General features: G+C 42.1%; 2 protein-coding genes across 3 annotated transcripts; both read left to right on the forward strand.

Moving 5' to 3' along the window:
* Positions 1-20257: 20257 nt before the first annotated feature.
* On the forward strand, positions 20258-30568 carry LOC139553394 (protein TUNAR-like). The gene is made up of 2 exons (XM_071365673.1): positions 20258-21183; positions 28597-30568. Exons 1-2 carry the CDS (start codon positions 21148-21150, stop codon positions 28780-28782), a joined length of 222 nt encoding a protein of 73 aa, XP_071221774.1. The 5' UTR covers positions 20258-21147; the 3' UTR covers positions 28783-30568.
* Positions 30569-64432: 33864 nt separating this feature from the next.
* LOC139553393 (uncharacterized protein C14orf132-like) lies at positions 64433-121461 on the forward strand. 2 transcript variants are annotated; one of them, XM_071365672.1, is made up of 3 exons: positions 64433-64689; positions 64815-64868; positions 118951-121461. In XM_071365672.1, exons 2-3 carry the CDS (start codon positions 64842-64844, stop codon positions 119182-119184), a joined length of 261 nt encoding a protein of 86 aa, XP_071221773.1. In that variant the 5' UTR covers positions 64433-64689; positions 64815-64841; the 3' UTR covers positions 119185-121461. The 2 variants fall into 2 exon arrangements, with proteins under 2 accessions (XP_071221773.1, XP_071221772.1); XM_071365671.1 differs by having other exon boundaries at positions 64433-64868.
* The last annotated feature ends 15722 nt before the right edge of the window (positions 121462-137183 follow it).

Here is a 137183-nt window from a genome sequence, read left to right on the forward strand (position 1 = left end):
TCAAGATCACTAGCAATGCTTATCATGTTTGATAATGTTTACATTCTTATGATGCTTAATTATTTACAACCTCTTTTGAAGGCTGGCAAACATAGCATCTTAATATTCAAGAAAACACACATTTTTGAAGGTCTTTTAGTTTGTCTATCATTAAAACAATCTGGAAAGCTTAAATCTAACACACCAGTTACATTCTATTGACTGCTGCTTCCCTCTGGCTCCTAGACCTGTCTTGTCCCTACAGGTAACGTTTACTCCCAACATGATATCATAGGAAAAGTTCTCAATACATTGCAGTCAATGGGAATAGATTAGTGTCACGGGGTTGATGTTTTTCTGTCTCTCTCTCTACCTCCATACCCCTCAATCTCTTATCTCTCCCTCGACATTCTTGCACCCCTTCCACCCTCAAGTCAATAAAAAAAGACCAATATCCTCTTCAGAATTCATTCAAGAATTCATAACAAGTGTCTTAGTTTATAGAACTGCAAGACCATTATGTCAAATGGAGGTAAAAAATGCTTTTGGGTCGATTGACTTCAAATTTTATATACTGGGTTCCTCGCTAACAAATAGGTCAAATTTGGGAATATAAAATATTTTTAACCATTCGAAAAGTAATGTACGGCCTCCTGGGGTGCCCTTTAAGTTTCAAGTCTTTACCTTAAGATCTGACCATTCTACAGATGATGGAAGACAGTGTATTTGTGTTACTGCAGGGAGAGAATGAAGGACCGTGTTGAGGATTAATTAAGATGTCCTTTTGCCACAGGAAGCTGAACCTCAACACAGGGCATCCCTATAAGTTCATGATTGGTTGTGTGCAAGGAGGGTTAGCCAGATCGAACACAGTCAACGGGGGCGTCATGGTTATGTGAGGGCTGTAGGTAATGAAAGAAAGACCTTGTTCTCTGTGGGACCAAGTTTTCACTGTGAAGAGTGAATTTCACATGGTCAGATGTACAGTAGGCTTGTGTTCATCAGGAGCATCAATCCCATGCATGAATTTTGTTTCTAGCCTCAACCATCCTGTCGATGTCACTCAAAGCACATTAAAGGGATACTTCGGGATTTTGGCAAGGAGGTCCTTCATCTACTTCCGCTAACTTTAACCCCCACTTCATCTCCACCTCCTAGTTGAACCGTTCTGCCGATGTCACTCAAAAGCACATTAACTCTAGGTCAGTCTTCAAGTGAGGCCTACCTTTCTGCCATGTATTGGGGGCAGGTGCCAATTATGTAGTGGGGGTAAGAGCAGATGAATGAATTGTTAATTGTATTAAGGTTAGAGTTATGTCTAGCCAAGATGTGAGGGCTAGGGTTGAGCAGGGATGTGGACATGAAGCTAGGGTTAAGTTTAGGGGTTGAGTTTAAAGGTTGTCTGCCTGCCTGCCTGTCTGTCTCTGTCTGTGAGTGGATATGTCTGTCTGTTTGTCTGTCTGAGTCTTTCACCAATTTACCCATTGCAGCTCTATCACCAACTTCTTTGCCTTGAATGCGATGTATTGACTTGCGCCAATACCCTTAATGCATATTTATGTGTCAACATCTTATCTGTGGAGGTGGGGGAGAGAAGAGGGAGAGAAATAAGATTAGAGTGAGGGGAGGAGGGAGAGTGAGAGAGAGAAAGGGGGGAGAGAGAGAGTGAAGGAGGGAGGGTGGAAATATATAGATAGAAAGAGAGAGAGCGAGGGAGCGAGAGAGAGAGGATTGTGTCATGTTTGTGATGCATCCATACTGTGATGTTAACCTTCTTTTTGGTCATAACTTACTGTGCCCATGTTGAGTCTTTAATGTGGATGTAAAGAGAAGCAGTGGATTTTGAAGAACAAAGTACGTACATGCACCACCTGACACTTGATCTGCTTTAGTTACTCTGATAGACCTACAGGAGCACTGGTTTACAGTACGAACACTTGATCTGCTTTAGTTACTCTGATAGACCTACAGGAGCACTGGTTTACAGTACAAACACTTGATCTGCTTTAGTTACTCTGATAGACCTACAGGAGCACTGGTTTACAGTACAAACACTTGATCTGCTTTAGTTACTCTGATAGACCTACAGGAGCACTGGTTTACAGTACAAACAGTTGATCTGCTTTAGTTACTCTGATAGACCTACAGGAGCACTGGTTTACAGTACAAACACTTGATCTGCTTTAGTTACTCTGATAGACCTACAGGAGCACTGGTTTACAGTACAAACACTTGGTCTGCTTTAGTTACTCTGATAGACCTACAGGAGCACTGGTTTACAGTACAAACACTTGGTCTCCTTTAGTTACTCTGATAGACCTACAGGAGCACTGGTTTACAGTACAAACAGTTGATCTGCTTTAGTTACTCTGATAGACCTACAGGAGCACTGGTTTACAGTACAAACAGTTGATCTGCTTTAGTTACTCTGATAGACCTACAGGAGCACTGGTTTACAGTACAAACAGTTGTACCTTCATTTGGGGAAACAGTAGCCTATTGTTGGTCCACCTATGACAGCCAATGTTAAACTCATTTGACATTTTGACATACTGTACTGACATGTAACTCATGCAGGAGATATTAACATACTAGACGAGAAACTGAGTACACATGTTTGATTATTCCATTGAGAGCAGTAAGAGTCTCATTAACCAAGGAGAAAGTGGTTGAAATTAGATAAACACTCCTAATGGGATTCCATAAAATGATAAGAGCAGGATATGACAGTCAATGTGACCCAAGGACCTTAATGAATTCTTTAAATCTGCTGATGAAAACGCTTTTAGTAGATAGAGCGGTGAGCTTCAAGACTCTCAAAAGCTCTGTCTGAGAGGGAGAGAGAGAAGACGTGGAGAGAATTTAAACTCCCCCATTTCTAACGCCGTAGGAGATGTTTTAAAACTTTCAGGACATATTAGAGATTCGTTATATAATGATGGTGAATGAAAATATTTGCTCATCAATTAGCTCTGCATTGACATTGTCCTGGGGCAATACTAACTGTCCAGAAAAAAAGTTTTGAATTTTAATGCTGTGAAATTGTGCTGTCAAACTCAACACTGTTTGCGTAGGTACTGGTAAGAATTACAATGAAAAAGTAGTTAAATGCCACTATTCAACTGCTATAAGCTATCACAACTTTGACAACTTGCTAAATATAGTCAACAATGCACTTTACAATTCATCTAATATTCAGCATTTGTCATGGTTTTATAACAGTTTATTAACATGTCATTAACATGTTATTACTGTTATCATCAACACGAGCGTTGTATTATCTGTTATACCTATCAATCTACCTACCCTATATTACAAAGATAACCTATTAGGAACATATGACATTGATGGTGATATTTTATTGCTGCATTCATCCTTTTCAATTGAGGATAATAGCCTACACACTCTTACAGTGTAAGATATCTAGATATGGAAGCCATAGATGGAGACATTAGTGAGGACAGATTGTGGAAGGCAAGAACAGGAACAGTGTCACAGTAAGGAGAGAAACAGGAGCCCCGTACATTTCCAGCTATGAAATATGCAAACGCTGCACATGATTATGAAATAAGACCTGAAATGTAGCCCTTTAACTTTTGCTACACGCGCAGTCAGCACTAGGGGATGCCTGGTAGATTAACATGGAGAACCCCTCTGCTTATTGCGTTAGAGCAGCTCCAACGGGCTATTTTAATAATGCATATTCACTCATGCATATATTCTCAGCACTGTGTCAAGTACAGGGGATTAAAAAAGTTTATCATTTCAAAACTGACCTGATCAGGCTTTTTTATTGAGCATCCAATACATGTTGATTCCTTTTTTGCTTTTCATAGAGCACCTAATGACAGTGTTGAAAAAAACACATTTATCAGCCATCAGGGAGATGTTATGCTGTATTTCATACCAATACTAATATTCTCAGATCTCAAAAAATGATTCTGAAGTTAGTGTCTATTAAAATAAAAATGATAATGTATGAGTTCTCAAATGGTTTAAATCAGTGAGGTTTTAATTAACGTCCACTATTGAACTTTTTTAAAGAACTTGTTGTATTTCAGTGGCTGTGAACTGTAAAGGCAGAGTCTTTGCTCAATGGTGTCTCAATGCTTTTCTTCACCATGTTTGGAGGTCTGTTTGCCATGACTCCATCTCCCATGCAGCCCCGAACTTTCCAAATATTCCCTTGCTAAACACAGACAGCCAGTCTCTGGTGCTAGAGTCGATACAGAACCTACTGAGGTATTGATGGGATGGATATCTGGAGGATAGGCTTGAGATCTTGCCAAACCCATGGCCTCCAATCCCTGGTTGAGAAATACAAAAAAATAGAAAGAAAAGAGAAGAATAGAGAATGTGAAGTACAGTACCATTGTTATACCACCTAAATCATCTGCCATGAGTGGACCGGAGCAGTCCACTAACAGACTCTGAAATGTCTTATTTCATTTTTAATACTCCCGGATCTCCTGAACAATCTAGGATTGTGTTGCTGTAATCCCACTGCTAGATGTTTCCTATGCTCAATATGTTAATATCTTCCACCACATGGATCATTTGTCAGGGACTTGGCAGATAGGGTTTGCATCCGTTTGCATCCAAGACAGATGTACCAACATGTTTGTTCCCCATTCTCTGTGTGCGTTTCAATGGTTGATTCACCATGCTTTCCTATGGAAACAATACCTGCCTTTGTTCAATGATAAAAAGTTAGTAGGTAAATCCAATGAACATACAGGGGAAAGAGATCAACAGACCTGAGGGTTAGCAGCCTGTAACTAAGTAGAGTGTGTAGAGGCAGATGGTGAACTGTGCATTGTTATTACTCAATAGACCAAATATGGAAAAAGGCATGTGTTCCACTTCATCTCTAGCTGAATCAATTCTACAATTATCTTTCAAGCCCCCTTCAAAAAACGACTCTATAACCAGTGTCTGACCAAAATTAAATAGATACTTTTTCTGGCTTTATTAGGTTTATTTATGCACTGAGTGTTTTTCTCAATTTACCCAGTGCTTGATCTCCATATTAAGTACGAAAAGCTCTTTGATGGTATAGTTTGTATCTTAATAATCATCATAATACTGTACTGCCAATAATAATAAACTGTTTGAAGTACATCACATGAATCTGTTAAATTTAAATTTAGAGTCAAGGCAACACAAGCATCATCAACAACACAATCATGGAACAAACCTAATTTCAAGGGGAAGTTGGAGTCAAGTATTGAGGAAAATTACACAAAACAATGCCATCCGGTTATCTAGCAGCACTATTGAAAGGGGCTGCAAAAATCCACTTCATCGGATGCTGTCATGTCGACATATAACACTAAATATTTTCTAAGTTATGCAATACTGTACTACTTATACATTTGTCCTTCCTACTCTCAGGCAATACGACTCGCTGATGCTGCCATCCATGCATCCAAACAAACAAACGGACCAGAACCCTTTTCATCATGCAAGCTATGTTATTTACATCCGTTTTTTCTATTGTTGTTTATGAATGTATACTGTCCTTTTCTAGATGGTACTGACACTCATGAATGTAATGAGGCATTACTTCCCTCGCCATCCATTGAAGGTGGGGATGTTATTGTTGTTGATGTGTACAATAGGGGAACAATTTCAATTATATATGCTTGGGCTTGTAACTATACCACAGGCAATGGAGACAATTTCCTCAACACTCTTTAAAAGTTGGCTACCGCTTGAAGTGCATGACCATCAAAGTTCCGTTGCCCAATCCCTTTTATCCCAAGTCTCATCTGATTGATGATGTTGGAGATTAAGTATTGTTTACACCACAGCAGCCCGTCATTATACAGCGTATGCTGCTTACAGTAGCAACCTGCAGTGAGGGGAATACATTTGAATGCATTTCCATGAGATTAAAACGTTTTAAGTGTATGTGCTGACCCGAGGACTTTCAGATGGGCACTGCCCTATTTTTCCCTTAAATGTTTCCAGGATAAAAATGAATGCTGTTGTGAATGTTGCAGTCGGCCGGCGGGGGGGGTCTCGGCAAACACTCTTTCATGTGCTCGAGCCTGACAGGCTTTTGAAATAAGTGGTAGCCTGAGATTAGGCTGGGAGGGTATCAGGTCAGGTTTTAGAGAGACACTAGCTGATGATGATAGGCATCCTCCAACTTTAAGATATCTTCAGAGACAATATCCTGTTTTAGATCTACTGTATACCTGAGTTAACAAATAAAATGGAAAAAAGCTTCACTCCAGCATCTATTAACATGTTAGATGTTGCATAGATACAGTATATGCTGATGTAAAACACTGTTCACTCAGAGTGACTTCTGGGCATCATTAGTATCCTTAACAGATTTCCCATTTAGTGTTTTACTTTCTTTAATATGGGGGGAGTATTTCTATTTCTGCCTCGAGTTGGGTTTGATGTTTGATGTTTTGCCAAAAGGTAGGAGGAGAGCTAGAGCTTGGTCACCTCAAAAGATTCAATCCAGGGACAAGGACACTCTAGTGGGTCAAACTTGTCTCTACTTCTCTTCATGTGCATCCGGGCAAAGACCACATTAAAGTGTCACTACACATCTTCATCAGTATTTCCAGTCGAAAGATTTTCAAATTCTATAGCACCCACAAAGTGGCTAACCGTACATACCTAGAACATTCTGATAAGGATTGCAGGATTGAAGTATCATTAGTAACAGAATAAATAATTCTGACATAATTGTACAGACATAATTGTACAGACTTTAGGTATTGCCCTTAACTTTCGAACACACAGTTTACTCATAAATTACCAGTGAGCAAGTCCCACAACCACAGACAGAATATCTCTCCAGATTCATTTATATCTCAGCACTGAAGAGGTTAAATACATTGCAAGTACATTAGAAGTCATATACAGTATAGAACCCCTGACATTAGATCTGTAGAGTATTGGGCTGATTGAATCAAATAAATCAAATCAAATTTTATTAGTCACATACACATGGTTAGCAGATGTTAATGCGAGTGTAGCGAAATGCTTGTGCTTCTAGTTCCGACAATGCAGTAATAACCAACAAGTAATCTAACCTAACAATTCCACAACTACTACCTTACACACACACACAAGTGTAAAGGGATAAAGAATATGTACATAAAGATATATGAATGAGTGGTGGTACAGAACGGCATGGCAGATGCAGTAGATGGTATAGAGTACGGTATATACATATGAGATGAGTACTGTAGGGTATGTAAACATAAAGTGGCATAGTTTAAAGTGGCTAGTGGTACATGTATTACATAAAGATGGCAAGATGCAGTAGATGATATAGAGTACAGTATATACATATGAGATGGGTAATGTAGGGTATGTAAACATTATATTAAGTGGCATTGTTTAAAGTGGCTAGTGGTACATTTTTACATAATTTCCATCAATTCCCATTTTTAAAGTGGCTGGAGTTGAGTCAGTATGTTGGCAGCGGCCGCTAAATGTTAGTGGTGGCTGTTTAACAGTCTGATGGCCTTGAGATAGAAGCTGTTTTTCAGTCTCTCGGTCCCTGCTTTGATGCACCTGTACTGACCTCGCCTTCTGGATGATAGCGGGGTGAACAGTGGCTTGGGTGGTTGTTGTCCTTGATGATCTTTATGGCCTTCCTGTGACATCGGGTGGTGTAGGTGTCCTGGAGGGCAGGTAGTTTGCCCCTGGTGATGCGTTCTGCAGACCTCACTACCCTCTGGAGAGCCTTACGGTTGTGGGCGGAGCAGTTGCCGTACCAGGCGGTGATACAGCCCGACAGGATGCTCTCGATTGTGCATCTGTAGAAGTTTGTGAGTGCTTTATGTGACAAGCCGAATTTCTTCAGCCTCCTGAGGTTGAAGAGGCGCTGCTGCGCCTTCTTCACAACGCTGTCTGTGTGGGTGGACCAATTCAGTTTGTCCGTGATGTGTACACCGAGGAACTTAAAACTTTCCACCTTCTCCACTACTGACCCGTCGATGTGGATAGGGGGGTGCTCCCTCTGCTGTTTCCTGAAGTCCACAATCATCTCCTTTGTTTTGTTGACGTTGAGTGTGAGGTTATTTTCCTGACACCACACTCCGAGGGCCCTCACCTCCTCCCTGTAGTCCGTCTCGTCGTTGTTGGTAATCAAGCCTACCACTGTAGTGTCATCCGCAAACTTGATGATTGAGTTGGAGGCGTGCATGGCCACGCAGTCGTGGGTGAACAGGGAGTACAGGAGAGGGCTCAGAACGCACCCTTGTGGGGCCCCAGTGTTGAGGATCAGCGGGGTGGAGATGTTGTTACCTACCCTCACCACCTGGGGGCGGCCCGTCAGGAAGTCCAGGACCCAGTTGCACAGGGCGGGGTCGAGACCCAGGGTCTCGAGCTTGATGACGAGTTTGGAGGGTACTATGGTGTTAAATGCTGAGCTGTAATCGATGAACAGCATTCTCACATGGGTATTCCTCTTGTCCAGATGGGTTAGGGCAGTGTGCAGTGTGGTTGCGATTGCGTCGTCTGTGGACCTATTGGGTCGGTAAGCAAATTGGAGTGGGTCTAGGGTGTCCGGTAGGGTGGAGGTGATATGGTCCTTGACTAGTCTCTCAAAGCACTTCATGATGACGGAAGTGAGTGCTACGGGGCGGTAGTCGTTTAGCTCAGTTACCTTAGCTTTCTTGGGAACAGGAACAATGGTGGCCCTCTTGAAGCATGTGGGAACAGCAGACTGGGATAAGGATTGATTGAATATGTCCGTAAACACACCAGCCAGCTGGTCTGCGCATGCTCTGAGGACGCGGCTGGGAATGCCGTCTGGGCCTGCAGCCTTGCGAGGGTTAACACGTTTAAATGTTTTACTCACCTCGGCTGCAGTGAAGGAGAGCCCGCAGGTTTTGGTAGGGGGCCGTGTCAGTGGCACTGTATTGTCCTCAAAGCGGGCAAAAAAGTTGTTTAGCCTGTCTGGGAGCAAGACATCCTGGTCCGCGACGGGGCTGGTTTTCTTTTTGTAATCCGTGATTGACTGTAGACCCTGCCACATACCTCTTGTGTCTGAGCTGTTGAATTGCGACTCGATTTTGTCTCTGTACTGGGACTTAGCCTGTTTGATTGCCTTGCGGAGAGAATAGCTACACTGTTTGTATTCGGTCATGCTTCCGGTCACCTTGCCCTGGTTAAAAGCAGTGGTTCGCGCTTTCAGTTTCACGCGAATGCTGCCGTCAATCCACGGTTTCTGGTTTGGGAATGTTTTAATCGTTGCTGTGGGTACGACATCGTCAATGCACTTCCTAATGAACTCGCTCACCGAATCAGCATATTCGTCAATATTGTTGTTGGACGCGATGCGGAACATATTCCAATCCGCGTGATCGAAGCAGTCTTGAAGCGTGGATTCAGATTGGTCGGACCAGCGTTGAACAGACCTGAGCGCGGGAGCTTGTTGTTTGAGTTTCTGTTTGTAGGCTGGAATCAACAAAATGGAGTCGTGGTCAGCTTTTCCGAAAGGGGGGCGGGGGAGGGCCTTATATGCGTCGCGGAAATTAGTATAACAATGATCTAGGGTTTTCCCAGCCCTGGTAGCACAATCGATATGCTGATAGAATTTAGGGAGTTTTGTTTTTAGATTAGCCTTGTTAAAATCCCCAGCTACGATGAATGCAGCCTCAGGGTGTGTGGTTTCCAGTTTACAAAGAGTCAGATAAAGTTCGTTCAGGGCCATCGATGTGTCTGCTTGGGGGGGAATATATACGGCTGTGATTATGATTGAAGAGAATTCCCTTGGTAGATAATGCGGTCGACATTTGATTGTGAGGAGTTCTAGATCAGGTGAACAGAATGACTTGAGTTCCTGTGTGTTGTTATGATGATCACACCACTTCTCGTTAATCATAAGGCATACCCCCCCGCCCCTCTTCTTACCGGAAAGATGTTTGTTTCTGTCGGCGCGATGCATGAAGAAACCAGCTGGCTGCACCGACTCCGTTAGCGTCCCTTGAGTTAGCCATGTTTCCGTGAAGCAGAGCACGTTGCAATCCCTGATGTCTCTCTGGAATGCTACCCGTGCTCGGATTTCATCAACCTTATTGTCAAGAGACTGGACATTGGCGAGTAGTATGCTAGGGAGTGGAGCGCGATGTGCCCGTCTCCGAAGCCTGACCACGAGACCGCCTCGTTTGCCCCTTTTTCGGCGTCGCACAGGGTCGCCGGCTGGGATCAGATCCATTGTATTGGGTGGAAGGCAAAACACTGGATCCGTTTCGGGAAAGTCATATTCCTGGTAGGAACGATGATGAGTTGACGTTAATCGTATATTCAGTAGTTCCTCCCGACTGTATGTAATGAAACCTAAGATTACCTGGGGTACCGATGTAAGAAATAACACATAAAAAAACAAAATACTGCATATTTTCCAAGGAACGCGAAGCGAGGCGGCCATCTCTTTTGAGTAATTGATTGAATTAAGCCTGCACTCTGCCACAAACATATACAGTGCATTCGGAAAGTATTCAGACCCCTTGACTTTTTCCACATTTTGTTACGTTACAGCCTTATTAAAAAATATATATATGTATATTTTTTTTATGTCTTAAAACCTGTTTTCGCTTTGTCATTATGGGGTATTGTGTGTAGATTGATGAGGAAAACATTTATTTGAATCCATTTTAGAATAAGGCTGTAACCAGTGTCGACCCCTCATTCAGGGCAGGTGGGGCAGAGCTAACGATTGGGAGGAGGGGTTGCCATGGTTACTGTTAGCCGCCAGGGAGGTTTCACAGGAATGACCTAATGACAAGTTTCAGTCCAAATGACCTAGTGTTCGGACATAATGTGCGTGGGCTTCTAGCAGTGCTCCAAGATGACTGGAAGTCTCCTAAGCCACCTCAGTCCTTGTTATTTTATGTGTGTGATTTTGGGCGACGCCTGTACGCCACTGGTGGTCTTCACAGGGGAGGATGAAAGGAGGATGAAAGCCTCGTCACTTTAGTCCAGGTGACCAGGTTCTTGCTCTGCTGCCAATTGTTGGTTCTCCTTTTCAAGCCATGTTTCAAGGTCCATATATGGTTGTGCGCCAGTGCACTGAGCAAAACTATCTAGCTGCCACTTCAAGTAACAGACACATCTCAATATCAACTGTTCAGAGGAGACTGCATGAATCAGGCATTCAAGGTCGAATTGCTGCAAAGAAACCACTACTAAAGGACACAAAGAAGAAGAAGAAACTTGCTTGGGCCAAAAAACACGAGCAATGGACATTAGACCGGTGGAAATCGTGTGATGGTGTAGGAGTGCTTTGCTGGTGACACTGTTAGTGATTTATTTAGAATTCAAGGCACAGTTAACCAGCATGGCTACCACAGCATTCTGCAGCAATACGCCATCCCATCTGGTTTGCGCTTAGTAAGCCTATCATTTGTTTTTCAACAGGACAATGACCCAACACACTTCCAGGCTAGGTAAGGGCTATTTTAACAAGAAGGAGAGCGATGGAGTGCTGCATCAGATGACCTGGCCTCCACAATTACATGACCTCAACCCAACTGAGATGGTTTGGATGAGTTGGACTGCAGAGTGAAGGAAAAGCAGCCAACAAGTGCTCAGCATATGTGGGAACTCCTTCAAGACTGTTGGAAAAGCATTCCTGGTGAAGCTGGTTGAGAGAATGTCAAGAGTGTACACAGTTGTCATCAAGGCAAAGGGTGGTTACTATAGGTTATTAAACAGTGTGTTTTTATGTTTTGCTGGTCGCATTATTTTATGCTGTGTGTCGCATGTTTTGTCAATGCCTGTTCTGTCTCTGTGGTTTTCGGCAGCCCAAAGCGCAGCTAATGCCTGTTTGATTCAGTCATAATGTCATCAAAAAGCATTTTTCCTCCTTCACTAAAAGTAGAACGGTCCGACTACAGAATATATAATTTTGGGCAAATTGATGCTGTTATTTTCTTGATTTCTGAGTTTGATACAATGATTTTTGGTTTCTCTGAAGGCTTAGGTCCTATAGCCACGGTTCACCACTGCTGTGATCATAACCCATCCATCTTTCAAGGGGAAAATCCTTGGAATTTCAAATCTTCCTTTTCTTTGCCTTGGCATCTTAATTAGCGACAGGAGCATGCGACTGAGAGCAGCCGGCTGGGCTGGGTCTCTGGAAGGAAGGCTCCTCTCCAGCTTAGGGACGCACATATGGTCCTGTCATGTTCCTCCCTAATGAGGATTAATGGCAGCCATGACAGTCTCTTCTTCCAGAGCTAGAGACAACCACACTTAAAGCCCACTTAACTTTGAACTCCATCTGAACTAGATGCCAAAGTTTCTTAATCGCAATGTGAAAGTTCTGAGGGCCCCTTTTCGACCCATGCTTTTGCTGTTCACTTTCAGGTACTGTATGTCATATTCCCCTATTTTGATTTTCTTACTAAGACAACCACAAAGATGTCTTATCTCTGGTGTATTTTTCAGTTTTCATATGTGATTCCGCAGGAATTGAACAAAGAGTTTGTGTTTGACGTCAGTAAAGCAGCTGGTGTGTTGGAGTTTCTAGTGAGTAAGGTCCTGTCATTTCAATATAGATGAGTATGCGTTGCTGAGATGATCATCTACACTACGTCTATGTTCTCTGAATGATGCATCAGAAGGCCAAAGTTGTGTCTTAACACAAGTACTGAAAGAAACCAAATGAAAAGACGAATAATTAGTCCTCCTACCAATGTATTTATAAGTATTTTGCCCTTAATGAAAATGTTTTACTGTTTCTGAAAATGTCATTTGTTTTCTAGCATCTCATGGTGAACACCTAGGATATTCAATATAGCTGTCACATATCTTAACGACAAGGCCATAATGTATTACACTCAGCACAATGAAACTTGTGCAGTCATTGTAACACTGTAGCCTCTCCCCATTCAAAGCTGACTGCAATGCCCTTTTCAACTTCCGCTAAAACGCTGAATGAAGGGAGATACGTACTCACAGCTTTTCAGGCTATTGCAAGGTCCCGTTGTTCTGCAGACACATGCAACTGCTTTGTGTTCTACAGTTCACACAAGGGACAGACAGGTGAGTGAGTCTCAGTGGGAAAGCACAGTGGTGGAAAAAGCACAAAATTCTCATACTTGAGTAAAAGTAAAGATACCTTAACAGAAAACGACTCAAGTAAAAGTGAGTCACCCAGAAAACATTACTTGAGTAAAAGTTTAAAAGTATTTGGTTTTAAATATACATAAGGATCGAAAGTAAATGTAATTTCTAAAATATACATATTAAAAATACAATAATAAATAATTTCATGCTTTATCTTGGCCAGGTCGCAGTTGTAAATGAGATCTTGTTCTCAACTGGCCTACCTGGTTAAATAAAGGTGAAATAAAAATACAATTTAAATAAATGTAAAATGTCTTATCCCGTTACCGGGATCATTTATCAACAACAACCGCTAAACTGCAGAGCGCCAAATTAAAAAAAAATACTAAAAATATTTATAATCATGAAATCACAAGTGAAATATTCCAAAACACAGCTTAGCTTGTTGTTAATCCACCTATCATGTCAGATTTTGAAAATATGCTTTACAGCGAAAGCAATCCAAGCGTTTGTGAGTTTATCAATCAATAAACAAAACACTAAGAACAGCTAGCCTTAAATTAGCTTGGTCACGAAAGTCAGAAAAGCAATAAAATTAATCGCTTACCTTTAATAATCTTCGGATGTTTGTACTCACGAGACTCCCAGTTACACAATAAATGTTATTTTTGTTCGATAAAGATTACTTTTATAACCAAAAACCGAGATTTGGTTTGCGCGTTATGTTCAGAAAACCACAGGCTCGTTCCGGTCCTGAAGGGCAGACGAAAATTCCAAAAAGTATCCGTAATGTTCGTAGAAACATGTCAAAGTTTTTTTTATAATCAATCCTCAGGTTGTTTTTAACATACATAATCGATAATATTTCAACCGGACGGTAACCTATTCAATACTACAGAGAAAGAAAATGTCGAGCTACATCTGTCGCGAGCAGGAACTAATCAAAGGACACCTGCCGCGTTTTGAAAAATCTTGCTCATTTTTCAAAATAAAAGCTTGAAACTATGTCTAAAGCCTGGTCACAGCCTGAGAAAGCCATTGGTAAAGGAATCTGGTTGATACCCCTTTAAATGGAGGAGGGGCAGGCAACGGAACAGGGATTTTTCCAAATTAAAGGCACTTCCGGGTTGGATTTCCTCAGGTTTTCGCCTGCAAAATCAGTTCTGTTATATTCACAGACAATATTTTGACAGTTTTGGAAACTTTAGAGTGTTTTCTATGGTAATCTGTCAATTATATGCATATTCTAGCATCTGCACCTGAGAAATAGTCTGTTTACCTTGGGAACGTTATTTTTCCAAACATAAAAGTTCTGCCCCCTAGCTGAAAGAGGTTAAGCAAACCATATAGCACCATTTTCTTGTTTTTTAAATTTACCGATAGCCAGGGGCACACTCCAACACCCGGCCATCATTTACAAAGCATATGTGTTTAGCGAGTCCGCCAGATCAGGGGTAGTAGGGATGACCAGGGATGTTGTCTTGATAAGTGAGTGAATTGGACCATTTTCCTGTCCTGCTAAGCATTCAAAATGTAACGAGTACTTTTGGGTGTCAGGGAAAATGTATGGAGGTAAAAAGTACATTATTTCTTTAGGAATGTACAGTAGTGAAGTAAAAGTTGTCAGAAATATAAATAGTAAACTACAGATACCCCCCAAAACTACTTAAGTAGTACTTTAAAGTATTCTTACTTAAGTACTTCACACCACTGGGAAAGTATTGATTACATACTCACACTATGTGGGAAAACACTGTAAATGTAATGGTCAACATACCGTATAGTGGCTTACATTGCTGGAATAAAATGTTTCTGACCAGCATACCGCCAGAAATGGTGCCGGAAGAAATGGCAGCAGTTTTACGGGTGCCCAACCAATTGTACTATTATGTGTTTTTTTTTGCGTTATTTGCAACTTATTTTGTACATAATGTTTCTGCCACCATATCTTATGGCAAAAAAAGAGCTTCTAGAAATCAGGACAGTGATCACTCACCTCGGAGTAGACAAAGATTTTTTCTTCAACAAGCAGGACACACAGACACCCGACAAGGCCAAAATCCCCATCATTGGCAAGAGAAAGAGACGCAGGTACAGAGGACACAGAGCGGGGTGCCTCGTAAGGATCCGCCGACGGCGAGTGGGAAATCTGCCTTTACCGTCAGTCAGTATTACTTGCCAACATACAATCATTGGACATTAAATTAGATAAGGTACGATCACGAATATCCTACCAACAGGACATAAAAAACTGTAACATCTTATGTTTCACCGAATCGTGGCTGAATGACGACATGGATATTCAGCTTGAGTGATATACGCTGCATCGGCTAGATACTGTAGAACAGCACACTCCGGTAAGACGAGGGGGGGTGGTCTGTGCATATTTGTAAACAACAGCTGGTGCACTAAATCTAAGGAAATCTCTAGATTTTGCTCGCCTGAAGTAGAGTATCTCATGATAAGCTGTTGACAACACTATTTGCCAAGAGAGTTTTCATCTATATTTTTTGTGGCTGTTTGTTTACCACCACAGATGGATTCTGGCACTAAGACCACACTCAGTCAGCTGTATAAGGAAATTAGCAAACGGGAAACCGCTCACCCAGAGGCGGCTCTCCAATTGGATGAGGTCTTTAATGCAGGGAAACTTAAATCAGTTTTACCTAATTTCTATCAGCATGTTAAATGTGCAACCACAGGGAAAATAATTCTAGATCACCTGTACTCCACACACAGAGACGCATACAAAGCTCTCCCTCACCCTCCATTCGGCAAATCTGATCACAATGCTATCCTCCTGATTCCTGCTTACAAGCAAAAGTTAAAGCAGGAAGCACGAGTGACTCGGTCTATAAAAAAAGTGGTCAGATGAAGCAGATGCTAAACTACAGGACTGTTTTGCTTCATCAATAAGTGAATCGATGACATCGCCCCCACAGTGACCGTATGTACATACCCAAACTAGAAGCCATGGATTACAGGCAACATTCACACTGAGCTTGTAATGGGGTGCGTAACTGGTGGCAGTGAAGTCAGACGCAGGAGAGCAGAACTAGGTAATAGCTGGAGCAGTTTAATTTAAAAACCAACGGCATAAAGAAAATACCAACATGGGTACTTGCGCACAAGTAACCATGTGCACAAGCACTTCAACAAACAATTCCACACAAAGACATGGGGGAACAGAGGGTTAAATACACAACACTTAATGAAGGAAATGAAAACCAGGTGTGTAGGAAAACAAGACAAAACAAATGGAAAATGAAAAGTAGATCGACGATGGCTAGAAGACCGGTGACACCGACCGCCGAACGCCACCCGAACAAGGAGTGGAACCGACTTCGGTGGAAGTCGTGACAGAGCTAAAGGGTAGAGCCGCCACTTTCAAGGTGCAGTACTCTAACCCGGAAGCTTATAAGAAATCCTGCTATGCCCTCCGACAAACCATCAAACAGGCAAATAGCCAATACAGGACTAAGATTGAATCGTATTACACCGGCTCCAATGCTCGTCTTATGTGGCAGGGCCTGCAAACTATTACAGACTACAAAGGGAAACACAGCCGTGAGCTGCACAGTGACATGAGCCTACCAGATGAGCTAAATCACCTCTATGCTCGCTTTGAGGCAAGCAACACTGAGGCATGCATGAAGTAATTTGAAAGGCTGGTAATGGCTCACATTAACACCATTATCCCAAAAACCCTAGACCCACTCCAATTCGCTTCCCCCCAAACAGATCCCCAGATGATGCAATCTCTATTGCACTCCACACTGCTCTTTCCCACCTGGACAAAAGGAACACCTACATGAGAATGCTATTCATTGACTACAGCTCAGCGTTCAAAACCAGGATCCTGGGACTAAACACCTCCCTATGCATCCGGATCCTGGACTTCCTGACGGGCCGCCCATAGGTGGTGAGGGTAGGTAGCAACACTGTCACGCCCTGATCTGTTTCACCTGTCCTTGTGATTGTCTCCACCCTCTCTAGGTGTCGCTTGTTTTCCCCAGTGTATTTATTCCTGTGTTTCCTGTCTCTCTGTGCCAGTTCGTCTTGTATGTCCAAGTCAACCAGCGTGTTTTTCCCGTGCTCCTGCTTTCTCTATTCTCTTTTTGCTAGTCCTCCCTGTTTTGAACCTTGCCTGTTTCTGGATTCTGTACCCGCCTGCCTGACCATTCTGCCTGCCTTGACCTCGAGCCTGCCTGCCACTCTGTACCTCCTGGTGTTGACCTTTTGCCTGTCCACGACCATTCTCTTGCCTACCCCTTTTTGGATCAATAAACATCTAAGACTCCAACCATCTGCCTCCTGTGTCTGCATCTGGGTCTCGCCTTGTGCCCTGATAAACACATCTGCCACGCTGATCCTCAACACTGTAGCCCCTCAGGGGTGCATGCTCAGTCCCCTCCTGTACCTATGACTACGTGGCCAGGCACAACACCAACACCATCATTAAGTTTGTAGACGACACAACAGTGGTAGGCCTGATCACCAACAATGACGAGACAGCCTATAGGGAGGAGGTCAGAGACCTGGCCGGGTGGTGCCAGAATAATAACCTCCCTCAGTGTAATCAAGACAAAGGAGATGATTGTGGACTACAGGAAAAGGAGGACCGAGCATGCCTTCATTCTCATCGACGGGGCTGTAGTGGAACAGGTTGAGAGCTTCAAGTTCCTTGGTGTCCACATCACCAACAAACTAGAGGGGTCCAAACACACCAAGACAGTCGTGAAGAGGGCACAACAAAGCCTATACCCCCTCAGGAAACTAAAAGGATTTAGAATGTGTCCTTAGATCCCCAAAAGGTTCTACAGCTGCATCATCAAGAACATCCTGACTGGTTGCATCACTGCCTGGTACGGCAACTGCTCGGTCTCCGACCGCAAGGCACTAGAGGGTAGTGCGTACGGCCCAGTACATCACTTCGGCTAAGCTGCTTGCCATCCAGGACCTCTACACCAGGCGGTGTCAGAGGAAGTCCCTAAAAATCATCAAAGACCCCAGCCACCCCAGTCATAGACTGTTCTCTCTGCTACCGCATGGCAAGCGGTACCGGAGCGCCAAGTCTAGGACCAAAAGGCTTCTCAACAGCTTCTACCTGGACTATTTGCATTGTGTGTCATCGTCCCCCCCCCCAACCCTTCTTTTACGCTGCTGTTACTCTCTGTTTATCATATATGCATAGTAACTTTAACTATACCTACATGTACATATTGCCTCAATTAGTCCGACTAACTGGTGCCTGTATATAGCCTCCCTACTGTTATAGCCTCGCTACTGTATATTGCCTCCCTACTGTTATTTTCACTGTCTTTTACATATCTATTGTTCACCTAATACCTATTCTTTACTTAAAAATTGCACTGTTGGTTAGGGCCTGTAAGTAAGCATTTCACTGTAAGGTCTACACCTGTTGTATTCGGCGCACGTGACAAATACACTTTGATTTGATTTGATACCATATGTAGTATGTGTTTGATGCCATTGAGGAATGAGCAAAGAGATCTGGTATGGGGGTATGATTGTCTTATCAGGCTGTATTCTGTGATCAGATGAGAGAAATAAAGTACATGTACTGTCTGATTAATCATTATAAATGTCCCTTCCGATAGGGATACTCTAAGTAAGTTAATCGAAGACAGGAAGGGATTGAAAGTAAGCAATAAAATTATGCACACCAACGATTTCAGTCGAAGGGAATGTTTCCTTTACATTTCCATTTTTATTGCTGTCCATTCCAGGCCATTTCATGCACAAATCAACATCAAGCTTAAACCAATTTGTTTCCCTTCCAAACATTTCCATTACCACCACCCCCCACATAATGAAATATTGTCCATGTAAAAAATGTGGATGTACAGTTTGTGCAATATAAATCTAATCATGCCAGGGATCACTAAACATGGACTATGAAGTTATCTAATTTGTATCAACTTTATGGTGCAGAAAGAAGAGTTTGATCAGTGATGTAGAGACAACATTAATCAAAAATGTCAATTTACCTTGAAATACGGTGTTAGCATTTCACTACCGTAAAAAAATACCAGTCAACAGGAAAAGCTCTACCAAGGTTGGAAAAAAAGCTTGCAAGAAGTTCACCTGAGAACAGATTTATGTAGGCTATATATCCGCTTCATCCTTTTTGCGTTTTGATCTGAGCAGTTTGGGGGTTTGATCCTATTTTCTAGTGTCCAGCTGTACTGTTTGTGTGTTGAGGTGTGGGAATGTGTAGCACAGGTTTTTCACAGTATAGTGATGAATGATGGCTGGGACATTCAATTCCCTCTGGTACTCACCCTCCATACACTCCTTATTGCTCATACATGTACAATAAGAGTTGAAATAACATAAATGTTATTTATTAATACATTTTACATGTTTTACTGGTGATCAAAAACACGAGAGATTGACCTTGAATGTCCAAAACCAAAGGCTTTACTTTTCCCATAAACTGTAAACACAGATACACTGAATATTCATCACTGAAGGGACTGTAATATAAATGAGTTAACGAGCAGATACATTGACAGCGTGAATCTGCCTCTGATTTTATGGGAAAGGGGGATGCTGTCTAGCTGATTCACATTTAGTGTCACTATGTATAAGATATGGAGACAGAAGACCCCTTGGTCTTGTGCTCCCATTATGAGCTCATGTGTATCTGTCTCCAACTAGAGATTAAGTGGGACAACTGGAGCAATGGGAGTGTAGGGGAGGGGATGGTGGACTTTAGGAGGGGTTGTTGGGGTTGTCCTGGTGTTGGTTTTGGAACGTTACATCCTCATGGATTTCATGTTTAATCAGCATATCTATTACTGTCTCTGGTCTTTTACAGAGGAGCCTGTTGTGGGGAATGGACAGGAGGGCTCAGTACTCTACTGTGATGTCTCTGAGGCTGTGAGGGGACCATGCTTCTGTCTGTCCATGCAGCCGTAGTTGTGACATACACACACACGCACGCATGCACGCACACACACACTGACATGCACACGCACACACATACACACACACACACGCGCTCCTGCCTTGGTCAGACTTACAGCTGATCCCAGAGTATGTAAATTATGCACACAAACACACACATGCATGTACGTACGCACCCACTCACTCCCTCCAAACAATAGGGAAGACTGTATGGAGGAGACCCTCTCATCTCAGCCCGTCTGTCACAAACGCTTTTTGTCACCAGGCGTTCTGTGGTTCCCCTGAGCTGGTTGCCAGGCAACCCCGGCTGCATTAATACTGTATGAGCGGAAGAGCAGGGGAAGCCTCTTGCCTCTAGAGCATGGCAACCGCTCCGACCACATCGGCGTGAGTATGAGACTGAGTCCCTCGCTCACAGCGCCCGCTCTTATAGCCGTCCAGCTCAAACACACACTGTTCAGTAGACAGCAAGGGAAACACTCAGCCACTGGAGCAGAGGAACGGGAAAAGCCTGGTTAGGTTGCTAATCATTTCCAGGGTGGAATCCACTTTCTGAAATCAGAAGTTGTATCTTGATAATTTTTTTACCTTAAAATTGAAAATCCAGGATAGGACATCAGCTGAAAGTGTTTTAAATTGCTAAGTTGCATGAGCCAAAGTTTGGCAGTGTAAATTAATCTTTAAAAAGGAAAGTCAAGTTGCAGGTTGATGTGTACAGTACTCTGATGTGAGAAAGAAGACTAAAGTCTTTGGTGGGATCAACTGGGGTTTGCAAAGCAAAAAGAAGTGAGATGGAATTATATACATGAAACCGCTTCCCTCCTCACCTGCTCATCATCTGACTCCCCACTTCAACCTGACATCATCTCCCCATCAGAAAAGGAGTGGAGTGGAGAAGAGGAGAGCACAACTGCTCCAGCTCCAGCTCATCAAGGCTGAGGAGGAGAAACTGACCACAAAGCAAACTTGGTCACTACTGAGATGCAACTTGGGGAGGAAACGCTCAACTGCCGCGGGGTACGACATCCGACGAAAGAAGCCTTTGAATTGGACAATCTGGAAGACGAGACAGCCCTCTCCCTCGGATCCCGTGCCTCTCCACTGCCAAAGGATGAGAGGTGCCGACTTTTCCCTTAGTTGCCAGGGATATCTGTGCACTACGGAAAGGCAAACAACCCCTCAAGCATGTCCAATGCTATGTTCCTCCTGATGCTCTGCAAGGTAAGTTATCTGCAAAATTCTCACCCTTATTCGTATGCAGTCAACTGGGGTTACCATAGGTCCAGGTGACAGTGCGCTGTGGGGACAAGTGTATATATCTGCTTGTTGACAGCAACAGATTTTCCTATTTTATACAACAGTGTTATAGAAACTTATCAGTAGCCTAGATTTATCATCATGGGTTGTTTTGTAATTTTGCATTTTAACTAGGCAATTGATTAGTTATAATTTTTTTGACTAGAGGAAAATGTTGAAAAGTATAGTCATGGAAATAATAGGGTTTGAATCTTTTCAGGCAAGGTGTTAACTTATTCATGTCTGGAGGTAAAGAACAAAGCTGAGATTTGAGATTCATAAAAGTATGAATCCCCCATTAAATAGTGTTTTATGATAATTGCACCTCTTCTTTAGAGTATGACATTCTTAAACTTTTCCTCTTGAGGATATTGGGATATTGTTCTTTCACCATGCGGAATTTTCTAATTATTGAAATGAAGTGCTAGATGTACTGTACTGTACATGACACATTAGAAGATAATGTATCACAAACTCTTTATTTTTCTTTGTTGCTAGTTTTACATTAGCACAGATAATATATAATTTGGTCAAGATCGATATCTGTGGTGTTGCTTTGTAAAATTAAAAGGTAATAGCTGTCTTAATAACTGGGTGGTCAATCGTAAAGAGTAAAGTTTAAATCAAGAAAATCAAGAAAAAAGATTCAATGTGCTTCATATAGAGATTGTGTGTGTGCGGAGTTGTCAAATCAAATCTAATCTAATGTTATTGGTCACATACACGTGTTTAGCAGATGTTATTACGGGTGTAGCGAAATGCTTGTGCATCTAGCGCCGACAGTGCAGTAATATCTAACAAATGACACAACATATACCCCATACACATGAATCTAAGTAGGAATGAATTAAGACTATATACATATTGACGAGCGATGTCAGAGCGGAACGGACTAAGATACAGTAGAATAGTATAGAATACAGTATATACATATGAGATGAGTAATGCCAGATATGTAAACATTATTAAGTGGATGAGATACTGTAGAATAGTATAGAAAACAGGATATAAATATGAGATGAGTAATGCAAGATATGTAAACATTAAGTGACTAAGATCCCGTAGAATAGTATAGAATACAGTATTTACATATGAGATGAGTAATGCAAGATATGTAAACATTAAGTGACTAAGATCCCGTAGAATAGTATAGAATACAGTATTTACATATGAGATGAGTAATGCCAGATATGTAAACCTTATCAAAGTGACTACCTATCAAAGTGTTCCATTCCTTAAAGTGGCCAGTGATTTCTAGTCTATGTATATAGGCAGCAGCCTCTAATGTGTTAGTGAATGCTGTTTAACAGTCTGATGGCCTTGAGATAGAAGCTGTTTTTCAGTCTCTCGGTCCCAGCTTTGATGCACCTGTACTGACCTCGCCTTCTGGATTATAAAGGGGTGAACAGGCCGTGGCTCGGGTGGTTAATGTCTTTGATGATCTTTTTGGCCTTCCTTTGACATCGGGTGGTGTAGATGTCCTGGAGGGCGGGTAGTTTGCCACCGGTAATGCGTTGGGCAGACCGTGAATGCGTGTACATGTGTAGTTTTATGTACTGTATGCATGTGTGTGTATGTGTGTGTCCAAAAATTTGAGGGGGCACAAAGTACGTCAGGGTGGCTGGAGGGTGATCCGGAGGTAGGAGAATTTTGCATTTTTCAAACATCTGAAAAAACAGTTTACTGCAATCTATAGCCATAATCATTATGCTTAATAATTCTATGTAAAAAATATGTATCTTTTTCTGCATATCTAAGCATACCTCTTAGATATGCTGTATGTATCCTTCTGACTGGTGGTTCTTTTTTTAAAGAAACTAAATATGCTTCTCTGCATCTCTACTAAAATCTAGGTAAAATAACTAAAGGAATGTCAGTCTTATTCAGTACATTTTGTTATTGCTTGCTTTTCTAAAGTCTACCAACCATGCCATCAGGCATGCCAGCTAAGATAGACAAGCTAGCTACTCTAACTTGATTGATAGCGTGAAATGGCTTCTTGGTAACTACTGAACAAAAATATAAACGCAACATGCAATAATTTCAAAGATTTTACTGAGTTACAGTTCATATAAGGAAATCAGTCAATATAAATACATTCATTAGGCCCTAATCTATGGATTTCACATGACCGGGCAGAGGGCGCAGTTGTGAGGTCGGTTGGACGTACTGACAAATTCTCAAAAATTATGTTGGAGGTGGGTTATGGTAGAGAAATTAACATTAAATTATCTGGCAACAGCTCTGGGGGACATTTCTGCAGTCAGCATGCCAATTGTACACTCACTCAAAACTTGAGACATTTGTGGCATTGTGTCGTGTGAAAAAACGGCACATTTTAGAGTGTCCTTTTATTGTCCCCAGAACAAGGTATACCTGTGTAATGATCATGCTGTTTGATCAGCTTCTTGATATGCCACACCTGTCAAGTGGATGGATTATCTAGGCAAATGAGAAATGCTCACCAACAGGGATGTAAACAAATTTGTGCACAACATTTGAGAGAAATTAGTTTTTTGTGTGTATGGAACATTTTGGGATATTTTATTTCAGCTCATGAAACATGGGACCAACACTTTACATGTTGCATTTTTATTTTTGAGGTTGAGAGATTGGGAACCTACCTGGGCTAGCTAAAGCCAACGTCATAAAATTGCTAGGTGGCTAGTAGAATTAAAGAGAAATAACAACAACAAAATGTTAAGAAAAATGTCTATATTTTTTAGGACAAATCTGAGGGTGCATGTGTCCCTGTGTCCCCTATGGGCATGACGCCGCTGTGTGTGTGTGAATGAGTGTGTGTGTGTGTGTGTGTGTGTGTGTGTGTGTGTGTGTGTGTGTGTGTGTGTGTGTGTGTGTGTGTGTGTGTGTGTGTGTGTGTGTGTGAATGAGTGGGGGGTTGTTGTTTGTTTTAATTCCACATTTAAAACAATGCCAAAAGCAACTCTGCCTGTCAGACCCAGTTAGCATCTGGGAATGTTTGATATGCTCAGAATTATTCAAGAGGCAAAAGGTTTTACTCTTCACTGATCTGCAGACGCTAAACCCGATTAGGTGTAGCTGGAGAGCCTGGATGTGTTGTTCCAGGTACAGTATGAACGTTTCCTTCTTTCCATGGTGATGCTCCATTTATCTCGGCCACGCTTCTGGCTTTTGCTCTGAAATATAGGAACCAGGTGTGAATCATTACTATTTAAACAAGTATATGACCTTAGATGCAAACGCTTATTTGAACAAAAGTCTCTACTTTAGAAATCACATATTCCCTGGGAAATATCATACGGTATTTGGACTGTAACTAGATCTTTTTTTTTTGCATAATGACAATTAACTATAATGGACTGCATTTGATGATATGCACATGTTTTTTCATCCTCTAGTCACAAGTATTTTACTTTGGAAGTCTTCAGAAATGAACTATGCTTAGTGCAACCAGAAATCTGTAATTGTGTGTCGTTTTCTTACTATAAGCGTAAAAATGTGACTACTGAAGTACACAAAGTACACCACCAAAAAAAATCGAACCTTAATTGTTTGTTTGAAAATCACTTTGAGCTGGTGTCTTATCTTCCAATTCCAAACGTAACAGCCATTATGTACTTGGTACTCAAACAATCAGGATACACCCAGGACGAAGACAAAACCTAGGGAGAAGTACCGTAGTGATGAGCTCAGGTGTAAAACAAAGTAAAGATGACATACAGTACCCATGTGGCCATTGAGTAGGGTGCATTGTATAGGCCAAATGTCACAGCTTGCCACACACCTCTCCTGTTGTAAAGCGTGAGGTTTGGACCGGCCAGCTAGCACAGTGGAGGTTTGTATGGAAGGACTCTAGAGCATTTGTTTGAGAGACGAACAGCTGCTCCCTGTGGTAAAGCTGTTTCTCTGCTCCCAGGTTTGGCAGGGACTCCATATCTCTCTCTCCCAAGTGCAGTTTATATCAGCAGCGAGCAGGCGTCTTCATGCATGAGGGCCCATCCAGCAGCATACTACACAATGAGTGCCATTCAGTTTGAGGGAAACCCTGTTTATAGCACTCCCCAAGGCGAGCAATCACAGCCCATTGTTAGAGATCTCAGGTAAAGAAAGCACTCAGCCCACTAGAATGAATCGGTTGGCTTGCTCTTTCCAGGAATATGCATGAATACAAAACATTAAGATAACAAATCATGTTCATATCTGAAGACACTTTCAAGTTGGATTTCTTCTGTTGTCCATCACTTAATTGAATTTGCCTATGCTTACCCAAGTGACATTTGCTGGATAAAACATGCTTCCGAAATGAGTAATTGATGAAGTAATGATTGGTTAATAGTTCTACATTGTTTGAATCGAAAATGGTGAATCATTATAACAGTACCTCTTGCTTTTTCCAATCGATCACAGATGCCACAATATATTACCATACTTGACATACAGTATAGCTTGTTCCACTTCAAGTTGAACTGTCCATTAACCAGAGGCTCAGGAGCTCCCTTTTCCTCAGGTTGGTGCCCTTATAATACCTGGTCAAATCTCTCCCACTCACCTCTCACCCTACTCACTTCACAGACTCTCACTAGACTCTATAATAGAGTAATAAATGTCATGATTCTGACAGGACATTCTCCCTGCCAAACTGTTTGAGGAAGAACTGAAGCAAGATAACGTAAAGGGAAGAATATAGAGGGGCCTGAGAGCCGAGCGAGGACATAACAAAATCTCTCCTCATGCAGACCTGTTCCAAAGGTTACACAAATTTCAATTACACCAATGGAGGATTTGCAAATGAGCCTTAATAATCTGGATGTCGCAGATGTTAATTATAGCAAACAATCGTGTGAAATTGGATTCATCATCAGCCACAGCAGATGAACTGTTTTCTGTGTTGTAGACATTGTGATGGATGGGTTGCAGACACCAGCTGAATGTTAAACTCTTACTTACGGGGGTTTGCCCTCATATGGATTCAACTCAGACTGTGGTGCGTTTGCTCAAAGCCCCACTGGGAAATTGTCTCCCAGGGAACTGAAAGGAGAATGTGTTTGTCCTGTCAATAACCTATCCTTCAATCCATTTGATTTTGTTTTAATTATTGATGAGGTGTGCCAGAGATGCAATGATATGGCCAACAAATGGATTCCAACTGACAGTGGGTTATGCTAGCTCCTCTCCATGGGACATCCACTACATGACTAAAAGTATGTGGGCACCTGCTCGTCAAACATCTCATTCCAAAATCATGGGCATTAATATGGAGTTTGTCCCCCCCTTGCCGCTATAACAACCTCCACTCTTCTGGGAAGGCTTTCCACTAGATGTTGTAACATTGCTGTGGGGACTTGCTTCCATTCAGCCACAAGAGCATTATTGAGGTTGGTCACTGATGATGGGCAATTAGGCCTGGCTCGCAGTCGGCGTTCCAATTAATCTCAAATGTGTTCGATGGGGTTGAGGTCAGGGCTCTGCGCAAGCCAGTCAAGTTATTTTACACCGATCTCATTTTTTTTTTCCTGTATAGACTTCTTATGGGGCACAGGGGCATTGTCATGCTGAAACAGGAAAGGGCCTTCCCCAAACTGTTGCCACAAAGTTGGAAGCACAGAATAGTCTAGAATTTCATTGTATGCTGTAGCGTTAACATTTCCCTTCACTGGAACTAAGGGGCCTAGCCCAACCCATGAACAACAGCCCAAAACCTCCTTCACCAAACTTTGCAGTTGGCACTATGTATTGGGGCAGGTAGTGTTCTCCTGGCATCCGCCAAACCCAGATTCGTCCGTCGGACTGCCAAATAGTGAAGCGTGATTCATCAATACAGAGAACGCGTTTCCACTGTTTCAGAGTCCAATGGAGGCAAACTTTCCACCACTCCAGCCGACGCTTGGCATTGCGCATGGTAATCTTAGGCTTGTGTGCGGCTGCTTGTCCATGGAAACCCATTTCATGAAGCTCCCGACTAACAATTATTGTGCTGACGTTGCTTCCAGAGGAAGTTTGGAACTCGGTAGTGAGTGTTGCAACCAAAGACAGCCATTTTTTATGCCCTACACGCTTCAGCACTCGGTGGTCGCGTTCTGTGAACCACTTCACGCCTGAGCCATTGTTTCTCCTAGACGTTTTCACCTCACAATAACAGTACTTACAGTTGACCGGGGCAGCTCTACCAGGGCAGAAATTTGACGAACTGACTTGTTGGAAAGGTGGAATCCTATGACGGTGCCACGTTGAAAGTCACTGAGCTCTTCAGTAAGGCCATTCTACTGCCAATGTTTCTCTATGGAGATTGCATGGCTTTGTGCTCAATTTTATACACCCATCAGCAACAGGTGTGGCTGAAATATTAGAATCAACTAATTTGAAGGGGTGTCCACATACTTTTATATATATAGTATACCATAATACAGATCAACTGAAAACTAGGCTCAACATTTTAAGCAGGGGCATAAAGCAGGGGCATAAAGCAGGGGCATAAAGCAGGGGCATAAAGCAGAGGCATAAATGCTCCAAATATTTCATTTGAATCATACTTTTGAAGTTATCAAAAAGATAATAATAATCGCCACACCAACCACGGCTTATAGCAGGTGGTCTTTCTATTTCTACTGTGCATGAGTTTTCATGCTTTGACAGTTACAAGTGTACATATTAAAACCACGGAACCGTTAGAGGAGCAAACTTTGGTCCTCTGGGTCGTGTCCGGAAGCCAACCTGGCTGCTCCTACTGTGGGCTGACAACAGGCACCACAGACCTGGCTAATGCGGAAGACACATTTCAGTCAAATGCATTCAGTTGTACAACTAACTAGGTATCCCCCTTTCCCTTAATGTACGCTTCATAACCCATAAGCCATATAGAGACATAAATGCAAGTGTGGCGAGTAATTTCATCCCGTGAGCCATTCGCACGATGACCAGTGTGTCAATCAAGATGGTATAGGGCAGCTAGTGTGTCAGTTCAATCATCTTGTGCAATCCGCTGAGATAGGCTTCTTTTTTTGTAAAGCAATTTGTTTATTTTCAAGTCTTGCCTATTAAAGATTTCTAATAACATATTAGTTTCTCTGCTCCAAATAATTTCCAAAAGTCAGTTGATCTGTGTGTGCATGTTCCTTATAGCTTGCTACTACTATGTCTCAGCTGCCAACGTATAACAGACGAATCCCTGGCTGTGACCCCACTCTCTGAGGGTATCTCAGGGGGAGTGGGATATTCAAAAAATACATTTCCATTTCACACCACACACTTGTACAGGTTACACACTTAAACATGTTTGAAACAGGACAAATATAAGAGTCCCCTATTTGACCTTATTGTTGATGTATTTATTGATTTTGTGTTTCTATTATTTTCCAGACTGGTCTGAGAGGGAAACTGCAGACCTTTCCTGGGAAAATGGTAAACACTGCCATCTGTGATGAAGAAACTGGAATGCAAGACAAGGAAGGTACAGAGGAGTCCATTCTGGCCATGCTTGGGATCATCGGCACCATTCTCAACCTGGTAGTCATCATCTTTGTCTACATCTACACCACGTTGTGACTGTGATAAAAATACATTCCTATCGTTTGCATTGAACAGCACAGCAGACCTACCGGCCGCAGCCATGTTATTCGGCTGGGAGTTGGGTCTGTTCCGAGGCGGTGCCGTGTTGTCGATGGACATTCCCATCGTTCAAAGGCATCTAAGACTGTGTGATTACCGCGACGCATGTAACCTACGGCAGCGTCATCGAGCGGTGTTGAGACTATGTTTACGGGAGACTGGACCGTTCCTATGGGGCCTTTGTCTGGGCCGTCAGTATCATCCCGAGTCTCTGATACTACTTTGACGTTTTAACCTGTAAATATGCATGAGGCTAGCGCGAGCCACTTGGTAAGTCAGCTCTCGAGATCCAGTTTTCTTACACAGGTGCCAAGACAAGGAGAAAGTTGTAAAAAAAAAGGCCTGATAAACATTTTGATATGAAAAAGGGGAAAGCATGATAATCATACCCTCAGAATGAACAGATTACATTGAAACTGTAGACTGGAGAAGAGTCATGTACATTATGATCAAATTGATAGTTGATAGTTGAGAACTCTATTTACACGAGTACTATCATATTGTTAAAAATTATGTTTACAGAAAAATACTTTGAACTGAGTGTGTTTAGTGGGTAGGTGGTAGCAATGTGCAAGTCAACCTAAGTTTATGATGGTTCTATACTATTTATTGTTGTGTTCTGATTTCTATTTTCAGGTAAATATATTTTGGACCCTGTTACTTTACATCATTCTTTTATTGTACGTACAGTGATAGAAAAGGAGGCAACTGGGTTTTGTCTATCTGCTTTTTGGCACTAGCAAAATGGGAAATCTAAGACTTCTTGTTAGTGTTGCTGAGAGAAATATTTTCAGGAGTATCAAGAATCCAAGTGAATTAAATTATGTTTAGTTTTGTTTTCTGGAGGTGGGTATTTGGTGAACTAGGGGGTAGCATCAAATATGATCACAAATGTGTGATCTGCATGCGTCACGATATAGTATTAAAAAGCTAATTTAAAATGGTAATATGGGAGAAAATAGTATTGTTGTAAACTTTATCTAAATGTATATAGCATTTACTGAGCTTTGACTGAATAGATCCTTTTATTGTTGCCCTCTCCTTCAGGACTGTGCCAAGTAAGTCATCTAACGTAAACTTCTGCATATTAACTGCAATGCCTTGAGATGAGATGTATAGTGAATTTAAAAGCACAATTTGGATATTACTATTCACAGTAAGTACGAATGTATGGGCAAATGTGTGTAAAGTGTATACGCTGTAGCCTACAACCTCTTGTGATTTCAAAAAAAGTGCCTGAGTTCAAGTTCAGTATCTCAATCCCATTGTCCAGATCTCAAAGCAGAAGAAGATAATATGCAAGGGGATCCAGTGGCAAGACAAACCACACAGAACAGAGTCTGCAAAAGTGCTTGGCTAATTAACCTGGATCCAATGGCTATCTAAAACATCTCCAGAACACTGGTAACTAATTACAGATGATCCTATCTCGTTGTATTATGATATCCTCCAACTTTGTCTACTCTTGATTTCCCTGTAAGGAGCCATTCGAAAAGGTTCGGAATTACTCCCAAAGGTGACTGGCTCCTGTTTCTATTCCTCCAGACATAGCAGATAGTTGGAGGAGGTACAGTAGTGTAGTAAGTACATGGACAGTGTTGAGAATGTATTTCAGATTTGTAATTGAATTGTAAGTCCTTGCCTTTCTGTTTCTGTTTATATTCTTGTGTAATTTAAATGCCTAGTGAAACCATATGTTATTAAATGGAGTTTCATAGCATTGCATGGGTCTCAGTAACCATGAGCATTATTTTATTAACCTTTGACTTGATATTATAAAATCCCAGATTTAAGCTTTTATCAGATAATTCTATTTTTATGTAGTTGTATGCTTATCTTTGAATTCTCAGAGCCAGTTTTCCAGACTCCTGGACTAAAAAGCATGCTCAATGAAAATGTGTGCTTCTTAGTCCAGGATTAGTCTTAATCTGGGTCTGGGAAACTGGCCCACAAAGCCTATTATACATAGTTTGATGGGTAATACTGGAAGTAAAAAGAAAAATACTTCAATCTTATCTTCCTATTATTTTTTCCATGTCTAAGATAGTTTTTAAGCTTGCTGTTTTGTTAAAAATAATTCAATAAAACCTATTCAAAAATATATTATGAAATTACACACAGTGTTGCCTTAAATGTCTTCAGTCAGACTTATATTTAGTAACTCTCATAAGTCGTATGAGTTTCCGACATTCCTCGAAGTTGAGAGATTTAGTGATGGGAAATTTGGGAAATAATTTACACCTGAATATGAAAAGGCACTCACAATCACTCACAACAGAGAGCTTTGAAGAAATAACTGATTTTACACTGACAGTCAGACAGAGATAAATACACTGCTTTCAAGTGAGGAAGAAACATTTCATTTAGAGTTAACAGTGTTTCTTCTCCGTCAAATTCCAAATCAAACTGAAAGACAGAAAACAAGAAATTAACACAAAGCACGGCGGACAAAGGGACCAAAACTAAATCATCCTAAACAAGTTTATTTTTATTCCGTCTCCTCGTTGTTTGAACGATCATATATGTTTTGAAATAATTTCTCCCTCCATTAGGAATCCACTGGAATTCCAAACAGACTGAAAAAAAGACAGATTAAATCCACATTTCTTATACATATTGGATTAGGCAACGAACCAAGTAAACAGTGTTGTTTGAAGATGCACAGCTGCTTAAATTCAACCAAGCCCAGGAGCCCGCTTTAAGCTATTGTTTCACCTGGATACAGCAGCCAACACACCCTCAGATCATTTCCCTTTGAAGCCAAGAGATGCTTACTGCAATGTACCAGAGAGAACTGATTCAATCAAGGTCATTGTCCATGAAAGCATACAGGCTCTATATAAAGGATGCACTGAACATTTTCTTTATGTTATAATCTGGATGTTCAAATGTTAGGTTGGATAATATATTTAACAAACAAACATACCAACAACAAGATACTGTATGCAGAGTAGGGCTGGGAATTGCCAGGGAACTCACTATACGATATTATCACCACACTTAGTGCCGATAAGATACTGCATGCATTGCCATTCTCACTGTGTACAGTATATGTATTGCGATACGATACTGTGACTTTATTGTGATTCGATGTTCCAAACATATTGCTCACCATATGTCTGCTGCAGAGGGACAAGAGAGAGACAGAGAAAACGAGGTTTGATCAGTCATGGAAATAAAAGTGCTGAAAACAAATTGGTTTCCTATTTAAAAAGAAGTTGGAGAACAAGCTATATAAGAAAATGTTTTGGTGCAGGTACAGTCAGTTAGCGCAAAACTAATATTAAAGATGGACAGCAGCTACAGTATATTTATTAATGCATTATATTACCATCTCTTATTCACTAGAGGTTCAACCCAAACTTTAGAGCTGCTTCACAAAATGAATTATTCCAATAACAGCAAGCTGGGGTCAAAATGTTAACTATTTTGAGTTATTCTCTGCCAAATTGTAAACACTACATAACAATGCAGGCATATAAAAATTCAGTATCCATACTTCAACAAGACATATCACACTGAGACAGCTTCAGCTTATACTCTGTCTCTCAAATGATTATTCTCAACAAGAAATAGGGTCAAATGTGTCATCTGCCCAAGGCACGGCCCCAATGAACCTCAATAAAAACAATGCACAGACAACAACAGGATTATACACTGTTTGGGATCCATATTAATCACGTTATTCCACCTCTTTAGGTGACAGAAAAGAGGATTCAGTAATACTGCCATTTTTTTATGAAGCACATACCCTTGTCAAATCAAGCTCAGATGTTTCCAAGTCAAATGGTGAGCATATTCAAAGTAATTTGCATTCAGTGCAATATTATGACAGGCTATAACGAGTTGAGTTGCATAATCCCACAGAGGTAAGAAGTGGTGGTAATCCAGCCCAGATCATTTTGCTTGATTCAGCTTCAGAGTTCACCTTCTGCTCTCATTCTGAAGGCTTGTTCCCTGAAGCAGGCTGTCGCAGGTATTCAAGCCTCTCTCATTCTGAGTATGCAAACACACAGGGACTGTACACTCTTAGAAAAAAGGGATCCAAAAGAGTTATTTGGCCATCCCCAAAGGATAACCCTTTTTGGTTCCAGTTAGAACTCTTTCAGTTTCCATGTAGAAACCTCTGTGGAAAGGGTTCTACATGGACCTGAAAGGGTTCTACCTGGAACAAAAAAGTGTAATAAACAGATAATAATAATAAACAGATAATTAACAGAAGCAGCAGCGTATGTGACGAGTCAAAAACAGTTAGTGCAAAAATGGTCAAGGCAGATAGTCTGGGTAGCTATTTAATTAACTATTTAATTAACTATTTAGCAGTTTTAAGCTTCGGGGAAGAAGCTATTCAGGGTCCTGTTGGTTCCAAACTTGGTGCCTCGGTACCACTTGCTGTGCAGTAGCAGAGAGAACAGTCTATGACTTGGGTGGCTGGAGTCTTTGACAATTTTTAGGGCATTTCTCTGACACCGCCTGGTTTAGAGGTCCTAGATGGCAGGGAGCTTGGCCCCATTGATGTACTGGGCCATACGCACTACCCTCTGTAGTGCTTTGTAGTTGGATACCAAGCAGTTCCCATACCAAGCGGTGATGCAGCCAGTCAAGATATTCTCGATGGTGCAGCTGTATAACTTTGTGAGGATCTGAGGTGCCCACGCCAAATCTTTTCAGGTTCCTGAGGGTGAAGAGGTGTTGTCGTGTTCTCTTCACAACTGTGTTGGTGTGTGTGGATCATGATAGATCCTTACTGATGTGGAAAGGAGGAACTTGAAGCTCTCGACCCGCTCTACTACACCCCTTTGATTTGAATGGGGGCGTGCTCGGCCCGCCGTTTCCTGTAGTCAACGATCAGCTCCTTTGTCTTGCTGACATTGAGGATAGAGCCATCTCATACATACTGCATGCCATCAACAATCATGGCCCCATTGTGTAACAACAAGGTTAGAGTTCACCTAGGAGTCCCCACACAGAGCTTCCCTAGAGCCACACTTTGCTGTATCCCACAATTAATGATTGATGTGAGGGGATTTCCCCAATAGATGTGTCTGTAGATCTGCTGTCACACATGGTGCACATAGCCTATCCAGCCGCCAGCCTGTCTTCTGCTTCTCTAACGTTTATTCATGTATTGAAATAAATCCCTTCTTCAGAACAGGAGCGTGGCTGAAAGCCATGACAAATCCTGATATAAATGTAAAACTCAAGAAGCAAAAGTCCATGTGTCAGGTTTAGTGAAAAAGGTGTCAGATTACAGATAGTCTTTGTAAAGTGAAAACCCAGTGATTCAAATAAATTGATCAAGAGGAGGAAATACTATACATACATCTTTGTAAAGAAAACTCAGATATAATCCTGTACAGGCAGGTAAACATGATAAAGTATGATTTCCAAACAAGCAAATATCATAACATTTGCCATTTTAATAGCATTTGGCAAAGAATATAGCTTTTTACTGCAGACCTCTATCATGGCAATGCCTACATCCATTCTAGTACTGCAGTAATAATGATGGTATTTCAGTTTCAACACATAAAATGTTGACCAGAGAGAAAGTAATGAGGACTTTTCATCACAGGCACCCTGCTGAGTTAAGACTGAACTATGTCGGTATTAAAATCGGTCCCGAGATATCCACCATCCTTTATTAACATGAGACAGGACAAGAGGGAGAGAAAGTCATTAAAAGTAAAAGATGCTTCAAAGTGCTTGTCCCGCGTTTAGGATACAAGCCAAAGATTTTAACTTAAGGCAGGGGTGTCAATCTCATTAATCCCCTGGGGGCCCCATCCGGTCAACAAGGTCTGGAGGGCTGCACTGAAAGTGTGTTATTTCCTCGCCGTCAAAATTTGCTACATTTGTTAAACAAAAAACACTGTTCAGATTAGTTTTTTGTCATTTTAAAGTATTTTGTTAGTCCCCCCATACATTTTTTAAAATTATATTTTTTATAAATTATAATCTATTTTTTCTTCTTTTTTAAAAACTAAAACCGCACATGAGACGGATTGGATCCCCTCGCTGGCCGGATCTGGCCCACAGGCCGTATGTTTGAAACCATTAACTTAAGGGAACAAACATGCTATGTGGTCATCTTTAGATGTAATGGCAAAATGTAGATTTCCGCCTAAATAGACATACCCAAAAGTAAATGCTATTCATATGTAATTGCATGATTCTAACATGCAAAAACTTGGTATATTTGGAAAGAAGACATCTGGGAGATCATGAGGAAAATAGATAGGAGGTACATAGTTCAGAATCCACAAGATCAAGCACACATAAAATAACAATTTATTTATTTATTTATTTTGAAAGTCATCTTTCATTAACAAGCTATGTGAATTATTGATGGCTAGAGCTGGAAACACATCAGATGGATTGCACACATGCAAACAATATCAGTAAAATGTGATTGATAGACCTAACAACTAGAAATGGGCAAATGTTTTCGTAAGGGGTGTCAGGTGTGGTCATGGGACGTTTCCATGTGTCCCCAAACCTCTCCAAAGTGGCATATGTCTATGAATTAGATAATTCCAGTGATATTACATATTTGCAATCCCTAAACACTATTTGTTCAGTATAAAAACACAATTTCTACCATATCAACCTCACTCAAACATTGTGGTGGTGTTATGGAGTATCCAGGGTACATTCAAGTGTCCTTCAAACCTCTCCAAAGTGTCAAAATCTGTCAATTGCACTGTTTTTGCACACTGGATGTAACTAAAAGTTATTGTTCACTATAAAAACAAAAATTTTACAACACCAAACTCTCTCAAACATTGTGGTGGTGTCGGGGGACATACAGGGGATATCTAAACCTAGTCACTCGATGGACATTCACTGTTACCATTAAGTAATACATCATCAGATAACATTGGTAATAGAATAGATCTGTTCCTACCAGCCTCAGGATTAATTTCATACACCCCCCCCCCCCCCCCCATGTAGCTATAGCTCAAACACAGACCAAATCGTAGCTTACCTTGTAAGATGTTTGCTGTTTGGTGAAAACATAGTGTAAAATAAACATTTTGACTCTTGGGGCTGGTGATAAATAACGGTAGATCACAGGCAGACAAATAAGACATCCTCATGATCTGTGGAGTCCTGGCTTTCGGTGTGTATCAACATATTCCGTGTTTATTTCGTTTATGCTTCTCAACGCTAACCAGAATGTGGGTAGAAATGAGGTCATCGGCTCAGCCTGCCCTTATAAATTTGTATGCCATATATGGTAGTAAGTCACACCAAAGATTTGAAGGCACCGATGAATAGCCAAGAAACTCAGCTTTCCGCAGACACCCTGCTTTTGCAGATAGCTGCTACTGTTCTCATACCAGACTGAATTTAATAAAGAAAATCAAATGGGATCCCTAAATATGGGAACTTTACATTTAAGAGGTTAAGGGAACAAACACACTTTGTGGTGATCTTTAGTTCAATGTATGTCATAACTATAAGTTATATGCATGTTTTTAGCTAAACCCTTATAGAAGCGGTATTTGTGTATTTTGTTCTAAAATCATCAAACTAATTGTAAATTATATAAATAGTCATTTGACTCCCTATTTTGGTATTTCAGATGTTTAGAAGTTAACATGTTGCTTTACTGCATAAACACCTGTCAGGCAAATAAAAAGCTGCCAGAGAACGTCCTTAAAAAACACATTGTTCATGCATGCAGTTGTAAAAAGAAAATGCTTTAGAAATGCAGGTTATGACATTCAACTAAGAACAGCTAAACTGGCAAGATACATCAAAGTGGTGCCTTCTTGTCCATTGCAGGAAGGATATGCTAAAACGAGGAGACATTACCTTGACGAAATTACATCCTGGACCTGCAATAAGGCTGAAAGAGGAAATTGAAAGCACTGTATGAAAACTGTTTAGTTTCAGGAAGGCTCTTTTAACATGAGTGATGTCCTGACTACGATTCATTGTACTAATATTTACTTAGAGCCTGGTGGTACAGAACAGCATGATTAAATAGCCTTCTTGTCATCCTTCAGCCTAGTTTTGCTTTTAATCCCAGCAGATCTTCCCAAATGCTGTGTTTGCCAAGTGGAACTTTTTAAGTTGAAAGATTTTCACTTGGGCTACTTGTCGGCATGGAATAAATAGCAATCCCTCAGCTATCGCTTGTTTGCAGTGATCCTGCATTGCCCTCCACCTACATGTGCTTGCAGTACAACCATGCCTGCTTGCATCATGTCTTCATTGTTTTATCTCAGCATATCTCCACTGTACATTAAGTATATTCTTGGATGGATCAAAGTTATGTCTCTATGGTGTATTCCTTAATTGATTTATCTGCAATTTACCTGTCATAGGTATTTTTTACTTTATATTTACAGTTGAAGTCGAAAGTTTACATACACCTAAGCCAAATACATTTAAATTCAGTTTTTCACAATTCCTGACATTTAATCCTAGTAAAAATCCCCTGTCTTAGGCCAGTTAGAATCACCAATTTATTTTAAGAATGTGAAATGTCAGAATAATAGTAGAGAGAATTATTTATTTCAGCTTTAAATTCTTTCATTGCATTCCCAGTGGGTCAGAAGTTTACATACACTCAATTAGTATCTGGTAGCATTGCCTTTAAATTGTTTAACTTGGGTCAAACGTTTCGGGTAGCCTTCCACAAGCTTCACACAATGAGTTGGGTGAATTTTGGCCCATTCCTCCTGAAAGAGCTGGTGTAACTGAGTCAGGTTTGTAGGCCTCCTTGCTCGCACACGCTTTTTCAGTTCAAATGGTCATTGTCCATTTGGAAGACCCATTTGCGACCAAGCTTTACTTCCTGACTGATGTCTTGAGATGTTGCGTCAATATATCCACATAATTTTCCTGCCTCATGATGCCATCTATTTTGTGAAGTGCACCAGTCCCTCCTGCAGCAAAGCACCCCCACAACAAGATGCTGCCACCCCCGTGCTTCATGGTTGGGATGGTGTTCTTCGGCTTGCAAGCCTCCCCCTTTTTCCTCCAAACATAACGATGGTCATTATGGCCAAACAGTTCTATTTTTGTTTCATCAGACCAGAAGACATTTCTCCAAAAAGTATGATCTTTGTCCCCATGTGCAGTTGCAAACTGTAGTCTGGCTTTTTATGGCAGTTTTGGAGCAGTGGCTTCTTCCTTGCTGAGCGGCCTTTCAGGTTATGTCGATATAGGACTCGTTTTACTGTGAATATAGATACTTTTTTTTACCTGTTTCCTCTAGCATCTTCACAAGGTCCTTTGCTGCTGTTCTGGGATTGATTTGCACTTTTCGCACCAAAGTACATCTCTAGGAGACAGAATGCGTCTCCTTCCTGAGTGTCACGTTCCTGACCTGTTTTCCTTGTTTTTGTATGTGTTTAGTTGGTCAAGGCGTGAGTTGGGGTGGGCATTCTATGTTATGTGTTTCTATGTTGGGTTAAATGTGTTGCCTGATATGGTTCTCAATTAGGGGCAGGTGTTTGACGTTTCCTCTGATTGAGAACCATATTAAGGTAGGCTGTTCTCACTGTTTGTTTGTGGGTGATTGTTCCTGTGTTTGTGTCTGTCGCACCACACGGGACTGTTTCGTTTTCGTTCGTTTGGTTAGTCTGTTCCTGTTCATGCGTTCTTCGTGTTTTATTGTAAGTTCACATGTTCAGGTCTGTCTACGTCGTTTTGTTGTTTTGTAATTTTCAAAGTGTTTTTTTGTGTTCGTCTTTGCTTTAATAAATCTTCATTATGTCTTCATACAACGCTGCGTTTTGGTCCGATCCCTACTCCTCCTCTTCAGACGAAGAGGAGGAGAGAAACCGTTACAGAATCACCCACCAACCAAGGACCAAGCGGCGTGGGAGAAAGCAACAGCGATCGCAGGATTTCTGGACATGGGAGGAAATATTGGATGGTAAAGGTCCATGGGCACAGCCAGGAGAATATCGCCGCCCCAAAGCTGAGCTGGAGGCAGCGAAAGCAGAGAGGCGGCGTTTTGAGGAGCTAGCCCAGAAGCAGGAGAAGGATCTGGGCTACACTACGTGGGAGGAGATCGACAGGTGGGCGATCGACCCAAGGAGAGTGCCGGAGCCCGCCTGGGCTAGTAGTGTGGCGAAGTCTAGGGTAGTGTGGCGAAGTCAGGTAGGAGACCAGCGCCAACTTCCCGATCTTACCGTGGAGCGCGAGAGTACGGGCAGACACCGTGTTATGCGGTAGAGCGCACGGTGTCTCCTGTACGTGCATAGCCCGGTGCGGGTTATTCCACCTCCCCGCACTGGCAGGGCTAGATTGAGTATTGAGCCGGATGTCATGAAGCCGGCCCAACGCATCTGGCCTCCAGTGCGTCTCCTCGGGCCGGCATACATGGCACCAGCCTTACGCATGGTGTCCCCGGTTCGCCTACATAGCCCAGTGCGGGTTATTCCACCTCCCCGCACTGGTCGGGCTACGGGGAGCATACAACCAGGTAAGGTTGGGCAGGCTCAGTGCTCAAGGGAGCCAGTACGCCTGCATGGTCCGGTATATCCGGCGCCACCTCCCCGCCCCAGCCCAGTACCACCAGTGCTTACACCACGCACCAGGCTTCCTGTGCGTCTCCAGAGCCCTGTTCTTCCTCCACGCACTAGCCCTATGGTGCGTGTCTTCAGCCCGGTACCACCAGTTCCGGCACCACGCACCAAGCCTCCTGTGCGTCTCCAGAGCCCTGTTCCTCCTCCACGCACTAGCCCTGTGGTGCGTGTCTCCAGCCTAGTACCTCCAGTTCCGGTACCACGCACCAAGCCTCCTGTGCGCCTCCAGAGTCCTGTGCGTCCTGTTGCTGCTCCCCGCACTAGCCTGAAGGTGCGTGTCCTTAGCCCGGTACCTCCAGTTCCGGCACCACGCACCAGGCCTACAGTGCGCCTCAGCCGGCCAGAGTCTGCCGTCTGCCAAGTGCCGCCTAAACTGCCCGTCTGTCCTGAGCCTTCAAAGCCGCCCGTCTGTACTGAACCTGCAAAGCCGCCCGTCTGTACTGAGCCTTCAAAGCCGCCCGTCTGTCATGAGCCTTCAGAGCCGTCTGCCAGACAGGAGCCGCTAGAGCCGTCCGCCAGACAGGAGCCGCTAGAGCCTTCCGCCAGACAGGAGCCGCTAGAGCCTTCCGCCAGACATGAGCAGCCAGAGCCGCCAGCCAGCCATGAGCAGCCAGAGCCGCCAGCCAGCCATGAGCAGCCAGAGCCGCCAGCCAGCCATGAGCAGCCAGAGCCGCTAGCCAGCCATGAGCAGCCAGAGCCGCCAGCCAGCCATGAAGAGCCAGAGCCGTCAGCCAGCCATGAGCAGCCAGAGCCGCCAGCCAGCCATGAGCAGCCAGAGCCGCCAGCCAGCCATGAGCAGCCAGAGCCGTCAGCCAGCCATGAGCAGCCCCTCTGTTCCTGTTCGTGCGTTCTTCGTGTTTTATTGTAAGTTCACATGTTCAGGTCTGTCTACGTCGTTTTGTTGTTTTGTAATTTTCCAAGTGTTTTTTCGTGTTCGTCTTTGCTTTAATAAATCTTCATTATGTCTTCATACAACGCTGCGTTTTGGTCCGATCCCTACTCCTCCTCTTCAGACGAAGAGGAGGAGAGAAACCGTTACACTGAGCGGTATGATGGCTGCGTGGTCCCATGGTGTTTATACTTGCGTACATTCTTTGTACAGATGAACGTGGTACCTTCAGGCATTTGGAAATCGCTCCCAAGGATGAACCAGACTTGTAGAGAGCCACAATTTTTTTCTGAGTTCTTGGCTGCTTTTTAATTTTTTTCTCCCATGTCAAGCAAAGATGCACTGAGTTTGAAGGTAGGCCTTGAAATACATGCACAGGTACACCTCCAATTGACTCAAATTATGTCAATTAGCCTATCAGAAGCTTCTAAAGCCATAACATCATTTTCTGGAATTTTCCAAGCTGTTTAAAGGCACAGTCAACTTAGTGAATGTAAACTTCTGACCCACTGGAATTGTGATACAGTGAATTATAAGTGAAATAATCTGGCTGTAAATAATTGTTGGAAAAAGTATTTGTGTCATGCACAAAGTAGATGTCCTAACCGACTTTCCAAAACTATAGTTTGATAACAAGAAATTTGTGGAGTGGTTGATAAACAAGTTTTAATGACTCCAACCTAAGTGTATGTAAACTTCCGACTTCAGCTGTATATTCAAAAAGCAAACTGCCTTTTTGTACTGTTTTGGAAGACATTGACGACAGCGATTAAAATAACAGATCTCAGCAAGTTGTTTTTTAATAAGGGACATCTGTGCTATGCTGTCTCAGACTGTACCTTGATACTGCTTTGACTCTATCTGTCACTGTTGCCTCTCCCTGAAGTTCAGCCCACAAAACAAACACTGACAAAACTGGGACAAACTCATCAATAAATGAGGTGACTGCATTTCTGACCCAGGAAAATGTGGCAGGATGTTGGTTGGTTAATACAGTCTTGAGTTTATAATACTGTATGTATAGAGAGCCTCCGCATTCTGGTCAGGGAAAATAAGGGCATACTGTAATTGTTAAGACATTTTACATTCAGCAAGAGTAAGTTTGAGTTTATTCCCAGGTAAATCAATGGTGGTTAACTGCATGCATGAGGTCTGCAGGTTTAAAGCTTACCTCTCAATTAATAGTCGATTAGTACAGTGGCTGATTTACACTGGGAAGAGGGGATGAGGTGACTTTCTGGCCAAATAATTAGGAGTAGTAGACCTGAGGTACAGTGAAAAAGCTGCAGACACTGTGGTCCTCAAAGGCTGAAACACTCCAATTCACTTAATAAATCAGCCTGCAATATGTGTTACTGAGCGCTGAGGTAGCATGTTAGCCTTTGAGCTGCTGAATGTACAGTACAGACATACAGTAAAAGCTTTTATTTCCCTCAGTGAAGCATGTTATGGACACAGACACAACTGCTGTCAAGCATAATTGCAGTGAATGTTAAAATAAATATAGCCATTAACAAGGTCTACTTCAGCCTGTCCAGTGTCTTGCGTACAAGCAGTCTTCTCTGTGTACATATGTATACAGTAGGTGAGAAGAAAATACTCTAATTTGAAGTATCCACTTTGAAGAATATGGGAATAATAGGAAAATCATTAAAGAACTGCACAAAACCATGAAATTATTATGTGTAGTAATTTTGGGTCACTCAGGCCCCCCCCCCCCCCCCCCCCCCTGAGGGGATTGTGTGAGAGAGTAAAGGTCATTCCCCTCAGCTGGTCAACAGTTCACTGGAGAGAGAAGAAGTTACTCTCGGTCAGTGAGCATCATGACCCGTAACATCGGTCATCACCACTCAGAGTGGACCACAAGTCTTAATGAACCTTGTTAAGACGTTGCCAGAGCGACTCAGGTCGGGTGTTTGGCTGAGGGCCATGTCATAATGGGGTCAATGTCAACAATGTCAATGTCAATGTCAACACAGTTGGATTTTGTCACAGTAGGGCTATACAGCTGTCAGCTCCTGTCGTGGTGGGGGGTGGGGGGATTCTGTCACAGTAGGGCTATACAGCTGTCAGCCCCTGTCGTGGGGAGGGGGGGGGGGATTCTGTCACAGTAGGGCTATACAGCTGTCAGCCCCTGTCGTGGTGGGGGTGGGGCGGTGGGCAATCTATTTTTACTGTAGCAAATAATATAGGGTGCTATGTGGGATGGAGTTGGGGATGCTGACAGAACAGACAGACATTGCGAGAGGAGGATGAGTGCCAAAGAACAGTCGGTATGTCTCTCTTTGAGCCGCCAGAATGATTTCACAGCCCCACAGACCAGTCTGTTTTCAAAGGGAGGATGAGCAAAACGGTCCAACTAAACCCACGGACGGATGATACTTTAGAGAAGGATAAGCTAAAAGAGGTTGGTTAGCATGCTGTGTTGTGTGGCACACTGCCCTCTGCTGTTGGCTCTTTGCTTTTGGGTTAAGATGGGATTGTTTTGAATGACTTAATTTATCCACATACTTTTAAATTCTTCTTAATTTGTGTGAGATTTAGAATAACATTCAGAATGTAATCAGTGTACTATAATGACTGTGTTCACAACGGACATTTTTACTATTCCCGCCTGTAATGTATAGCTTATAAGTCTCTTCATGAATGTAGTGAAGTACACACACACACACACACACACACACACACACACACACACACACACACACACACACACACACACACACACACACACACACACACACACACACACACACACACACACACACACACACACACACACACACACACACACACACACACACACACACACACACACACACACACACACACACAAGGATGAGTCATTCATCTATCTAGCAGTGTTTTCAACAACATATAAAACACTACTGAATCATTGAACATTCCATTTTGTCCGTTTTGGAGCAGCTTTTGTTTCAGGTTTTGAAGTTTGCAAACATTTCCCATCACATATGTGACTAATAAAATTTGATTTGATTTGATTTGACATTTGTGATATCAAGCATATCAAACCAAGCCATATCAAATTAGGGTGTAATTAATAAATCATTGTTACTGTATTCACCCATCCCTATTCCCTCTCACTGGAAACTTGTCAAAAACCTGCCGCGCAAGCTCCAAAACATTTGTCAGTTGCTGACACAAGGTGAGACACAAGCATTTCGCTACACCCGCAATAACATCTGCTAAATACGTGTATGTGACCAATAACATTTGATTTGAAGGTAATAGCAGATCTTTCTAACAAAATTAAATGGAAAGGTGGTTATGAGGACCAGTGAAAGTCTTATCTGTGAAGGTCTGTATGCTCATGCCAAACGGTAGGGTAATACATGTCAGTCAATAAAAAATGTAAACAACAATAATAACTAATAATAATAATCAAAATACATGTCAGCCTATAAATAAGGTCAGTTCACACTATCCAAATAAAATAAAGTCAAACGTTATTTCAACATTAAAATACTTATATTCCTTTCAGACAATTGTACAATGCTGCAAACTATTTGTTCACCAATAGTATTTCACATTTTAAACTTCAGTATTGAGACTAGTTCTGTGGTACTATAGATCAATGTGGGGAAAACGTACAGTTATGAATATAATTACTGTTCCCTGGAGGAGGGAATGAGGTATAACATACTATGGGGAGTCAACGACAAATCATATTCACCTGGAGAAAACTGAAATCACGCCCAACAAGGCCAAAGGATGCCGAGCCCGCCCTCTGAAGCCCTGCCATCCTGGTTATAATACCAGGGCGTGCATTGATTTCCTCAGTTCAGTACCGCTCTTCAGCGAGCCCAAACCCCCTGACGGTGTGGGACCAAAATATGTTATACCTCGTTCCCTCCTTCAGGGAACAGTAGTTATATTCAAAACAGTACGTTCCCTTTCAGTTTGTCACTCGGTATAAGCCCGAACTGTCAGAGCCTCATGAGGCCTGAACTGTCAGAGACCCATATAGGGAACCAGAACCTGATGCAACTTGGCTATGCGCACTGCCATGTTGCCACGCTAACACTGTAGCCCAAGTGCAAAGACCTCACGGTTCTAAGAACTATACTTTCCTTTCGAGCCTGAAATATCAGAATTCATACAATGAACCGCACTGAATAACATCGACCAGAGTTGATGATCCATGGCAGTACGAGGCTCAAACCCACATGGAACCTCCAGTAACCTGGAAACTGGGTACTCAGGCGCAGCCATGGCAGCCTAAGGCTCAAACCCAAAGGAAATTGTGGTTACCCTGATAGTGTGCACTTTACATGCTGCCGCAGCCCAAGACTACACCCCACAGGGAACTGTGGTAACCTGGATTAAATGTGCAACCTGTGCGCTGCCTAACAACCACTCCCGGACCCAGCCATAAGAACACTATGAGCCACACATGGAGCAGTTACATCCAAGCGATAAAATCTCACAAAGGTGTGTGGGGAATTCCAACTCGCTGCAGCACAAATATCAGATGTCAGGCCCCTGAACAATGACCAAGTAGCCGCAACACCCCCGTATGTCAGGGAGATATGCCTCCACAATCCAATGACAAAGAAGCTGCATAGAAAGCGTCCTACCCCGAGCTGGATTAGCAAAACAGGCAAAAAGCTGATCACAAACACAGATATCCATGGTCCTGTCCATATACGTGCGTAAAGCACACACTGGACACAGGCCATGCAACCTCCATTGTTCACTGGAAGCAAATGGAGGAGGTGAGAAAGGGAATAGCTCAAAAGCCAGGGACCTGTAAGATATAGGCATAACCTTGGGAGCAAAAGCTGCATTAGATTTTAACATCACTTTGGAGTTGCCAAACAGGAAGTGTGTACTGATAGCGCGTGGAGATCCCCAATGGGCTATGGCCATGTTCAGGGTAGTCTTGTAGGAAAGGACCTTCAGGTCCACAGACTCCAATGAATGAAATGGAGGCTCACACAGAGCGTCCAGGACCAAAGTCAGGTCCCAGTTTGATGCCATAGGCTTAGACACTGATCTGAGCCAATGCACGCCTTTCAGGAACCGCACCACCAGAGGATGAGTCCCTAGGGTAGAGCCGTCAATCCCTACATGGTGGCCATATAAACCTTCAATGTGGAAGAAGAAAGGCCCTGCTAAAAAAGCTCTTGCAAGACCATCAGAATGTCCACCAAAGAGCTCTGAAAAGAACACCTTTAACCTGACACCAACTCTCAAATGCTCGCCACTTATATGTATACAACCCTCTAAAGGGTGCACACGCCCACTGTATAGTCGTAATCACGTTCGAGGGTAAACCCCTTGCCATCAAATTCAACCTTACAGGGGCAAAACCCACAGATCCCATATCTGCGGTTGTGGATGCCAAACTCTCCCGTGCGCATGGGACAATAGGTAACCGATGACATAGAACCCTCCACAAGTCCGTCCCCCCCCCCCAACAGGCAGATGATCTCCGGAAAACAGGGTTGTCTGGGCCAAAGGGGAGCCACCAGAATTGGCTTGAATCAGGTACACCGGAGGAAACACATAGAGCAGGGCATTGATACGCCAAAGCATCCGTTCCCAACGGAGTGCCCAGATACCTCATTGAGAAGAACAGATGACAATGTGCATTTTCTCGCAATTGCCTAAAGATCTACGCCGGTCTTGCCGAACTGGTCCCATATCTGGGCAACCACCTAGGGATGCAGTCTCCACTCCATAGAATGAGAGATCCGGGAAGATACTTCGCCCTGAGTGACAGAAAATGTGCACTGCTTCATTAGAGCAGATAACCGGGCAGGTTTAGGAGAGAGACCGCCCCTGTTGTCGGACCTTACCAACAAGTACTGGCCATCCAACATCGGAAGGAAATGCCTCAGTGCTAGCAAAACAGTAAGTAGCTCTAGGTAATTGCTATGCAGCACCCTTTACACTGTTGACCAAAGCCCACGCACAGCACTCGCCATCCTAGTAAGGCAACCTGGACTCAGAGCATTTTGTATTTGACTCCATTTAGTATGATATGTTACCTTTCATATGGTATGTATTAATTTGTGGTTGTCCATCACCCATTTCGTATGATATGTTACAAATTACAATTTGTATTATATGTTATGAATCTGCAAAACATATGATATGTTACTAATTCTAGCTAGGTGGCTAATGTTAGCTAGCTTATGCATGTAACATACCAACGTAACATATCATACTAATTTGAGTGTGGGGAGGATGTATAGCCACATGAAAATACTCATCCTTCACTCATCCACATGAAAATACTAATCTATGGACGTGAACCACTCGCTAGGATGCACCAACTGCCATTTTTTTGTTTGTTTGTTATGCTTGTTTTCAAATCCACCACTGTGAGCACTGTTGCCACAGTAAATGCTTGGGGAGGAGGGCCCCGAGAACACACCCCTCATCCAGCCTTCAGCTAGGGTCGCGAGATCTGCTTCCTCCCCCGCGCTGTGGAAGATTCTGCTTCACCCCGCTCTCCTTTGACCCAGCACGGCGACCGTGCCAAGACGTCCACCGCTGCCCAAAAAAACCAAGATGGTCAGAAACCGACCTCGAAGCCGAAACCCTGGCCCAAGGAAACTCACCTCTGTCCTGGACCATTTCTTTCACCCATGGGGAAATGCCGAGCTGCCACCGTGAAGGATTTTAGTGGGACCCGTAAAGCTGCATCCTGTTTTTGTTTCTCTTCGAAACGGGCCTGTAAGGACTCCATAGCCAAGACAAACAACCTTGTTGGTGAAACTGGCTCAACCTGCATGTCCCTCTCAGGAATCCGGGACAACGTCAACCAGATGTGGCACTGAGCCACCACCGTCGCCCCCATACCTTTCCCCACAGCCAGGATACTACAGCGGACCAGACACAGCACAAAATCAGCAAATCAATACGACACACATCTGCACCATTGTGAACACATTCAATGGCCGGGCCGCCACACCTTCAGCCTGGTACACTTTGTCCTGCTGATCCGCCGAGTACCAGAACTGTTTATTCGGAAGCACCGTGCTAGGATTAGCCCCCTTGTAAGCCTGTGGAGCTAAGTAATTCACCAGCTTTCCATCCATCGGCGGTGTGCAAATGAGCTCCGCCTCTTCCATACCCTCTACATTCATAAACTCACCGTAACCTGTTAGCACCAGCCTGGCTGAATGAGGGGAATCCCATGTCGCCTTTAGCTCATCTGCAAAATCTTTAAACAGGGGTATGTGAATCTTCACCGCTGCAGGAACAGGAGGTAAAAACCTGGAGTAACTCTGCTGTGGGGGAGAAGATGGCCAATCCACTCCCAGGTGATCTGCCGCCCTAAGACACAGCTCCATCAAAGGCGCACTGACCACCAATGGTTCATTCTCCCCCGCCTGAATCCAAAGCCGATTGACACTTTGAAACCCTTCCAGAGCCAACCAGAAATAGTATATCATCCCAAGAATATGGACTCTGAACACTTCCTGAGAAACCGGAATGAGCCTCACTCGGCTGCCATGACACCCCTATCAATTCCGACCACCGCTGCTGCTCTCTCCCTGCCTCAGACAACCCCATTCAGACAACCACATTCCCGAGGTTGCTTCACCGGAAGACCCTTCTCCAGTGGACCCAGTCTTTCTCTCAAAGTCAACCCGACGCCCAATGGAAGTTGAACCCAGCTGGAGACAATGGTCACACGACCTAGTCCGAGCCGAAGCCTCCTGAACGTGATTCCACTCCAGGCAAACAGGGCAGCACTTGTGAGTATCTTCAATTTTCGTTGTGAAACCACATGCCACAGGGTACGGTCTTAGGTTCAAACTCGGCTGGTTAGCCTTTTTGAACTTACTCTTACCGCTGGCCAAGTATGCATTAGCTACACAAGCAGAGCAAAACCTTTTAGCAAACACAAAAACTGATACCAAGACCCAAAACTCATAACACCTAGGGGGACGAGTACTCTCTCCCCACTAACAAACACTTAAGTTTGAAATTGTGTGACACGTTCTTCCTTCAGGCGAGCTGAGGAGCAAAGAATTTAAGAAATGAATGTGAGCCATGGTATTATAGCCAGGAAGCGGGGCTTCGGAGGGTGGGCTCGGCATCCATTGGCCCATTGCGTGAATTTCAGTTTTCTTCAGGTGAATATGATTGGTCCTTGACTCCCCATAGTATGTTATACAGAGTGACCAACTGAAAGGGAACCCATGTTTTCCATATCTCCCATTGCGTGCTAAGGTACTTCCATCTCTGAGACTCTCCCTGCAAGGAAGTGCATTCCCAAACTAACAAGCCTGTCTGTCTGGAGTGGTTTGATTGTACAGTCTGTGTCTTGGGAGAAAGTGGGTCAACACGGGCACTATTCTTAGAACCAGAGACTTACCCAGAAGTCACAGCCCACAGAAAATCAGGGAATACACAGTGTACAAAACATTAAGAACACTTTCCATGACAGCCTGACCAGGTGAATCCAGGTGAAAGCTATGATCCCTTATTGATGTCACTTGTTAAATCCACTTCAATCAGTGTAGAGATGAAGGGGAGGAGACAAGTTAAAGAAGGATTTTTAAGCCTTGAGAGAATTGAGACATGAATTATGTATGTGTGCCATTCAAATCAAATCAAATTGTATTAGTCACATGCGCCGAATACAACAGGTGTAGACCTTACAGTGAAATGCTTACTTACGAGCCCCTAACCAACAATGCAGTTTAAAAAAAATAAAACATTTAAAATAAGAATAAGAAATAAAAGTAACAAGTAATTAAAGAGTAGCAGTAAAATAACAAAACTATATACAGGGAGGAACAGATACAGAGTCAATGTGCGGGGGCACCGGTTAGTCAAGGTAATTGAGGTAGTATGTACATGTAGGTAGAGTTATTTAAAGTGACAATGAATAGATGACAACAACAGAGAGTAGCAGTGGAATAAAAGAGGGGGGAGGCAATGCAAATAGTCTGGGTAGCCATTTGATTAGACGTTCAGGAGTCTTATGGCTTGGGGGTAGAAGCTGTTAAGAAACCTCTTGGACCTAGACTTGGCGCTCTGGTACCGCTTGCCGTGTGGTAGCAGAGAGAACAGTCTATGACTAGGGTGGCTAGAGTCTTTGACAATTTTTAAGGTCTTCCTCTGACACTGCCTAGTATGGAAGTCCTGGATGGCAGGAAGCTTTGCCCCAGTGATGTACTGGGCCGTACACACTATCCTCTGTAGTGCCTTGCAGTCAGAGGCTGAGCAGTTGCCATACCAGGCAGTGATGCAACTGGTCAGGATGCTCTCGATGGTGCAGCTGTAGAACCTTTTGGGAATCTGAGGACCCATGCCAAATATTTCCAGTCTCCTGAGGGGGAATAGGTTTTGTCATGCCCTCTTCACGACTGTCTTGGTGTGCTTGGACCATGTTAGTTTGTTGGTGATGTGGACACCAAGGAACTTGAAGCTCTCAACCTGCTCCACTACAGCCCCATCGGTGAGAATGGGGGCGTGCTCGGTCCTCTTTTTCCTGTAGTCCACAATCATCTCCTTTGTCTTGATCACGTTGAGGGAGAGGTTGTTGTCCTGGCACCACACGGCCAGGTCTTTGACCTCCTCCCTATAGGCTGTCTTGTCGTTGTCGGTGATCAGGCCTACAACTGTTGTGTTATCGGCAAGCTTAATGATGGTGTTGGAGTCGTGCCTGGCCTTGCAGTCAAGAGTGAAGAGGGAGTACAGGAGGGGATTGAGAACGCAACCCTGAGGTGTCCCTGTATTGAGGGTCAGCGTGGCGGATGTGTTGTTACCTACACTTACCACCTGGGGGCGGCCCGTCAGGAAGTCCAGGATCCAGTTGCAGAGGGAGGTGTTTAGTCCCAGGGTTCTTAGCTTATTGATGAGCTTTTTAGGGCACTATGGTGTTGAACGCTGAGCTGTAGTTAATTAATAGAATTCTCACATAGGTGTTCCTTTTGTCCAGGTGGGAAAGGGCAGTGTGGAGTGCAATAGAGATTGCATCATCTGTTAGGTGGGAATGCAAATTGGAGTGGGTCTAGGGTTTCTGGGATAATGGTGTTGATGTGAGCCATGACCAGTTTTTCAAAGCACTTCATGAGTGCTACGGGTCGGTAGTAATTTAGGCAGGTTACGTTGGTGTTCTTGGGCACAGGGACTATGGCGGTCTGCTTAAAACATGTTGGTATTACAGACTCGGACAGGGAGAGGTTGAAAATGTCATTGAAGACACTTGCCAGCTGGTCAGCGCATGCTCGCAGTATACATCCTGGTAAACCGTCTGGCCCTGCTGCCTTGTGAATGTTGACCTGTTTAAAGGTCTTACTCACATCTGCTGCGGAGAGCGTGATCACACAGTCTTCTGGGACAGCTGGTGTTCTCGTCCATGCTTCAGTGTTATTTGCCTCGAAGTGAGCATAGAAGTAGTTTAGCTTGTCTGGTAGGCTTGTGTCACTGGGCAGTTCTCGGCTGTGCTTCCCTTTGTAGTCGGTAATGGTTTGCAAGCCCTGCCACGTCCGACGAGCATCAGAGCCGGTGTAGTTCGATTTGATCTTAGTCCTGTATTGATGCTTTGCCTGTTTGATGGTTTGTCAGAAGGCATAGCGGGATTTCTTATAAACTTCCAGGTTAGAGTCCCGGTCATTGATGCGATGTAGAGCTTTGTATGCGTCTCTTTGTGTAGAGTAAAGGTGGTCCAGAGTTGTTTCCCTCTGGTTGCACATTTAACATGCTGATAGAAGTTTGGTAAGACCGATTTAAGTTTCCCTGCATTAAAGTCCCCGGCCACTAGGAGCGCCGCCCCTGGATGAGCATTTTCCTGTTTGCTTATGGCGGAATAGAGCTCATTGAGTGCGGTCTTAGTGCCAGCATCAGTCTGTGGAGGCATGTAGACAACTACGAAAAATACAGATGAAAGCTCTCTAGGTAGATAGTGTGGTCTACAGCTTATCATGAGATACTCTACCTTAGGCGAGCAAAACCTCGAGGCTTCCTTAGATATCGTGCACCAGCTGTTTTTTTTACAAAAATACATAGTCCACCGCCCCTTGTCTTACCAGACACCGCTGTTCTTTCCTGCCGATACAGCGTATATCCAGCCAGCTGTATGTTGATCATGTCGTCGTTCAGCTACGTCTCTGTGAAGCATAACATTTTACAGTTTTGAATGTCCCGTTGGTAGTTTAATCTTCTGTGTAGGTCATCGATTTTATTTGCCAAAGATTGCACGTTTGCTAGCAGAATGGAAGGCAGTGGGAGTTTATTCGATCTCCTACGAATTCTCAGAAGGCAGCCTACCCTTCGGCCCCTTTTTCTCCTTCTTCTCTTCACGCAAATGATGGGGATCTGGGCCTGTTCCCGGGAAAGCAGTACATCATTCATGTCGGGCTCGTTGGACTCGTTAAAGGAAAAAAAGGATTCTGCCAGTTCATGGTGAGTAATTGTAGTTCTGATGTCCAGAAGTTATTTCCGGTCATAAGAGACGGAAGCACAAACATTATGTACAAAATACGTTAAAAAACAAGTTACAAACAACGCAAAGAAACAAACAAAAAAACACAATTGGATAGGAACACGTAAAACGTCAGCCTTCTTCTCCGGCGCCATCTTAAAAGACTGGACTGGCTAATTAGCATGACGACACAGCATTCAGAGTGTGAATGGGCAAGACAAAATAATTAAGTGCCTTTGAACGTGGTATGGTTGTAGGTGCCAGGCACACCGGTTTGTGTCAAGAACTGCAACGCTGCTGAGTTTTTCCACCCTCAGCAGTTTCCCGTGTGTATCAAGAATGGTCCACCACCCAAAGGACATCCAGCCAACTTGATTCAACTGTAGGAAGCATTGGAGTCAACATGGGCCAGCATCCCTGTGGAACGCTTGATACCTTGTTGAGTCCATGCCCCGAAGAATTGAGGCTGTTCTGAGTGCAAAAAGGGGGTGGTGAAACACAATATTAGGAAGGTGTTTCTTAATGTTTTGTACACTCAATGTAAATGTCAGGTAATTTAGATAGAGCTGTGTCATCATGGTAATTAGCCACTCCAGTATCAAAGACTACCATTTACATTTTAGTCATTTACCAGATGCTCTTATCCAGAGTGAATTACAGGAGTGCCTTGCTCAACGGATACTTTGCTATTGTAATACAAAGTTCTGCCTTGAAGCTACAGGGTAAAAACAAAAGAAGATAAAATAAAAACCAATATAATCAGAGATTCAGAGTGTTTAATAGTCAAATGTACAGGGTTGCAGATGTTATTGTGGGGTACAGTGAAAATCTTAGGCTCTGAGCTCCAACATGCAGGACTAAGTGAAATAAAATTATGAAAATTAATGAACTGTGAGAAGTGTTATGGATCGAATGATTCAAGGTCTAATATTGTTCAGACAATAACTATGTCATCAATATTGATTGTGTCCACCTGACCAATTCTGTACATAGTTTGTGACTGTGCATGACTGTGTAATGGCTCCTCTTCATGACTCTGCCTGCTGGTGCAAGACTTTAGCACCATGAAATAAGGCCTCTGAGTTACTCACTTTAATGAGCCTGTTGACTCTCCTCACAAAATTCGAGCAGATAATTTATTCCATTAGCTGGATCCTAGAATTTGTCACCTTCCCAGGATAAAACCCTAATGTATTGTCTCTCCTTGTGCGCATGGATAATGTATTGTCTTTAATTGCACCCATTGCATGACCTTAATACCAGGTCTCTTACCTCTCCGATTTTCTGACTCTGATGTGGCTTTGGTTTGCTGCACGATCAGCTAGGATCTAGAGAGAAAAATAAGGTGGTATAAGCACATTAGAAAACAAAAGTTGAATGACTCACTCTGATTAGAATGTGACCTCAAAAAAATAATATAAGATTCTTGTTGACACGTTATAGAGAAATCACCACATTGCTAGATTAACTTATGGCAGCTAACACACACTGGATAAACAAGGTTACCTCTTTTAAGTTACACTTCATAAAATCTGATAGAATGCAATAGATACTGTATACCCCACATTGTGCTGTGCAGTAAGAATAACCAGCACTTGAAAAAAGTTCCTCTTCTCATGAGTGCTGGTACTGTAAGGGCAAGGTGTCCATCTCATCTACAGACACGACATTATTTGAAATGTCAGTGCATGGCATGATAGCGGAGTAGGCTTACTGCAGTGGGTGGCATTGGCCCCCATGTTTTCTCTCACACTTTGTCTCTGTATACATATCAAATGGCACCATATTTCCTATTCAGTGCACTTCTTTTGGCCAAAGCCCTATTGGCCCTGGTCAAAAGTAGTACACTATATAGTGAATATGGTGCCATTTGGAAGGCAGCCTCTGTCCCCATGTGTTGCTGGAGGTGGTGGGGAGGGGCTGGGGGGGGGGGGTTGGTGACCTTTTCAGAGCGCATCTTTTAATTAACACTGACAGCCTTTTAGAGACCACTTACCATTTATCTGGCCAACCAAATTAGGCTCCCCAAAAAAATGCACCACACACACTGATCTAATCACTGGCTCCATCCAGCATCCCCATGATAAGAACAACACAAAATCAATATTTCACTTTGAAGCATAAATCCTGCAAACAACATACCGAATACACAAAATACTGTATGAGACAGGAACATAAAATGTGACAAAAATAGATAAACATTTTTGCTTATTTTTAGGTTATAACACTTTCGCTACTTCAAATGACATTGAGAGTACTTTTGGCCCAGTTGACAATATGTAGGATCAATCTTACACGCATGGGTTTTCCCCCCTGGCGACCACAAATGTGACAGAGATTGTTTCCGAGGTGCTGTATTAGGCCTAGTTCATGTAAGTTTGCAGAGAGTGCTTGGCCACACTCATTTGGTAACCCGTTTTATGCACCAGTGCAGCAAACACGAGAAGTGCATACCGGAAACAGCCCAATGAAGATAAAAGCAGGAGTAGTAAGCAGCACGTGGAATGCATCCGCACCCCTCATCTGTGGGAGGCTCTCACCCACCCTGCCTCATGTTCATCATATTAAATATGAAGCAATTACACAGCCCTATACTCAACCACGCTGCTACTTATCCTCACATTGCTACAAAAAAGAGATCCCCTTGTTGTTTCCTTGTTTTCCTATTCTGGGGAAGAATCTCAGCACAAACGTATCATCTTGGTAAAGTGGACATTCCTGTGTGTTACTCCAATCTCGTTTGAGAATTATATTGATAGGAAAAGATGAGGGATAAATAGATGAAGTTGCATTTGGATGAATAAATTAGAAGCTCAACTAGAATACATTTGCATGCAGATGAGATGAAGATCCTGACACAAGCCCATTATTGGTCTCTCTCTCCTCCCGTTCATCTGAACATCATCAACAGGGTTTTCCCATAATTCATTCAAGGGTTGGCATTGACGCTAAGAAAAACACTCACTGGCGGTCTGCTGTGATGAATCACATTAGCACTCAGATGGGGCTGGATGACAAGACAGTGGCGATGAGGTGTAATTGGATGCAATCCAAACACATCAAAGGTTATGCTTTAGTTGTCATTGTGACCTCTGTGCTAGTTGATAAATGGTTAATGTGTCCCCTGGACTCTAAAGCAGTCTTATTTACAGGCTAAATGCTGTCCTCTGCCCTGCCTTACTACTAAGAAATATTACTAAAATGTACACATTATACTGTAGGAAACACTATCGAGTATCCAGATATCCTGGCGTGGAGGACTCGCCTTTGGGGAGCCATTAATGCCCATAAATAAATAAATAAAACTTTGCAGTTTAGCAGCTTTCAAAAGGTATATGAAATATGACCCTGTCGTACTGTAATTTATTTTAAGTCTCTCTTTTAGGGGTTGGTGCTGCTTGGTGAACATGTACATTAAGACATCGTCAACAAAAGTTAGTGGTTCCACAAAAAAAAAAATAGTTTAAATTCGTCTCTGGCTAAGGTGGTTGCCTAATTTCTTAAGTGCCTAGATTCTTTGCATGTGTTCGTTGGAGGTCGTTTTGTCTGTGGCACACAATCTAAGAAGTATTTCTTGCTAATACAATTAATTAGCCCTGCTGCAAAGTCATTCCTAATGCAGCAAAATGTAAATTAAGTCCAAGTGTGTGCTGCAGGCTAAAATGATCGAATGTTCAGGTTTACTAATGTGGTGCTTCCATTTTCCAACTGTCCTTTCGCTGGTGTGGAAACAAAAGCAGTGTGAAGAAGAAGAAGAAGAAGAAATGGCCTGATGCCTGAATATTAAAAAAACAGGTGGGGGGGGTCCATGGGGAAATCTAGTGAGAAAAGTAGAGTGAGGCTCAGCCCCCTCATTCCCTTGCCATCAGGTGCCTGAGTACATCCTCTCCTACCTCCCATACAAACTCATGTAATCTCTGCTGTTTGAGCCAGAGGCTACGTGATTGAAACCTTGATTTTCTACTGTCTATGTGAGGTTAACAGAGGCCAAAAGCTGATAACCTACTCTCACTGTTATCATCACAGCAGTTTGACATCAGTTACTGCAAGCAGTTACATTTGACACTAACTGCAAAAAGTTGTGATCACACAAGCATTAGATAAAGGTTATTAGATGATTGCATCCTTTTATGAACCTCTATGACTTTGCTGATTCAGTGGTATTGACAAACCACTGAAAACTTCAAAAGCAGAGCTACAAGAACACCAGGAAAAGGCACCAGGAATAATTTCATACTGTACCTTGAGACACGATCACCCTTGTTTTATTTGTGGGAATAATTGGTAACAGATTTCCTAAATTGATTGAATTTTTTGCTGAATTCCTGTTGATTTGTCTTTTGGACAAATTAATAGACTTTTTATTTAAACACAGGGGACAAGCTGCTACTCTGGGGATCAGCTCACTGCATCTCTCCAGTGACCATTGCTGTGGATAGAGTGAGGTATGATAAAGTGAGGTATTATGACTTTTATCAGCTTGCCCAGTGTTTATGGGGACTTTAAGGGAAGTTTCAAAGTGACTGTTGCACGCTAAACAAACACAATTAAAGAAATGCAAGTTACCTTGACTAGCCTACACTGTAAACCCCAAGGCATTTCTAACTCAACAAATTATAGGAAGTTGAACTCAAAGTCAATGAAAAGTCCCTATTACTTCACATGTTTGTGGTACCAACTCAAAACTAAATTAGAAGTCACATCAACTAAAACAATTTAAGTTATGATAACAAATTAACTTTTTACCCAGCATGCTCTACTGCAGGTAAAAAAAAAAATCAAGTTGTTTTTAATATCTCTGTTTTTGCATGTAAAATGAGTGATTGATTATTTAACATTATGCTACACAAAGATAAATAACATACATTTTTCTAAACAAATCCAATAATTTTGTTAGATTTTATGCACCTGTTACTGAAATGGTTGTTTCAGTTTAAATGGCTTAGGTAGTCGCCTCACACTGTTCCTAACCCTGGCAGTCATTATGAATACAGGTTGCAGGTGAATAAAAAATTCCAACTGTTGGATCTCCTAACTCTGTCTGGATTCCAATAGGAATTACATATCACTTTGCAAGCCAGCATAATGACTTTCAGGAAGGGTTGCAAAATCCTCATGCCTCATGAGATATGTAATGTATTGTCATAAAGAGTTTAAAATTATATTATAATGATAATAATCACCAAGGAACTCACTTGGTGAATGTCTCCATCACCAACAAATAAAGTAATGGGTGGTAACGTTACAATTCACTCAAAGGCAAGGCACACTGGGAAATTATATTGGAGGTGTGGCTTAGTGGGGTCATTACTCAAAACTTTAAAGCTGATACAACTCAAAGCTGGACAACCTACAGGGTCACAGTGACTCCATCGGTTTGAGTAATGACCAAATATTCATTTTAAGTAGCAGTACTCAGATATATTAAGTGCAACGGGTTGTCTGAGGCTGAAACATTGATGACACTTGATGCAATATCAATACAGAACAATATTAGCTGTTCACTCCTAGCCCCCAACAGTGGCCTGCCTGCTTTGTCTGAAAGGATTAGTCCCTATATTATGGAGGACTGACAGTATTACAAATGCTCATTCAGACGATTTCATTATAGAAAATGATCCTAAAGCTATTCAATAAACCTTCCAATAAATATATATTCAACAAAGCTGTACATTAAAAACTATTCTATTTGACATACATTATTATTTTACATCGATGAGTAAATTAATATCAACAGGCTTCCATGAAATATGAATCCAATAAGGCAACCCAATTAACCCATAAATTAGTCAGGTGAGAGGGTTGGGATGAACTGACTTCATAATGTAAGTGTCGTACTACACTTTACTTGTTCTTCGTGCAAAGACAGGTTGGATCATTTTTTTACATGAAAAATGCTTATTTTACTTTCACATACTCATGGCTTGGGAGCTTACTTTAGTAAGTGTATTGTCAAACTGATTAAGAGAGTGCAGCTAATCCCTTCAGGTCATTTGGGAGAAAAGAAGAAACAGATAGGTTAGCCCTGACCTGAGGCAACAGCAGTGGTATAACTTAAGATAATGTGTGGCACTTAATGGCGAAACCTAAAGGGCAAATAATGTGTCACGCTATTACTGTCCCTTGTCAAAACATGAGGGAATACACCATGGCAGATTCAAACCTACTAGTGATGGTAGATCATTTCTATGATAACCTTTAAAAATTCATATTTTGTTTTCAATAGGAAATAGTAAAGGATTAGATTGTTCCTCTTACCGGGCCAAACACACTGCAGTGCTATTCTCATTCACACAACTCAAATGGAATATAATTTGGAAAGATGTTTCCTCCCTAAGAGGAAACACATTCATATGTTGTCACGAAGGGTATAGGGTTGGAAAAGGTTAGACATGCAATTCCAAGGAATGTTGTTACATATGCAGTGGCTTGATGGTTCACACGGGAAGTTCAAAGACGTGACCAAAAAACTTCTGAACATTAAAGCTTGTTTAACCATTTTGATCTTTGAAAGAATTCAAAAGACACTCTTCAGATAATATATAATTTTAAAATGTATTCACTATGTTAGCATATACACATAGGAAAGGGTAAACACAGACGTAAACTTGTGCATTTCAGCTTGGTAGCCAGGTTGTTTATTCCATAGCCAATGACATGTTCTATATACAGTACTGAGAAAACATTAGATATACTCACACAGATGTACACACATCCGCTATACAAAACAAATAAACACACTCAGTATTTATATTTTAAGGTGTGTGTCTTCTTCATGTAAGTGACTCAATATATTTTCTTACAGACTATGCTATTGTGCTCACTGTTTAACTTCTTAAGCTGTCCTTGGACTGTATTGTAGGTGTTGTGGTAAATAATTCAAATAAACTCCCAAAGGGAGTTGAGGAGTTGCTGAAATGACTTGTACTGTTTTATTAAAATGCACATCAATTACTGCAAAACTTTTTCAGCAGATCTACTTTGCATTCCAACGAAGTTGATGTACAGTATGACGTGCTTTCATAACCGCTAAGCCTTGTGCCAAAGACAACATCAAAGCTTTTAACAAGCCCTATATAGCTTACAGGAATGTATAACATGCGTCTTTAGATATTAAGCTTCAATATACAGTAATTTCATACAGTAGACATTATTTACAGCTTCAACAATTGAAGCCAAACTGTGTTTCTGGGTAAAATGTTACTATATGTGCACTTGAAAGAGGTCTCTTGAATACAAAATGTTATGAATGTTGTGTAGAACTAAATCCCGCTAGGCTTCTCATGGACAAACACATACATGATGAATTTCAATATATTCAGCTGAGCATTAATAATGAATTATTTACCTCTTTAGGTATGCATCAATTGACATGAAGCAAACAAAGAGAGAGCAGGCAGATACACAAGGGCCAAAAGCAGTGATGTATGTTTTTGTGCACCAGTACGTGTGTCTATGTCTGTGTCTAGGTACGTGTATCTAGGCTTGTATGCATGTGGCAAGAGGACCATACATTTTCCAATCCCTCCATCTGCTTTGACAAATACTAAGCCAAGGCGGCTGTGTGTTCCCATAAAACCTCATCTCCCTCAAGGTTTTGGTCCAACATTCCTGTCTGGCTGCTTCATATTGCATTTGATTAATTAGTCTTCATTTTCGATACTAATGCTATTCATAGGGTACCTACCCACAGAGCTACATCAGTCAAATTAAGGCACAACAAATGTCCCCCAAGATTGAGGATGTTTAGTAGTGCTCAGAGAGTGTGACCTCACACTGAGAGAAAGAGACACACACGTATATAAAAACAATGGCTGTGCACTGGACCTCTTATCGCTGCTCTGTGACAGCAATAACAGAATCAGTCAGCCACAGGCAGCAGGCATTCATAAATGTTTATCAGGTGGCATCCCAGCTCATTAAAATGCTCAGGCTGCAACAACATGGGTTGATGCAGTTTGTTAAGTAGTCTCTCTTACATTGTTTTGGTGTTATATATTTCTTTCTATTTTGAGTTAGGGCAGATTACCACCCATTGTTTTCAGTATCCTATGAGATGCTGACAGTAATAACTTCCAGCTTATCTATAACAACCCCAGCTTTGACCTCTCTTCTGTAAGTCAGATATGAACATCTTCAGTGCAGTACCGCCTGCACAAGAGTGGGTTACTAAAAGTGTTTATCCTCCCTACAACGGGATGTCTGTGGTTCATGTTACGCCTGAAACTCTTGGTGTGGTCATTTTCTCAACCAGTTCTCACAGTCTCACGTCAGAGTTCATCCATGTTTCTGAAACATCACATTTCAAAGTTGTTCCAAACGTCAAATTTCAAAGTGTTTAAGGTTAAGTTTAGGCATTAACTCAGCATTTTTAAGGTTTGGGATAGGCTTAAAACAAAAATATTTAAAAAAAGCTTTCTATCGCTAGATTCAAACTTGCAACCTTTGGAATCAAAGGCAGATGCTTATACCTTCTTGAAGGTAACAGAGCTCACTGCTGCCCCTACTGGCGGGTTTCCATGTAATCTCCCGGTGTCCTCAGACATGGATGGATGGATGTCAAATACAGAGTTGTATAACGGGTGACCTGTCTGAATTTTCAAACCAAACTGTACATCCAAAACAACAACTGGGACCAGAACGTATGAGTAAAAAGTCTAATCAACAGCTGGGTCTGAGTTCTTCTGGGAGAGCTGAACGAAAGCTAAATCCCACTCACTCACTGAGGGATTGGATGTGTGCTCAGCAAAAAGAGAAACAAAAGAGACTGAGAAGGAACCTAACTGCTGATCCAGTATGTCTGCCTCATCTCCTCCATGGCAAAACTCAACTAAAATGATCAAAAACACATTGTAAGATAGAATCAAGGCCATAAAGGTCCCAGCAGGTCCATTCCCTCACTTTCATCTCCCTCCTTTAACATCATTTATCTTCCTACCTTTAATTTACTGCCTTCAAAAGGTATCCCTCCCTCCTCTCCATTGAAAGTAATAGGCCAAAGAATGCTTGAGGTTTCAAAAAAGGTTGTATTTCATCAGCCATTTGTATAAGGCCATTTTTATGAAACTTACAGCTCTAACTAGCTATATCTGGGTTTTTTATTTATCTTTCCCTACATATTCAACAATGGAACTTGGGTCAAAGGGTGAACTACCTGAGTAGTACCACTTTGGGGTCATGGTTACAGAAGGTATTACTCTTCTTTTCTGATTATTGTCTGACCAGCTCAAACCTGTAATTTAGTGAACCCAAAGAAGTACTGTGAAACGTGCCGTATCAAAGCCAGTGGAGATCAGCTATGTAATGTGTAAAGGGGAAATCATGTGTACACTTAGACTGAGTATGCCTCCCAGTCCCAATCCAAGGTACAGTAGTTCCATTGTTTATTTTACTCCCAGGTTACTAGGTAGCATTCTAGTGTTCTGATGGATTACACTTGAATTCCATTGAGAGTTATTCTCCAAAACTAAGGAGCCTAATCAATGAGTATTTGGAGACAGTGGCGCTCGGTGCCGTTGAGGGAGGATGATTATTTTTATTAGCGAGCATGGCATTATTTCTATTACAGAATATTGGATGACTGTCATTCATATTCCATTCACCCAGCTCAATGTAACATCGATAGGTTTAGGCATTTACATCATACTCAAATCATGAGATTGCTACAACCTAGCCTATGAATGAAAGAATTTTGAGTAATCAAGGTGACAGACAGTGACACATTCAATACCGCCTTGCACACTCTTGCCTGCATCTAGCTGATCTAGGTATAATCATTAGTCCAACAGTTGCAAATGATAGTTTCTATTGGACAAATTCAGGTATGTTTATGCTGGTTTCGTCCTCTCACCTTTTCCCTTCCCTTGTGGATTGTAGTGCTAAACACATCAGATTTCTGTGACCAGGCGCAAAAACCTTTCAGAGCCAAACCTTCATATCATGACCGCTAAACAATGCACACAGCCTACATCGTTGTCACGTCATAGTCAACATACTAGAACTAACGCGTTATTAACCGACTACAATCATGCAGTACAGTGTACAGTCATAAAGCAGTTTAGCAGCTACACCGGCCCCAGTGGCAATAAATTAATAAAAACCTAAATCGTACCTTGACTTGGAAGAGTTCCAGTGTTGGATAACTATAGCCAGCTAGCTAACATAGCATCCCTCTCTGTTTGAGCCGGGTGTTTGAATAGGGTAAATATTTGTTTTTCAAAACTGTTTAACTATTGTCTTTCTCTCATTTAGAGTCAACTACTCACCACATTTTATGCACTGTAGTTCTAGCTAGCTAGCTTATGCTTTCAGTACTAGATTAATTCTCTGATTCTTTGATTGGGTGAACAACATGTCAGTTCATGCTGCAAGCGCTCTGATAGGTTGGAGGACGTCCTCAGGAAGTTGTTATAATTAGAGGTCGACCGATTAATTGGAATGGCCGATTAATTAGGGCCGATTTCAAGTTTTCATAACAATCGGTAATCGGCATTATTGGACACTGATTATGGCCGATTACATTGTACTCCACTAGGAGACTGCGTGGCAGGCTGACTACCTGTTATGCTAGTGCAGCAAGGAGCCAAGGTAAGGTGCCAGCTAGCATTAAACTTATCTTATAAAAAACAATCAATCTTAACATAATCACTAGTTAACTACACATGGTTGATGATATTACTAGTTTATCTAGCTTGTCCTGCGTTGCATATAATCGATGCGGTACCTGTTAATTTATCATTGAATCACAGCCTACTTCGCCAAACGGGTGATTTAACAAGCGCATTCGCGATAAAAGCACTGTCGTTGCACCAATGTGTACCTAACCATAAACATCAACGCCTTTCTTAAAATCAATACACAAGTATATATTTTTAGACCTGCATATATAGTTAATATTGCCTGCTATAATGAATTTCTTTTAACTAGGGAAATTGTGTCACTTCTCTTGCGTTCTGTGCAACAGAGTCAGTGTATACGCAGCAGTTTGGGCCGCCTGGCTCGTTGCGAACTGTGTGAAGACCATTTCTCCTAACAAAGACAGCCAACTTCGCCAAACAGGGGATGATTTAACAAAAGCGAATTTGCGAAAAAAGCACAATCCTTGCATGAATGTACCTAACCATAAACATCAATGCCTTTCTTAAAATCAGTACACAGAAGTGTATTTTTTTAAACCTGCATATTTAGTGTAAAATAATTATGTTAGCAGGCAATATTTACTAGGCAAATTGTGTCACTTCTCTTGCGTTCATTGCACGCAGAGTCAGGGTATATGCAACAGTTTGGGCCACCTGGCTCGTTGTGAACTAATTTGCCAGAATTTTACATAATTATGACATAACATTGAAGGTTGTGCAATGTAACAGCAATATTTAGACTTATGGATGCCAACCGTTAGATAAAATGCGGAACGGTTCCGTATTTCACTGAAAGAATAAACGTTTTGTTTTCGAAATGATAGTTTCCAGATTTGACCATATTAATGACCTAAGGCTCGTATTTCTGTGTGTTATTATGTTATAATTAAGTGTATGATTTGATAGCGCAGTCTGACTGAGCGGTGGTCGGCAGCAGCAGGCTCGTAAGCATTCATTCAAACAGCACTTTCCTGCGTTTGCCAGCAGCTCTTCGCAATGCTTCAAGCATTGCGCTGTTTATGACTTCAAGCCGATCAACTCCCGAAATTAGGCTGGCAATACTAAAGTACATATTAGAACATCCAATAGTCAAAGGTATATGAAATACAAATGGTATTAGAACATCCAGAGAAATAGTCCTATAATAACTACAACTTAAAACTTCTTACCTGGGAATATTGAAGACTCATGTTAAAAGGAACCACCAGCTTTCATATGTTCTCATGTTCTGAGCAAGGAACTTAAACGTTAGCTTTTTTACATGGCACATATTGCACTTTTACTTTATTCTCCAACACTTTGTTTTTGCATTATTTAAACCAAATTGAACACGTTTCATTATTTATTTGAGACTAAATTGATTTTATTTATGTATTATATTAAGTTAAAATAAAAGTGTTCATTGTTCATTCAGTATTGTTGTAATTGTCATTATTACAAATATATATATAAAAATTGGCCGATTAATCAGTATCGGCTTTTTTTGGTCCTCCAATAATTGGTATCGGTATCGGCGTGGAAAAATCATAATCAGGCAACCTCTAGTCATAATTACTGTGTAAGTCTATGGAAGGGGGTGAAAATCATGAGCCTCCTAGGTTTTGTATTGAAGTCAGTGTACCCATAGGGCGGCGCACAATGGCCCAGCGTTGTCCGGGTTAGGGTTTGCAATTGCAAAACAGTGTTTTAATAAATTATTTGGTGTCGTGAATATATTTAGTATTGTTTAATCTAAAAAGGATAACTTTTTTAATGTTTCACTTTTTATTAAATTAACTGAGGAGGATGGTCCTCCACTTCCTCCTCTCAGGAGCCTCCACTGTTTGGAGATACGGGGGAGGCTGTTATGAATAACAATGTGACAGTAACTAATGTCCAAGTTTGTATGGTCTACAATTGACTCAAGCATGTGGACAGAGAGTATAGGCTAGGTCTTTTCTGTATCAATGTGATATGAACAGCATGGGAATATTGAAAAAGAAAATTCAAGTCATACTCCTTGATTACCTGTCCTTATCTTTGGTAGCCTAGTCTGTCACTGTAAAACGTCGGCCAGGACCCACATGGGGCACATACATTTGAGAATTAGGCTATTCCGACATGATTGACAGCTGAACATTATTTTTCAAGCAAGAAGTAGGCTACTCGATTCTAGCTGGGTAAAAGTAGGAGTCTAATAGAGAAAGAGAGAGGGATAGAGAGCTTGTTGTTCACCCGCCTCCATCCATAATGTGACTTCGAGAACACAGTACAGAGCATCATTCACCGTGCCCGCTTCTTCTCTCGTCTCCCACGTTCACATCGCATTCTCCCGCTCTATGCTCGCGCAGATGTGGACCTGAAAAATTGCCGTTTGTATGTAATTGCTCGACATCTATTTCACATTAAATTAGACCGAACCTGAAGACTGCTTGTCACAAGTAGACAAATGCTGTTTTTGGGAATAAAATAAACTAAACATTTTCTTTTTGGGTGCGTAGGTTGGTTGTCTTGACTAAAGCAACAGTATGGATATCTCATTTATGGCTGCACAGGTAAGAATACGCGCTGTTTGTGTTAGTAAGTGGTTTATTTTGCAAACAAGTGGTTACAAAGCTTAACTTGGCTTAACTTTCTTTTCTAAAATGTGAGGGCGTGGCATTGTTGTTTTTAGTGTTGGACACTGTAGACATTGACGCATTGATTTTCTGCAAATTATAGGCTATTTTATTTATCTGTAGAGCTGTTAGGGTAAGATAGATATGTCACTCTATTTGAGCAAGCTATACAGTATCTCTAAAATACAAAGGTTTTTGGACATTACGCTAGTTCTCTTGACAGATACTCCCCTATTAGAATACATGTTGAAAATCCTTGTTTGTGTCGGTTTCAATTTACCGCATGTTAAATTGACCATTACAAGGGTAGGCTGCCTACCTGTATTTGCATGTTGTCAACTACAGGTAAATGACAAAATGATGGAAAAACTTTAGTCAATGAAGGATACAAAGTATATTGAAAGCAAATGCCTCCACACAGGTGTTGTTCCAGAGATAATTAAGCAACTAACATTCCATCATGCTTATTGTCATGTATAAAAATGCTGGGCATGCCATTATTTTGGCTACCATTCCAGCTAGCACATAACGTTCTGAGAACCATATGTTTCTTAGAGCTTGGTCAGAGCGTGATTGTCCTATGGTAATTTTGCATACAACCTTCCCAAAACTATTTGGGAATGGTGTAGGATAGTTGCTTGGCTTTGGAACATTCTCAGCACATTTAAGGAACTTGACAAAACATAATTTTCTTGGCATTTCCTTACATTAACAGAACGTTTTCAAAAATGTCAAACATGGTTACATTTCAATTTTGGTAGTGTTCTAGAAATCTTTTTCTACTGGTTTGACATTGGGAATAGTTCAAAGAATGTTAAGAAACAATGTTCTTCTGTGGGAATGTCAGTACTTCAGCATAACATTTCCTTCATGGTTCTATTTAAAGTAATGTTCTCAAATTGTTCAGAGAATGTTAAGAAAACTCCATTAAAAACCACAAACACTTTAGTAACGTTCAGAGAACGTTCTAAGAATGTAATTTGAAAATATACGTTCAGTGTCAACAAAACTTTATCCTCTATCTTGTTAAGTGTGTTCAGGTGTGTTGGCTGTGCCCACTAACAGCTTTGTATGTGTAAAAAAAACATGGCATGCTAGCTCCATCCTGTTGGCGCAGTGGACTAATTCCATGGATAAAGAACAGAAGATTATAGGTTTGAATATCACTGCTGCCATGTCACAATATATATATATATATATATATATATATATATATATATATATATATATATATATATATATATATATATATATATATATATATATTTGCATGATTAATGCCTAAGGAAATTCATTTCCATGTGTCCTATCTGTGCTTGAACTTTTATAAAAAGTCAACCCAAAATAAGTTAGCAGTGTTATGAAAAGTGTTATTGAAACATTCAGTGAACATTTTAAGGAAGTTTTTTTTTAAACTCCAAATAACCTATAATTTCCCTCCTCAGTGTTAATAACACCTCCCAGGAAAACTTTAAAGGAAACAGAGTAAAATATTCTCAGAACCTCCCTGAAAACTAAAAATAATGTTCCCAGAACAGGAAAAATGTCCACTTCGTTTCCCAGAACGTTTAAAAAAACATTTAGTTTTGCCAGTCAGGAAATGTATGGCTTTCTTCCCACAACCAAAGTGAAACCAAAAACACATTTTCCCACAACTTCCAAGGAACCAAATGTACTAGGTGGGATGGCTTTGTCCCCATAGGATGACAATGCCCCCATCCACAGGGCATGGGTGGTCACTGAATAGTTTGATGATCATGAAAACGATGTAAACCATATGCCATAGCATTCTCAGTCACTCGATCTCAACCTAATTTAACATTTATGGGAGATTATTGAGCGGTGCCTGAGAACGCGTTTTTCACCACCATCAACAAAATACCAAACTATGGAATTTCTCATGGAAGAATGGTGTCGGATCCCTCCAATAGAGTTCCAGACACTTGTTTAATCTATGGTGTATTCAGTCTGTTCTGGCTCGTGTTGGCCTAACACCCTATTTAAGAAACTTTATGTAAGTGTTTCCTTTATTTTGGCAGTTACCTGTATATTGCTACTGACATGTGGGGAGGGTTGGGTGTATTACCTGAAAAATGTAGTGCATTACTGCTTTAGTTACATGAAAAATGAAGTAGTAATTTCAATTACTTTTGGATTACTTTTACTTCTAACACATTGGCATATTTAATTTAGTAACATTACTATTTCGTTACTATAAAGCATGTGTTCTATATTCTATGTTCTATGTGAGACAGTATACAGAGGCTCCATACTAACTTTTTCCTAATGTTTTCAGCTGGTGGCACAAGCCTATGATTTGGTTGCACCAAAATGTTGTTGCGGGGTCAGGCAATAGAAATGTTTTTGTAGCCTAATGATCTCATATGAACCCATTCAAAGTGCTTCATTTGAAGTGTACTAAACTATTAAAATGGTGTGGGACAGGCTCAGATTGGTCTCTGCCACACTTGCTCGTTTTGAAAATTTTTGAAATTATTCAGTAAAGCTTCAAGCAAAGAATGTATGTTAATTGTCCTTGTAACAGGTATTTTGCATTATGCATTGCAGGGAGATCAGTTTTGATGCTGACTACCCAATGAGACTTCCTCAGCCTAAAGGTCTCAGGCACACAGTAAATCAAAGTTTTTTGTTTTTTTTCTGTACTGTATTTGTCAGTGCTCAAGTTCAGTGGGGTTAGGTAACTGAAAGTTGCCACTTTCATTGTAAAATAGCCTTCGATAGAAGTGCTCAAACAATGCATCCTTTTTGTTTTTTGATAAACTATTTGAATTACAAATGAAAAAGGCATACTTCATTAGGTCAAAAGTAGAGTCGTCTTCATGCATTACAGAACATGGATTAATAGGCGACAATCATAACCCCACGGCTCTTGAATGCTAAGTTGAGAGCAATAATAATGTATTCTGTCTAGAATAGACACAATTATGAAATTATAAATACCATAACCTACAGAATTTAAGCCAAAGGGACAGTATTTACTCATTGTTGATTTAGTGTAAACTGAGTTGTGACCTCCCATCGATCACTCAGTGATGCAGGGCTAATGTATTATGTGTGGTTCCATGTCGGGATGTAAGTGCTCTAGACTATGCCGGTCCTGTAAAGTCAGCCGAAGCTAAGGTCCCAGTGACAGATGTAACACACAGAGCGATACAGACTCCATCAATCCAGAACCCTATGACTCCATCTATCCAGAGCTCTACAGACTCTCGTCAATCTATCCAGAGCTCTACAGACTCTCATCAATCCAGAACCCTATGACTCCATCTATCCAGAGCTCTACAGACTCTCATCAATCCAGGGAGCACTAATCAGCCCGTTGGGCAGCCCCTCACGCTCGTCTGTGCTGACAAACTGGGTAGAGACATTCTCCTCATCCCCCAGCTTTGGGTCAACTAGGGCTGCACAGTTAATCAAATTCACATCGAAATCACAATATTTACATTTGCAATATCCATATCGCAAGAGGTTCATATCGCATGCAATATTTTATAACACCACTCAGCCGCGTGTAACTTTGTTTTTTATAGTTTATGTAGCCTTACGAACGTAAACCCAGCACAGGACAAAAACTTATTTATGGTTATTTATTCTGTTGAAGCTTAAATTTAAAATAGGAAAATGTATGAGGGAAATCACCACAAGGTGAAGTCCCCATAATGTATAGTTCAGTCTAAATCACGATCAAGTGAAGTAACTCTGTTTAGTAAAGTGCATAAAAACAATCTGAGTACAATAAGTACAAAGTAAAATGCATAAACGGTAGTGGCTCTGCTTTCTATAAAAAAAAAAACAGAAGAAATTACAGACCACAATGGTCACAGGTCACCCAAGTTATGGTGGTCACAATGGTCACAATGGTCACCCAAGTTACACTTCACTACTAATATTTCCCATCTATATGTCTTATAACTGTTAAGTTAACTATCTAAATTGTGCCAAATAAATTCTCCCCAGCTGGGTTTTGCTATCTTGCTAATGTTAGCTAAGTGGCTGACTTTAGCTTGCAAGATCGTGGCTTCTTCATAACAGCAGCAGGGACAAATCCCTCCTGGATTAAGGAATCCCTCCTGGATCACTGCTGTCTAATATTTGTTTTGTCCGTGCTGCGAACTGCGTTTTCAGATACTTGCTTAACTTTATGAGCTAGGTTGTCTGTTTTAGTAGTGAGCTCGTTAGCATTTACCTAGCATCCGCTATGGGGATTCCCTAGTACTTGTTATCATTTTGTTAGTATTCTGGCTTTTTGGGGTCTTTTTTGACGTTTGAAAAATATATTTGCGCCCCTTGTGTACACTACCAGTAATACTGTATATCCTGGGATGGCACAGGCACGGTATGAGGGTATGGAAATCTGGATACCGCAGAACCCTATTATTTACCCATCTAAAGTAATGTTGGACCCACAATGGATTACAACAGCTCTCCAATGTAATTGCTTGCTCTCACTCTAACTCTTACACATGGTGCTGGTCAATCCCATAACACTTTTCACACATTATTTACTGTTCTCTTAAAGGGACAGTGCCATCTAGTGGAAATAAATTAATACAGCCATGTGCTTTTACCATCTGGCTACCATTACTCCATTTTATTTTCTTCACCTGGGGCTGCTTCCCACACAGACCAACCCCCCACACCTCCCCTTTTTCAGTTTCTCCTCCTCGCTATTAGATTCACTATTTTTGCATGTTTGTTCTGTTAGGTCAAATGCAATCAACAGATTGTTCCAAAAAAAAGAATGCTCCTCTTCACTTTCTTTTTAATATAAATCATTATATTTCTATGATTCCAATAGTTCACCCAAGTGTTTTGATCTACAGTGCCTTCAGAATGTATTCATACTCCTTGACTTATTCCACATTTTGTTGTGTTACAGCCTACACTACTGGTCAAAAGTTTTAGAACACCTACTCATTAAAGGTTTTAATTTTATTTAAACTTTTTTCAACATTGTGAAATAATAGTGAAGACATCAAAACTATGAAATAACACAAATGGAATCATGTAGTAACCAAAAAAGTGTTAAACAAATCAAAATATATTTGAGATTCTTCAAGTAGCCACCCTTTGTCTTGATGACAGCTTTGCACACTCTTGGCATTCTCTCAACTAGCTTTATGAGGTAGTCACCCCTATATATACTGGTTAAATGTGAACCCTAAACAAAAGGCTGGCATAAGAGGATGACATAAGGCCACTAGTCTGTTTTATCCACCAGGACAGGGAGGCAGAGCTGTGAAGGAGCCAGAAAAGGAAAAGTCCAGTCTTTGTGAGTGTCTGGACACCCCGTAAGATACGTAGGGCATAGGTGTCTGGCCAAACAGGGTTTGTTCTTTGGTGCAGCACACCACCCCGTTAGGAAGGTGTGTGTCACCAAACCAGGGTGAGTGACGATCGGTAGCCATTTGATTAGCTGTTCAGGAGTCTTATGGCTTGGGGGTAAAAACTGTTGAGAAGCCTTTTGGTCGTAGACTTGGCGCTCCGGTACTGCTTGCCATGCGGTATATGACTGGGGTGGCTGGAGTCTTTGACAATTTTTAGGGCCTTCCACTGACACCGCCTGGTGTAGAGGTCCTGGATGGCAGGCAGCTTAGTCCCAGTGATGTACTGGGCCATATTCACTACCCTCTGTAGTGCTTTGCAGTCAGAGGCTGAGCAGTTAGTTGCCGTGCCATGCAGTGATGCAACCAGTCAGGATGCTCTCGATGTTGCAGCTGTAGAACCTTTTGAGGGTCTGAGGACCCATGCCAAATCTTTTTAGTTTCCTGAGGGGAATTGGCTTTGTCGTGCCTTCTTAACGACTGTGTTGGTATGTTTGGACAATTCTAGTTTGTTGCTGATGTGGACACCAAGGAACTTGAAGCTCTCAACCTGCTCCACTACATTACAGCCCCTTCGATGAAAATGGGGGCGGGCTTGGTCCTCCTTTTCCTGTAGTCCACAATCATCTCCTTTGTCTTGATTACGTTGAAGGATAGGTTGTTGATTCGATTTTGGTGATAGATGGGGTTTATTTACTCCTCGTCGTAGATACTGAGCCTTCCCTTTCCTGCATCTTCTCACTGGTCCTGCGTGGCGTGCTGGTACGAGCCTGTGTCACTGGAGGTTCAGCTGGCTGAGCTCCTGCTTGGCCTCAGGTCAGAGATGAGAGCTATGCTGTGGCTGAGGAACTAGGACCTCTCCCTGATAGCATGCGACCAGTGGGGCGGAAGTGGCATGCTGTGTCTTGAGTCTTACCTGCTCGTCTTTGTTCAGGGAGAGAACTTTGATGTGGATGGTGACCAATACCTGGACTCTGAGACATCTTGGGCTGTGGTAGCTGATGGTATCCGACGACCGAAGAACCATGAAAAATGCTAAGAGCTGATCCGGAAGGACCATGAATAACGGCTAATAGGTGCCAGTGGATAGGGTTCAGCCACCACAGGTCTATTCGGCAAGAAGTCCAAGATATCTTGAGAAATGTTTATTCAGATAAGGGTTGAAACACATCACACGGAGTCCTTTGCATTGACAGCTCACGGAAGTGACTATTAGAATATGGGTGATGTACAGTGTCTTCAGAAAGTTTTCACACCCCTTGACTTTTTCCTAATTTTGTTGTCTTACAGCCTGAATTTAAAATGGATTAAATTGAGTTTTTTTCTGTCACTTGCATGCACAAAATACCCCATAATGTAAAAGTGGAATTATGTTTTTCAAAGGTTTTACAAATTAATAAAAAATGAAAAGCTGAAATATCTTGACTCAATAAGTATTCAACCCTTTGTTATGGCAAGCCTAAATAAGTTCAGGAGTAAAAATGTGTTTAACAAGTCACATAATGGCCTCCCGGGTGGCGCAGTGGTCTAGGGCACTGCATCGCAGCGCTAGCTGCGCCACCAGAGACTCTGGGCCGCGACCGGGAGGTGACCGGGAGGCCGCGACCGGGAGGTCCGTGGGGCGACGCACAATTGGCCTAGTGTCGTCCGGGTTAGGGAGGGTTTGGCCGTTAGGGATATCCTTGTTTCATCGCGCACCAGCAACTCCTGTGGCGGGCCGGGCGCAGTGTGCGCCAATCAAGGGAGCCAGGTGCACGGTGTTTCCTCCGACACATTGGTGCGGCTGGCTTCCGGGTTGGATGCGCGCTGTGTTAAGAAGCAGTGCGGCTTGGTTGGGTTGTGTTTCGGAGGACACATGGCTTTCGACCTTCGACTCTCCCGAGCCCGTACGGGAGTTGTAGCGATGAGACAAGATAGTAATTACTAACAATTGGATACCATGAAAAGGGAGTAAAAAAATAAAAATAAAAAGTCACATAATAAGTTGCATGGACTCACTCTGTGTACAATAATAGTGTTTAAAGGGATTTTTGAATGACTACATCATCTCTGTACACCACACATACAATTATCTGTAAGGTCCCTCAGCTAAGCAGTGAATTTCACAAAGACCAACCACAAAGACCAGGGAGGTTTTCCAATGGCTCACAAAGAAGGGCACCTATTGGTAGATTAATTAATCAAATAAAAAAGCAGAATTCATTATCCCTTTGAGCATGGTAAAGTTATTAATTACACTTTGCATGGTGTATAAGTACACCCAGTCACTACAAAGATGCAGGCCTCCTTCCTAACTCAGTTGTCGGAGAGGAAGGAAACCGCTCAGGGATTTCACCATGAGGCCAATGGCTGTGATAGGAAAAACCACAGGATGGATCAACAACATTGTAGTTACTCCACAATATTAAAGAGGAACATCCTAGAGGAACATCCACAACATCCTAGAGGAAACCTGGTTTAGTCTGCTTTCCACCAGACACTGGGAGGTGAATTCACCTTTCAGCAGGACAATAACCTAAAGCACAAGGCCAAATCTACCATGGAGTTGCTTACCAAGAAGACAGTGAATGTTCCTGAGTGGCCGAGTTACAGTTTTGATTTAGTCTGCTTGAAAATATATGGCAATACCTGAAAAGGGTTGTTTAGTCATGATCAACAACCAATTTGACAGAGCTTGAATAATTCTGAATACAATAATGGGCAAATGTTGTACAATCCAGGTGTGGAAAGCTCTTAGAGACTTACGCAGAAAGACACAGCTTTAATCGCTGCCAAAGGTGATTCTAACATGTATTGACTTAGTTGGCTGAATACTTATCTAATCAAGTGTTTTATTGTAATTTTATAGTGAGAATTGGTCTTCCACTTTGACATTAACTTCTTATGGCTGGGGGGCAGTATTGAGTAGCTTGGATGAATAAGGTGCCCAGAGTAAACGGCCTGCTACTCAGGCCCAGAAGCTAAGATATGCATATTAGTAGATTTGGATAGAAAACACTCTGAAGTTTCTAAAACTGTTTGAATGATATCTGTGAGTATAACAGAACTCATATGGCAGGCAATAACATGAGGAAAAAATCCAACTAAGAAGTGGTAAATCTGAGGTTTGTATGTTTGCCTATCCAATATACAGTGTCAAATCTGGTCCGATTGCACTTCCTAAGGCTTCCACTAGATGTCAACAGTCTTTAGAACCTTGTTTCAGGCTTCTACTGTGAAGGGGGAGCGAATAAGAGCTGTTTGAGTCAGGTGTCTGGCAGAATGCCATGAGCTAAGTCTCATGTGAGGACGAGCTCTGTTCCTCTTCCTTTCTAAAAACAAAGGAATTGTGTGGTTGGAATATTATTGAAGATTTATGATAAAAAACATCCTAAAGATTGATTCTATACATCGTTTGACATGTTTCTACGAACTGTAATGGAACTGTCGTCTGAACTATGTGCCTGCGCCTTGTGAATTTGGATTTGTGAACTAAACGCACAAACAAAAAGGAAGTATTTGGACATAAATGATGGACTTTATCAAACAAAACAAACATTTATTGTGGAACTGGATTCCTGGGAGTGCATTCCGATGAAGATCATCAAAGTTAAGTGAATATTTATAATGCTATTTCTGACTTCTGTTGACTCCACAACATGGCGGGTATCTGTATGGCTTGTTTTGGTCTCTGAGCGCTGTACTCAGATTATTCCATGGTGTGCTTTCGCTGTAAAGCTTTTTTGAAATCTGACACATCGGTTGCATTAAGGAGATGTATATCTTTAATTCCAAGCATAACACTTGTATTTTCATCAACATTTATGATGAGTATTTCTGTAAATTGATGTGGCTCTCTGCAAAATCACCAGATGTTTTGGAAGCAAAACATTACTGAACATAACGCGCCAATGTAAACTGAGAGTTTTGGATATAAATATGAACTTTATCGAACAAAACATACATGTATTGTGTAACATGAAGTCCTATGAGTGCCATCTGATGAAGATCATCAAAGGTCAGTGATTAATTTGATCTCTATTTCTGCTTTTTGTGACTCCTCTCTTTGGCTGGAAAATGGCTTTATGTTTTTCTGTGACTTGGCGCTGACCTAACATAATCGCATGGTATGCTTTCGTCGTAAAGCCTTTTTGAAATTGGACACTGTGGTGGGATTAACAACAAGTTTATCTTTAAAATGGTGTATAATACTTATATGTTTGAGGAATTTTAATTATGCGATTTCTGTTGTTTGAATTTGGCGCCCTGCACTTTCACTGGCTGTTGTCAAATCGATCCCGTTAACGGGATTTCAGACGTTTAAAGAGTATTTTGTGTAGATGATAGATAACAATTAAATACATTTTTATCCCACTTTGTAACACAAAAAATGTGGAAAGTCAAGAGGTGTGTATAATTTCTGAAGGCACGGTAACTGCTAAATAAGAGCAGGTCTTTTTAACAATGCTCTTCATAGACTCATTGGATATGGTAGCCAATCATGGCTGAGATGTCATGCCTTGACAAATGCATTGGGCTGAGATTTGTCATCCATTGTCTCTGGCCTACTGCAGTACATATAACCATGATATAAGATTCTATATAAGATTTTCCTCATCATCCAAAGCCAGGCTTTGCTATATTCTGCCACCAACATCTCATCTCTCAGGCTGCCTGCCCTGTTCATGCTGGCTATGGGAATTTATCATTATAGTACTGCCTGCATGGAGACTGTGCCTGTTTCTTGTCCATTTCATTGTACCTTATGGAGTCTCTCCTCCCATTACTGAGTCTCAGCAAATTCATATCTGATTCATATCTGCATCAGCTTGCAGAATGGAGAGAGGAAGGGCTGACTATCACTTCAATATTTACCCTCAGCGAAATTATATGACCACCTCTCTCCCACTGTCACTATCATTATTAGCCTTGTATAAATATAGGACAATGCATCATTTTCAGAGATATAAACACCACATTTGGGAGTTGTTGATACCTAGCTCCCCTCTCTGTACCATCTAGCAGGGTACTGGTAAAATGATCCAACAGGTATGTGACCTGTGAAGGACCCCTCTAATGGAAACAGCATCAGAAGAAGATAAACCAGAGAAAGAGGACTGAATCGCTCAGTGATATGTGATCATTTTCCTATTACCCGGAGAGAGACAGAGAGAGAGAGAGACACCAGGTGTCTATCTCTTCTTGATATGATATAATTCTGTCTTTCTTTCTTTTCTTACATTTACCCCCTTTTCCCCCTGAATTTCGTGATATCCAAATGGTAGTTACGAGCTTGTCTCATTGCTGCAACTCCCCTATGCACTCGGGAGAGGCAAAGGTCGAGAGCCATGCGTCCTCCGAAACACGACCCTGCCAAGCCGCACTGCTTCTTGACACACTGCTCACTTAACCCGGAAGCCAGCTGCACCAATATATCGGAGGAACACCATCTAACTGACAACCGGAGTCAGCTTGCAGGCGCCCGGCCCACCACAAGGAGTCGCAGGAGCACAGTGAGACAAGGAAATCCCGGCTGGCCAAACCCTCCCCTAACCCGGACGATGCTGGGCCAACTGTGCACCGCCCCATGGGTCTCCTGGTCACAGCCAGCTGTGAAACAGCCTGGGATCAAACCTGTGGCTGTAGTGGCGCCTCAGCACTGCGATGCAGTGCCTTAGATCGCTGCACCACTCGGGAGGCTAATTCTCTCTTTCTATTGCATATATAATATGCAATCCCTTTGCGTAATCGTGTTAATGCAACGTGATGTCTTCACATTTACATTTACATTTTACATTTAAGTCATTTAGCAGACGCTCTTATCCAGAGCGACTTACAAATTGGAAAGTTCATACATATTCATCCTGGTCCCCCCGTGGGGAATGAACCCACAACCCTGGCGTTGCAAGCGCCATGCTCTACCAACTGAGCCACACGGGACTTCACATGCAGAACGTCTGGATTTCAAACTTCCGAGCCATTTTTCTGTCTATGCTTAATGGCAGATTTGAAGGAAGTAATAATGGGTATTCTGTACTTTTTCCCTACAAATCACTTTCCCTCCAGTCCTTTTCCCTGCCTGAGGAGCTGTTTTGCGTAGGAGCTAGCCTAGCTACTAGCTAGCTGCCTATCAAGCTAGCAGGGTTTTCTTGAAGGCTTGAATACAGCCTGCAATGTGGTTAGCCATTATGGCTGGGACTGCGGATTGTCCGGGGCTTGTGGCTGTTTAGACCCCTGCTGTTTGTTGTTGTTGTTTTCAATCTTGCCTGTGACCTGCCCTGTCTGGAACTGTGAGGAGTAACAGCGTAACCTACTGTTGTTACCATGACAAATACCAAAGCCGGCGTGAGTACCGTTGAGGACAGTGGTGTTTCTCTATCACAGGTGAAGAATCTTTTAAACAAACAAAAAGAGTTCTACATGCAGTTGTTACAACAACAAGTAAATAGCTTCAAGTGTTTTGTCCAAATACTGGTAGAGTCAACTAATAAAATAATGGATGACCTGACCAGAGAGGTCCAGGACCTGAAGAACAGTTTTTAGTTCTCCCAGAGTTAGCTCGATGAGTTTAAACAGGAGAACGGCAAGACAGGAGAACGGCAAGACAACATCAATATGTAAGTCATTTGAGAGAGGACATCAGTTCTGTATGTGAATTCATGATAACAATGATGGAGAAATCAGATTATCCTGTCTGGGAACGGGGTTCCCCAATGAAATTGCAGGGCGCCAAATTCAATCAACATAAATCTCAATTCAAATTTCTCAAACATACAAGTATTCGACACCATTGTAAAGATAAAATTCTCGTTAATCCAACCACTGTCCGATTTCAAAAAGGCTTTTCGGCGAAAGCAGAACATATCATTATGTTAGGTCAGCAACTAGTCACAGAAAGCATACAGCGATTTTCCAACCAAAGAGAGGAGTCACAAAAAGCAGAAATAGAGATAAAATGAATCACTAACCTTTGATATTCCTCATCAGATGACACTCCCGGGACAACATGTTACACAATACATGTATGTTTTGTTCGATCAAGTTCATATTTATATCCAAAAACCTCAGTTTACATTTGGCTTTGCCTCCAAAACATCCCGTGAATTTGCACAGAGCCACATCAATTTACAGAAATACTCATAATAAACATTGATAAAAGATATACTTCTCCTTAATGCAATCGCTGTGTCAGATTTCACAAAAACTTTACGGAAAAAGCAAACCATGCAATAATCTGAGTACGGTGCTCAGACAACAAATCAAGCCAAACAGATATCTGCCATGTTGTGTAGTCAACAGAAGTCAGATATAGCATTATAAATATTCACTTACCTTTGATGATCTTCATCAGAATGCACTCCCAGGAATCCCAGTTCCACAATAAATGTTTGATTTGTTCAATAAAGTTAATCTTTATGTCCAAATACCTCCTTTATGTTCGCGCGTTTAGCCCAGTATTCAAAATTCATGACGCGCGATCACTAGGAGCAGACGAAAAGTCAAAAAGTTCCGTTACAGTCCGTAGAAACATGTCAAACGAAGTATAGAATCAATCTTTAGGATGTTTTTAACATAAATCTTCAATAATGTTCCAACCGGAGAATTCCTTTGTCTTCAGAAATGCAATGGAACTCAAGCTAACGTGAATGCGCATGGTCAGCTCATGGCGCTCTGGGAGAGACCTTAGTCAATCCCCTCTCATTCGCCCCCACTTCACAGTAGAAGCATCAAACAAGGTTCTAAAGACTGTTGACATCTAGTGGAAGCCTTAGGAAGTGCAATATGACCCCATAGACACTGTGTATTCGATAGGCCAAGAGTTGAAAAACTACAAACCTCAGATTTTCCACTTATTGGTTGGATTTTTCTCAGGTTTTTGCCTGCCATATGAGTTCTGTTATACTCACAGACATCATTCAAACAGTTTTAGAAACTCCAGAGTGTTTCTATCCAAATCTACTAATAATATGCATATGTTATCAACTGGGACTGAGTAGCAGGCAGTTTACTTTGGGCATGCTTTTCATCCAAATGTGAAAATGCTGCCCCCTAGCCCAAACAGGTTATCTCGAGGGACAATCAAGGTGGAACAACATCTTTGTGGACGGAAAATGATCTTGGAGAAACTGAAGATAGACTACAGGAAGATTGTGGTGGAGCACGCCTACAGAACTGGAAAACCCACCACCGGCCCAGGTGAAGGCCCAAGCCGATAGTGGTCAAGTTCCTGAGGATCAAGCAAGGGCGCAACTTTCACTGGGGACGGGGGACGGGGGCGCTTGGGGACATTGCTTAAATCCACTATGACAGGCTCATTGTCCACCCTCCCTCCAAAAAGCCTGGAAGGGATGAGAGAGCCAAGCCTATGGGTTTCGTAGCTTCAACCCCACAGCAAACACACACACTTACACAAACCAACTGATTAATGGACTGCTGAGTACAGTGTCTTCGGAAAGTATTCAGACCCCTTGACTTTTTCCACATTATGTTACGTTACAGCCTTATTCTAAAATTGATTACATAAAAAAATCAGCAATCTACACACAATACCCCATAATGACAATGTGAAAACAAGTTGTTAGAAATGTTTGCACATTTCTAAAAATCAAGAACATAAATATCTTATTTACATAAGTATTCAGACCCTTTGCTATGAGACTCAAAGTTTAACTTAGGTGCATCCTGTTTCCATTGATCATCCTTGAGATGGTTCTACAACATGATTGGAGTCCACCTGTGGTAAATTCAATTGATTGGACATGATTTTAAAAGGCACACACCTGTCTATATAAGGTCCCAATGTTGACAGTGCATGTCAGAGCAAAATCCAAGCCATGGGGTTGAAGGAATTGTCCATAGAGCTCCGAGACAGTATAGTGTCGAGGCATAGACCTGGGGAAGGGTACGAAAACATTTCTGCAGCATTGAAGGTCCCCAAGAACACAGTGCCCTCCATCCTTCTTAAATTGAAGAACTTTGGAACCACCAAAACTCTTCCTACAGCTGGCCGCCCGGCCAAACTGAGCAATCGGGGGAGAAAGGCCTTGGTCAGGGAGGTGATCTAGAACCCGATGGTCACTCTGACAAACAACCCCCCCCCCACACACGTATCTCTCCCACCAGTTATGACTGGTTGTAACTCTGCCTTTGGGGTCTGCAATATCAGATTGGAATGTGTGACTAAGGAACACAGAGAGACACTTGGCCAAACTTTAACATCAAAAGGTTGAATAATGAAACAATATTTATGTAATCCAAACAGTTGAAATGGTCTGTGGGTACTTAAAGAACAATCATGTCAAATTCATTACTAATTTGTGATGTAACTAAGGACAGTAGAACAACATAACTGTATCTCTGAATGTGTATATTTCCCAGTGATCAGATTCACATCTAGATGTTGTGGAACTTATATGGTTAAATATGAAACTATTTTGAGAAGATGTAATGTGAGGTTAGCCTTCTAAATGAGAGAATTGTTTTTCATATGAAGTCTTAACCAGCCAGTGACCACACCCAAGTGAGCACAGACATTATGTCAGCGGAACGCCCCTTTTCCCAGAGTGCATAAATGATTAAGACATTTTAAACTAAAGACCAGCGGGACCGACAGCGTGAGCTGGAAGGTACGCAATGGTTAGACACTGAAACTTTCAACAGAGAAGAAAATCTCTATAGACCAGACAGCGTGAAGCGGTGGCTACATGGCTGAAAAATGATTTAAAACTAAAGCCCAAGCAGGCAGATGGTGTGATCCGGACATCACGAATGGTTAGACTCTGCAAGACCAGAGAGCATGGAGCTGTAGCTACATGGTTGGCAATTTAAATGGCTACCACTCTATAGACCAGTTATGTGCAGCGTCAGCTGAGTACGTTACAAATGGTTATTTTTAGGGCTAGGCGTCCCGCTAGCAACTTCCGGTGAAACTGGAGGGCGCACAATTCAAATAAATAATCATAGAAATTAGGGATATTAAACATTTAAGTATATATACTGTAAGTGTTTTATATCAGTTGAAAGTTTACATTCTTGTTAATCTAACTGCACTGTCCGATTTGCAGTAGCTATTACAGAGAAAACAAGCCATGCGATTGTTTGAGGATGGCACCCCACATCAAAATATTTTTCCACCGGCACAGGTTTCATAAATTCACAAATAGCGATTAAATATTCACTTACCTTTTGAAAATCTTTCTCTGATTTTTTCATCCAAAGGGTCCCAGCTATAACATGTAGTGTCGCCATCGATTTGAGTAATCCACTCGTTCAACATGCAGAGAAAGGAATCCGTGTCACACCCTGGCCTTAGTTATCTTTGTGTTCATTATTATTTTAGTCAGGTCAGGGTGTGACATCATGAAGTATGTGTTTTTGTATTGTCTAGGGGGTTGTATGGTTTAGAGGGTTAAGGAGTATAGATGGTTTAGTGTTGTGTGTAGTTGTCTAGGAAAGTCTATGGTTGCCTGAATGGGTTCCCAATTAGAGACAGCTGGTTACTGTTGTCTCTGATTGGGAGCCATATTTAAGACAGCCATAGGCTTTAGCTGTTGTGGGTCATTGTATATGTCTAGTCTATGTCGAACGTAAGTAGTTTGTGTGTACACTTGCGTTTGTAGTTTCACGGTCGTTTGTTGTTTTGTTAGTTTGAATAAGTGTTCCGTCTTCAATATAATAAAAAGAAGATGTATTCATATCATGCTGCGCCTTGGTCCTCTCACTCATATCAAGACGATCGTGACAATCCGAAAATCTACCCCTAAACTTTATTTCAACAAGTCAAAATAAGTTTCTATCTACTCCTCAGATACCATAAAATGTAATAAAACTATAATATTTCTTACGGAAAGAAGTATGTTCAATAGGAAACCGATTTTAGCAGGTGCATCCTGTCTTCATGGAGCGCGCAAACACGAATTTCCAAAACTGTGTCCCTGTACTAAAACTGATATTTCTTATTCGCTTTTTTGAAGTTACAAGCCTGAAACCTTGAACATAGACTTCTGACACCCTGTGGAAGCTATACGAATTGCATCCAGGGAGCTAAATTTCAATATGACCTTGTACTTGCCATTCTAAGAGGATGCTCTCGCAACAACAAAAAAATCTGTTTGGTTTTTCTTTGGATTTTCTCCTACCATATCCATTGTGTTATATTCTCCTACATTACTTTAACATTTCTCCAAAATTCAGTGTTTTCTTTCCAATGGTACCAATTATATGCATATCCTGGCTTCAGGGCCTACGCAACAGGCAGTTTAATTTGGGCACGTCATTCAGGCGGAAATTAGAAAAAAGGGGCCTAGCCCTAAGAAGATTTATTAAGAAATCTACAAGACTAAAGACAAAAAAAAAAAATCCTATATCGACAACCTGAAAGGCCGCTCAGCAAGGAAGAAGCCACTGCTCCAAAACCGGCATAAACAAGCCAGACTACGGTTTGCAACTGCACATGGGGACAAAGATCGTACTTTTTGGAGAAATGTCCGCTGGTCTGATGAAACAAAAATAGAACTGTTTGGCCATAATGACAATCGTTATGTTAGGAGGAAAAAGGGGAGGCTTGCAAACCGAAGAACACCATCCCAACCATGAAGCACGGGGGTGGCAGCATCTTGTTGTGGGGGTGCTTTGCTGCAGGAGGGACTGGTGCACTTCACAGAATAGATGGCATCATGAGGAAGGACAATTATGTGGATATATTGAAGCAACATCTCAAGGCATCAGTCAGGAAGTTAAGTTAAGCTTGGTTGCAAATGGGTCATCCAAATGGACAATGACCCCAAGCATACTTCCAAAGTTTTGGCAAAATGGCTTAAGGACAACAAAGTCAAGGTATTGGAGTGGCCATCACAAAGCCCTGACATCAATTCTATAGAAAATGTGTGGGCAGAACTGAAAAAGCGTGTGCGGGCAAGGAGGCCTGCAAACCTGACTCAGTTACACTAGCTCTATCAGGAGGAATGGGCCCAAAACCACCCAACTTATTGTGGGAAGCTTGTGGAAGGCTACCCGAAACGTTTGACCCAAGTTAAACAATTTAAAGGCAATGCTACCAAATACTAATTGAGTGTATGTAAACTTCTGACCCACTGGTAATGTGATGAAATAAATAAAAGCTGAAATAAATCATTCTCTCTACAATTTTTTTGACATTTTACATTCTTAAAATAAAGTGGTGATCATAACTGACCTAAGACAGGGGATTTTTACTTGGATTAAATGTCAAGAATTGTGAAAAACTGAGTTTAAATGTATTTGGCTAAGGTGTATGTAAACTTCCGACTTCAGCTGTAGATATCAACTCTATGTACTGGGTCCATTCTGTCCCCACCCCTTTCCATTGTCTACCAAGCCTTCATATCAGGTTTAGTCCACTCAGGACTTTTCATTGCATTATGTAGTAATCAATGTGTAAGCTATTCTGTTTGTGTGTTTATGTAATTCTGTGTGATTATTTAGTTACTTAGTAAATAAATAATTAAGCCAATGTGTATATCGCTTATTTATCATTTATGCTAGGGTTCGTGCAGATATCCAAGAGTGTTGTGACATTCATAATGAGACTCAAGGTAAATAAGAATTAATGAATTGACTGTGACTGATGTAAGAGATATTCATATCTTTAGAGTTTAGTTGGGAGATAGTAACTCGTTAAATAACTTTTTTCGTGGTGCCCCAGATTACTACTTAATTAATTGTTACATGAGTAATTTAATCGCGTAATAATTGAACGTGTTATGTAACTATTTTATAAAATAACAGTCAATCACATTAATAATAGTCTAGACACGACTGGCCTTAATGGTACAGTGGCCAGACGGAAGCCACTCTTCAGTAAAAGGCACATGACAGCCCGCTTGGAATTTGCCAAAAGGCACTTCAAGACTCTCAGACCATGAGAAACAAGATTATCTGGTCTGATGAAACCAAGATTGAACTTTGGCCTGAAGGCTAAGCGTTACGTCTGGAGGAAACCTGGCATCATCACTAATGTGAAGCATGGTGGTGGCAGCATCAAGGCTGAAATCACTGCCAAAAGTGCTTCAACAAAGTACTGAGTAAAGGGTCTGAGTACTTATTTAAATGTGATTTATTTGTAATAAATTAGCAATTTGAGTACTTATTTAAATGTTTTATATTTGTAATAAATTAGCAGAAATATAGATGATTGAGTGAAAAAAACAAGTGAATACATTTTAGAATAAGGCTGTAACGTAACAAAATGTGGAAAAAGTGAAGGGGTCTGAATACTTTCCGGAGGCACTGTATATATATTTTTTTATTTTGCTTTGTTTGCTGTTTTCCATATTATGTCTATCTCTGATAAGCTACACAGGAAAGGGTTGAAAATAGCCCATATTATTATATGTAGCCTTAGAAATAAGGGTAATGAAATCAATAACTTGCTAACATTAGATAACAGTCAAATATTAGCAATTTCTGACACATAGTTCATTTGATGATACAGCAGTAGCAATACAAATATATAACATCTATAGAAGAGACAGGAATCCTTATGGTGGAGGTGTTGCTCTATATATTCATAGCCATATCCCTGTAATGCTTAGAGAAGATCTTAAGTCAAGTGTTATAGAAGTGTTGTGGTTGCAGGTTGACCTGGCACATCTAAAGCCTTTTCTTTTGGGGTGTTTCTATAGGCCACCAAGTGCTAACAGTCAGTATCTATATAATATGTGTGAAATGCTTGATAGAGTATGTGATGTAAACAGAAAGGTCTACTGCCTTGGGGTCCTGAATATTGGCTGGTCTTCATCAAACTGTCCACTCAAGGGGAAGCTTCTCACTGTAACCAGTTCCTGTAAACTGGTTCAGGTTATTAATCAACCTACTAGGGTGTTTACAAACACTACAAGAACAAGATCATGTACATGTAAACAATATTTGTTGGTCTGATGTGATTAATAAGGAGCATCCAGATGCTGCACTTGATGAATGTATTAAATTGCTTCTTCCAATTATTGATAAACATGCACCTAATAAGAAACTGTTGAAACTGTTGAACTGTTATTGCTCCATGGATTGAGATGGGGCAAAAGGAGTGGCTAATAGGTCTGGCTGCACATCTGATTGGCTAACTGCAAATTGAGAAATTATGTGACTAACTCAATAAAAAGAAGAAGAAATTGTATTATGAAGCCAACATCACTGATATAAAAAAACTTTGGAGTACTTTAAATGGAATTATGGGCAGAAAGACAAATTCAACTCCATCTTTCATCGGATCTGATGGCTTATTCATCACAAAACCATTTGATGTTGCCAATTATTTTAATGATTACTTCATTGTCAAAGTTGGCAAATTTAGGCAAGAAATGCCAACAATGAACAGTGAGACATCGTACTCATGTATACGAAACAATTAATGAAAGAAAATCTTTGCACGTTTGAATTTTGTGAAGTTAGTGTGGGAGAGGTGGAACAATTTTTGTTATCGATTAGTAATGACAAACCTCCTGCCATTGATAACTTAAACGGAAAGCTACTGAGGATGGTAGCTGACTATAGCCACTCCTATCTGTCATATCTTTAATCTGACCCTGGAGGAAAGGCTTTGTCCTCAGTCCTGGAGGGAAACCAAAGTCATTCCTACCCATGAGTGGTAAAGCGGCCTTTACTTGTTCTAACATCAGACCTATCAGCTTGCTGCCAGTTCTTCGCAAACTGTTGGGAAAATTGTGTTTGACCGAACATAATGCTACTTCTCCGTAAACAAATTACCAACAGAATTTCAGCATGCTTATAGAGAAGGGTACTCAACATGTACTGCAATGACACAAATGACTGATGATTGGTTGAAAGAAATTGATAATGAGAAGATTGTGGGAGCTGTAGTGTTAGATTTCAGTGCAGCCTTTGATATTATTGACCATAACCTGTTGTTGAGAACTTCTGTCTTATGGCTTTTCAACCTCTATCGTGTATTCAGAGCTACAGTGGGCTCCAAAATTACTGGCACCCCTGACTGGCAATGCACAAACAATACTTTAAAAAACATAAACAATATAATTCTAGAGATAAACTTTGTTTGTGCATTGCCAGTCAGGGGTGCCAGTAATTTTGGAGCCCACTGTATCTATCTAATAGAACTCAGAGGGTTTTCTTCAATGGAAGCTTCTCTAATGTCAAACATGTAAAGTGTGGTGTACCGCAGGGCAGCTCTCTATGCTCTCTACTCTTTTCTATTTTTTACAAATGACCTGCCACTAGCATTAAACAAAGCATGTGTGTCCATGTATGCTGATGATTCAACCATATACAAAATCAGCAATCACAGTTAATGAAGTCACTGAAACCCTTAACAAAGAGTTGCAGTCTGTTTTGGAATGGTTGGCCAGCAATAAACTGGTCCTGAACATCTCTAAAACTAAGAGCATTGTATTTGGTAGAAATGATTCACTAAGTTCTAGACCTCATCTGAATCTGGTAATGAATGGTGTGGCTGTTGAACAAGTTGAGGAGACTACATTACTTGGTGTTTCCTTAGATTGTAAACTGTCATTGTCAAAACATATAGATTCAATGGTTGTAAAATTGGGGAGAAGTCTCAGTAATGAAGAAATGCTCAGATTTTTTGACACCAGACTCCACAAAGCAAGTCCTGCAGGCTCTAGTTTTATCTTATCTATTATTTTCCAGTCATATGGTCAAGTGCTGCAAAGAAAGACGTAGTTAAGCTGCAGCTGGTCCAGAACAGAACGGCACATCTTGCTCTTCATTGTAATCAGAGGGCAATTATTAATACTATTCATGCCAGTCTCTCTTTTGGCTAAGAGTTGAGGAAAGACTCCTTGTATATTCAACTTACACACAGCACTGACACACACACTTACCCAACCAGACATGCCACCAGGGGTCTTTTCACAGCTCCCAGGCCCAGAACAAATTCAAGGAAACATACAGTATTATACAGAGCCATGAGTGCATGGAACTCCCTTCGATCTTTTATAAAGCGCAAGTAAACAGTCTTTTGTCTGTAATGTAGTTTTTGTTATACGTCGGACCACAGTAAGACTTGCTGTCGCCCTTGACGTTGACTAATGGGGATCCTTATAAATCAAATCAAATACTCTACTGGCATATCAAAGTTCCAGAGTGGAATTGAGGTAACCCTATTTGGCAGGTCTCCATAAATAGATGATGTTCACTGCAGGGGTTGAGAAGAGGCCGGCCTCTTTACAGCATTGCTTCCTCAGTGTTTACTGGTGCTTGATATTTCCGCCCTTAGAGGCGAGAACACAGAACATAACATAGAACACATCAAAGTGGGTGCTGGGTGCTGACTGAGTCCCCGTCGCAATGGATCCTGGGTGATTGTATCTGTCTTTGCGAGTCAATGGGACGTAGCCATGGGCAACCACTGCAGGTCGTAAAACGTGGGAGTATCGAGCAGCCTGAGGTTTAACCCATTTCCTGACAAACTGCGAAATCTTTATCGTCCTTGCATGGTGTCAATCGACCCTCCTATATATTTGGATGCTCATTCCCATGGATGAATAATGCATTCATATTAATATTCTACTTCACACCTATTGTTTTTATTTATTTTTTGCTGCACCTTCAACTCTTCATTGATGCTTTTTAGAGTAACATTTTACTGTGTAATGGAACATAGGTCATCCACAGCAGACTTAGTGTTGTGAGGTTTTCTCCACTTCTTTCAAGGATGTTTTTGCTTCCTTCAGCTCTGCCTTCACTGACCTCCAGCTGTACCTGGTTTTCCCTGTAACGTCAGTGCACAATAAATACTGTATATCGTATACTGTACTTTGATACTGACAAATAAACACTGAATAGCTAAAGTGAAGTGGGTATTGTATGAGAGAAAAATAATGCTCAAATCCTGGCAACTGAGCTAACTATATTCTTTATCGTGAAATATCCTCAATTTCAACAATAACCTTGACGATTCAATAAAACCAGCATTTCAGAATTAGTGAGCAAACCTCTTTTCTCCCTCCACCATAGATTTACAGAGTGAAGCAGATCCTTGAACGCGACCTTGGAACTATTCAGAGACACTTAGCCTAAAGCTGTAGAGAGAAAAGTTAGTTTGGTATTCCTAACTAACTCTGTTCTATCTGAACAAATGAGGTGGGAACAGAAGCTTGTTTACTGTTTGCACAGCATAGCCTCTCATTCTTCAGAGTCCACTCACAGCCCAATGTACTGGTGATGATTGCAGTGTGAAATGGGAAGCCAATGCTTTGTTCTGGTATTGTTGTTTTTACTGTGAGTGTTCTGAAAGCAAACCCTTTGGTGCAGGCCTATGATTGAAACAGAGGGTTTCTTCTAGAGCAGTGGTCACCAATCGGCGATCGCGATCGACTGGCCGATTTCCAAGGCATTCTTAGTCAATCACCAAACATTTCAGTTCCAAATTGTTTTTTGGTTTAGCGCTGTTGGCGGTAGGTGCATTTGATTTAGCAGCGCCGGGAAGGCAAAGTGTTCCCATTTTGATCCATTTCATGTGTCTGAAGGTAGAACTCTGCATATTCGGCAGGCCCAAAGAGCAAATCTAGTGCACCAATAGGCCGAACGCTGGCCAATCAGATAGCTCAGATCACTGTGTCTGCACAGTTTCTTCGAGCCATAGGCTGTAAAAATGAAGCCTCAAGCGCACAATAAAGTTGATACTGTGAGATTTCCAAACTTTTAAAACCATGACTAGAGAGACTCAATGAATACAACAAATAGGTGCTGTTTTTAAAAGTAAGTTAATGTTTAAGTTGTTATTCATCACTGTCAACAGTTTGTTTAACACTTTTATAAGCCATAAAACGTGTGCTCCCTACTTCCACACACACTACAACCAGCACTGCAGCTGCAATGAATGAGTATAGAAAAGTGTTTCGATAAGCTTGCTGATTGTGTCTTTTGTAATATTAAGGAATATTTCACTTTCTCTGTTCATAGAAGTAACAACAATTAATTGGTGCATGAAGCAGAAATAATTCAGTGTGACTTGAGTTTCGCCATCAGTTGGAAGAGAGGCAGCCTCACCTCGGCTTCCTCCCTCCCCATCAGTCCAGTAAAGTAAAAGAATAACAAATGATTATGCTCACTCAGCGGTGCCTCACAAGTAACACAACAAATGATCTATTACCAGCGTGATCATATACAATTTAAAAATATATATCATTTGAAAATTTCAGGGCAACTCGCCAGTATGCAGCGATAATGTATTGGGCCAATAGCCTACTGCACAAACCTCATTGCTACAGAACTGTTTTTAATAGGTTAATGTTGCATAGGATTTTGTTTTTTAAGTCATGTTTTTAAAAAGCGATTTGGACTCAGTATTTGGTATCTGAAAGCCTGTTTAATTTCCACTCAGTTTGACCATAGCTAGGCCACAGTCTAGACTTGTGGTGTGGCTTATCTCCTTATTTTACTCAATCTGTCATTGAGTAAATAAGTCACTTCCTGTGGCTGAGGCAAACTGAGGGAACATATTATCCTTCCTACACTCATAGAACTATAAAGGCTTCTTTGGATTCCCCTGAAGGAGATCCCTAGGTAGAACCGAAGAACCAAAGAGACAGCCCTAAATTAACCCTTTATGAACCCTTTTTTTTCTGCAAGCGTAGTCTATAGATCTACTTCTCACATAGCACCGCTGTGTTGATCAAATAAATTAGACCCACCTTTGTTTACTTCGTTTAGTCATTTTTATTGTAATGCTAACTGACAAAACATTTTGCCTTCAACACAACTCATTCTATGATGCAGAAACTATGTAAATACTGTCAGTATGAACAATTCATTATGGAAATCATTTTGAATGCCACATACTATGTATACTGTGTGAGCTGATGTTCTTCACTTCAGCTGAAATATCACAATAAATGACAGTAGGCTATTTTATTTCCACCCAAAGACTTGTAAATATTTATATGGATTTATTAGGGACACAGTTATTAGCCAAAGCTTATCTTTGTAGACATATGCCTCCACTAAATACCCAATATTGTACCAAAACTCTACTTTCACTTTCTTGTCTCCCTAGCTGAGCCGGTCTGGGCCTATGAGTCTCAGCTGGCACAACTCGCTCATCTTATCTCTCTAGGTTGGATTTCATTACAATTCATATCTTTCTCATATATTGTATTTCTTCCATCTGTTTCACTGTTCTGCCCTCCAGCTATTTATAGGAGTAGTTCTGCCAACAATGCATTACCTTATACGTTTTTCATCGCGCCTTTAGGCGTTTGGCGGTCTAGGTCTTGTGAAAATGTTGTTTTCATCCTTGGATAGAGCTCTCTCTGGCACAGTGAAGGCTCCTCAGAGGAAAAAGGGGAGTACCATCCTACTCAGTGAATTGAATACAAATTTAAATAGTGAAACATGAAAAGAAGTTTGGCTAAAACTATGCCAAATATTTTCACATCACCAGGTCTACAGTAGCCTCAACAGCACTTTCTTGGGTAGCACAATGGTGTAGCCCGGAGAAGACAGATATTTTTCAATCTCCTCTGGGTACATTGACCAAGGAGGCTCATGGTTCTCACCCTTACCATAGACTTACACAGTAATTTTGACGACTTCCAGAAGGCTTATCAGAGCTCTTGCAGTATGAACTAATATCTTGTCCACCCAATCGAAGGATCAGAGTATTAATTTAGTACTGAAAGCATAAGTTACAGCTAGCTAGCACTGCAGTGCATAACATGTGGTTAGTAGTTGACTCAGAGAGAAAAAGCCAATAGTTCAACAATTTTGAACAAATTAAATTCTTGAAACTTTAAAGTATCAGCAGTGATATAAATATGATATAAATACAGTTGAAGTCGGAAGTTTACATACACTTAGGTTGGAGTCATAAATACTACACAGTATATTTGTGTTCTGTCAAATAAGCTGTGTAAAAAGGAACTTATTCTAAAAATTAGTCCAAACTTTTTCTTACTTTAGAGAACATTATTTAAGGTTGATGTCCCTGTGGAAATCGAATTAGCATAATGAAAAATACCCATACAAATCTGTCAGTTTATGTTAGAAATATCTGTTATTTTGCTTTGGATGCGTCTCAATCCACCGCAACGGTTTTGCACTAAGACCTCCACAAGTGTCAGAAGACTCGTCTGAAGTCGGTACAGCCGATCTGCCAACATAGCATCTAAACTGTTGGGGCTACTCAATGATATGTACATGTCGGTTGTACATGTACATGTCAGTTGTTGTGCTCTAGGACGCCCACAGGCCTCTCAAGACTTGTCTGAAGGGCTCCCTGTACCAGTTGAAAAAGTACAGTATATGGAGACTGTTTAATACCAAAAATATGGTGTTAAATACATGTTAAAAAAATTATAATTATCCCGCTCTTTCTTACAGTTGAAGTCGGAAGTTTACATGCACTTAGGTTGGAGTCATTAAAACTCGTTTTTCAACCACTCCACAAATTTCTTGTTAACAAACTATAGTTTTGGCAAGTCGGTTAGGACATCTACTTTGTGCATGACACAAGTAATTTTTCCAACAATTGTTTCCAGACAGATTATTTAACTTATAATTCACTGTATCACAATTCCAGTGGGTCAGAAGTTTACATACACTAAGTTGACTGTGCCTTTAAACAGCTTGGAAAATTCCAGAAAATTATGTCATGGCTTTAGAAGCTTTTGATAGGCTAATTGACATCATTTGAGTCAATTGGAGGTGTACCTGTGGATGTATTTCAAGGCCTACCTTCAAACTCAGTGCCTCTTTGCTTGACATCATGGGAAAATCAAAAAGAAATCAGCCAAGACCTCAGAAAAAAATGTAGACCTCCACAAGTCTGGTTCATCCTTGGGAGCAATTTCCAAATGCCTGAATGTACCGTGTTCATCTGTACAAACAATAGTACGCAAGTTTAAACACCATGGGACCACGCAGCCATCATACCGCTCAGGAAGGAGATGCGTTCTGTCTCCTAGAGATGAACGTACTTTGGTGCGAAAGTTCAAATCAATCCCAGAACAACAGCAAAGGACCTTGTGAAGATGCTGGAGGAAACAGGTACAAAAGTATCTATATCCACAGTGAAACGAGTCCTATATCGACATAACCTGAAAGGCCGCTCAGCAAGGAAAAAACCACTGCTCCAAAACCGCCATAAAAAAGCCAGACCACGGTTTGCAACTGCACATGGGGACAAAGATCGTACTTTTTGGAGAAATGTCTTCTGGTTTGAGGAAACAAAAATAGAACTGTTTGGCCATATTGACCATTGTTATGTTTGGAGGAAAAAGGGGAAGGCTTGCAAGCCGAAGACCACCATCCCAACCGTGAAGCACGAGGGTGGCAGCATCATGTTGTGGGGGTGCTTTGCTGCAGGAGGGACTGGTGCACTTCACAAAATAGATGACATCATGAGGGAGGACAATTATGTGGATATATTGAAGCAACATCTCAAGACATCAGTCAGGAAGTTAAAGCTTGGTCGCAAATGAGTCTTCCAAATAGACATTGACCCCAAGCATACCTCCAAAGTTGTGGCAAAATGGCTTAAGGACAACAAAGTCAAGGTATTGGAGTGGCCATCACAAAGGCCTGACCTCAATCCTATAGAAAATATGTGGGCAGAACTGAAAAAGCGTGTGAAAGGAAGGAGGACTAATATCCTGACTCAGTTACACCAGCTGTGTCAGGAGGAATGGGCCCAACTTCACCCAACTTATTGTGTGAAGCTTGTGGAAGGCTACCCGAAACATTTGACTCAAGTTAAACAATTTAAAGACAATGCTACCAAATACTAATTGAGTGTATGTAAACTTCTGACCCACTGGGAATGTGATGAAATAAATAAAAGCTGAGATAAATCATTCTCTCCACTATTATTCTGACATTTCACATTCTTAAAACAAAGTGGTGATCCTAGCTGACCTAAGACAGGGAATTTTTACTGGGATTAAATGTCAGAAATTGTGAAAAACTGAGTTTAAATGCATTTGGCTAAAGTGTATGTAAACTTCCGACTTCAACTGTATATATGTTTTGTTGTATTTTTTTTCTTAGTTTATCACTTTAACTTACTTAGCTAATTTATCCTACTCAACAACCTGACACAAACGGAGATTAATGCTACTTATGCTAGCTAACTGGCTAAGGCTATACAACATTGCAACTCATCCAAGTCAAGGTAAGCTTTCGGTTGTAAATGTATTGCCACCTGCATAACTTACATTGCTATGAAGCGGCAGCCGTGGAGAAAGACTTTAGGCTACTATCAACAAGAGGGCATTGTGTTGGAGCTTATTTTTAACTATTCAAGAAATTAGAGATCAAATCAAATCACATTTTATTTGTCACATGCGCCGAATACAGGTGTAGACCTTGCAGTGAAATGCTTACTTACAAGCCCTTAACCAACAATGCAGTTTTAAGAAAAATACCTAAGAAAATAAGAAATAAATGTAACAAATAATTAAAGAGCAGCAGTAAAATAACAATACCAAGGCTATATACAGGGGGTACCAGTACAGAGTCAATGTGCGGGGGCACCGGTTAGTCGAGGTAATTGAGGTAATATGTACATGCAGGTAGGGATGAAGTGACTATGCATAGATAATAAACAGAGAGTAGCAGCAGCGTAAAAGAGTGGGGGAGGGCAATGCAAATAGTTTGGGTAGACATTTGATTAGATGTTCAGGAGTCTTATGGCTTGGGGGTAGAAGCTGTTTTGAAGCCTCTTGGACCTAGACTTGGCGCTCCGGTACCGCTTGCCGTGCGGGAGCAGAGAGAACAGTCTATGACTAGGGTGGCTGGAGTCTTTGACTAGGCATACCTGTTTGACAAGCTAAATTATAGTCTACTATCCATAGATTTTGTCAGCCAATTCCTTCAGTCACCATGCACTCCTTATCTCAGTATCAGAGAGGGGCTTGGTGTCTTAAGTGAAAACCAGGGCTCGAATTGAGGGGGGTATTTGTATTTGTATTTATTATGGATCCCATTGGCAGAAGCTACTTACTCTTCCTGGGATCCAGCAAAATTAAGGCAGTTTATACAATTTTGAAAACATTACAATACATTCACAGATTTCACAACCCACTCTGTGCCCTCAGGCCCCTACTCCACCACTACCACATATCTAAAGTACAAAATCCATGTGTGTATAGTGCATATTTTATTGTGTGTGTATGCATGTGCCTATGTTTGTGTTGCTTCACAGTCCCCACTGTTCCCTAAGGTGTATTTGTTGTATCTGTTTTTTTATCTAATTTTACTGCTTGATGTTGAATAGAGTTCCATGTAGTCATGGCTCTATGTAGTACTGTGCGCCTCCCATAGTCTGTTCTGGACTTGGGCACTGTGAAGAGACCTCTAGTTGCATGGCTTGTGGGGTATGCATAGGTGTCCAAGCTGTGCGCCAGTAGTTCAACAGATAGCTTGTGCATTCGACATGTCAATCAATACCTCTCATAAATACAAGTAGTGAGAAAGTCAATCTCTCCTCCACTTTGAGCCAGAAGAGATTGACAAGCATACTATTAATATTAGCTCTCTGTGTACATCCAAGGGCCAGCTGTGCTGCCCTGTTCTGAGACAATTGCAATTTTCCCAAGTCCCTTTTTGTGGCACCTGACCACACGACTTAACAGTAGGTCCAGGTGCGACAAAATTAGGGCCTGCAGGACTTGCCTTGTTGATAGTGCTGTTAAGAAGGTAGAGCTGCGCTTTATAATGGACAGACTTCTCCCCTTCTTAGCTACTGTTGTATCAATATGTTTTGACCATGACAGTTTACAATCCAGGGTTACTCCAAGCAGTTTAGTCACCTCACCTTGCTCAATTTACACATGATTTATTACAAGATTTAATTGAGATTTAGGGTTTAGTGAATGGTTTTTCCCAAATACAATGTTTTTAGTTTTAGAAATACTTAGGACTAACGTATTCCTTGCCACCCACTCTGAAACTAACTGCAGCTCTTTGTTAAGTGTTGCAGTCATTTCAGTCACTGTAGTAGCTGACATGTATAGTGTTGAGTCATCCACATACATAGACACACTGGCTTTACTCAAAGTACTCAAAAGTAAGGGGTCTCGACAGCTGCCCTGGGGAATTCCTGATGCTACCTGTATTATGTTGGAGAGGCTTCCATTAAAGAACACCCTCTGTGTTCTGTTAGACAGGTAACTCTTTATCCACAATATAGCAGAGAGTGTAAAGCCATAACACATTTTTCCAGCAGCAGACTATGATTGATAATGTCAAAGGCCGCACTGAAGTCAAACAAAACAGTCCCCAAAATCTTTTTATAACCAATTTCTCTCAGCCAATCATCAGTCATTTGTGTAAGTGCTGTGCTTGTTGAATGTCCTTCCCTATAAGCATGCTGAAAGTCTGTTGTCAATTTGTTTACTGTAAAATAGCGTTGTATCTGGTCAAACACCATTTTTTACAAAAGTTTACTATGGGTTGGTAACAGGCTGATTGGTTGGCAATTTGAGCCAGTAAAAGGGGCTTTACTATTCTTAGGTAGCGGAATGACTTTTGCTTCCCTCCAAGCCTGGGGGCACACACTTTCTAGTAGGCTTAAATTTAAAATATGGCAAATAGGAGTGGAAATATTGTCTGTTATTATCGTCAGAAATAGCAGACTAGTGTTTTGTCATCCACACTCACTTTACAGAATTCAAAATTACAATGCTTGTCTTTCATAATTTGGTCAGTTATACTTGGATGTGTAGTGTCAGCATTTGTTGCTGGCATGTCATGCCTAAGTTTGCTAATCTTGCCAATTAAAAAATCATTAAAGTAGGCAATATCAGTTGGTTTTGTGATGAATGAGCCACCTGATTCATTGAATGATGGAGCTGAGTTTGCCTTTTTTCACAAAATGTAATTTAAGGTGCTCCAAAGCTTTTTACTATCATTCTTTATGTCATTTATCTTTGTTTAATAGTGTAGTTTCTTCTTCTTTTTATTCAGTTTAGTCACATGACTAAACTGAATACTTTTGCAAAATTATTTGCAATACCTTTGCCAATCGGTTCTGCAGCCAGACTTATTTGCCATTCCTTTTGCCTCATCCCTCTCAACCATACAATTGTTCAATTACTCATCCATCCACAGGGATTTTTACAGTGATTTTCTTAATGGGTGCATGCTTATTAGTAACTAGAATATGCAATTTCTTAAATGTGTGAAGTGCAGCATCTGTTTGCTCCTCATTACACACCACGGACCAACAAATATTCTTTACATCAACAACATAGGAATCACTGCAAAACGTATTGTATGACCTCTTATACACTATATTATTGTGATCACTACACATGGATCTGGATACTGCTTTCAAGCAAATTTCGGCAGCATTAGTAAAGATGTGATCAATACATATTGATGATTTAATTCCTTTGCTGTTTGTAGCTACCCTGGTAGGTTGACTGATAACCTGAACCAGGTTCCAGGCACTGGTTACAGTTTGAAGCTTTTTCTTGAGTGGGCAGCTTGATGAAAGCCAGAATATTTAAATCACCCAGAAAATATAACTCTGTTGTCATGACTGTCCACAAGAATCCAAATAGGTCAGATCAGGTTTGCAATGAATAACTTCAATCAGACCCCCTCTCACCCACAGAGGGGGGGGGGGGGGGGGGGGGAGAACTAGTGGGGATTAACAACGTCCTGTTGTAAATCAAGGGGAGAAGATTCAGGTCTCCCTCTCCAAGATTCACCAAAGGAATGTGCTTTGCTGCAATAGACTTTTCCAGATTCTAACACGTTCAAAAGCGAATACTGGAACAATATTGCTAACCTAGAACGTGGGGAATGGTCAGAGGCGATCTATATAACACTAATGTAATTTTGTTTGTTATTTTGTGATGTCATGAAAAATGTTATTAAGTAAATACTGTAACTTGGAAAGTAAACCCACAACATGTAGGAAGTTTGCATACTTTTCATGTAATATGAACAATTATTAAAGTGTTTTTGTTAAGAGAGGGATGTGATTTGAGAAGCTATAAGAGATAGTTGTTTTACATAACCGTGCAGAGTGACAAGTCACGCCCCTGAGTGAGGTCAGAGTGTCATCCTGACGGAACCGCCCCTTTCGAACAAACTGTATAAATGATGGGTTAAGAAATTTACATACCAGACCAGAAAGACGTGAAGCTGCAGCTGCACATTTAAAGTGCTTTGAACTTTGAATCTCAACACTAGGTAGAGACGATAAACTCACTTCCTGGACAATCACTAGTACGGCTGATTAGCTGTCCTAAATAAAGTATCTTCAAAAGCAAATTTAAGTAGGACCATTCTGTTACTCTGCTCAAATCAGCGTATTACGCTACTCTCATCACTCCACTGGGGAACCATTGAAACAGCTGGCTAGCCTAAGGAAAATCAACTCTGTACTTCTGTTCAGGACTACACAACAAGTCACAGGTAATGGACAACTACAAAGGAGGACAACCGTAGAAGACTTGTTCAATCCATTCTGGACAATCAGAGCCTTACAAGCATGCTGCGAAAAGGCCCAACCCCCTTTCCAAGGCTGCCCTGCCCATGAGATATCCCCGGCGAACCCAGGCATTTCCCATAAATATATTCAGGATTTCTTACTCAAAGCGGAGGGCGGTTCATGTGCAAAGTAAACTCAGCAAAAAAAGACATCCTCTCACTGCAACTCTGTTTATTTTCAGCAAACTTAGCATTTGTAAATATGTGTATGAACATAACAAGGTTCAACAACTGAGACAGAAACTGAACAAGTTCCACAGACATGTGATGAACAGAAATGGAATAATGTGTCCCTGAACAAAGGGGGGGAGGGGGTCAAAATCAAAAGTAACAGTCAGTTTCTGATTTGGCCACCAGCTGCATTAAGTACTGCAGAGCATCTCCTCCTCATGGACTGCACCAGATTTGCCAGTTCTTGCTGTGAGATGTTACCCCACTCTTCCACCAAGGCACCTGCAAGTTCCCTGACATTTCTGGGGGGAATTGCTCTAGCCCTCACCCTCCGATCCAACAGGTCCCAGATGTGCTCAGTGGGATAGAGATCCGGACTCTTTGCTGGCCATGGCAGAACACTGACATTCCTGTCTTGCAGGAAATCACGCACAGAACGAGCAGTATGGCTGGTGGCATTGTCATGCTGGAGGGTCATGTCAGGATGAGCCTGCAGGAAGGGTACCACATGAGGGAGGAGGATGTCTCCCCTGTAAAGCACGGCGTTGAGATTGCCTGCAATGACAACAAGCTCAGTCTGATGATGCTGTGACACACCGCTCCAGACCATGACGGACCCTCCATCTTCAAATCAATCCCGCTCCAGAGTACAGGCCTCGGTGTAACGTTCATTCTTTCGACGATAAACGCGAACCCGACCATCACCCCTGGTGAGACAAAACCGCGACTCGTCAATGAGAGGCACTTTTTGCCAGTCCTGTCTGGTCCAGTGACGGTGGGTTTGTGCCCATAGGCGATGTTGTTGCCGGTGATGTCTGGTGAGGACCTGCTTTACAACAGGCCTACACGCACTCAGTCCTGCCTCTCTCAGCCTATTGCGGACAGTCTGAGCACTGATTGAGAGATTGTGTGTTCCTGGTGTAACTCGGGCAGTTGTTGTTGCCATCCTGTACCTGTCCCACAGGTGTAATATTCGGATGTACTAATCCTGTGCAGGTGTTGTTACACGTGGTCTGCCACTGCGAGGACGATCACCTGTCCTTCCTGTCTCCCTGTAGCACTGTCTTAGGCGTCTCACAGTACGGACATTGCAATTTTTTGCCCTGGCCACATCTGCAGTCCTCATGCCTCCTTGCAGCATTCCTAAGGCACGTTCACGCAGATGAGCAGGGACCCTGGGCATGTTTCTTTTGGTGTTTTTCAGAGTCAGTAGAAATGCTTCTTTAGTGTCCTAAGTCTTCATAACTGTGACCTTAATTGCCTACCGTCTGTAAGCTGTTAGGGTCTTAACGACCGTTCCACAGGTTCATGTTCATTAATTGTTTATGGTTCATTGAACAAGCATGGGAAACAGTGTTAAAACCCTTTACAATGAAGATCTGTGAAGTTATTTGGATTTTTACTAATTATCTTTGAAAGACAGTGTCCTGAAAAAGGGAAGTTTCTTTTTTGCTGAGTTTATATGGTTACTGTAAGTGAGAGTAGTTTCTGAATGTACCAATGTTAAGTGTCTCTGTCCTTCTCTGTCCCTCTCCATCTCTTCTTTAACAAGCAGCCATGTTGTTGTCATTCCGCTAGGGACCTGTTTTCAGCGTATTAAGTCCCCAGTCAATAACCGATGCAAAGTGTGTATGTTTTTCCTGTGTTCCCATTTAATTAGCTAGTAAATAGATAATTAAACCAATTTGTGTATTACTGAAACATAAGTAAGGCTCGGGTTTTTGTAGATACAAGTTAGTTACAACTGTTCTGTCATGTTTTGTCTTTGATCATCATGTCTTGTCCCTGTGCTTCCCTCTGCTGGTCTTATTAGGTTCTTTCCCTCTTGCTATCCCTCTCTCTCCCCCTCCCTCTCTTCCTCTCTCGCTCTCTCTCTCTATCGTTCCGTTCCTGCTCCCAGCTGTTTCTCATTCTCCTAACTACCTCATTTACTCTTTCACACCTGTCCCCTATTTTGCCCTCTGATTAGAGTCCCTATTTCTCCCTCTGTTTTCCGCTTCTGTCCTTGTCGGATTCTTGTTTGATGTTTGCTGTTCTGTGTCCTTGTTCCGCCCTGTCGTGTTTTTGCCTTCTTCAGATGCTGCGTGTGAGCAGGTGTCTATGTCAGCTACGGCCTGTGCCTTCCTGAAGCGACCTGCAGTCTGTGGTCGCGTCTCCAGTCGTTCCTCTCTACTGACGAGAGGATTTCAGTTTCCTGTTTTGGATTTTCCTATGATAATATCCAGGAGTATCATTGTTTGTTTAAGACTGGATTAAAGACTCTGTTTCTCTTAAGTCGCTTTTGGGTCCTCATTCATCAGCATAACAGAAGAATCCGACCAAGAATGGACCCAGCGACTACGGATTCTCGCAACACTGCCGTCGAGATCCAGGGAGCAATGCTCGGCAGACACGAGCAGGAATTGTCTGCTGCTCGTCATGCCGTTGAGACCCTGGCCGCTCAGGTCTCCGATCTCTCAGGACAGTTTCAGAGTCTTCGTCTCGTGCCTCCAGCTACTTCCTGGTCTTCCGAGTCTCCGGAACCTAGGGTTAATAACCCACCATGTTACTCTGGGCAGCCCACTGAGTGTCGCTCCTTTCTCACCCAGTGTGATATTGTGTTCTCTCTCCAGCCCAACACATACTCAAGAGAGAGAGCTCGGATCGCTTACGTCATATCACTCCTTACTGGTCGGGCTCGGGAGTGGGGCACAGCTATCTGGGAGGCAAGGGCTGAGTGTTCTAACGTTTATCAGAACTTTAAAGAGGAGATGATACGGGTTTTTGATCGTTCAGTTTTTGGGAAGGAGGCTTCCAGGGCCCTGGCTTCCCTATGTCAAGGTGATCGATCCATAACGGATTACTCTATAGAGTTTCGCACTCTTGCTGCATCCAGTGACTGGAACGAGCCGGCGTTGCTCGCTCGTTTTCTGGAGGGACTCCACGCTGAGGTTAAGGATGAGATTCTCTCCCGGGAGGTTCCTTCCAGCGTGGACTCTTTGATTGCACTCGCCATCCGCATAGAACGACGGGTAGATCTTCGTCACCGAGCTCGTGGAAGAGAGCTCGCGTTAACGGTGTTTCCCCTCTCCGCATCTCAACCATCTCCTCCCACCGGCTCAGAGACTGAGCCCATGCAGCTGGGAGGTATTCGCATCTCGACTAAGGAGAGGGAACGGAGAATCACCAACCGCCTTTGCCTCTATTGCGGTTCTGCTGGACATTTTGTCATGTCATGTCCAGTAAAAGCCAGAGCTCACCAGTAAGCGGAGGGCTACTGGTGAGCGCTACTACTCAGGTCTCTCCATCAAGATCCTGTACTACCTTGTCGGTCCATCTACGCTGGACCGGTTCGGCTGCTTCCTGCAGTGCCTTGATAGACTCTGGGGCTGAGGGTTGTTTTATGGACGAAGCATGGGCTCGGAAACATGACATTCCTCTCAGACAGTTAGGGAAGCCCACGCCCATGTTCGCCTTAGATGGTAGTCTTCTCCCCAGTATCAGATGTGAGACACTACCTTTAACCCTCACAGTATCTGGTAACCACAGTGAGACCATTTCCTTTTTGATTTTTCGTTCACCTTTTACACCTGTTGTTTTGGGTCATCCCTGGCTAGTATGTCATAATCCTTCTATTAATTGGTCTAGTAATTCTATCCTATCCTGGAACGTTTCTTGTCATGTGAAGTGTTTATTGTCTGCTATCCCTCCTGTTTCTTCTGTCCCCTCTACTCAGGAGGAACCTGGTGATTTGACAGGAGTGCCGGAGGAATATCATGATCTGCGCACGGTCTTCAGTCGGTCCAGAGCCAACTCTCTTCCTCCTCACCGGTCGTATGATTGTTGTATTGATCTCCTTCCGGGGACCACTCCCCCTCGGGGTAGACTATACTCTCTGTCGGCTCCCGAACGTAAGGCTCTCGAGGATTATCTGTCTGTTTCTCTCGACGCCGGTACCGTGGTGCCTTCTTCCTCTCCCGCCGGAGCGGGGGTTTTTTTTGTTAAGAAGAAGGACGGTACTCTGCGCCCCTGCGTGGATTATCGAGGGCTGAATGACATAACGGTTAAGAATCGTTATCCGCTTCCCCTTATGTCGTCAGCCTTCGAGATTCTGCAGGGAGCCAGGTTCTTTACTAAGTTGGACCTTCGTAACGCTTACCATCTCGTGCGCATCAGAGAGGGGGACGAGTGGAAAACGGCGTTTAACACTCCGTTAGGGCATTTTGAATACCGGGTTCTGCCGTTCGGTCTCGCTAATGCTCCAGCTGTCTTTCAGGCATTAGTTAATGATGTACTGAGAGACATGCTGAACATCTTTGTTTTCGTTTACCTTGACGATATCCTGATTTTTTCACCGTCACTCGAGATTCATGTTCAGCACGTTCGACGTGTACTCCAGCGCCTTTTAGAGAATTGTCTCTACGTGAAGGCTGAGAAGTGCGCCTTTCATGTCTCCTCTGTCACATTTCTCGGTTCTGTTATTTCCGCTGAAGGCATTCAGATGGATCCCGCTAAGGTCCAGGCTGTCAGCGATTGGCCCGTTCCTAAGTCACGTGTCGAGTTGCAGCGCTTTCTCGGTTTCGCTAATTTCTATCGGCGTTTCATTCGTAATTTCGGTCAAGTGGCTGCCCCTCTCACAGCTCTGACTTCTGTCAAGACTTGCTTTAAGTGGTCCGGTTCCGCCCAGGGAGCTTTTGATCTCCTCAAGAAGCGTTTTACATCCGCTCCTATCCTTGTTACTCCTGACGTCACTAAACAATTCATTGTCGAGGTTGACGCTTCAGAGGTGGGCGTGGGAGCCATTCTGTCCCAGCGCTTCCATTCTGACGATAAGGTTCATCCTTGCGCTTACTTTTCTCATCGCCTGTCGCCATCGGAACGCAACTATGATGTGGGTAACCGCGAACTGCTCGCCATCCGCTTAGCCATAGGCGAATGGCGACAGTGGTTGGAGGGGGCGACCGTCCCTTTTGTCGTTTGGACTGACCATAAGAACCTTGAGTACATCCGTTCTGCCAAACGACTTAATGCACGTCAAGCTCGTTGGGCGTTGTTTTTCGCTCGTTTCGAGTTCGTGATTTCCTATCGCCCGGGAAATAAGAACACCAAGCCTGATGCCTTATCCCGTCTCTTTAGTTCTTCTGTGGCTTCTACCGACCCCGAGGGGATTCTCCCTGAAGGGCGTGTTGTCGGGTTGACTGTCTGGGGAATTGAGAGACAGGTAAAGCAAGCACTCACTCACACTGCGTCGCCGCGCGCTTGTCCTAGTAACCTTCTGTTCGTTCCTGTCTCTACTCGTCTGGCTGTTCTTCAGTGGGCTCACTCTGCCAAGTTAGCTGGCCACCCCGGCGTTCGGGGTACGCTTGCTTCTATTCGCCAGCGGTTTTGGTGGCCTACTCAGGAGCGTGACACGCGCCGTTTCGTGGCTGCTTGTTCGGACTGCGCGCAGACTAAGTCAGGTAACTCTCCTCCTGCCGGTCGTCTCAGACCGCTTCCCATTCCTTCTCGACCATGGTCTCACATCGCCTTAGACTTTATTACCGGTCTGCCTTCGTCTGCGGGGAAGACTGTGATTCTTACGGTTATCGATAGGTTCTCTAAGGCGGCACATTTCATTCCCCTCGCTAAGCTTCCTTCCGCTAAGGAGACGGCACAAATCATCATTGAGAATGTGTTCAGAATTCATGGTCTCCCGTTAGACGCCGTTTCAGACAGAGGCCCGCAATTCACGTCACAGTTTTGGAGGGAGTTCTGTCGTTTGATTGGTGCTTCCGTCAGTCTCTCTTCCGGGTTTCATCCCCAGTCTAACGGTCAAGCAGAAAGGGCCAATCAGTCGATTGGTCGCATATTACGCAGCCTTTCTTTTCGAAACCCTGCGTCTTGGGCAGAACAGCTCCCCTGGGCAGAATACGCTCACAACTCGCTTCCTTCGTCTGCTACCGGGCTATCTCCGTTTCAGAGTAGTCTTGGGTACCAGCCTCCTCTGTTCTCGTCCCAGCTCGCCGAGTCCAGCGTTCCCTCCGCTCAGGCTTTTGTCCAACGTTGTGAGCGCACCTGGAGGAGGGTCAGGTCTGCACTTTGCCGTTACAGGGCGCAGACTGTGAGAGCCGCCAATAAACGTAGGATTAAGAGTCCTAGGTATTGTCGCGGTCAGAGAGTGTGGCTTTCCACTCGTAACCTTCCCCTTACGACAGCTTCTCGCAAGTTGACTCCGCGGTTCATTGGTCCGTTCCGTGTCTCTCAGGTCGTCAATCCTGTCGCTGTGCGACTGCTTCTTCCGCGACATCTTCGTCGCGTCCACCCTGTCTTCCATGTCTCCTGTGTCAAGCCTTTTCTTCGCGCTCCCGTTCGTCTTCCCTCCCCCCCCCCCGTCCTTGTCGAGGGCGTACCTATTTACAAGGTACGGAAGATCATGGACATGCGTTCTCGGGGACGTGGTCACCAGTACTTAGTGGATTGGGAGGGTTACGGTCCTGAGGAGAGGAGTTGGGTTCCATCTCGGGACGTGCTGGACCGTTCGTTGATTGATGATTTCCTTCGTTGCCGCCAGGGTTCCTCCTCGAGTGCGCCAGGAGGCGCTCGGTGAGTGGGGGGGTACTGTCATGTTTTGTCTTTGATCATCATGTCTTGTCCCTGTGCTTCCCTCTGCTGGTCTTATTAGGTTCTTTCCCTCTTGCTATCCCTCTCTCCCCCTCCCTCTCTTCCTCTCTCGCTCTCTCTCTCTATCGTTCCGTTCCTGCTCCCAGCTGTTTCTCATTCTCCTAACTACCTCATTTACTCTTTCACACCTGTCCCCTATTTTGCCCTCTGATTAGAGTCCCTATTTCTCCCTCTGTTTTCCGCTTCTGTCCTTGTCGGATTCTTGTTTGATGTTTGCTGTTCTGTGTCCTTGTTCCGCCCTGTCGTGTTTTTGCCTTCTTCAGATGCTGCGTGTGAGCAGGTGTCTATGTCAGCTACGGCCTGTGCCTTCCTGAAGCGACCTGCAGTCTGTGGTCGCGTCTCCAGTCGTTCCTCTCTACTGACGAGAGGATTTCAGTTTCCTGTTTTGGATTTTCCTATGATAATATCCAGGAGTATCATTGTTTGTTTAAGACTGGATTAAAGACTCTGTTTCTCTTAAGTCGCTTTTGGGTCCTCATTCATCAGCATAACATGTTCAGAATGATGATATGATATGAGGTTATGTTTAATAAGTTGACTGTCACAAAAAGATGTGATAGGTAAAGACCTTTTAGAGTTTAATTCGGGAGATGGTAACTCTTTAAAGAACCACTCTCGTGGTGCCGCAGGTCCTAATGAGTTAATTGTTACATTATTCATTTAATCTGGTAACAATTAAGCATAGTTAATTAGATAACTAAGTCTTCAGCTTAATGTTAAAGTCAAGTCACGACACTGTTGATATCACATATATTATCAAGCATTTCACACACGTTATCCAGATTCTGACTGTTAGCACTTAGTCTATAGCAGCTTCCCACAATAATGGGTTTTTGGTGAGGAATATCAACCTGTAGCCATATTACTTCAACAGTATTTAACATGAGATCCTCTCTAAGCGTTACAGGAATGTGGTTCTGAATATAAACAGCAACACCACCACCATTGGCATTGTTGTCTTTTCTGTAAATGTTATAACCTTGTATTGCTACCACTGTGTCATCAAAGGTATTATCTTAGTGATCCACTATCTCAGAGATAGTCCGAATATAAATGTAATCTGTTACTAGCAAATTATTGATTTCATTAACCTTTTTTCTTAAACTACATACAGTATCAGTCAAAAGCTTGGACACACTGTAACGATGTACGCTGAGAGTCGGGAAGTAAGTTCAGGGAGAGAATACATTTAACTAATACATGATCAAAAAAAGAAACACAATAAGCACACCGACAAGAAACAGAAACAATGACGACTGGGAAAGAAACCAAAGGGAGTGTAACGCTGGTGACAGGTGTGTGCCATAAACGAGCAGCCTGGTGACCTAGAGGCCGGAGAGGGAGCACACGTGACACACACCTACTCATTCAAGGGTTTTTCTTTATTTTTTACTATTTTCAACATTGTATAATAATAGTGAAGACATCAAAACTAGGAAATAAGACATAGTAACAAAAAAGGGGAAAACAAATCAAAATATATTTCATATTTTAGATTCTTCAAAGTAGCCACCCTTTACCTTGATGACATCTTTGCACACTCTTGGCATTCTCTCAACCAATTGTCACCTAGAATGCTCAGCACTTGTTGGCTGCTTTTCCTTCACTCTGCGGTCCAACTCATCCCAAACCATCTCAATTGGGTTGAGGTTGGATGATTGTGGAAGCCAGGTCATCTGATGCAGCACTCCATCACACTCATTCTTGGTCAAATAGCCCTTACTCAGCCTGGAGGTGTGTTGGGTCATTGTCCTGTTGAAAAACAAATGATAGTCCCACTAGGCGCAAACCAGATGAGATGGCGTATCGCTGCAGAATGTTGTGGTAGCCATGCTGGTTAAGTGTGCCTTGAATTTGAAATAAATCACTGAAAGTGTCACCAGCAAAGCACCATCACACCTCCTCCATGCTTCACGGTGGGAATCACACATGCAGAGATCATCTGTTCACATGCTCTGTGTCTCACAAAGACATAGCGGTTGGAACCAAAAATCTCAAATTTGGACACATGAGACCAAAGGACAGATTTCCACCGGTCTAATGTCCATTGCTCATGTTTCTTGGCCCAAGCAAGTCTCTTCTTCTTATTGGTGTCCTTTAGTAGTGGTTTCTTTGCAGCAATTCGGCCATGAAGGCCTGATTCACGCAGTCTCCTCTGATTGATGTTGAGATGTGTTGATGTTGAGATGTGTCTGTTACTTTTTTGGTTACTACATGATTCCATGTGTGTTATTTCATAGTTTTGATGTCTTCACTATTACTCTACAATGTAAAAAATAGTAGTGTGTCCAAACTTTTGACTGGTACTGTATGTTAACATGGGATATTTTAAGCACTTGTCTTCTGGGATGCTTACTTATTTTCATTGCTTCACTGGGAAGCTTAGCAGAAGCAGATATGCTCACATTATTTATGTGAGTGGAGGGTGAGCTGCACACAGTGGACTTTCTCCTAGGGCACACCAACTCAGTGCTAACAGTATACATCTGGTTCATAGACACATGATTACTGCATACAATAGCCGTAGGATCAGCAGAGGCATTCAGGGAAGTTAAAGGGACATACTGTACATTAAGTTATTTACATTTGGGTGGATCCCATCCTCCTTATAAAATGTGTTTTGTTTCCAAAAGGTATCTAAATTGTCAACAAAAGTTACACCCATTGAGCTGCAATAATCACATAGCCCGTTGTTAAGAGAAAGAATCCTGCTAAAGCATTCAATGCCACAATTCAGAGAGTCCACAGTACCAGATTAGATGGATTTTTTGTTAGTGCCTAGCAGATAGTCAATCATCTCTTTAAAATCAAGTTTCAACTCTTAAGAGCTGCCCTTCATAATGTCATTAAAACCCACCTGGACTACGATAGAATCGATTTCCATGTCCTGCGTAGTACATTCAGGAGCAGCTTAGTAATGTAATTTACTCAAGCTCCGGGAGAGGACATTGATTTTGCAGCAGGAATGGTCACATTTCTTAACATGGAGCTGCCGAAAATCACGGCTGGCTAGAAGGTCGAGGAAATCCGCCCACTCCCACTCTTCACAGGATTTGGAGAACCCTTTATGGACGTGCGAGATGCAGGATAACCTGTTGCTCCCTGTGCCTGGTGCAGGCCTCCGATAGATGGAGAAGCCCCACTCGATCCAGAGCAGGGACGGAAGGTTGCCTACGTCGACTTCGAAATTGTAGGAGTAGGCACTGCAGCCGCAGACACAGGCTCCCCCAGCGACAAAGGTGCAGAAAGATCAGGCTATGCAGATCACGCAGTGCATTTGAAGTCACTTTTAGAAACACGATCCCATAACCCGCCCCCCCCAAAAAAATATATATAGTATTTTGAGGTCCCCTTTAAGGTAACTTACGGTCAATTCATAATTGTATTTTAACCACAGTCCCTTAGAAATCCTGAGTTAAATCACGTCACAGAGCACAGCCCATCCGCACTGCTGAGTCTGATTGTTTCCCTTAACGCCAGGAGTCATTTGACTGTGGCAGAAATATTAGGCTGCATTTTGTGTGTAGAGGGTCTGCTCTATACGGTAGTAATAGCTTATCTGTCAAACCTGCGTACACAGCACACTGAACATTTAAACACTATAATGCAGGGTGGCAGGTAGCCAAGTGGTAAAAGCGTTGGGCCAGTAACCAAAAGGTCGCTGGTTCGAATCCCAGAGCCTGCAAGGTAGAAAGATCTGGCCTTGAGCAAGGCAGTTAATCCCCCCAACAACAACTGCTCCCTGGGTGCTGATGACCTGGATGCTGATTAAGGCATCTCTTATTCAGAAGGGTTGAATGCAGAAGGGTTGAATGCAGAAGGGTTAAATGCAGAAGAAACATTTTGGTTGAATGCATTGTGGTGTCCCCCCTAATATTTGTCTTTGGACTATGGCCATGTTGTGGCTCTGCAGTCCAATTGTCTATTAACATGAAGATCATTGCTGCTACTTGTCATGGAGTTATGGTTTCAGGCATGATAGCCTGATCACAAAAGTAGCAGTAGAAAACTTTTGTCATTTCATGTGGAAAAGCATAACCTTCACATTTCAGAGAGGGGACAGATTTGGTTGACATCAGAGAAGTCGCTAGTGTCTACAATGTCTCAATGTTATAGGTCTTGCCAACTTCATGAGTGGGTGATAATGTGAAAGGTTTACAGTATGTCCCAATCTGTCAAAATACTGACCACGTTAACGATTACAGATCAAAGATGAAAATAATGAATACCCAAGCTGGACAGAATACCACTTGTGAGTCACAGAGCTATACAGTAGTGGCTTAAAAGCTATTTGTCATACTATTCTCTTTGACGGTGGTAAAGGCATTTCTTGCTCCTATATTGCCTTCTAACATGCAACGTACTGTGGATGACGGACTCTAAGTCTCGTGCTGCTTTTCGACTGTAACTCCAGTGGTACATTAGTGTATACACCTTTGTGTTAAACTAGGGAAATTGTATTTCCACAGCTATGGCTGACAGTGAGGACTTGTGAAGAGCAGAATCAACCTTTGCCTAAACAAAACAGTTGCTCTATGAGAAGCTGTTAAAGTTCACAGTTAGCCATTGTTATGTAAATGACAGCTGAAAGTACCAGTGTTCTGGTTTTGACCCGAAGTGAGAACAGGTCCGCTGGTGAGACACAGGTGCTGGCCTGCGTAGATGGAAACAGAAAAGTCTAAACCTTTTGGGTTTATTGTCCAGATGGGTGTCCAGGTGGGATAGAGCAGTGTGTAGTGCGATGGTGATTGCATTGTCTGTGGATCTATTGGGGTGGTATGCAAATTGAAGTGGGTCTAGGGTGTCTAGTAAGGTGGAGGTGATGTGATCCTTAACTAGCCTCTCAAAGCACTAATGACAGAAGTGAGTTCTACGGGGCGATAGTCATTTAGTTCAGTTGCCTTTGCTTTCTTGGGAATAGGAACAATGGTGGACATCTTGAAGCAAGTGGAGACAGCAGACTGGGATAGGGAGAGATTGAATGTCCGTTAATACTCCAGTCAGCCGGTCTGCAGCCTTGTGAGAGTTAACACGCTTAAATGTCTTACTCACGTCGGCCACGGAGAAAGAGAGCCAACAGTCCTTGGGAGTGGGCCACGTTAGTGGCACTGTGTTATCCTCAAAGCGGGCAAAGAAGGTGTTTAGCTTGTCCGGTAGGAAGACGTCGGTGTCCGCGAAGTAGCTGGTTTTCCCTGCCACATACATCTTGTGTCTGAGCCGTTGTATTGCATCTCCACTTTCTCTGTACTGACATGTTGCTCATTTGATTTCCTTACGGAGGGAATAACTACACTGTTTGTATTTGACCATATTCCCAGTCACCTTGCCGTGGTTAAATGCGGTGGTTTGCTCTTTCAGATTTGCGCGAATACTGCCATTTTTCCACTGTTTATGGGTTAGGTAGGTTTTAATAGTTACAGTGGGAACACATCCCCTATACACTTCCTGATAAACTCAATCACCATGTCCGTGTATACGTCAATGTTATTCTCAGATGCAACCCAGAACATATCCGAGTCCACGTGATCAAAACAATCTTGAAACATGGATTCGGATTGGTCAGACCAGCATTGAATCGACCTATTGGGAGGGATCAGCAGAAATGGAGTCGTGATCTGATTTGCCGAAGGGGGGGCGAGGGAGGGCCTTGTCCTGGAAGGGAGTAACAATGGTCGAGAGTTTTTGAAAGCGTGAGTACTACAGGAAATGAGTTGATACAGTGCATTTAGAAAGTATTCAGACCCCTTCACTTTTTCCACATTTTGTTACGTTACAGCAATATTCTAAAATTTATTAAATCCATTTTTTACCTCATCAATCTACACACAATACCTCATAATGGCAAAGCGAAACAGCAATACCTTATTTACATAATTATTTAGACTCTTTGCTATGAGCCTCAAAATTGAGCTCAGGTGCATCCTTTTTCCATTGATCATCCTTGAGATGTTTCTACAACTTGATTGGAGTCCACCTGTGGTAAATTCAATTGATTGGACATGATTTGGAAAGACACACACTTGTCTATATAAAGTCTCACGGTTGACAGTGCATGTCAGACCAGAAACCAAGTCATGAGGTCGAAGGAATTGTCCGTAGAGCTCCGAGACAGGATTGTGTCTGGGCAGAAATCTGGGGAAGGGTACCAAAAACATTCTGCAGCATTGAAGGTCCCCAAGAACACAGTGGCCTCCATCGTTCTTAAATGGAAGAAGTTTGGAACCACCAAGACTCTAGAGGTGGCCGCCCAGCCAATCTGAATAATCATGGGAGAAGGGCCTTGGTCAGGGAGGTGACCAAGAACCCGATGGTCACTCTGACAGAGCTCCATAGTTCCTCTGTGGAGATGGGAGAACCTTCCAGAAGGACAACCACCTCTGCAGCACTCCACCAATCAGGATTTTATGGTAGTGGCCAGACAGAAGCCACTCGTCAGCCAGCTTGGAGTTTGCTAAAAGGCACCTAAAGGACTTTCAGACCATGAGAAACAAGATTCTCTGGTCTGATGAAACCAAGATTAAACTCTTTGGCCTGAATGCCAAGCGACACGTCTGGAGGAAACCTGGCACCATCCCTACGGCGAATAATGGTGGTGTCAGCATCATGCTGTGGGGATGTTTTTCAGCGGCAGTGTCTGGGAGACTAGTCAGGATCGAGGGAAAGATGAACGGAAGTACAAAGTACAGAGATATCCTTGATGAAAACCTGCTCCAGAGAGCTCAGGACCTTAGACTGGGGCGAAGGTTCACCTTCCAACAGGACAAAAACTCTAAGCACATAGCCAAGACAACACAGGAGTGGCTTCAGGACAAGTCTCTGAATGTCCTTGAGTGGCCCAGCCAGAGCTGGACTTGTACCCGATCAAACATTTCTGGAGGGACCTGAAAATAGCTGCTCAGCTTAGCTCCCTATCCAAACTGACAGAGATTGAGAGGATCTGTAACTCTGCAAATACAGGTGTGCCAAGCTTGTAGTGTCATACAGAAGAAGACTCAATGCTGTAATCGCTGCCAAAGGTGCTTCAACAAAGTACTGAGTAAAGGGTCTGAATACTTATGTAAATGTGATATTTCAGTTTTTTATTTTAAATACATTTGCAAAAATGTCTAAAAACATGTTTTTTCTTTGTCATTATGGAGTATTATGTGTAGATGGAAAAAACAATTTAATCCATTTTAGAATAAGGCTGTAATGTAACAAAATGTAGAAAAAGTCAAACGGTCTGAATACTTTCCGAATGCACTGTATGTGTGTATGTATATATATATTTTTTCATTTATTTTCAGTTATACTATTTTAATATTGATTACTGCACTGTTGTTGGGAAGAGCATGCAATTTAAGCATTTCACTGTACTTGTGACAATAAAACTTGAACTTGAACTAGTTAAACTAGACTCAGACCAGATGGAATTTCACCTCAGTCCACCACGGTTCTGTTCTGCCGTCTAGATTTACAACTCCAGTCTTATCGATTTTCTTTCTCTCAGCGGCCCAGCAGCGTTTCATAGTAGATCTTTCACCTCAATAGAACGTGTGTAGCAGTGTTTCAACCCAGCCACCTGCATCATATTCACAGTCAATCTTGTACCTTAATATATAATGTTTATGCAGCTTCATGCACCTGGTTTTCTAAAACTTTACTATGTAATAAATGTATTATACTGTATCTTTCTCTTGTTCCATAAGCTTTGGCTCTGTAATGTGCATAATGTACACATGATTTTCCATTCTAGTCAGCTGAGAGGAATGCCAATGCCTGACTTAGTACATAAAGAAGATCATCTTTGATTAAGAGTTCACTGTGAGTGCAGTGTGTGTGTGTGTGTGCGCGCTATGTGTGTTCAGTGTGTTTGTGTGTGTGACATCTGGCCATCTGACCAGCTCTCCTCATTCTAGTGTCTAACTCCTGACGCGTGTTACTCTGTGTCTGGTGCTCTGGTCCATGACTCCCTCTGCTGCACGACACACTCAGTCAACAGGCAAACCAAATGAAAACCCAAACATCTGACACCCGAGGAGAATTCAAGGTTCTACAAGTAAAAACGATGTTTGTGAGTCAGAATTTCATCATTAATCATTAATGCTTCAATCTCTTCAAAATGCAGGATTTAGAGAGAACGGCTCAGAAAGTTTATATTTGCTTTTTTTTAAACGGTTTCTTTTCTCAGTCGTCTGAAGAAATATGAATTGTTATGAATGTATAAAAAACCTTAACAAAGATCTATTTTCATCAGCAGTATACTTGAGCATTATTATGATTAATAATGCATCTTTGTAGGAAGAGGTCTGCCTAGCTGACTATTTGACTTTGGGTTATATTGGGTAATAAGCAGGGCATTCTGAAATATCTGTGTCTGGAGGTCCTTCATAAAATCTCTTCTTGTGGTATTTTACTCTCTTTAAGTGAGCCTCATACATTTAAATAACAATGTCTCTCTGTCTCCAAACTGTTCCAATGGGAATAGCCCTGACTCGGCCTCTCACTGGAGCCGTGTTGGTGTTTGGACAGGGTATAAAAATGTGCTGGCAAGTTATGGATAGCGATAGCTCTGTATTTTGATATAGAACAGTAGAGCTGGTTGATGTCAGACAACTTTCTTCTCTCCTCACTTTGTTCCTTTGGTTTGAGTGCTGTGATTGACTATTTTCCTGTGCTGTAACACATTGTTGTTGAGTTCACGATAATATTCTCATAAAGCCACTGGATACCGTAAAATAAGTCATCCATAACAATGGCCACATACAGTACATGCCTAAGTCATACTGCCAAGTACAAGTATAGCGTCACATTGCGTAATGCTGGTGTTTTTACGATGTTGATGTAATTTTTAGGCTTTCGACAAGAAACATATAACTCTTCACAGTGTCAAAGTCCTTTGTTTCACAAATTCTGAGTGCTGAAGAAAAAATATTAACATGTGTTTTTTCCTCAGTCTTTCAATGAGCTTCCTCAGTCTCGTTACAGTAATTTCAATTGCAGCTATGCACAGTTTGAGAACTGATTACATGTTTTGTTCTTAATCATGAGATAGCTTTAGACTGCAATCTATGAATGATTTATAGAAGCATATATTTTGATTATGTATGAGCCAGATTAAATGTGTAGCATGTTTTTTAAAGTATTGTTTACACCCCAAAACACATGTGCTTTTCTCCCACACATACTTGGCATTTCTTGCAATGTAGCACAGTATTCCCATGTTTCTATATGTGGATGTTAGTCATGCATTTTTCATATGAGTATTCTCAATTCAGATACACTCACTGGAATCACTTCTCACTGGCCCTGATAAACTGGGGGAAAAATACCGTGAACACTACTGAGAATTTCCTATACACCTAGCCATTTGGTGAGAGAGAGTGTTTGGTCATTTCCAGATCATACATACTCTACTTGTGTACATAATAAACACACTTAGGTGCATACTGAGGGCATTTATTTACTAAGAGTTTGCACATGTTAAAATGACCAGAATCTCGTTCCTTCTCTTGACCCTTGTTTGTACTCCTGTCTGAAAACAACTGCTGCAAAATGAACTTCACACCAGTGAAAATCTATAATATACCAGGCTGTTAGTGTGTAGCAAGGACCTGCTGAGATCCTGCACTTCCACTCCAGAATGCATGCAAACTATGTGTCCATATCAGCAAACTGAATGACAGGGAGCTCTGTGTCCATCTTCTGCCGGCGGGATGCGCTTCGCAACAAATAATGTATTTTCCTGACAACCACAGGCAGCTGACAGAGGTGCAGCTTCATCTCTGAAGCGGAGCGTTTGCTCCTCTCTGATTGGGCCATCTCATATTGCCATGTCCCTTCCACACGTCTATTTAACTGTCAGTCACATACCCCATCTATCTCTGTTAGGACATGCTATTTTAACAGGACCTAAGGTCTACTTAAAAGGCTTTGAATAATCGTGGGAAAAAGGCAGATCAGGCAGAAAAATAGAATTTGAACAGCAAAAAGATGTGTGGGGGGAAAACGACGTGCAAAACCAGCCAAGCTAGTAATTTTATATTGTGCTTGCGTCATTTTTATATTTTGCTGGCGTTATATTGTGCTAGCGTGGCGGGGGGGGGGGTTGAACCCATTAATTGAATCTCCACTCAAGTAAGACTTTGTTTTTGAGGGGGCAGCTGTGCTTTGAGCTTATTTGAAATCCAAAGAACAGACAAAAACACCTTTGGACCATTTCCATACAAGATTTACCCCAGTGTTTTACCCAAAAGGCTCAGACCTTTCTGTTTCCATCTACGCAGGCCAGCACAAGTGTCTCACCAGCGGACCTGTTCTCACTTGGGATCAAAGCCAGAACACTGGTACTTTTCTGAAATGGTCCACCCACACAGACAGTGTGGTGAAGAAGGCGCAAACTTTTATAGATGCACAATTGAGAGCATCCTGTCGGGTTGTATCATCGCCTGGTACAGCAGCTGTACCGCCCACAACCGCAGGGCACTCCAGTGGGTGATGTGGTCTTCCTAACGCATCACCAGGGGCACACTGCCTTCCCTCCAGGACACCTACAGCACCCAATGTCACAGGAAGGCCAAAAAGATCATCAAGGACATCAACCACACTAGTCACAGCCTGTTCACCCTGCTAACATCCAGAAGGCGAGGTCAATATAGGTCCATCAAAGCCGGGACCGAGAGACAGAAAAACAGCTTCTGTCTCAAGGCCATCAGACTGTTAAATACCCATCACTAGCCGGCTTTTTTTTACAACCTGTTTTACTGATTTCATATGTATATAAACTGTATTCTACTGTATTTAATCAATCCCCCCTACATTATTTATTTATTAATTCCATACTTTTAAATTTGTGTGTATTGTTGTGAATTGTTCGATAGTATGTATTTACATAAGTATTCACACCCTTAGCTATGAGCCTCGAAATTGAGCTCAGGTGCATACTGTTTCCGTTGATCATCCTTGAAATGTCTCTACAACTTGATTGGAGTCCACCTGTGTTAATTGATTGGACATGATCTGGAAAGGCACACGCCTGTCTCTATAAGGTCCCACTGTTGACAGTGCATGTCAGAGCAGAAACCAAGCCATGAGGTCGAAGGAATTGTCCGTAGAGCTCCAAGACTGGATTGTGTCAAGGCAGAGATCTGGGGATGGGTACTAACACATTTCAGCAGCATTGAAGTTCCCCAAGAACACAGTGGCCTCCATTATTCTTAAATGGAAGAAGTTTGGAACCCCCAAGAATCTTCCTGCAGCCGGCCGCCCTGCCAAACTGAGCAATCGGGGGAGAAGGGGCTTGGTCAGGGAGGTGACCAAGAACCTGTTGATCACTCTGACGGAGCTCTAGAGTTCCTCTGTGGATATGGGAGAACCTTCCAGAAGGACAACCACCTCTGCAGCACTCCACCAATCAGGATTTTATGGTAGTGGCCAGACAGAAGCCACTCGTCAGCCAGCTTGGAGTTTGCTAAAAGGCACCTAAGACCAAAAGACTCTCAGACCACGAGAAACAAGATTCTCTGGTCTGATGAAACCAAGATTAAACTCTTTGGACTGAATGCCAAGCGTCACGTCTGGAGGAAACCTGGCACCATCCCTACAGTGAAGCAAGGTGGTGGCAGCATCATGCTGTGTGGATGTTTTTCAGAGGCAGGGACTGGGAAACTAGTCAGGATCAAGGGAAAGATGAACGGAGCAAAGTACAGAGATATCCTTGATGAAAACCTGCTCCAGAGAGCTCAGGACCTCAGACTGGGGCGAAGGTTCACCTTCCAACAGGACAAAAACTCTAAGCACATAGCCAAGACAACACAGGAGTGGCTTCGAGACAAGTATCTGAATGTCCTCGAGTGGCCCAGCCAGAGTCCAGACTTGTACCCGATCGAACATCTTTGGAGAGACCTGAAAATAGCTGTGCAGCAACACTCCCCATCCGACCTGACAGAGCTTGAGAGGATCTGCAGAGAAGAATGGGAGAACCTTCCCAAATACAGTTGTGCCAAGGGTCTAGCGTCATACCAAGGAAGACTCAAGGCTGTAATCGTTGCCAAAGGTGCTTCAACAAAGTACTGAGTAAAGGGTCTGAATGCTTACAGTATGTAAATGTATTTTTCAGTTTATTTATTTATTTATTTATTTTTTTAATACATTTGCAAAGATTTTAAAAAATCTGTTTTTGCTTTGTCATTATTTGTTATTGTGTGTAGATTGACAAGGAAAACATACTATTTAATCAATTTTAGAATAAGGCTGTAACCTAACAATATGTGGAAAAAGTCAAGGGGTCTGAATACTTTCTGAAGGCACTGTATATTAAAATTGTGTCAAATTATTGAGCATATCCTCAAAACTCAAATATGCATCAGCATATCAAATGCATTTCTAGATCCTTATATGGACCTCAGTCAAGACCATATGCATTGTATGTGCTGAGAAAATATACTATATAGGCCTACTGTCAGTATTTGTCATCATATAGAGAAAAAAAGATCTCAGGATATCTAATGAATCAATATCCGGCCATACCATGTATGATAGAGGGAATCCAAAAATGATTTGTGCATGAAAGAAAAATATGGATTTCATATTTGTAAAATGATTGAGCATGTGCTGAGAACTCAGAAATGCATACGAAATCCTCCTTATTTTCAGCATATTGAGAAGCATTATATGTGATGTATACAGTCAGTATTTGTCAACATGAAGAGCGAAAATACGATGTCACATATCTCAGGATATTGAATGAGTCCATATTCGGACATAGGATATGTCTTCGTGTGATATTTGGAGTAATCCCAATATCATATACATGTATGTCTAAAGGACACATCTAGATTCAGAATTTATCAGGATATGGTGCATATCCACAAATCTCAAAAAATGGATTGGAAATGGTTTGTATTCTCTAAGAATATTAAAAATGTGTCATGTAAGACATCCCCTGATATAGACCCTTTTCACCCAGTGTTATTTACATATTGTAACTATCCCAACATTGGTTTATGCATAGGTTCTTGAGGAACTCATACACTTGTGTAAGCATTTCACATTTTAATAATTTAGCAGATGCTCTTATCCAGAGAGACTTACAGCAGTGAGTACCAACATTTTCCTACTTTTTTTCCTACTGGTCCCCAATGGGAATCAAACACACAACCCTAACATTGCAAGCGCCATGCTCTAGCAACTGAGCCACACGGGACCTACAGTAAGCCTCAATAAAGCTACAAAAGTGTCAGTGTTGATAAACCTTAACATGTTATAACAATAAAACAGAACAGAACAGGATTAACATTCACTTTCATTGGTGGCCAAAAATACTATCTGAAAGCCACACCCCTACTGAGCCACGCCTCCAGTCTTCTGATCTGACCCACTGGCTCATATCTCAATAACCCAGCATCGATAACCCAGCATCAACAACCCAACCTTGCTCTTTTTAAAGAAAACAACCCAACAAGGTAACCCAATGCTTGCAACCCAGCAGTTGGGTCATCCAAACAACCCAGCATTTTTTAGAGTGTGCAAACTTTGCATGTTCCATCTAATCCAATATAGCACCAATAAACTGCTTGCAATGTTAAAATAGATCCACCTATAGCCGTTTAGCCAGCAGATCCGCGAGATCTAAGCCGACCCTGGTCAGTGACCAGATGACTAGCGCTATTAGGCAGCCATTCACCCATGCAAGTTTACTGGCATCGGTTTCCTGACATTGATGCATGGGAGATGGCCCTCATTGCCCGCTTAAGTGCACAGCGGCCTGGGGATGCCCTATACCAGGGTTTCTCTCTTTCCATTCCATTAACCTTTTACTGCAGTGGGCTAAATCAGGGTCACACAGAATGTTTCTTGGTCGTCTTAAACAAATCTACTTTGAAACCAAAGTAGTATACACCTCACACACATTGTTATGGGCTTAAAAAAATAAGACACCTGTACCATGTCAGATATAAAGTTGAAATCTATTCAATTTGGAGTTTGCATCCCAATATTACACTTTATAAACATCACAGAAGACTGAAATATAACAAAACCTTTTGACATAGAAACACCAGATTTTCTGTGGGTTTTTTCGAAATAATGTTTATTAATTATTAAATATTAATAACATTCCACCCATGAGGTGGATTTTTAATGCTTACAGCTAGCTGTGCTGACCTCGTGCCGGTGCACTGGGAAATAATGAGTTCAGACAAGGCCCGGAGGAACAAGTGATACCAGATTACTAATGTTTTTCCAAAGTTACTACCTTAACAATTCTTGCATGTTATGCAAAGCTATGATGTGGATGTGTTTATGGTGAAATGAGTCATATAGTGGTGTTTATGTTAGATGTGTCTAAATGTAGATTTTTGTCACTCCTCTATAGGCTCTATTCAGCTAAACCTACTACTACTAAAAAACCTTTAGCTACAGTACATGTGGAGTGTCCATACATAGCATACACCCCTTCTAATGCGATCAAAGCATTCTAGATCAGCAATCCCCTCATCCATCCATCAGTCAACCCTAGTCTTTACTTCTGGCTTAGTGATCACTAGGTGATGGGAGCCCCAGGTCACTGTCCCCATACATAGATATCTGCTCCCATCATGCCCAATTGGATATGTCATTACTCACCACCAGGGGCCAATGGCTGGAGAGCAGCAGAATGCTATAAAAAAAATAATTCTCTCAGTGAGAGATACGACCTCAAATGAGACTGTGTGCTCTGTGTGTGTTTTTTTCTCTCACTGTATTAGTGTGTGTGTGAAAGAGAGCGAGCAGAAAGAGTAAGAGTGTTTTGGTGTATATAGTGTGAGTACTCTACATCCCTCAAGTATTTTTAGCATTGTTTTTTTGACAGCCCTCAGAGGAGAGGAATCTGTTTTCTAATTTGAGAGCTAGCGTTCGCAGGAAGCAAGTGTTCTCTCGTTTTCAGGCACTCCTTAGCTTCCTACAGTACATACATTACATATGAGATGATGCACTCTCTCTCTCTTCTTCTGCTCTGCTGTCCAGCCGCCTTCTCAGCAGCCTTCTAATTGTCCCAAGCAATAAATCACTCTCACTTCCCACTCGTTAAATATTTATTTAATGTTAATTAAGCCCTAGTTGCAAGGGTGGGAACGCACATGTGTGTGTGTGTGGGGGGATCCACACCAGAAGTGAGAAACCTTGTTCCCACAAGATGCCGTGATACGTTCACTATTTAATTTCAACTTTTAAATTGCTAATGCAGGACCCAAGAACATCTCCCACTCACAGGAAAGAGAATGTTACTGTAATGTTAAATCAAATCTTCTGTACCTACTGGCAAAGAGCTCTACACTGCATATGAAATAAAATAACTCCTTTTGGTTTTGTCAATTCATATCTTATCTAATCTTCTCTCTCTCTCTCTTTCTCTCCCTCCCTCCCATCCTCCATCCTTCCCTGTCCTGCAGATCCCAGTCATGACGGGGGCCTTCATGGACTCCTCACCCAATGACAACTACAGTGCCGACCACTCGCTCTTCAACTCCTCGGCCAGCGTCCACGCCGCCTCTGCGGCCGCCTCAGCCCAGGCCCAGCAGGACGACCAGTCCTCGTCCAGTGATGCCATCTGGCTCTGGATTGCCATCATCGCAACTATCGGCAACATTGTGGTGGTGGGAGTGGTCTACGCATTCACCTTCTGATCCATCTTGCCTTCCTGTCCACCAAGCCAAACATTAGTGAGCCTCCCCATGGGGGAACGTGATAAAAGACAAAGGATAAATATCACATAATGTATGACCAAAGGGCTCCTGGATGCAAACGCTGACTGTGGTGTGGGGTTTCTTTAGTTGAAGCTTCAGCAACATTCACTTTCAATAAAAAAAACGCTACGTTTCAGGATAGGAACAATATACGCAGTACGCACAAGTTCAACTGAAGTCTGAATGGTATTTTCAACTTTAGTCGCCTAACTTTGAGTAGAAACCACGCTCCTGGATGTTGTTGTGTTGCGTTGTGGTGCTGAAGGGGATAAGATACGGACAGGGTGAACCGGACCATCTTAAATGTCCCCCAGATAGATGAGAGGCAATTAATAGGAGTGCTGCTTAATTATTTGGATGAACAGAGACGTGAATCTTAAAACATTTAAGTAACGCTGGGAATACTTCTGCATTAGCCATGGGCTCAGCTTCTTACAGTTCGTTATCTGTTCTGCCAAAAGAACGCTCAAATTATTATCTTTCCTTTGTAAATCGACAGAAAATGGACCAATGGACATGGTCTTTAATGAAACATTCCTGAAACCCTACAACTGTTTTTGCTTCTCCGTTTCTGTAGCAATGCCACACCAGTTTATGGTCAAATAAAGAAAATCACTCCACCATCTAATTTACTCTGCTAAATCTGCATCTGAAACATTATTTATTACACCACAGTACATCTATCATTGACATTTCACTTTTTTATAACAAATTTCTCACAAAGACATTAAAGTATATGACCAAGGTAGACCTGAAAGATATAAGCACACTTTACATGAGCAGAAATAATGTACAGCTTTAGGTTGTCATAGCCTAATTGTTATTTAGCTATCCTCTTTGGAGTCTTCATGTGCTGTATAAGCTAAATAAGCTGTGATCCATCTGTTTCTATCAAGCTGGTCTCTTTAAATGTAGAACTGTTCAGTGAATTTTATTTTTGCTGCCATGGGGTCCAGGGCCAGTTGAGAATATTAACAGGCTCTTTTCAAGACATTAGCGAGGACCCTGGTGTCAACACAGTGGGTGTTCTCAAGTCCCCAACTCTCTCCAAACGTTGTACCAACACACAGATTCTATTGTACATGTACATGGATGTCAGGGGTGATCATTTCTTAAGGTTGTCACAGTGCTATGAGCTTTATTATTGAGCTTAATTATTGACTGCTTTCTGTCTAGAAAGGAACTGAAAAGAACCGACAAGGTTGGTAAATGTGATGGATTGATAAAAACATGTTTAATCTCAGCCCCAAAGTGTTCTGTTCAGCTGAAAAGAGCTGGTACAGGAAGGAGCCGCTCCCTTTTTGATTTGATTTTGTCTTCTCTCTAGGAGACCGTTGTTCTTGAATGTTGGCTGGCTTGCCCTAACAGCTGCAATTGTATCTGAGAGAGTGATAAATCAATTTGGTCCAAGTTCCCCATTATAATAATTAGGTGGGTGCTTACATTTGTCCTACACCACACGTACAAGTGCAAATGTGTTTTTTTGCATATCCCACTCCCCCTCAGAGTGGGGCAGAGCCAGAAATCAGACATTATTGGCAGCAACCCTGGAGCAATTAGGGTTAAGTGCCTTGCTCAAGGGCACATCAACAGATTTTTAACCAAGTCAGCTTGGTAATTGAACCAGTGACCTTTCGGTTACTGGCCCAACACTCCTAACAGCTAGGCTACCTGCCACCAGTGAGTTGTTATATCAGACACATGATATAATGATTTATGAATAGCTTTACACATGCGTTGCTGAAGTCAATAGCAATTTTCTTGTGTATACATCCCCCGCTCTTGAGTTGATGCAGAGGGTCAACATTGATTCCATCGACCTTTTTGACATATTTTTGTGATATATGATATAGGATTTTAAGTTACAGGGCATCATATAAGCTATATATAAGCTAGAAAGAGAGTAGGGGCTGTTTGTATTCAATGACGTTTCTTATGGGACCTTGATAAAATAATACTTTGTAGTAAGACTCTAGAAGGTTGTAGAGGGTTTCTCATGTCTTGGTATATGTATACACTGTACATATTGGTATTTATATAACATACAGTAAGTACTTACTTACATTAACCAATTCCGATAGAATTTCCAGCAAATTGTATTATTTAAATCCCCAATAAGAGGTAAAATGTGTAAGTGTCTAGCAATGTTGTAATTAAAATACACAATATTCTTTTTTGTAAGAAAATGTATTACATTAAAGTTTCAGGATTGCTGTATATGTCTCTATAAATACTTATTAAGTGAAAAATGTCCCATTCAATCCAACAGGGAAATGCATCAACAGAAGTTGTACTTTAAAACTGTACAGTGGGACGCATGTGTACATTGTGAAAGTGTTAAACGTAACACTTTCTGAGCTAAATGTGCACGTGGGGAAAAGTCTGAAGTCTCACTATAAGACTTAACAACACAATATATCACATGAGTAGAAATTGACCTTTTCAGTTTGTGAGACAAGCTCCTCGCACTGCTTCCTACTGTGGGTACAGTACCAGTCAAAAGTTTGGACACACCTAGTCATTCAAGGGTTTTTCTTTATTTTTACTGTTTTCTACATTGTAGAATAATAGTGAAGACATCAAAACTATGAAATAACACAAAAGGAATCATATAGCAACCAAAAAAGTGTTAAACAAATCAAAATATATTTGAGATTTGAGATTCTTCAAAGTAGCCACCCTTTAATGACAGCTTTACACACTATTGGCATTCTCTCAACCAGCTTCATGAGGTAGTCACCTGGAATGCATTTCAATTAACAGGTGTGCCTTGTTAATAGTTCATCTGTGGAATTTATTTCTGTCTTGAGCCAATCAGTTGTGTTGTGACAAGGTAGTGGTGGTATACAGAAGATATCCCTATTTGGTAAAAGACCAAGTCCATATTATGGCAAGAACAACTCAAATAAGCAAAGAGAAACGACAGTCCATCATTACTTTAAGACATGAAGGTCAGTCAATGCAGAATATTTCAAGAACTTTGAAAGTTTCTTCAAGTGCAGTCGCAAAAACCATCAAGCTCTATGATGGAAATGGCTCTCATGAGGACCGCCACAGGAAATGAAGACCCAGAGTTACCTCTGCTGCAGAGGATAAGTTCATTAGAGTTAACTGCACCTCAGATTGCAGCCCAAATAAATGCTTCACAGAGTTCAAGTAACAGACACAATTCAACATCAACTGTTCAGATGAGACTGCGTGAATCAGGCTTTCATGGTCGAATTTCTACAAAGAAACCACTACTAAAGAACACCAATGATAAGAAGAGACTTGCTTGGGCCAAGAAACACAAGCAATGGACATTAGACTGGTGGAAATCTGTCCTTTGGTCTGATGAGTCCAAATGTGAGATTTTCGGTTCCAACCACCGTGTCTTTGTGAGACGCAGAGTAGGTGAACAGATGATCTCCGTATGTGTGGTTTTCACCGTGAAGCATGGAGGAGGAGGTGTGATGGTGCTTTGCTGGTGACACTGTCAGTGATTTATTTAGAATTCAAGGCACACTTAACCAGCAAGGCTACCACAGCATTCTGCAGCAATATGCCATCCCATCTGGTTTGCGCTTAGTGGGACTATCATTTGTTTTTCAACAGGACAATGACCCAACACACCTCCAGGCTGTGTAAGGGCTATTTGACCAAGAAGGATAATGATGGAGTGCTGCATCAGATGACCTGGTCTCCACAATCACCTGACCTCAGCCCAATTGAGGTTTGGGATGAGTTGGATGGCAGAATGAAGGAAAAGCAGCCAACAAGTGCTCAGCATATGTGGGAACTCCTTCAATACTGTTGCAAAACCATTCTAGGTGAAGCTGGTTGAGGGAATGCCAAGAGTGTGGAAAGCTGTCATCAAGGCAAAGGGTGGCTACTTTGAATAATCTAATTTTGATTTGTTTAACACCTTTTTGGTTACTACATGATTCCATATGTGTTATTTCATAGTTTTGATGCCTTCACTATTATTCTACAATGTAGAAAATTGTAAATAAAGAAAAACCCTTGAATCAGTAGGTGTGTCCAAACATTTGACTGGTACTGTATATGCACTGGCATTGATTACTAGTGGATGCTGTGCTCCCAGGTGAGATTGATACAAGACAAGCTTTGTACCATCACTCACTCTGACACAGGCACAGGTTGTATATATCTCTGTCTGGATATGAGCCGATGTCATTCCTTCACTGAAACCAGGAGAAGTTGCCTCGTTTTACTTTTGAGATTTAAAAAGGCTTCTGAAGTTTGTAATTTCCATTTTGAAATGTCAGACTTGACTTTCCCTTCTGGAAAAAGTATTAACCCCTACAAAAAATGTCCATTAACTTCACTAGGGTAGGCATTTGGAATTTTGGATGAAAAGCGTGCCCAAATTAAACTGCCTGCTACTCAGCCATAAAAGCTAGAATATGCATATAATTGGTAGATTTGGATAGAAAACACTCAGAAGTTTCTAAAACTGTTTGAATGATGTCTGTGAGTATAACAGAACTCATATGGCAGGCAAAAACCTGAGAAGAAATCCAACCAGGAAGTGGGAAATCTGAGGTTTGTAGGTTTTCAAGTCATTGCCTATCGAATATACAGTGTCTATGGGGTCATATTGCACTTCTCCATCAAAATCCGTCAGATTAAGCTAGAGCAGTGGTCACCAACCTTTTCTGAGTCACGATCACTTTCACAGTCAAAAAGCAAGCTGAGATCTACTGCTCAGATTTTTTGTTGTTGACATTAACCTCACACAAACCGTTTTGTAGGAATGACGTTTGGGCAGTAGGCCTAATACATTATCACAGCATATTGGCTAAATGATTGGCCTGCCAATATTGTTAATCAGACCATATTATATTACAAAACTCGAGCTTTGATAACAAAATAGATCAGTTGGTTTAGCACTTGTGAGGCACTGTGGAGCATGAATTTAAATAATTAGCTTTTTTATTTTACTGGACTGATGGTACCTGCATCTGATGGTCAACAAGGTCAAATCACGACGTCAGTGATCTTCAGGTCGAAAAGTCGGATCTCTAGAAAGATGCCAGAGTTTCCGACTTGGAATTCCGAGTGGATGACCGTTCAAAAACAAATTCCCAACCTCCTCTCACAGTCCCTGCTCTCTCCTTCCTTTCCTCTGGTGAGGCTGACCAGAGAGAGGGGACACCGTCTCCCACCTGATGGCGAAACTCAAGTCGCACCACATCTGCCTCATGTACAAATTCATGTTGTTCCTATGACCAGAGAAAGTTAAATATTCCTTAATATTAAAATCAGTACGACGAGCTGCTAATAATAATAAAATGCAGGGCTATCAATACTTGGCTATTCATTCATTGCAGCTGAAGCCCGAGCGGAAGTACGGAGAAACGCGTTTTGTAATAGTGTTGAATAAAAACAGTGACAGTGCTGAATATAAACTTAAACATGAACTCACTCATAAAAACAGCAGCTCTTTGTTGTATTCGTTGACGGTCTCTCTGTGGTCATGGTTTTAAAAGCTATTAAATCTTACATAGGCTAGTAGCCTATTAAACTTGGCTGTGGCCAGGGTCATGGAAGCTCTGTAGTCACGGTGGTTTGAGCTATCCGATTGGGCAGCGCAGTAGGTGAAATCGATTTAATCACAGATTTGCCGGTCCACCGGGTAGGCGGAGTTTGTCTCATGGGAACACTTTGCTTACCTGGTGCGCAGGACTTTTGAATCAAGTGCACCTACTGGCAACAGCTCAACACGATTTTTAAAAAGGAGCGCAAGCCTTTATCGTTCGTTGGCTTGTCTACAGAAATATTTGGTGATCGACTAGGAATGCCTCGAAGATCGTGATCGACCGGTTGGCGACCACTGAGCTAGAAATATCAGTTTTTGCATGGGCTGCATCTCAATCCACCACATCCGCCTATGTCGGTTTTCTGCATTTGAGGTGGAAATGGCCGAGCTACACCAGTGTTTGTGAGAGTATCCTTAAAATCGGTCTTACGAAAACGTCTGTAATGTCCAAACGGTTTGGACTACAAACAAATACCACTCTATGGAAAGAGGAGATTCTCAGTTTTGCCCTATGATCCCCACAAGTGTCACGGGACTCGTCTGAAGGTAACCGGTACTGGTTTATTAAAATTAAGAGAGTTTTGTGCCCCAAAAAAAGGGCATAAATATGTGTCCAAAAAACGTTTATATTTCCTCAGTTTCTTATACAGTATCTCCTTGATATAGGAATGACACTTCAAAAACTTTTTCCTTATGATTTATGTTTTGATTGTCTGTTTTTCCACTCATGAATGTGTTATTCAATGCATTTCTATGGGCTATACTACAGGCGTCCTTCCTAACTCAATTGCCGGAGAGGAAGGAAACAGCTCAGGTATTTCACCATGAGGCCAATGGGGACTTTTAAACAGTTACAGAGTTGAATGGCTGTGACAGGAGAAAACGGAGCATGGATCAACAACATTGTAGTTACTCCACAATACTAACCTAATTGACTTAGGGAAAATAAGAAAGTCTGCACAGAATAAACATTTTCCAAAACATGCATCCTGTTTGCAACATGAGAATAAAATAATTATCCCAAAAAATGTGGCAAAGCGATTAACTTTTTGTCCTAAATACAACGTGTTATGTTTGGTGCGAATCCAATATAACACATTACTGAGTGACACTCTCCATATTTTCAAGCATAGTGGAGGCTGCATCATGTCATGGGTATGCTTGTAATCGTTAAGGACTGGGGAGTTTTTTTAAATAAAAAAATGTATGTAATGGAGATAAACACAGGCAAAATCTCAGAGGAAAATCTGGTTCAGTATGCTTTCCACCAGACACTGGGAGATTAATTCACCTTTCAACAGGATAATAACCTTAAACACAAGGCCAAATCTACACTGGAGTTACTACCAACAAGACAGTGAATGTTCCTGAGCGGCTGAGTTACAGTTTTGACTTAAATCTATTTGAAAATCTATGGCAATTTTGAAAAGAATAATGGGCAAATGTTGCACAATCCAGGTGTGGAAAACTCTTACCGACTCACAGCTGTAATTGCTGCCAAAGGTGCTTCTACAAAGTATTGACTCAGGGGTGTGAATACTTATGTAAATATTTTTCTGTATTCCATTCTCAATAAATTTGCAAACATTTCTAAAAACATGTTTTTGTCATTATGGGGTATTATGTGTAGACAATTCAGGCTGAATCAGGCTGTAACACAATTTTTTTTGAATAAGTCAAGGGGTATGAATGGGGCTGTTATGGTGACCGTATTACCTCCACCCCGGCGGTCACGACTCATGAAGGCGACGGTTTAGTCACTGTAATTAGGCTTCTCCAAGCTCTGCTGCTGCTTATGGCCGTTAGTAGCCTACCAAACTTGCTAACTTTTATTTATATTTATTTAACTAGGAAAGTCAGTTAAAATTAAGAACAAATTCATATTTACAATGATGGCCTACCAAAATACAAAATGCCTCCGGCGGGGTCGGGGGCTGGGATAAAAAAAAATATATATAATAAATATAAGACAAAACACACATCATGACAAGAGAGACAACACAACACTACATAAAGAGAGACCTAAGACAACAACATAGCATGGCAGCAACACATGACAACACAGCATGGTAGCAACACAACATGACAACAACATAGTAGCAACACAACATGGCAGCAGCACAACATGGTAGCAGCACAAAACATGGTACAAACATTATTGGGCACAGACAACAGCACAAAGGGCAAGAAGGCAGAGACAACAATACATCACGCAAAGTAGTCACAACAATCAGTAAGAGTGTCCATGATTGAGTCTTGGAATGAAGAGATGGAGATAACTGCCTGGTACCACGCACTCTATAGTCCCTCTATTCCCTCTGACATCAATGCAAATGTGATCGAAAATCAAATCAAACACTTCATGAGAGCCCATGAGCTGATGGTGGTAACATTTCTATAGGCTATGCAATTGCGTGAGAAAATAGGCTATGCAATTGCGTGAGATGGCCTGTATTAAAAAGTGGAGGCTCCCATCAGCTTTCAGGCCTACTATATTTATTTATCAACTTTCCTAATATTAATCACATTGTTTATATTTACGACAGGAGTATAGCCTACCTGGCTGGCATGAAAATAAACCACGGGGAAAAGCGTCCTCCATTCGCTATTAAAGTGCATAGATGACATGTCTTTTTTCCCACTGCCTCTGTTTCGAGTCAGGTGCATGATAATGATCCATTCTAAATCAAAACAAATTTCACACATATATTATTTAGTATATGTAAAGACAAGGTTAAATCAAGAATGGTGTGATGGGTTATTTAGCCTATCACTTGTGAATTAAATATCATCACTTGTGAATGATTCCCAGCTTAAGGGAAACAGCGCATGCTTTTTTCTCTCCAACTTTTTCAAATCATAGTCCCACACCTCATGTAGCCTAGCCCATAGGCCTATATGTTTTGATAAGGTTTGTATGACAATTAATGTGTCCAAATAACTTCTTAAAAATCCGCTTTACAATGGGTGTAGAGCCAAACTAGCATACGTGAGTTTCAAGTTTGGGGAAGATAATTTTCACCATAAAAATGCATCTTTATAATACAATCATTACATGTATAATCACATTTGTGGTCATTTTTGAGAATGGTGTTTTCCTGCTATTGGAACATACTGAACATGCTTATAGCTTACTTCCATGAGCACATTGCTGCGCTTATAATTTGAAAAAATAGCCTAATGGTTTATTAACATTTTAAGCTAAACGTTCTCTTATGTTGCGTCAGGCTCATTGCTTAAACCCGTTTTTTTTTAATGCTAGTGGTTGTATTAATTTGGGATCTATCGCATCCCACAACTGTCCCAGACTATGTTTGGAATATTTATTTCTCGCACAGAATAGGTCAACTTTTGCACTTTGGGGAATAGTAGATTGACATAGTCTAGTGCTTTTGTTGTTCGTTAGGCCTACTCATCTTGTTGGCTGATGAAAAGTAAATGTGGACAGTTCTTCCAATATCTTCAATATGCACCTCAGAATTGGATAAGGACGCACGCAGTTGCATCCCCGATGTGTCTGTCTTCACTTGTAGCCTGTGAGAAAGATGTTTTGGGATGTCTCCTGCTCTGACAAACAACACTGTAGCTCTGCCACTTTCCACCACAGATGTGGAAGGCGGATGCGGTGGGGTGAGACGCAACAAATATATCTCTTGCTTAAACTGACGGATTTTGATGTAGATTTCATTGTTTGCTTATGGCCTTACACAGCTCTCTGAGTGCGGTCTTAGTTCCAGCATCGGTTTGTGGTGGTAAATAGAGAGCTGCTAAAAATATAGTTGAAAACTCTCTGTAAATAGTATGGTCTGCAGCTTATCATGAGGTATTCTAACTCAGGCGAGCGAAAACCTGAGACTTCCTTAACATTAGAGATCAGGCACCAGCTGTTGTTGACAAAAAGACACACCGCTTCTCCCTTCGCATCTTTTTCGAGTCCCGGGGATTAGTGCCATGTAAAGAGTAACAGAAAGTCCAGAGCTGCCGACTCGTTGATCGAGGTTAGTGATCACTGTTCTGATGTCAAGAAGCTGTTTTCGGTCATAGGAAATGACGGTGGAGACATTATGTAAAGAAAATCAAAGCTAAGATCAGAGTAAAAATCACACAAAATTGCAGAATTGGTCAGGAGCCTGTAAGACGGCTACTATCCACTGCAGTGCAATCTTTACCACGGATGCTCCTCTTTATGTCTTTCTGCCTCTGTCTGCTGCTCGTATCAGCCAACCAGACCGAATAGTGATGATGATGTAAATCAAGTGTTATCAAGTGTTAATTAAATGTTTTGCTGCTGTCGCAGTTCTGTTGATATTTAAACTAGGTAGCTACACTCTTAGAAAAAAGGTATCCAAAAGGGTTCTTCCACTGTCCCCATAGCAGAACCTTTTTTGGTTCCAGGTAGAACCCTTTTGGATTCCACATGGAACCCAAAAGGGTTCTTCCTGGAACCAAAAGAGTTCCACCTCGAACCAAAAGGGTTCTACCTGCAACCAAAAAGGGTTCTTCAAAGGATTATCCTATGGGGACAGCCAAAGAGCCCTTTAAGGTTCTAGATAGCACCTTTTTTTAAGAGTGTAGCTACACACACCGCAGCTCAAGCCACGCATGTTTAGATATGGGTGTGCGCATTCTCCGTACAGGGCAGACTGGGAAACAGGCATGACCGAGGCATGACCGAGGCAGGCGAGCTCTGTACAGGGCAGACTGGGAAACAGGCATGACCGAGGCACGCGTGAGCTCTGTACAGGGCAGACTGGGGAACAGGCATGACCGAGGCAGGCGAGTTCTGTACAGGGCAGACTGGGAAACAGGCATGACCGAGGCATGCGCAATCTCTGTACAGGGCAGACTGGGAAACAGGCATGACCGAGGCACGCGTGAGCTCTGTACAGGGCAGACTGGGAAACAGGCATGACCGAGGCACACGTGAGCTCTGTACAGGGCAGACTGGGAAACAGGCATGACCGAGGCATGCGTGAGCTCTGTACAGGGCAGACTGGGAAACAGGCATGACCGAGGCACGCGTGAGCTCTGTACAGGGCAGACTGGGAAACAGGCATGACCGAGGCATGCGTGAGCTCTGTACAGGGCAGACTGGGAAACAGGCATGACCGAGGCACGCGTGAGCTCTGTACAGGGCAGACTGGGAAACAGGCATGACCGAGGCACGCGTGAGCTCTGTACAGGGCAGACTGGGAAACAGGCATGACCGAGGCACGCGTGAGCTCTGTACAGGGCAGACTGGGAAACAGGCATGACCGAGGCACGTGTGAGCTCTGTACAGGGCAGACCAACAGGCGCAACCAACTGATGGGGTGGAGGGTGATGAACTTAATAACATCACGACAACTTGCGGGCAGTTTCAGAAGAACTAAGACAAAAACTGTAGGCTAAACAAAAGGAGGGAAAAGGGTTATGTGCTCGGCACAGGCAGAACCCCTATCTGTGCACTTGCCTGTTGTCAGGGAAACTGGGGAAAAAGCAAAAAAGTAATGTACACACTGCAAATCCACACACTTCCACAGCACAGAAAATACACTCCCTCAATTCTAGGTCTCATACGCACATGTATAGTAGATATGTAGACCATAGGAGGCTGCTGAGGGGAGGAAGGCTCATAATAATGGCTGGAATGGAGTGAGTGGAACGGTATCAACCACATGGTAACCATGACTTGGATATGTTTGATACCAATGTATTTATTCCGTTCCAGCCATTACTATGAGCCCATCCTCCCCAATTAAAGTGCCACTGGCCACCTGTGATGTAGACAGTATACTGTACAGGTACAGTATACTGTATGTGCTACTTCTTTAGGAGATATAAGGAGTATTGATTCAAAAACGAACTCGTTAAGTGCAATATTACAGCATTGCTCGAACTGGCTGTGGTGGTGGAGAGCTCTGGCTGGAGAACCTGATTTAATGGCAGCCCCAGGTGAGTAGAAGAGGACAGGAGTTCACCTCAGCCCATGTGCTCTTGGCTCCACCATTAAAACACTGGGAGAATAAGGGAATGAGGTAAATGGTTCTGGTTTAATGGCCTGAGCAAAGTAGCAGAGTTCGCCTGTGGCCCAAATGCCACCCTATTCCCTATATAGTGCACTACGTTTGACCAGTACAAGCCATGATCAAAAGTAGGCCAATAAATAGGGAATAGCGTGCCATTTGGGTCACAACAACCTTCCCCTCTCGCTCTCTCTCTCTGACCTTTGACCTCCCTGACCTCCCCTCCCTGAGCATACTTGATGATGAAGTAGAGTGGGGATTGAGAGGAGAGGTTTGGGTGGGTGGATGGATGGATGGATGGATGGATGGATGGATGGATGGATGGATGAATGACAGAGCTGGACTTTTTTTCAGGTGTGGTGCCATAGCAACAGTGAGAGGTACGGTAATAGAGTTAGACTTGCACCTTGGGACTTTGGCTGTTATTTTCAAACCTCCACTTTTTCACCCACACAAATGGCACTTATCATTACCATTACCACGTCAAATCTCATTCATGTGTTATGGAAATAGAACTGTAGCCTCCGCTGCTGCCTTGAAAATGTTTTATTACCATGGTGATAAACATAATTATTAATGATTAGATTACATACTTTGCAAAGTTGGACATGGAGCAGTCAACTGAAGATGTGTCACCCCCTGATCTGTTTCACCTGTCCTCGTGATTGTCTCCACCCCCTCCAGGTGTCGCTTATTTTCCCCGGTGTATTTATCCCTGTCTCTTTGTGCCAGTTCGTCTTGTCTTGTCAACTCAACTAGCGTGTTTTTCCCGTGCCCCTGCTTTTTCTATTCTCTCTTTTGCTAGTCCTCCCGGTTTTGAACCTTGCCTGCCATGACTCTGAACCCGCCTGCCTGACCTTACTGCCTGCCCTGACCTCGACCCTGCCTGCCACTCTGTACCTCCTGGACTCTGACCTTGTTATGATCTTTTAGCCTGTCCACGACCATTCTCTTGCCTGCTCCTTGGCAACTAATAAATATCAGAGACTCGAACCATCTGCCTCCCGTGTCTGCATCTGGGTCTCGCCCTGTGCCCTTATAAGATGTGTGTTTTCAGTGAGATCCAATTTGGTATTTTATCCCTCTGAGACGTAGCCTACAGTAATTGAAAGATTCTCCCATGATGAATTTGTCTTGGGACAGATTTTGTACTGTCATTAAAAACACACATTAAGCGCTCCTTCCTTTCTCCCAAACTAACAGAAGTGTAAATAATGTGCCTGGTCTAACTAAGAGAGGGAAAAGGAGGGAATGGAATAGGAGTATGTGTCGTATAGCCCAGGGCCACTGTAGCCATTTCATTCCCCCATGCCCATTGAGAATGCATCATAATTAGTCATTGATAGTAGCTCAGAAATGTCTGTCAGTCACTCAAAAAGGCAAGGCCATATTCTTGGAATGTGAATAGGAATATGAACCTGGTTCTGGTGGATGGCTGCAGCCCTCGGCTCTCAGGGTTGAGAAGGTATCTGTCTCTGTCTGTCAACCAGAACAGCAAATGTCCTTAGAAAGAGAGGTGGATTTATGACAAGGCTTCCCTTTCAGAAAATATGAATGTGACCTAGGGCTGTTGCGGTGACCATATTATCGCCACACCGGCGGTCATGAGTCATGAATGCAGTCAAATTCCACGTGACCGTTTAGTTGCGGTAATTAAGCTTCTCCAAGCTCTGATGCTGCTGATCTTCATTAGAAGCCATTCCAAACGTGCTAACTGCCTGGTACTCGGCACTCTATTGTCCCTCTAATCACTCTGACATCGATGCAAATGTCATTGAAAATCGAATCAAACACTTAATTGGAGCCCATGAGCTCAGGTTGCGCAACATTTCTATAGGCTATGCAATTGAGCGAGAAAACAGAGTTATGGCCTCTACTAAAAAGAAGAGGTTCCCATCAGCTTTCTATAGGCTAGGCCTACTATATTTAGTTCTCAACTTTCCTAATATTAAGCACATTGCTTGTATTTACAACAGGAGTATAGCCTACCTGGCTGGCATGAAAATAAACCACGGGGGAAAGCTTTCTCCATTCGCTACTTAAGTGCATAGCAGCCTTACAATGTATTAAAAGTCAAAACATATAGCCCAACGTTTTTAGAACAACTAAAGTGTCATCTATACTCCCTCTCCGGCCTCTAGGTCATCAGGCTGCTGATTATCCCACACACCTGTCAGCATCGTCTCACACACCAGCGCCTCATGACACTCACCTGGACTACATCACCTCCTTGATTATCTTCCCTATATCTGTCACTCTCCTTGGTTCTTTCCTCAGGTGTTATTGACTCTGTTTTCATGTCGGTGCGTTGTTTGTGTCCATTGTTTCTTTTATTTATTAAAACACTCACTCCCTGAACTTGCTTCCCGACTTTCAGTGCACTTGTTACATAAAGATACATTAATAACTCTAAATGAAGCATATAGGAGTACCTATTTCTTTGTTGACCGCTCAACACAGAATAGCCACATGTGCGCACTCCCTCAACTCATTTGGAGAAATATTTATATTTTATTCTAATTTTTTTCAATTATATTCTTCATACTATAAAATAATGCCACAGAATTATAAGCAAATCTTGTCTGCTAAATGAGCTAGTGTAGCCCACAGCCATTTGCCATAGCCACATCAGGACCTAACTGCTTCTTTAGACCTTTCTAAAATAAATAATCAATTTATTGTGAAGATGTAGGCTATATTATATGGATTTATTAGACTTTATAACATGTAGATGTTCAAATGTCTGCATCAGTGTGGAAGCAAGGACTTGCTAAATGTGTTTATGTTAATTAACACTCAATTACCGTGAGACCGACAGTTATTTGCTTGACAATCACCGGCTGACAGAATTTCATGACTGCCACAGCCCTAATGTGACCTCTAATCCACCTGAGCCCACAGCTGCATCTCTACAGTAGCATACCAAGCGCACAGAGGGACACAGAAGTGATCAGGATTCATAAATAGTTGTTCCTGAGATTTTGCCCATTTTCCCAATGAGTCTTGTGACTATATATTTTGTATGTGGAGTGACAACGTCATAGTAAGACACCTGTCCACATGTCAACAGAGCCCTGTCAAGACCCTGTTACTACCTACTAGGGATCTGATTGGATATCAGCATGCAGGGCAGGTCTCCTGTCACCATGGCGACTGACGTGTATCAATCTTCTAGCTGGCTCATCCAGCCTTGCAGGCAGTCAGCCTCCATGGAGTATATCTTTCAGGGCTGTTGGCCAAAATCAAAGGAGATGCCCCTCTAGGGCCATGTTTTATGCATGATCTGTTGAACACAGACAGAGAGAGAGAGAGAGAGAGAGAGAGAGACCACCAGTGGTATTACCAGTGGATGTTCTGTCCCTTTCTGTCCTCTGTGATTAATGTCTGAGCTGATGCTGACACAGAGAGCATGTGAAAGATTGATTGTTTGTGATATCAGTCATTTCTGCCTAATGAAGCATTAGCAAGTCAACCAAGGTGACTGTTTTGTGTTTTCCGTTCCAATCTCATTCTTTTGATGTATTAGAGTGTAAGTTAATTTGTTTGCAATAAAAGCACAGCTCAGGTGTTATAAAATGTAATCTATGACATTTTTCCATGTAGCGTTACAGTTTGTTGTTTTGTCACAGTTCGTTGACGCCACCAGCAGAACAAATATAATCTGTTCACTTAGTTGACCATATCATGCTCAGTCATCACAAGTCACACTTCAGCATCTTGAAATAAATGAAATCACTGCTGACAGTTGACCAGGCAATTTGTGTGTGTGTGTGTGTGCACTGTGTGTGTCCACCGTGTGTGTGCATGTGTATATGTGTACAAACAGATGTATGTGTTAATGTACACGAGGATGTGTATGCAATTGACTATTTCACCAGTAGAGGGCACTGAATGTTATGAAATATGTTATGAAATCTATGCACATTTACAGTGAGAATTTTTTGGGGGGAACTATTTATATAATATAACATAAGAAATAACACAATATGTATCAATACACTCAACATTTTAGCCATTATCTCTCTCTCGCTCGCTCTCTCCCTTAAACATTTTAAGTGTGTGAGGGTATGAGGAGAAACAACCTGTCAGTATTCATCTACAGTTGAAGTCGGAAGTTTACATACACCTTAGCCAAATATATTTAAACAAAGTTTTTCACAATTTCAGACATTTAATCCTAGTAAAATTTGCTGTTTTAGGTCAGTTAGGATCAACACTTGATTTTAAGAATGTGAAATATCAGAATAATAGTAGAGAGAATTTTATTTTTATTATTATTTTTATTTTTTTTCACCTTTATTTAACCAGGTAGGCTAGTTGAGAACAAGTTCTCATTTGCAACTGCGACCTGGCCAAGATAAAGCATAGCAGTGTGAACAGACAACACAGAGTTACACATGGAGTAAACAATAAACAAGTCAATAACATGGTAGAAAAAAAGAGAATCTATATACAATGTGTGCAAAAGGCATGAGGTAGGCAATAAATCGAATAATTACAATTTAGCAGATTAACACTGGAGTGATAAATCATCAGATGATCATGTGCAAGAAGAGATACTGGTGTGCAAAAGAGCAGAAAAGTAAATAAATAAAAGCAGTATGGGGGGTGAGGTAGGTAAATTGGGTGGGTAGTTTACAGATGGACTATGTACAGCTGCAGCGATTGGTTAGCTGCTCGGATAGCAGATTTTTAAAGTTGTTGAGGGAGATAAAAGTCTCCAACTTCAGAGATTTTTGCAATTCGTTCCAGTCGCAGGCAGCAGAGAACTGGAAGGAAAGGCGTCCAAATGAGGTTTTAGCTTTAGGGATGATCAGTGAGATACACCTGCTGGAGCGCGTGCTGCGGGTGGGTGTAGCCATCGTGACCAGTGAACTGAGATAAGGCGGCACTTTACCTAGCATAGCCTTGTAGATGACCTGGAGCCAGTGGGTCTGACGACGAACATGTAGCGAGGGCCAGCCGACTAGGGCATACAGGTCGCAGTGGTGGGTCGTATAAGGTGCTTTAGTAACAAAACGAATGGCACTGTGATAAACTGCATCCAGTTTGCTGAGTAGAGTATTGGAAGCTATTTTGTAGATGACATCGCCGAAGTCGAGGATCGGTAGGATAGTCAGTTTTACTAGGGTAAGTTTGGCGGCGTGAGTGAAGGAGGCTTTGTTGCGGAATAGAAAGCCGATTCTTGATTTGATTTTGGATTGGAGATGTTTGATATGAGTCTGGAAGGAGAGTTTGCAGTCTAGCCAGACACCTAGGTACTTATAGATGTCCACATATTCTAGGTCGGAACTGTCCAGGGTGGTGATGCTAGTCGGGCGTGCGGGTGCAGGCAGCGAACGGTTGAAAAGCATGCATTTGGTTTTACTAGCGTTTAAGAGCAGTTGGAGGCCACGGAAGGAGTGTTGTATGGCATTGAAGCTCGTTTGGAGGTTAGATAGCACAGTGTCCAAGGAAGGGCCGGAAGTATATAGAATGGTGTCGTCTGCGTAGAGGTGGATCAGGGAATTGCCCGCAGCAAGAGCAACATCATTGATGTATACAGAGAAAAGAGTCGGCCCGAGAATTGAACCCTGTGGTACCCCCATAGAGACTGCCAGAGGACCGGACAACATGCCCTCCGATTTGACACACTGAACTCTGTCTGCAAAGTAGTTGGTGAACCAGGCAAGGCAGTCATTAGAAAAACCGAGGCTACTGAGTCTGCCGATAAGAATATGGTGATTGACAGAGTCGAAAGCCTTGGCCAGGTCGATGAAGACGGCTGCACAGTAATGTCTTTTATCGATGGCGGTTATGATATCGTTTAGTACCTTGAGCGTGGCTGAGGTGCACCCGTGACCGGCTCGGAAACCGGATTGCACAGCGGAGAAGGTACGGTGGGATTCGAGATGGTCAGTGATCTGTTTGTTGACTTGGCTTTCGAAGACCTTAGATAGGCAGGGCAGGATGGATATAGGTCTGTAACAGTTTGGGTCCAGGGTGTCTCCCCCTTTGAAGAGGGGGATGACCGCGGCAGCTTTCCAATCCTTGGGGATCTCAGATGATACGAAGGAGAGGTTGAACAGGCTGGTAATAGGGGGTGCGACAATGGCGGCGGACAGTTTCAGAAATAGGGGGTCCAGATTGTCAAGCCCAGCTGATTTGTATGGGTCCAGGTTTTCCAGCTCTTTCAGAACATCTGCTATCTGGATTTGGGTAAAGGAGAAGCTGGGGAGGCTTGGGCGAGTAGCAGCGGGGGGGGTGGGGCTGTTGGCCAAGGTTGGAGTCGCCAGGAGGAAGGCATGGCCAGCCATTGAGAAATGCTTGTTGAAGTCTTCGATTATCACGGATTTATCGGTGGTGACCGTGTTACCTAGCCTCAGTGCAGTGGGCAGCTGGGAGGAGGTGCT

The sequence above is a fragment of the Salvelinus alpinus genome, chromosome 25 (assembly GCF_045679555.1).
Source record: "Salvelinus alpinus chromosome 25, SLU_Salpinus.1, whole genome shotgun sequence".
Classification (NCBI taxonomy): domain Eukaryota; kingdom Metazoa; phylum Chordata; class Actinopteri; order Salmoniformes; family Salmonidae; genus Salvelinus; species Salvelinus alpinus.

Bases quoted from the DNA above. Each gene is read 5' to 3' on its own strand.
- LOC139553393 (XM_071365671.1), top strand. From the start codon at position 64,842: ATGGATATCTCATTTATGGCTGCACAG. The intron at 64,869-118,950 runs GTAAGAATACGC...CCTGTCCTGCAG, and splicing joins TCTCATTTATGGCTGCACAG to ATCCCAGTCATGACGGGGGC.
- LOC139553394 (XM_071365673.1), top strand. From the start codon at position 21,148: ATGTCCAATGCTATGTTCCTCCTGATGCTCTGCAAG. The intron at 21,184-28,596 runs GTAAGTTATCTG...ATTATTTTCCAG, and splicing joins TCCTCCTGATGCTCTGCAAG to ACTGGTCTGAGAGGGAAACT.